The sequence below is a fragment of the Rhizophagus irregularis genome, chromosome 5 (genome assembly GCF_026210795.1).
Source record: "Rhizophagus irregularis chromosome 5, complete sequence".
NCBI classification, from domain to species: Eukaryota; Fungi; Glomeromycota; class Glomeromycetes; order Glomerales; family Glomeraceae; genus Rhizophagus; species Rhizophagus irregularis.
The window spans coordinates 1,075,738-1,182,280 of record NC_089433.1 but is presented as its reverse complement, the minus strand read 5'-3'; the positions used below and the strand labels follow the sequence as shown (position 1 = coordinate 1,182,280).

Genomic DNA, 106,543 nt, shown 5'->3' with positions numbered 1-106,543 from the left:
AGTACGTATTTGGCGTGCTAACGGTTTCTTGATAATACAAATGCTACGGGTTGACCGCAGCTATAGTTATGGGCACATGGAATATATAATCCTGACTAACACCAAAATGCCGCAATTTGTATAATAATTCTGATATAATTCTAAATGACAAATATTTGCTCTCTGAAATGACATTATGACGTGTGACATTTCATTTAGATCAGATCATTTGTGTCATTTTATGTCAACTTTCCAACACTGTAATAATGAGTCATATGTTAACTTCCATTTAATATTTAAAGACAATCATTCCACATTCAATTCACTAAAACTGAAAAATTTAGTGACTTCAACAAAAATGAAAAATGCCTAAAAGAAATCTCAAACAAAAATATCGTCCTTTCATAACATTATGTAAAAATAATATAAGAAATTATTTTCGAATGAAAAAGTTTAACGAAATTAAAAAAAAAGAAGAAAAAAATAAAAGAAGGAAATTTTTTAAAGGTAAGATGTGTATGGGGTGGAATACCTCCCATCTGCTTATTCAGCTTTTGGCATCTGGATGACAACTATATTTCTGGACAACAATACAACATTCTTTTATTATTTTACGAGCCTTTTCACTGACTCTTGGAAAAATTTTAAATTTTGTAGAACCATATTTATCTAATAATGAATTTATTAACGAAACGAAAATTAACGAAGTACATGAGAAGTATAATGAAGGTAAGAATGTGTATGGGTGGAATATCTCCCATCTATATTTCTGGAATACAACGTTCTTTTATTATTTTACGAGCCTTTTCACTGACTCTTGGAAAAACTTTAGATTTTGTAGAACTTAATAAAGCTATGAACGAAATGAAAATTAACGAAGTATGCGAAAAAGATAATGAAAACATAATTATGTGTTCTTGGTGTTTAGAATGTAATTATTCATATTGTAAGTGTAGACCTGAAAAAAGAAGTAATGATGGATATTGTTTAAAATGTGGACGATTTAGATGCAAAAAAACAAATTATGGTAATTATAAGCTTGGTCCTCATAAGTTTAATTATAAAGGAAAATTAATTAAATAGAATTTGAAGACGTGATGTCCAGAAATTGGGTATTCCTAAATATATCATGGAATTAATTGGGATTTGGATCCAAAAAATCGTCCAACAGCTCAACAAATTATAACAACGTTAGAAAACCATGAAAGACCAAATAAAGATTTTTTTAGCAAATTCACGTAGAAAAAAGTATAATCGGTCTATGAACCTAATCGATAATCATCCTGGTACTCATTACACAAGTCGTTCTTATCATTTCAAAGAGTTAAAGCTAAAACTTTAGGTAATTAATAATTTTATAACTATTTTATTAAATTTGATTTTTAATATTATATCTTTCTCTCCCAACATCAATTAGTGATGATAACATAAAGTCAATTTTTATCATTTTATTTAATAATCAAAAAATTTCGAAATTTTAAAATTAATTTTATTTTATTTTTATTAGATATATTTATACTGGGGAATTTTCATTACAAGAAGATATGATTTTTTATTTGATTTATTCATCGCGGCCGAAACATTAAAACGAGATTTTGTAATTTCATAAATGAAGGCAGATAATTTAGTTTTCAAAGATTGGTATTTAGAAACTACCATAGATAGTTTTCTTATATTTTGGTATATAGTAGTTTATTAATTATTATTATTCCGTATTTTGAGTAATTTATTCTTTTTCTATATTTTGTATTTTAAATCAAATTTATATTCGCACGCAAAAATAACAAAAGTACTCTAGATTGATATGACCATAATTTTGGACGTTCAAATACAATTGATTAACTACTTATTAACTGGCGTATATTAAAATTGTTATAAGCGTATCTTGTATTCTTTAGTTGCCTGATGAATTTGACGTCCTAATTTGATTACGGCAAGAACTAATCAGATAAAAATAATGTTTACAGCTTGTCAAATTCAAATTCAACTTCTACTATATTTTGTTTTGTATTTTCATCTCGAGTTCTTTTGGCTGATAAATTTTCACTTTGAACTACTATTGATGAAAAATGCTGGGATAAGAATCCATCAAAAAGGCCATCTACAACTAATTTTTGTATGTATATAAATTAATTTTTATCTACTTTATCTACTTATTTATTTAGGTATTAAAAAATGAAATTTAATTATATTTGTGGGTTTTTTTAAAATTTATATCGTCATTATGTTTTCTTTTTTTTTTTTTGTTATTTAGAATTATTTAAAAGCTAAGATTATAATAGTAAAATGGTTACAAGTTCTTAGTTTGTAATTTAAATAATTTTTTACTTTATTTATAAATATACATTATAGTTCTCGTGAAGTTTTCCCTATTGTTCTGTTAAATATCCGAAATGGGCCGCTACGATACTCTGATCTCAAAAAAAAAAAAAATTCTGACATTTTGTATAAAAATATTTTTTTTCTTTTAAAAATTTTTGCAGCGGATTTTTTAAATTTTACCAATTCGAGATTGTGAATTATTTAAGCAAGCGTAAAACTCTACAGTTCCACAATATAACCAATAATAATTGTATATGTTAACATGACAGGTCCTTTTAACTTTTACATATTATTTAGTATGAGAAAACATCAATATTAATTAATCCTATTTGGCTGTAAGATAAACTGTAATAACTGTATTTATCCTATTTAACAATAATAAAGGTTGCTTATAATATTATAATTAGAATTAGCTTATGTAATTATTAAATTTATACTTTTTTACTTACGTAATTTTATCTATGATTTGATTGATTTGTGCTTATCAACTTTGATAGGAATGTTAGTTATTTCATAGGGAAGTAGATATCATTGATGGTTCCGCTATGATTATCAATAAAGACTATACAATTTTTAACTACTGATAAACTAGGAAATGAAGTCCAGTGCGATTAAAAAGATAAACCTCGCATTTGCGATTTCATTGGATGATGTCACATGAGGGACAGAGAAACTCACGTGATTGAGCATTTTTCATAATGCGTAGACATTTATAATCTCTTATTCAAAATTCTAAATCATTAATAAAATCCCAACTTCCTAAATTTCAAATGTCAAACTTTGATAGTTATATTTCTCATTTTATGCTTATTAATACATTAATAAATACTATCAGAATAAAACAAAATCCTTAATAAAATAATTCAATTTTCCCGCTTACTAATATTTACCCTTTTTAATTCCAAAATTAATCCCTTTTAAAATTTTTAAAGTTTCATTTTGATCTGTGTCTTAATTTATTCAATTTAGATATTTTGGGCTAAGTTAATTTCATCCTGTTATAATTAATTTCCTTTTTAAAAAAATATTCTAAACTTTTCTTTCATTATTTCTATACAAAATTCATAATTCTGAAGATTATCTTTTCATTATTGATATTACTCCATAAATCCTTAACTATTATCGCAATGTACAGTACATAATTACGTAATTCTTGTATTATCTGATCTACATTTCCTTTGTTACTTTATTTTATTAGAAAGTGAACATGTGATGACGTTATTGATGTACAACAGTAACAACAATTCATATTTGAATTACTGTAAACCGAATCGAAAATGTATCAGTTGTCATGCTACCTATATATTCATTACACATTTAAACTAAATATAATACTACGCCCCACATTTAATAAATTCATTAGGTAAATTTCGGCATTACACCGTAAATGGTGGATATCCGTCCACGAATACGGATTGCGGATAAACAAATTGAAACACTGCGTTGCAGCTTCTTGGGCTTTTATAAAAGTTATGGTATTTTGTGAAGAGGTTGAACTATGGTACTTACAATAAAACATGGTTAAAAAGTTTTAACTTGCAGTGGTACATGAGGACCCAGAAATATATATATAGGGGTCAGGTGATGAAAAAATTTTTTACTATGAGCTGTACGCATTTTTTCAGTGCCGGAATTATGATAATGCCAGTCAGTTACTATAATAGGGAATAAAATTCTGACTGGCATTATCAAAAATTATCTAAAAAAGGAAAGATTTTCATGATTTTTTTAGTTCAAAATACGCAAACTCAAACCTGACCCTTTTATATATATTTCTGGGTCCTGGTACATGTTCACTTAACAAAACAAAGAAAATTACATTATATTATAATAGAACAATTATTTGTTTTTAAGTTTCAAAATTTTACAGATAAATTCTTAATAAAACTAATAAAACTCGTTTTAATTTTTTTATTTTGCAACTTTACTTTTGTGATAGAACACATTGATTAAATTTTTAGAAGTTGGAGATTAATCGATTAATTAATCGATTAAGTTGGTTAACCAATTAAGGTATCTCATTTAATTAATTAATCAATTTAATCGGTTAAAAATGCATTTCAGAACAGATAATTATATTTTGATAAAGTTTTAACAAATTTAGTTGAATTACAAATATAACAGTTTCACAAACATTTTTATTATTAATATATTTACGTAAAAAAAATAAAAATAATTTAAATTGATCTTATTTAAATAAAACTTATTAAAAATGACTATTTAACATAGATGATAACAAACTGAATGATGATATATTGGCTATAAGAATGTTGAAGGTATTGAATCTTTATTTGGGTCATCAAAGGTTGCGTCTTCCACTACAATTTCGAAAATGTCATCATTTTGGAATCAATAACTAGTAGTCAGCAGCAACAAATAAAAAAAATTAAAATTATCTTCTAAGTCCGAGAAGAGCTTTATATATATTGAACTAATAAAATTTTAACGCTATTTATAAATATTTCTTGTAATTAAATATATTTCAGAATATTAATTATGTCATGTGATAGATAGTACGCAAAAAATTATAAAATGTTAGTAGCAAGTTGAAATTGTTAAAATATAAATATAACAAGGTTTAGTTATACCCGATCAAAAACAAAAACAATGTAAAATATCTGTCGATTTTGATGTAAAACTTGAAATATGCAACTTTATTGATTTAAGGTACTGTATCCCTCGATAGAATTACGACCACTGTTAGAAGATCAGTTTACTCTTAATTTTTGAAAAATTTGCGCACCAATATTTCTTACAAGTTAATATTCATAGTAAAATTTTGTAAAAGGTGATATACATTATTTAATACTATATTTTAATATTATTAAATAAATTTTGTTAATATACTTTTCCAGTTTCTAGTATACTTATCTTAAATATAAATAATATCTTATACAAAGAAATAAAACAGAATAAACGCGTAAATGATTAATGGATTAAGAAATATACAAAAATTATAATAAACAAAGTGCATATTAATTACTTGAGATCTTAAATCTTTTTATTCATCAGAAATCGTTTTTAAATAAATTAATTTTGTAAATTAATCATTATTCTTTTTTTAAATTCAAAATTTAATCATTTATTTATATTCAATTTATGTCCTAAAAGAATAAATTATATTAGGATACCGATTTGGAAGTTAATATTATGACCTTTAATAATAATGATTATCTGAAAGAATTTTACTAACTATCATCGGGAGGTGATGATCACCGGTGACTGAAATTATGACGATTGACCAGCATTACAATGAATATAGTGCCGGTAAAAATTGATAATTCTGGCCAACGGTGATGATCACTCCCGGTGATTTGAAGTAAAAACTTTCTAAAATAAAAATTAACAAAATAAAATAAATAAAATTGCTAACATTTTTTTTTTTCCATTTATCCGAATAAGAAATTTTCTTTAAAGCAATATTTATCCGCCTCAATTTATTATGATATTGATGATATTGATTTCATGTTATTATGATATTATAAAATATAAACTATTTTTATTGGCCAATTATCTTAATATAAAAAAAAATTAAAATTATAAAAAATTTTTGAATTTGTAATTTACTGACCTGGCCAGAATATGAAAACTGATTTTATAACTAGTATGTATTAAGAAATTTTTCTTTGCTTTATGATTTTGCTGTGCAACAATGATTGAGATATATGTGCAAAATTTGTTTGTTATACATGCATAATGCATTTTGCATAAATATTATCACCATATATACCTATATTAATAAAGGCGTTTAATAATAAAAAAGATATTTACATTATCATTCTTTTTTCCAGTAAGAAAGAATTTTAATATAATTATATAGTAATGGCTCTTAATAATGATAAGGGTAATAATCATATATATAATATAAACATTTAATACAATTAGAATTCTAATATTTTAAACAAATTTATAATATAATAAAACTAGTTTCTGGTAATATTGAACTTGAAGGAAGCAGTACTGAAGAATTTGAAGGAAGTGGCTCTGAGGAATTCGAGGAATTCAAAGAAAGTGGCTTTGAAGAATTTGAAAAAAGTTGTACCAAGGAATCTATAGGTATATTAAACATGCTAAAATATTAAATTTTTATTTGTAAATGCATTTAAATACTATCTATAATTACACCTTATATAATATACAAATATAGATTGTAAGTTAATAGGTTATCTTATAATTGAATAATAATGGATTTACTTATCATTTTTATTACATTTTATGTAATTAAATAATTCATTTAATGATTAATAATACTATAGTCAGTAAGTTATTAGTTATTTAAATTTTAATTCTTTACTTTGTTTATTTTACATAATATTCAAATAACTAAATTCTTTATTTAATTAACTATTTAATAATTATTGTATTACAGAAGGTAAGTTATAATATCATATTTATTTGTTTAATATTTTATATAACTCAACTAATTATATTCTTAATTTAAACAACTAGTTTGTAAGTGATATATTTAATTTACAGTAAATAATTTTATATTATATTTATACTTAACTAATAATTAATTAACAACACTAGGGTGTAAGTTATAGATATCTAGTTTTTTTATTATTATTTATATAATTTAAACTAACTAAATTCTTTATTTAAAAAATTATTTATAGATAGTAAGTTATTTATTTTAATTCTATTATTACTTATTGTTATAATATTTACATATAATTTAAACTAACTAAATTCTTTATTTAAATAGATGGTAAGTTATTTATTTAATTCTATTATTACTTATTGTTATAATATTCATGTTTACATATAATTTAAACTATCTAATTTCTTTATTTAAAAAATTATTAAATGATATAGGGTGTAAGTTATTTATTTAATTCTATTATTACTTATTGTTATAATATTTACATATAATTTATATAATTTAAACTATCTAATTTCTTTATTTAAAAAATTATTTTGTAATTTAATTTAGTTGGTAAGTCATGATTTATTTATTTAATTCTATTATTACTTATTGTTATAATATTTACATATAATTTAAACTATCTAATTTCTTTATTTATTAAATTAATATAGAGAGTAAGTTATTTATTTAATTCTATTATTACTTATTGTTATAATATTTACATATAATTTAAACTATCTAATTTCTTTATTTATTAAATTATTTATAGATAGTAAGTTATTTATTTAATTCTATTATTACTTATTGTTATAATATTTACATATAATTTAAACTATCTAATTTCTTTATTTATTAAATTAATATAGAGAGTAAGTTATTTATTTAATTCTATTATTACTTATTGTTATAATATTTACATATAATTTAAATTATTTAATTTCTTTATTTAAAAAATTATTAAATGATATAGGGTGTAAGTTATTTATTTAATTCTATTATTACTTATTGTTATAATATTTACATATAATTTAAACTATCTAATTTCTTTATTTAAAAAATTATTAAATGATATAGGGTGTAAGTTATTTATTTAATTCTATTATTACTTATTGTTATAATATTTACATATAATTTAAACTATCTAATTTCTTTATTTAAAAAATTATTTTATAGATGGTAAGTTATTTATTTAATTCTATTGTTACTTATTGTTTTAATATTTACATATAATTTAAACTATCTAATTTCTTTATTTAAAAAATTATTTTGTAATTTAATTTAGTTGGTAAGTCATGATTTATTTATTTAATTCTATTATTACTTATTGTTATAATATTTACATATAATTTAAACTATCTAATTTCTTTATTTATTAAATTAATATAGAGAGTAAGTTATTTATTTAATTCTATTATTACTTATTGTTATAATATTTACATATAATTTAAATTATTTAATTTCTTTATTTAAAAAATTATTAAATGATATAGGGTGTAAGTTATTTATTTAATTCTATTATTACTTATTGTTATAATATTTACATATAATTTAAACTATCTAATTTCTTTATTTAAAAAATTATTAAATGATATAGGGTGTAAGTTATTTATTTAATTCTATTATTACTTATTGTTATAATATTTACATATAATTTAAACTATCTAATTTCTTTATTTAAAAAATTATTTTATAGATGGTAAGTTATTTATTTAATTCTAATGTCACTTATTGTTATAATATTTACATATAATTTAAACTATCTAATTTCTTTATTTAAAAAATTATTAAATGATATAGGGTGTAAGTTATTTATTTAATTCTATTATTACTTAATGTTATAATATTTACATATAATTTAAACTATCTAATTTCTTTATTTAAAAAATTATTTTATAGATGGTAAGTTATTTATTTAATTCTATTGTTACTTATTGTTTTAATATTTACATATAATTTAAACTATCTAATTTCTTTATTTAAAAAATTATTAAATAATATAGAGAGTAAGTTATTTATTTAATTCTATTGTTACTTATTGTTATAATATTTACATATAATGATATAATTTAAATTATCTAATCTCTTTATTTAAAAATTATTTATGATCTAGTTTGTAAGTATCTCTATTGTTATATGTTTTATATAATATTTATTTGTTAACTGAATTCTTTTATTTGAAAAATATCAATATCTGTTACTTTAGTTGGTAAGTTGTAAATCATAGGTTATTATATGTATTTATCTAAAAATTAAGACTTATATTTCATTAAATCCCTAATTTAAATTTTAGAGTAAGTAATAATTTATTTTGTATAAATTACAATACAATCTATAATATAATTTTAATTATTTAAATTTATAGATTTGGGAAAAGTGGAAATGCAATTATAGATGATTTTATTATTAAAGAAGGATTAAGATGGATTCCTTATGACAAATTTAAAAATGTTGAATATCTTAATGAAGGAGGATTTGGTACTATATACAGTGCTATTTGGTTAAGGAATAACAGAGATAAAGATGAAGAGGTTGAAGTAATTTTTAAATGTCACAAGAATTTAAATGAAAATTTAAATGAATTTTTGAAAGAAGTATGATAGTATATTATTTTCTATTTTTAATTTAAATTAAATTTATTTATATTAATAAACTATTATTACTTTTTATAGTGGAAACATCATGCAAGTGTTGTATCTGATTTCAATATTATAGATTTTTATGGATTTACAAAAGATCCAAATACTTCAAAATATATGGTAGTAATGGATCATGCAAATAAAGGTAATTTAAGAGAAAATTTAATAAGTATAGCCAAAAATAATTGGAATCAAAAATTATATATGTTGTACGAAATTATTTCTGGACTTGATAAGATACATGAAAAAAATCTTATTCATTGTGATTTTCATGATGGTAATATTTTAAATCATGATTATGGTGTGGATGTCTATAAGATTTATATTAGTGATTTAGGATTATGTCAATCTGTAAAATCGTTTTTGAAAAAGTATGATATTCATGGTGTCATACCATTTATGGCTCCTGAAGTTTTAAGAGGCAAACCTTATACTCCAGCTAGTGATATATATAGTTTTTCTATGATTATGTGGGAATTTACATCTGGAATACCACCATTTAATAATAGAGCACATGATCTTCAACTTAGTTTAGGCATTTGTGAAGATGAACGTCCTGAAATTATTGAAAATATTCCACAATGTTATGTAGATTTGATGAAAAGGTGTTGGGATGAAAACCCATTAAAAAGGCCATCTTCTAGAGAAGTATTAAAAATTATTAGGAATTGGATTTTCCGTCCTTATGAAGTCAGTGAAGAATTAAAAAGCAACATTATGGAATTTATAAATGCACCAGTTGGGCAAAACAATAATCTTGCTACTGAATCTCATCCACATGCATATTATACAAGTCGTTTACATGATTTTACTAGTAAACAGTTAAATGAAATTCTTAAAAGTAGAAGTCAATCTACTAGTGGAAAAGTGAATGAAGAAAATGAAGAATCACAAGATAGTGTAAAAGTGAATGAAATGCTAGTAAGTAAAGATTTGGATGATTGTATAGTTAATTTGAAGTCATTAGGTATGTAATATAGTATATAAAAAGAATTAATTTTGCAAATTATTTATGTGAAATTAATTTTATTTATTTAATTATTTAAAACAGATAAAAAATAATCGTGTTTTTATAAGAATTTATAGTTTTTTTATGTGATATTTGATATCATGCATTTAACAGAAATTGTTGTTTAGATTTATTTAAACACCAAGGCTAGAGTACTAGTAAAATATTTTACAATATTCTTAGTTTGTAATTTAAATAATTCCGTTTTTTTTATATTTTATTCATATGTATTCTCTTTTTTTAGAATTATTTAAACATTAAGACTAGAGTAGTAAATACTTTACAAATTTCTTAGTTTGTAATTTAAATAAATCTTTTTTTTTTAACTTTTCCAAATGTTAAGTATAAATTATCAAAATAAAAAATTAAAATAAATAATGTAAAATTTTTTATATTCACTTCAATGGCTAATTGTATTTTATTTATATTGTTAATTTTATTCTTAATATTAATTAAAAAAAATATCATTTATACATTTAAGAAATTATATTATTAAGACTACATTATATATAATTATACATAATTATTTTAACTTTATAATAGGCACTAACAGGCAGTCCAATAGTCAAATCGTAAAATATTTTTTAGAACTTTTTTGTTTACAGCATTTGTAAAATTATTTCAGTAGTCATTTACGAGTTTATCATGAATTTCTTTTTTTCAAAAGATGTATATGGAAAATATCCAGCATATCTAAGTGACAAAAAAGCAATTAATTTTACATTTGTCCATTCAATTCAGAAGGTTATCTTTGTCTTGTAAATAATCTTCTTAACAATCTTAATACCTCACATTTGATAATTGATTTTTTAATTTGTATCCAATAAAAATTTTTATTACTAGTTGATCATATATACAAGTTTTTTGGAATAATACCCATAAAAATAATTATTTATTAGACTTTTTCTAGAAATAGGGATAAAACAAATAATGTATCAAGTAACAACTAATAATAATAAAACAAAAGATGTTGAACTAACAAAAAATTTTTTCTAGTAAATTGAAAATATAATGTAAGTATATAATTATAATAACAATAGAAGTAAAGAAACAATAAGTATTAAAGAACACACCACACTTAATGATGATTTCAAAAAAAGACTAAAGGACGAAAATCGCAAGACAGGCGAAAAAGAAATCGGAGAGAAACGACCAATCTTGGAGTCACCACAGAAGAGAGAAGTGAAGAAGGAAGAAGTAACAAAGAAAGTGAAGAAGCAAGGATAAATTGAGGCGAGGACGGATATTAAATGACGGATTTTTGCATCTTAAAATCGAAGTCACGTGATTTCACGTTAAAAAATTTACCGATAAAAAATTTTTTAGATGCAAACGAAATAATATTATAGAATCTAGATAGGGTTAGCATACTATAACTAATTTTTTCTTTTTTTTTATAGGGATAAACTTGATGGGGGAAGAAGTTGGGATAATTGCTAATGGACGTGGGGCTGTTGGGCTCCGTCTGAATTTTCAGTTTTATAACAAATTTTCTCTCGCGTTTTTTTTCCCTGCATAGTAATCACTAGTAGATAGTATTTTAGTTAGGTGCAGTTTAGTTTTATTTGTTTTAGGATAGATTGCACTCTGTTATAGAGCCGTATCGTGTTTGTTTGTTTGTTTGTTTGTTTTTTTTTTTAAACCCAGTAAATAGTTTTTGTATAAATTTATACCAAACGGGCTCATTGGCTCGAAATTAGCTCAAATTTATGCAAAAAATAATCCAAATTTAAGCCAATATAGAGCCAATTATATATGGATGAGCCCATTTGGTACAAATTTATACAAAAACTATCTACTGGGAAACTGTAACGCATCTTTATTAGGATTTGTATCCCAAGTGACAAGATACTTAGAGCCGACCATGCAAATCACGTGACAACCCTATAACAGAGTAATCGAACAAAATGATACGTTACTAATAATTTATCCCATAAATACTATACCTGAAAGACCATACACTATTTAATTTTGATGAAACCTAACTAAATTAACCTAATTTATGTAGGGAAAAAAAAGAAATAGAAATAACTCTAAGTCTAACGCTAACTAATTAGACGAGTCCATCAACTCGCACTTAGGTGTATTCCACCCTTCTTCCCTATACCCTACAAAATAAAGTTAGTAATATCTAATCTAAAAAATTTGTGTTGAATACAATTTTGTTTTTATTTATTATTGGTATCCTTTTTTACGTGTAATAGCCGTATCGTGTTTGCATGTGCGGTTCTAGGTATTTCGTTATAGGATATCTATTCTTAATAAAGAGATGCGTTACGGTTTTTTTTTTTTAAAAAAAAAAGGTATTAAAGAACATAATAAAATTTCCACCCTGATTTCAGCATATAAGAATCTTTTTGTACTGTACATTAATTAAAAAAAAACTAGGTAATTAACCTGATAATTATATATGCTGTATATACAGTATATATCTCATTTTCTTATTAGTCTATGTGAATTTGAATATTTGCGGTTATAAATCATCACATAAACGAATTGCATATTTTATCTATTATCAATTCAAACAAATGGATGGTCATTCTTCTGGTTCAGAATTCCAACCAAACTTATGTTCTAGAAAATAGGATCTTCTCTTCCATCTTCCATTAAAAGGATCTCAGCTGAGTAATTTTCACGTAATTTTTAAAAAAATGTAGTATTGGATTTATCGTTAAATTTATTAAATTTGTTTTTCAAAACTCATTATATAAGGAATCACTTCATTGCTAATATTGAAGGTAAATATTAAGCATATAACTGACCCTTTATCCGTATGGCTATTCTGCAATACTACCTGTATGTTACTTCGAACAGGTTTAGTGTACCTGATGACCATATGAGTCATACTCTACTTTCATTTCAGTTAATAATCCTATTAAAGAAAATGCCAAATATTTTGTAAATATTGAAATAATAAATTTTCAATCACTTGCTGCTTCGCACTGGGGCTGTTCCAGCATAAACTAATTTAGTATCACTATTTCTATTAAGATTTGTAAATCGTGCCCTATGAAAAAAGTCTGTGTGATTTTTGTTGAAAAATCATTCAATTAAATTCACTACGATTTCCGTATATTTGACCATACAATAATTGTGCTAAAAATTGCAATAAATCACACAATTATTGCATGGTAATTCATTCAATAATTATCCTATTTTTGACCTGAATTTATACAATTATTGTGTGATTTTTGAGCCAAATTTTTTTAGGCCATATTTTAGGAATTATAGGTTAAATTTTACAGTAATAACAGGCAATTTATAAAGTGAAATTATGAATTTTTTTTATTGACTTAAAATATAAAAAATATACACAATATTTCATAAATAAAATACTAAATTTGATATAATCATAAATATAAAAATTTGTAAGAAAATAAAATAAAATAAAGTATGTTAGTAACATGAAAGTAAATTAGTATTATCAAAGAAGAAAGTAAATTATTAGTGTAAGTAAATTATTAGTATTAAATAAAAAAGTATGAAGTTAGTGAAGAAAGCAAATTAGTAGTGTTAAAAAGTACTAAATTATTAGTGTTAGTAATAAAAAAGTATGAAGTTAGTGAAGAAAGCAAATTAGTAATGTTAAAAAGTAAATTATTAGTATTAGTAATAAAAAAAAGTATGAAGTTAGTGAAGAAAGCAAGTTAGTAACATTAAAATGTAAAAAGTTAGGAAAATAAAAAGATAAAGAACACAAGTTTTTCTTACCTGATATTTTAAAAGAAAGTTGAAGAAAAGTTAAAAGGTTAAAAAAACATAAACAAAAACATTTCGCGTCGTCATATTTATTTTGACGATCAGATCACGTGATCAACATATATAATTTTAAGAGTTGATTTTTACCGCATAATTCTGGCAAAATTATAATTCCGGTCAGAACTAATTGTGTAACCTAATAAAAAGTTTTTGACTTTTTTTTAGTTACAAGATGATACAAAAATTTCACCAATGGGTCCAGAAAATGCCCATTTATAAGCAAATATGCAGTTGAATTTTATGTAACCTTACTGCATAAATCACTTTACTTAGGAAAATCTATTTGTAATGGTTAAAAGTGGTCTATTTGACCCTAAAAGTGGTCAAATGTAACCATACAGGTAAGATGGAAAGTAGTATAGTAGGATTACCCAAAAATTGCTTTCTGTATCCTAAATTTAAGTTGTATAAAAATCACACAAAAATTGAACATTTTCTATATCTTTTAATATGCTTTGAAAAACTTCATAGCTATTTTTATCCAAAAATCTGCAATAATTGTACAATTTCCACACGGACTTGAACAAATATTGTACAAAAATTGGATGATTTTTTTTCATAGGGGTGAGATGATGATATTAATTGAATTCTTAGTAAAAATGATGAATTAATGTATATCACGTATATCACGCACATGATACAGTATTTAAATAATTAAATAAACAATCTGCTATACTAATGTAAATAGTAATACATGTGATTTACAATTTTTAACGTAATACTTTTTTACCAAATAACAATAAAAGAATTAATAAAGAAATGCAATCAATTTAAGAGTGAGATTAAGAAAAAATGCTCAAAGCTTAAAATAGAATACACTCAAAAATCAATGGTAGGATACATCAAAGGTTAAAGGGACAGTTATACTAAAGGTATTTGTATCTAAGGTCAAGAGCAAGATGCACACTACTAACAAGAGTCCATATATAATTCAGAGCCAATCCCAATCTCACAAAAAAAAATTAAACATCCTTGGAGTGAAAACTAATCTTCTTAACAATTTTAATTATATAGAAGTACAAAAAACCTTTAAGCTGATTTTTACGGAAAAAAAAAGTTTAGGTATGGATAGTTTAATGTTTATCTTTATTTAAGAACATTTATTATAGTCCAAGTCACCAAGTTGATAGAAATGGATGATAATATTCATATTTAATCTTATGATAAAAAGAATTTAAATGAGAAAAGAGAATATGTAAGTATTACTTATCTCCTGGCTAATTAGAAATAAGTAAAATTTTACTAGGATTGGATAAATGATCGGCCGAATTCTTTTTGTCTCTCATCGCTCCCTTTCGTCTCCCATCACTCCTCTTCATCTTTCCATCACTTCTTTTCGTCTCCCATCACTCCTCTTCATCTTTCCGTCACTCCTTTTCATCTCCCATCACTCTTTTTCGTCTCCTATCACTCCTTTTCGTCTCCTATCATTCCTTTTCGTCTCCCTCCCCAACACTCCTCTTCATCTACCATCATGCCATATTTCTCCTTTTTGTTTCCTATCACTTCTCACTACTCGTCTTTTACTCCCTTTCATCTTCTATTACTTTCCATTACTTCATTGTTATTTCATTTTTTATTAGCATCTTTCTTCTTGATCATTGTAATTTACTTATCTTTTTATTTATTGCTATTGTTTCTTTTATTTGTATCACTTCATTAAAAATACGGTAATTTTTTTCTTTAAAATCGTAAATGTGTGACTAAAATTTTAATATTTGCAAATAAAATTTCATTAGATAAGATTATTTTGAATAAATATGTTTGCAAATTGTTTTTTTAAAATATCTTTTGCAATAAAATTTTAAGTTTAGCCGATCAAAAATTAGCTAAATTAAAAAAATCAGCTGTCAGCCGATTAATAAATTTACTCTATATATTGTACATCATGTGACATACTTGGAAAAAAACCTCCAGGCGACAATTACCCAGGACACATTTAGCAATTCTCTTAAATTTTTACTATTTTACTATTTAACTTATAATAAACCGAAATCTGCCATTTCTCTATATTAAATTTACTCATTATAAATAGAAAAAATCATTTGTTTATTCATTTTATTTAAGAAAAAGCTAAATTTAAAAAATTTATTTATTGTCTAGAGCGAATGCGAAGGACTATATATGTCTACGCACTATGAAAAATGATCGATCACGTGTCACGGAATTCCAAGGCGTTATGCTGCTAATTAGTAGGAAATCGCTACCATTCTTGATATATGTTAACATCTTTATTATTATTTATTATTTATTATTATTATGATACCTCGCTCCGGACTTACAACGGTTCCCCGTTTCCTAGTTTTAACAAAGCTTATTTATAAAGGAGAGATCAACAATTTGTATATTTATAAATTAAAAGTCATTTTTTTTTACAATAACATTCACTTAAAAGATCTTTTAAAAGCATGTCAAGCTCCCCCATGAAAATGACCTCTTGTTATGATATTAATTTTAGCAAATGTACGAATTTATGAAATACATTTAAAAATTAATAATAGAGGGACAATAGATCACGTAGTGCACCCTTAATTATTGTTCACTCTACATTATATTGTATATCAACTTTAATTATTGTATTCTAATTTGTTAATATTTTAGTATTAACTTTATTTACCCACCTATTTACTAAACGGCTTAAATTAAATAGACTTTACTGATTATTATATGTTTTTTGCATCTTTTACTCAGAATATCTTGCTGCAATTAATAAATTGATCGTTAGCACACGTGATTCAATTGTCCCCTCTATTATTTAAATTCGTACATTTGCAAAAATTAACTGATTATTATTATTTGATCACGGTAGCTGGTTAATCGATTGTTAATCGGTTAGGGGATGGCCAGAAATGACGTCATTTCCTAAGGTTAAGACCATGATGATGTTACACATCTTCCATTTTTAGACACTTGTAATTAACATAATTCTAGCCAGAATTATGTTTTAATTTTACATTTCCTAAAATGAATTATGACATAGGGAGGGGGGTCAAAAAGACAAAAATCCTAAAATTTAAATTATTTCTGGCCATCCCCTTAGTTCCAACCTCTATAAATTTTGAAATAAAAAATTGAAAATTTTATATTTATTATATCGCCTTTTCCATCAACCGGTTTTATACAGAAAGTTGGGAAAAGTATAGCTAGAAATATGCTAGATTTTGCCCAGAGTTTGCTTATAATTGGCCAGAATTAGCAGTATAATCAGATCATAATCATGTAAGTTAGCCCTGTAGTTAATAATAAAATTTTAGAAATATTTTTTCAAGACGGTTAGACCTTGAGCCTCAAGATTTAAAAATTAAATTTTCGGTAAAAAAATTTCGAAATTATTGACGCGAATTACGTATTATTAATAATCACATTGTCTCAAAAACTTTAATAAGTTAATGTTCTTCAATTTTGTTTACATATTTACTAGAAACGTAAACAGCGTATTAGGTGTTAAATTAATTAAATTAACAGAATAAAAATATTTGGCGCTCACATTACATATTTTAGTTTTTATAACTTCCATTTGTTGATGGAAAAAATAATGATTTATTATTTATAACAATTATATTATTGTTTAAAACATTGAAATTTACAAAGACTATTGCTACTAGTGCTGTCTTTTTATTTGATATCGATTTTCTTGCGGGGCTGACTTGGGAAGTCTCATTTCGTAAAACACCATTTTCAAATTTGGCCGTAACCTCTTCAGTTTTTATATTTGGAGGTATCGAAATACTACGAGGAAAGTTGTCATAACGACGTTCTTTGACAAGAGTTTTCCGTCTTGAAATTTTTGGTCATTCTTGAATTCACCGGAGATGACAAGAACGTTGTCACGAACATCAGCGTTAATTTGATCCTTACTAAATCCCTATAAAATAATAATGTTTCATTATTTGATTCAAAGAATACGTAAATATAATGAAAAAAAATCAATTATATACTGCAATTCTGCATAGACTATATATTCTTTCTCAGTTTCATGAACTTCCAACGCAGGAAAGCGGCGAGTGCGAGTGTTGCCACGTTTAGCGACGTTCAAATCTTTAATAAGATCATCGAAGATTCTACTAACAGAATCCATCCAATTATTGCTAATTAGAGACATCTTGTTTTAATAACCGTAATGTTTATAGAAAAATTTGATTTGTACATTTTTGTCCTTGATGAAATTAAGAGGGCTAGGAAAACTCCGAATTCAAGATATATTTATAATCGCATTTTAATTTTCTCATGATTCCTAGAGATGAAGATTTGTAAGTAAAATTTAAATATGATGCAAACAGACAGATGCAATGAGAATTCTTACTTAAATTATGAACTTTACATAAAAAAAATTAATTTTTATTTATGATATGCTAGAATTTTTCTACATGTTGCGTGAGAATTCTTCGGGAACTTTTGAAAAAAAATTTTTTCTCCCTTAAATTACTAAAAAATATCCTTCAATATATAATATGTTTGAAATTTCTAAGAATTTTGATTCGCGTGAATGAGAATCACGTGCTAACATTTCCCGGAAGTCTCGTTAAGAAATTATCCTGAATAAATCATGCAATTTTCGGCTTAATTAAATTACTTTTCTTGGATAATATTTTACGATTATTAATAAAATTTTTTAAATGGTTAACAAGAGCGAGGCTAAATAAATTAAAATAGTAAATAGTTAAATACAATTTTTAGATTACCTGTTTTTATCTTATAAAATTATAATCAGATAATTTTTTTTTTAAAAAAAAACGCACAATAAATAAAATAATAATCATAAAAAAATAATATATTTATTTAATGAATTTTATAATTTAATGCCATGGCGCCACAGCGCTGGTATGATATAATGGTGTGACATTCAATAGTAAAACATCCAAAATTCTAATAATAACCATCCTAAACTAACACCAAATTTAATACCAGCGCAATGGCGACATGGCACAAATTATAATTTACTTAATTTGTTACAATAACATACATACTAAAATAATAAAATGAATAAATATCAATAATAATAACCTTAAATATGAATATATAAAATATAATAATTTGACCTAAAAAAAAATTAGGTTGAATAATCATTTAATCTTACTATTTTTAACAATTTCACATAAAATGTCGTACACAATCCAAGGAAAAGATATCATATCTTCATCCTTCAATCCATACGTTACACAGTACCAAGCAACGGCTTTTGATTTCATTTGATCAGAAGCTGTTGATGGAATAATTTTAGTTCCTTCTTCATAAAACTCTTCCTCAAATTTTTTTCGGTAACTTTTTCTAATTGGAATTATTGTATCCATTACAGATTTTATTACATTTCTTGGTTTTTTCTTATCAATTTTGGTAATTGTATTAATAATGTATCCACTAACTACTTCAAATTCGGTCATAATTCCAAATTGATTCATGACCCCTTTTATCTCTGCATCATATGCACGTTTAAGTCTTAATGCATTATTTAAATATTTTTCATATCCTTCAACATATAATAACCTTTTATCGAAATTCAAACTAGTATATCGTTCATAGTCTACTACTTTAATAGAACGATATAAAATACCCAGAACTTTTTCAGATTCGTAACTTAGTTTATCATGTTTTTCCATAAAATCTGGAAAGCGTTCTACACGAAGTTCCTGTGGAACTATTGCCGGTATTCCCGTTTTTGGAAAATCTACAGCATCCGAGTGTAAATGAGCGAGAGCTTTACATTGTCCATGGAGTGCGCCATTTGGAAAAGAATCCGCTTTTGCCAAATGAGCATTGGCGATCTTACCAAGTTGATCAGAAAATACATAATTTACAAAAAATGCTTTAATGCTTTCCATAGTTACATGATCGACCGGTTTTGGTTTTTTAGATTTATAATTCATGGGTTCATGCGCTTCACTTGGGATTAGATGTTCGTCATAAATTATTCTAAAAAGAGGAATAGTTAGATTTTGTTTTTAATAATTAATATAAATTTAACATAGTTTAATTATTGTACATACGTAAAATCATCACCGTCTAGATCACCACCACTACATTGATTTGGAATATCACGATATCCAACTGAAGGAAATACCAATACATCCATCAGATTGCTCAAAGTATTACAATATACAGCTTTAACGATTCGTATGTCTCCAGGATGAAAACAAGGGTTACGGTATACAATACAAGTTCCAGTAATTACTTTTCTTTTAGATGGATTACAAGGATCAGATATACAACAATACACTTCATTATCTTTTAAAGTTTTCGTTTCATCTAATACACCCATTAAAAATGCTCCTCTACCCACACGAATTTTTGCTTTCTTTTTAAGATCTTGTAACATCTTGATACGAAATAAAGAAATTAAATTAATTAAGTAAGGATCTTTTGATTGTAGGAATCCAGCTTTTACTAATTCTATAAGTGATTGTGAAGTTTCATATTCATCAATATTTTGTTGTAAAACATTTAACGCTAAAAGATCACTTTCAAAAATTCTACTCAATTCACTGACTTGTTGATCCTTCATTCGAATGAATACATCATCTGGTATTCCTAATGCTGATAATAATGTAATGGCTTGCCTATTAAGATAAGATGGAAGGTAAGATGAACATCTAACAATTTCCAATATATTATGATTTGATTTAAATTTATGTTGACTTGGACGAACTTGAACTTGATTTGCTCTCAAATAACGTGATTGACATAAAACTCCTTTATATCCCGCCATTCTAAATTGAAAAGCACTTGGAATTCTTTTTAAATCTAATTCTTTTGCAATTACTTCTGCTAATGAAAAAGATATTTTTCCTATACCATCAGAAAATGTATACCCATTTCTAATTATATCGGGAATTTCTTTAATATCACTAACTGGAACATATTGAATCACTCTAGTACTTGAAAAACATTGACCCATACGTGCAGCATATTTTGCAACAGTTTTGATATCCGAGAAATCACCCATCCACTTTCTTATATTATTTGCGGTTAAATCCTCAGTTGATGCGAAAAACCAACAAGAATGATCTCTCAATTGACTTGAAGAAAAGGCCAAAAATTCATAATGTACATTTCCAATTTTAATACCATTATTTAATGTATAATAAATCCTATTATATAAAGCATCATTAAAAGTATCATTAAAATTTCCACTTGATGAACCGATTGGATTTGATGCTTCATCAGAAAAATGTACTCGTAAGAAATTATCTTTTTTATATTCATAATTACGAATCACTCGATTAGAAGTTTCCATAGTTGGAGGTAACATATACATAGTAGTAGGAGTTACTACTACCTTACGCATCATTGCACAATGATTAGGTACTTCATTAAATTTGACAGAAACATTAATACGTTTCTTGATCTCTGAACGTAAATATAATAAAGGATCGTATATACGATTTTTCTCTTCAAATATTTTTTCCAAAACATAAATTACAGCGTCTTTTGGTTGAACGGATAAAAAGGAAAAAAAATCTTCATTTAAATTATAATCGTGAATGTAATTAAAAGAAAGGTTACATTCGATCATATATAGGATGTCAAAATCTAAATTTGAACGGTTCACATATTTGTTTAAAGTTGACCCAGCTACTATTTTTAATGGTTTATTAAATTTAGATACTAATGAATAATCTCTAGCTTTATCAATCATATTTATAAAACGATAAAATTGATTATTAGCTTGATTGTTAAAGGATATTCTAAAAACTACCCATTTGCCTAATTGTTCACTATTATCAGACATATGTGGTTGAAGTGGTTCATTACTTTTTCTTAAACTTTGTATTCTCGTCATTCGTTTAAAAGAACGTTTGTTATCATCACGTATTGAATACCTTGGCGGAAATTTGTTTGCGATGGTAATAGACCAATAAGGTCTTTGTTGTTCAACATAAATTTCACCTTCAATATTATTGAATTCATTTTCTAATGAATATAATTTACCATGAACATCAAATTCTACCTTTATATTACGTTTTTGATAATCAATGATGAAATAAACTAATTTAGTATATTTAATTTCAGAGACAAAAGTATCTTCTTGTAAATAAACGCCCATATCTAAGCTTTCAGCCTTAATCGAATATCTATCATCGTGTCGTTGGATATTATTAATATTTCCAATATTGTGAAAATATCCCCCGTTTAATGTCCCGCGGTCTAAAAAATCCTTACTATATGAAGGACGAACGAGTGTTTTCATTAATATTTCAATAATATAATTTAAAATAGGATAAAAGGGTCATGCCAAAAATTAACATTTTTTGATAAAAGTGAGGTTTATATAATTAATTTCATAAATGAACGTTATCTCTAATCTATTTACTACTTTTGTCGATCATACTAAAAACTTTAATATGAAACGACTTGGTAGAACTTTTTTTTTTAAACGTAAATATTTACATATTTGATATATTTGATAGGTAATGATAATGAAAATCATATATACATTTTTTTTAAGAGAAAGAAAAAAAAAGTAACAAAGTTGGAAACAAAACAATAAAAATTTTTTTATACTAAATTAAGAGACAAAAACCAGTCAGTCAGATGATTAAATCAAGATTATCAAATCGGAGAAAGTTCCCCTTTTTTAAAGGATCTTCAACAAAAGCATTAATTACAAATGTTTATTGATAGTACAAGTCATATGTGCCTTTATTTCCTAATTTGTCCTAGTATGTACGTGTTATTTAAACAGTGGTTAAGAAAGTATTACGCTTCAAATCATATGATGCTTAATCAATCGCAAGTAGTCTTTGTATTTTTCATTGCATTTAATTATATAATCTATTTTTTTCTTTCAATAAAATAATAAAATGGATTATAAATATATTACTTAATAATGTATCATGAAAAAGGACGCGGGCTTCTTTACTTCTTTTCGTACGACTATTACTACGTAAATATACCAAAATAGTTTAGCGGTAAAATATTAAATATTAATTTTGATTTTTTAAATTATTTTTAGGAATTGCGCAGTTATTGTGAATTTGATAGGACCAGTGTGATTTTTTTTTTATTATAAACTAATAATAACGATTTTTCTTAATTATATTACAATTTTTAATTAGTCTTATTCTTCATACTTGAGTAAATATGCCTCGTTCTCCACGAACATACTAGAGCGCTAAGAGTAGATACTAGTAAAAATAAAGTTTATGCATGTATATCATATACATTTATGCATAACACCTAAACTTGTACGATCGTAATAATAAAGGTTAACTTTGACAAACAAATGTTTATCATTCGAATATCAAATAGTAATGAAATGTAGGCATATTAAAATTTAGCTATTGCTAAATTCTGTCATATCATATTTACTAGAATTAAAATTTTAATAAATTAAGAAACATTAAAAAAATGGTTTATAATATTTTCAACTTGGGTAGGAAATTTAATAATATTTTGTTGTTGTTCAGTCGATTAGGAATATGCGGGATTATATTAAATCGTTATTAGTAGCATTAATTCCTATTGGTCACCGCAGTATTGTGTTCGACCAGTGTTCGACCGATATCTAGTATCCAATAACTATTTAATAATGAAAAATTTAATAAAAAGAGAATAAATATCTGAGTCAATTTTTTATATGTTGTTTAAAATAGCTCTTTCGATTACAAATAAAAGTAAGAAGGTCGAAAACTTAAGATCTTTTATATTTGAAATTTTCTCTAGCTTTAATGGATAATCGCGAGAAATATTTAAAATTCAAGCGCTTTGTGGACCCAACGCCTCAGCGCCGGATTTTTTTAATGGCGGATGACCATTGCATATCTCTTCAAGTCATATAATGTTTACTATTGCCATTAAAGTATTATTTCGTTTAAGAAATGGATTATAATCTTTTGAATAAATGAAATAAATTAACAAAATGTATGACTTATTTAGTAATAAAGAAAATCAAAAAAATCGGATAATTTTCGATATCATTTTGCAAATAATTTTCATAGAAAACTAAACCTCCTTTATCTACAGGATCAAACTTTTTTACAAACAATTCTCTATTAAGAACCAAATTTATATTTGGCTTAAGTATATAAAATTATATTTGTTTAATTAAAATTACGTTACATATTTTTTTCTACAATAAATATTTAGCTTCCGTGAGTAACCATATTTCCGTAATTAGTTTATAAAAAAATTTAGTATTTTTTTAATAAAAAAAAAGAACGATTATTAAAATGAAAAGAAAGAAACTGATTTTTTTATAATTTAGTAAAAAAAATCAGTTGTTTTTCGTTTTTATTAAAAAAAAAAGATTTTTATTTGTTTAATAAAAAAAAACAGTACGAGTCAACCTAACCGAGTCACCTGATATTAAAAACCGGATAATTTAATGAAATATGATATTAATAATATAGATAAATAATTTTTAAAAATATTCACTTTATTAAATGGAAACAAAAAAACTACTATAACCATCTTTAATTTACTTAGTATTACATTATAATACTAAATTTTTCTATTTAAACAAACTCATTTGCAACGGGTATTTATCGAAATTTTCCGATCATTTGTTGATCATTATCAAATTAATTAAAAATGTTTAATGTTATCTCATTACTAAATTTTTAAAAAAAAATCTTAAAAAAGGATAATAAGTGTCAGGGATAATGTGGTTTCGGGTTTATGATTTTTAGGATTGTGTCCAAAAGAAATATGTTTAAATGAAATTTGAAATTTACAAAAAAAAATATAAATAAAAAAAGAGAAAATTTATTCCTCACCCGGGTGATTACTCACCCCCTATATATTATTAGTATTTATTCACGTGCTTGTGTAATAAACTATAATAAATTTGATTGGAACCTACGCGTTTGTATTATAAAATAAACAGTATAAATTATAAGCCACAGTCACGCGTTTTTCACATGCATGCTACATAATACGCACCGTAATAGTATTTGCTCTTGCATGTTCTTTGCTTTTTGTGCTTGGTTAATCATGTTATATGAGGTTTCACCTTTTACAGAACCCACCAATCATGATGATAATAGTGAGGAATATGTTGTTAAAAGTGTATTAGGTGCCGAACTTAAAGATTATGTTGGTGGCTTTCCGTTAATTAATACTCTAATCGAGATTGAGAATGGAACAAGGTTTCATTCCATGGAAATTGCAGTACATTTTATAGAACAGTACGCTCTTCAGAATAATTTTGCTGTCTTTAAGCATAAAAGTGAAAAATTTCCGGATGGTACTTGTAGAAAAAGGGTATTTAAGTGTGATTTAGGAGGAAGGTATACTGAGAAGCTTTTAAGGCCAACATTAGGTAAAGAAAAAAGTAAAGGAACCAAAAAACAGGGCTGTATGTGGCAAATGAATGTTAATAGACGAATAAATTCACCCATAGTAACTGTAACGTTATTTAATAACGAACACAATCATGAGATTCTCACCGATACCATAAAATTCTCCACTTGTTACAAAAATTTTACTGAAGAAATTATGGAACAGATAGAATTTTATGTTGTGCATGGCCGATGTGATGCAGGAACAATTAGGAATCTTCTTCAACCAAAGTATCCTGATCGTGTATTTCTTACCCAAGACTTGGGAAATGCAATTCAAAAGATCAAACAAGAAAAAGGCCTTAATAATTTAGGAGATGCAGCATCTTTATTAATGAGACTTCTTGAATTGCAAGCAGATGATCCTGCATGGTTTGTAAAGCCATTAATAGATGATACAAGTAACCGGCTAATTGGTATTTTCTGGATGTCACCAGAACAACGTGAAAGATGGTCTAAATTTTATGACATTATTATCCATGACAATACTGCGCGAACTAACAAGTATAACTACCCATTAAGCCTCTTTATTTTAATTGATAATTATAACAAGAGCAGGTTGGCGGCCCAAGCCTTCATACAAGATGAAAAACAAGAATCTTATGAATGGTTGCTTCGATGTTGTCTTGAAGCATGTGAAATTCCTCCATTGACATTTGTTACTGATGCCGATCCTGCCATGATTGCAGCCATTTCTACAGTATTTCCAGAAACTCATCATATGCAATGTTTATACCATCTTTACCAAAATCTTCCAAAAAATCTTCGTTCATGCTTAGGATCACCTCTTTATCAAGAGTTTCTCAAAGATTTTAGGGCAATCCAACGTTCTCATTGTGAAAGTGTATTTGAACGCCGGTCTGCAGGTATAGTTGAAAAATATGAAGCAGGGAAAAAATATATAACTACAATGCTACTAAATAGAAAACATACGTGGGTAAAGTGTTTTACATCAAGGCATTTCACGGCGGGAACACAATCCACACAACGCGTAGAATCAGAAAATGCGTTGATACAGAAGGCTGTACAGTCAAGTTTTTTTCTTTCACAAGTTCAAGAATCAATTGAAAATCGGCTAGAATTTGAGTTGATTAACAATCGTTATTCAATTTGGAAATCCTCAACATTACAGTATACACAACCCTTTGTTATTCAAACGTTTTTTAAAGACATTGATATTACCATGAAAAAGTATCTCACTCAACCAATTCATGATGCACATTATAAGCAGATGTGCCAATCTGTATGTTATCGTACACATCAAGTACCATTTTCCGAAATTTCAGCATCAGATGACGATTCATTTGAACCTTTTTTTGATAAAGAAGTAGATGATTCTATTGAAACACCTATTGAAGCTGATGAGGATCGGGAACTTGACTTAAAATCCTTGATTTCAATGGTTAACTCAGACGATATTTTAGAAATTTGGAAGGTCTCTCGGTATAATTTTCCGAAGTGTTATCAACATGTGATTTTGCTTAATACCGGAGAATATTTATGCACTTGTTTCATGCTTGTAACGCATGGTATTATATGCAGACATTTTTTTAAAGTGTTTGTTGAAACTCCTAAAGCATATTTTCATTTGGTGTTGATTCCCAAGCGTTGGTATAAAGATGAATATATCACTTCAAGTGATATCTCTTCTAGTGAAATAATAATGAATAGTTGCCAAAATGATCAAAATAATACACAAATCACTTTAGAATTTACGCGAAAATATACTGTAAATGATCTTTCAGAGAGCTATTCCAGGCAAATATCACAAAAACAATTGAAATTTGGTACTTTAATGGGTGAAGCCAAAAAGGCAATTCAATTTGCGATTCAAGATGATGATGAAGAACTAATTCAGTTTATAAGAGAATATAACAAAAGAAGGGAAGCTCAATTAATTCAAGCGGAATCAATTAGACAACAAGAAGATTTAGTAAGAAGAAAAATGATTGCAAATGATAATCGAGTTTTTCATAATACAAGGGGAGTATTGGTTGATTCTAATCAAATAATGGATCCGTTAAAGCATCAACCAAAGGGTAGACCCGCAACGAAGCGGTTAAAATCATCTTTTGAAAAATCAGGTTCAAATAAAGTCAAAAATGGGAGTGAACAAGCAATTTCTGGTGATAAAGGTCGTAAGTGTGGTTTATGTGGAGAAAACGGTCATTATCGTAATACTTGTTCAAAACAATAATGAACTTTACATAATCACATGTTTATAGCGAAGATTATTTTGTATTTTGTTTAGTAGTAGTGCGATACAATTCAATTGTTACGTTTATTTGGCGAAATCAAACAATAAAGATTGATCAACGATATGTATATATTTGGCATACAATAAATATAACTTTATTTTTTTTTATATATAATATATTATAAAACGCATATAAATACATAACAAAAAATAAAAAAATTTTTAGGGGTGAAGAATATTAAATCTCACCCGGGGTGAGGAATAAATTCACCCATAAAAAAAAAATAAAACAAAAAAAAATAAAAAATATCTCTTTTTATTTTTAATTTTAACATAAAAAAATGTAGCGTGGATTTCTTATACCGCACAATCACTAGCCCTGTTCCATTCCGATTTGATCCGATTTTCACAGAATTTTTTTTGACCAATCAAAAAACAGCGTAAATTGAGCAGAAAAATCCACGTGATTATCTATTCCATTCTGTCCCAATATTTTTCTTTTTATAATTATGTCTATAAAGGATATTGAATATGCTTTAATGTTATTAACAACACAGGATTTAAATGACTCTTTTGACTCTTTTAATGATGATGAATTAGATAATAATAATAAGAAGAAATACTTCTTGCTTATCCTCTTTACATTATCTTGTTCTCACGAAACCATGTTCCTAAGTCTCAACATTGGTATCATGAAATCTTACCATTATATGATGATATATTGTTTAAAAAAGTTTTACGAATGGAAAAACAACAATTTAACAAGCTAGTGCAATTATTACGGAATGATACAGTTTTCAAAACAAAGGAAATAAGCCACAGGCACCAGTTGAATTTCAATTAGTAATATTTCTTAGGTTTTTAGGTTCTAAAGATGATATTTTAAGTATTTGTTCTTGATTTGGAATATTTAAAGGTACTGTAATTCTTAAAAAATTGGAGTTTGTTCAATGGCCTAAGAATAATAATCGTGCTATTATTCATGCAGGATTTTTTCAAGCTATTGGGGTTTCAGAATGTTATTGGAGCAATAGATGGGATAATGGGACTCATTTTATTTTAAATGAGGCACCTGCACAAGATCAAACAGCATTTTTTACAAGAATAAAAAAGATATGCAATTCATTGTCAAGGAATCGTTGATATTAAAGGAATTTTTATTAATTATATAATAGGATGGCCAGGGTCAGTGCATGATGCAATAGTCTATGCTAATTCAGATTTTTTCTTAATAAAGCAAAATATATTGAAGGAGATGATTATATATGTGTTAGGTGATTTAGCGTATCCAATCTCTTCTTTTTTTATTACTCTTTTTAAAAATCCTTTTAATCATCAACAACGTCAATTTAACTTTATTCATTCAAAACATAGAGTTGTTGTAGATTACCCTTTTACCGAAAAATTTATTAGCTGCGCCTCACTCCTTACAAATTCTTTCGTGCTAAATTGTAAAAGCAAAAAAATAAAATAGTTAAAAAATACAGAAAACAAATGGAAAAAATGAGGGCACAGTACAATTTATAGATTCATTTCACTGACATGAAATTTAGCCGACGCCATTTTGCTGACTTTCATTTTACCGACATGAAAATTTACCTACTCCCACTCCATTTCACCGAAATGTCATTTTACCGAGAAGTAAAATTACCCGACTTACCATTTCACCGAAAAATTTATTAGCTTCGCCTCACTTACCAAATTTCACCGAAAAATTTATTACTTTAAAATTATTTTGTGCTAAATTGTAAAAGCAAAAAAATAAAATAAAAAATACAGAAAACAAATGATAAAAATGAATGTACAGTACAATTTATAGACTCATTTCACTGACATGAAATTTAACCGACGCCATTTTGCTGACTTTCATTTTACTGAGAAGTAAAATTACCCGACTTACCATTTCACCGAAAAAATTTATTAGCTGCGCCTCACTCCTTACAAATTATTTCGTGCTAAATTGTAAAAGCAAAAAAATAAATAAAAAATACAGAAAACAAATGATAAAAATGAATGTACAGTACAATTTATAGACTCATTTCACTGACATGAAATTTAACCGACGCCATTTTGCTGACTTTCATTTTACTGAGAAGTAAAATTACCCGACTTACCATTTCACCGAAAAAATTTATTAGCTGCGCCTCACTCCTTACAAATTATTTCGTGCTAAATTGTAAAAGCAAAAAAATAAAATAGTTAAAAAATACAGAAAAAAAATGGAAAAAATGAGGGCACAGTACAATTTATAGATTCATTTCACTGACATGAAATTTAACCGACGCCGTTTTGCTGACTTTCATTTTACCGACATGAAAATTTACCTACTCCCACTCCATTTCACCGAAATGTCATTTTACCGAGAAGTAAAATTACCCGACTTACCATTTCACCGAAAAATTTATTAGCTTCGCCTCACTCCTTACAAATTATTTTGTGCTAAATTGTAAAAGCAAAAAAATAAGATAGTTAAAAAATACAGAAAACAAATGGTAAAATGAATGTACAGTACAATTTATAGATTCATTTTACTGACATGAAATTTAACCGACGCCATTTTGCTGACTTTCATTTTACCGACATGAAAAATTTACCTACTTCTACTCCATTTCACCGGGAAGTAAAATTACCCGACTTACCATTTCACCGAAAAATTTATTAGCTGCGCCTCACTCCTTACAAATTATTTCGTGCTAAATTGTAAAAGCATACAGAACGTCAATATTATGTCGATCATGTCGGCAAAATGTCTTGAAATGGTGACAGGTTTCAATAAAATGAGTGAAATACGGAAAAAAAATGATGATCACCTATATAACTACGTGATTTTGGGGGATTTCATTCCCCTAGACATAATATTTATTATTATTATAACTGGAAATACGTTTAACACTAGAAACTTCGTCCCTGGATAATCTTATTGGCAATATTGATGATTTACTCTAATTTAATGGGTTAACTAATATCCATGTTTATCATTAAATTTTAAAAATTTTGATTATACCGATTCCTTAAAGTTAAAAAGAAATAAGATAAAATAAAAAGAATAAAATGAAAATGAAAAAAATAAAAATGAGGGTGAAAAAAAAATAAAATGAAAACGAAAAAAAATGAAATAAAATGAAAGTGAAAATAAAATAAAATGAAAATGAAATAATAAAAAAGCCTAAAAAGGGTAATCTGGACTCTAGGAGGACTTGGTCTCTTCCAGAAAAAAAAAAACTATTTATTGTTGTTCAAATGTTGTGGCTTTTTGATATGAGAAATTCCAAGTATTTAAAGTAATTTGACCATCCTAAATTTCTTGTAATGCTTTGAAATACTGTTAATTATCTTGATCTTGAAGTTATAGCTATTTCAAGAATAAGCAATTTCCATTCTGAATTTCTGATGATTTTTGTATACAAGGTTCTGTAATGAAAAATATGAATATTTATAATTAATTTCGTAATTAATATAATTTCAGGATCATGATAATTTAATTGTGGTTGAGATGAGAGATTAGTATCAATTGAATTTTTATTGTGATAAAGATATAAAATTATATAAGAAAATTTTATAATAAATAATTTCATCATTTAAATTATTTGGATCGTCTGAAGTGTTATATTTATTTATTTTATGTATAGTAAAGAGAATTACAATGAAAATCACATCACGAATAAAAGTATCGGAAACCATTATAAAACTTTACCCAAACCAACAATATGAAATCTCTGGAGCGGACCCTTACTGGAAATAGAAAAAAAAGAAAAAACTATCCTGGACTCCGATCAAGCCAGGACAGACGGTGAAAGAAAAAGGTCACCAATAACAATCTTATCCCAGATCACTGTAACCGTCTGCGTTGGTATGTAATTGTGTATGATAGAGGAGGGTGTGGATTCAAAGCGCCCCGTTTTTGCTAAAGTGTTAGTAATATTATTGAACGTAATGTCAGAATGAGCTTAGATTTTGTCGAAAGTGAAGGTGAGTGTAAGGTTTTAATTATAAAATGTATGGCTGCCCATAAGGATGTGTTATTAATTTTGTTAAAGCGTCGTGGTGAGATACTCTGTAGATGATTTGTTATATCCATCTATCGCAGCTTGTAAGTCAGTGTGTATAATTACTGTAGCAGCGGGTGTATAGACCATGAGTGCGGTTAAAATGGCCATAATTTCGGCTTTTGTCGAGGAAGAGGAATTCAATAGCACCTTTATAAATTATAAGTGACATCGAAATTATAAAGATTCGATGTGGTCCAACCGTATCCCATGTGAAATTCGTTGGCGGATATATCCTTTTGAAACGAACCATCTATGTAGAATTAATTCTACGGAATTGAAATTATTTTAGTAGCTGCGCAAAGTTGTTCTCTACTTCACGTTCGTTGATCAATCTATTAATCAAAGCGTGGTTCTGAGCTGTTATGAGTTGTGAGTTAACAGGTGTGTGGTGAAGTATTTGAGGTAACGGTGTTAGATTACGTTGAATAAGGTAGTCATTATATGTTAAAATTCTATAATGTGTGTGATGATGATTTAATATTTGAATATTTTTCGGTAAGGTTTGGAGATCATTACGTAAGCGGTCGATACGGGAGAATCTTGAATAACTGCTTGATGCGTCATTTTCAAGAAGATGCATTTCGGAGTTTGGTTGCCAATATAATAGGGGAAATGATATTGGGAGATCTAGGTGTAAGATTGTTATTATTAGAAGTATTGATTCCAGGAACCGGTATCCAATGTTCAAGATACATAACGGGAGCAGTGTTGGCAAAGTGTGTTGAAGTTAATAGTTTGATATATAGCGTCTGAAGTAGAGTTGGCCCAGGTTGCAAACCACTCGCTTTTCCTTTGTGCGTAATATGATCAGATTGTACAGGCGGAGGACGGGGACGCTGGACCCGTGAATTTTGAATTAAGTTGTGGCCTAGATCAATGTTGAGGCGTCCAGTATTGGATTGGAGAGATTGGAGAGTGATTTTGTCTTTGAGAAACGTGTACCATCGAGGTATTCTTCCTTGTTTTGATTCAATAAGAATATAATTAGAAATTTCCAAATATTTGTTTTCAAAATCATTACTTTTAAGAAACGTATGATCTGGTTCAGAAATAATCTGACAAGAACCATTATCACCATTTACTTGTCGATTATTAAAGGAGAATTTATCAGGAATTTCATAATTTATAAAGTCATTAGTTAAACTTTCATGATTTTTAGAACCACTTGCACTTATTGGCGAGAGTTTCATATTTTATAGGTACACCGCAATTATTGTTAGTAGGAGAAGTCCATCAAATTGGTGGTTCATTTTTTTTTCTACGTATTAAGTCGTCAAAAAGTCGATGTATTTATTTGATATCATGTTATACAATAAGTTATTTACGCCGATTACGCCAATTACGTGATTACTCATTAGCTAGTGCTAGTCCCGTGATGTAATAATTATGTGATAAAAACTTTTTTTTTTCGTTCTGCCTAACGTTAACCTTTATATTTTATTTTCCAAAAAAAAAAATTACGTAAACACAACACATTATGTAATATTCTATCACGTGATATTATCACGACACAAAAAAAAATGTTATAATTATCAGAAAATTTTAATACACTTATCGTAAAGGTTAAAATAAAATAAAAACCATACCGCTGTATAATGATAATATTTATAATATGCAAATCGCGTTTCAACGTTTTTTTCATGAAACGGAGGTTTTGGTATGTGTACAAACGTCATCTTGATATTATGCACATGCGCATGATCACATGATCATATAATCAATAATCATCATGAGTTATCTCTTGCAGAAAAAAATTTTTTTATTAAAAATCTATTGATGACGCGATTTTTGACCCATAAATATATATAAAAGGGTCAGGTTTGAGTTTGCGTATTTTGAAATATAAAAATCACTTTTTTTAGATAATTTTTGATAATTCCAGTCAGAATTTTATTTCCCATTATAGTAACCGACTGACATTATCATAATTCCGGCCCTGAAATAATGCGTCAGCTCATAGTAAAAAATTTTCTTCATCACCTGACCCCTATATATATATTTCTGGGTCCCGATCTACTTATTTCTACTTCGTAGTTTTCCTATCTTTTTGGCGCTACGCGGAGGATATTTTTCAAAGTTTCTCTTAAAAATTATTTTATTTTTATTTAACTTTATTTTGTTTTATATATAAGATACACAACTCACACAATTTAGTGTGGTAAACTCGTTTTTGGGATATATCTTTTCTGATGCATTGATCTACATCACGGTTGTCAAATTGTAATGTTGGACAAAACTACCCGTTTTAGACGACCCCATAGTTGGAATTTCTCAATGAAGATCAGTTCATTGAGTGCATCGGGAAATACGGCCCGAAACAATTATTCTTTTCTACTTTGATTCATTCATGAATATTATTTGTTTTAAAAAATTTTGTCTAGAAAAAATTTTTTTTTCAGTAAAACAAACTTCTAAAATAACCAGATAAAGATACTGATACAATGAACACCAAAAATTGTTTATATTGCAATAGGCCCTTTACTGAAGAACTTTGGTGTAAAGAATGTATTGATTCTTTAGAAAAATTAGCAGAAAATGGTGATAAAAAAGCAATGTTTAGTTTAGCGAACTGTTATAAGAATGGAAAAGGAACAGAAAAGAATTTAGAAAAGGCCTTTTATTTGTATCAAAAAACAGCAGCAAATGATCATATTAATGCAATGTTATATTTATCTACATGTTATAGAAATGGAGAAGGAACAGAAAAAAGTTTAGAAAAAGCCTTTTATTGGTGTCAAAAAGCAGCAGAAAAAGGTCAAATTAATGCAATGTATAATTTAGCTGTGCATTATAAACATGGAGAAGGAATAGAAAAGAATTTTGAAAAAGCCTTTTATTGGTGTCAAAAAGCAGCAGAAAAAGGTCAAATTGATGCAATGTATAGTTTAGCTGTGCGTTATAAACATGGAGAAGGAATAGAAAAGAATTTTGAAAAAGCCTTTCATTGGTATCAAAAAGCAGCAGAAAAAGAGCATATTATTGCAATGTTTAATTTAGTCATTCACTATTATTATGGAAAAGGAACAAAAAAGAATTTAGAAAAAGCTTTTCATTGGTGTCAAAAAGCAGCAGAAAAAGGTCAAATTAATGTAATGTTTAAGTTAGCCATATTTTATAGAAATGGAGAAAGAACAGAAAAGAATTTTGAAAAAGCCTTTTATTGGTATCAAAAAGCAGCAGAAAAAGATCATATTATTGCAATGTTTGATTTAGCCAATTTTTATAAAAATGGAAAAGGAACAGAAAAGAATTTAGAAAAAGCCTTTCATTGGTATCAAAAAGCAGCAAAAAAAAGTCATATTGATGCAATTTTTAATTTAGTTGCATGTTATAGAAATGGAGAAGGAACAAAAAGGAATTTAGAAAGGGCCTTTTATTGGTACCAAATAGCAATAGAAAGTAACAAAACAAGTTCTAAAAATGAATTTTGTAATGAATGCAAGCAACTAAATACTGATTACCAATGGTGCCAACAATGTAATACTAAGCAATTTCAACAAGATTTTTCAAGTGGACTAGTAAAAATAAATTTATTGATGAATTTGTTCAAGAAGCACAGCTAAATGCTAAAAATAGTTATGAAATTTTAGAGTGGATACCTTACAATAATTTATCAAGTATTGATTATTATGCTAAAGGAGGATTTAGTGAAATTAATAAAGCTATCTGGTCAGATGGACCTATTTTTAGTTGGAATTTTGATAAACAACAATGGAATAGGCAAACATATTATGAGGTTATTCTTAAATCACTTAATAATTCATCAAGTTTAAATAATGAATTTCTGAATGAGGTATAGTATTTATATTTAGTAGCATATTTTATTTCTTTGTACAAAAGTTTAATAATTTTTGTTATTTACATAGTGGAAATATCATTATAATTGTCAGAAAAAATCATTTTCAAAATTTATACAGTTCTTTGGATTCACCCAAGATCCAAATAACTTAAATTATATAATAGTAATGAGTTATGCAAAAAAAGGTAGTTTGAGAAAATGTTTACCTGATATAGTTAAATTCAAATGGCAAGATAAGTTACGATTATTGAAAAAAATTATATTAGGACTTAAAGTAATACATGAATCAAATTTAACTCATGGTGATTTTCATGATGGTAATATTTTAATGTCAGATAATTACAATGAGTTATTTATTATTGATTTAGGATTAGCAAACCTATAAGTGATTTACAAGATTCTGATAAAAAAATTAATGAAATTTATGGAGTTTTACCTTATATGGCGCCTGAAATATTAAGAAAAAAACCATACTCTTCAGCAAGTGATATTTATAGCCTTTCAATGATAATGTGGGAATTTACATCAGGTATCCCTCCATTTAACTATGAAGCACATGATCATCACTTTATCTTGAGTGTTTATGAAGGGAAACGTCCTAAAATTACGAAAAATACTCCAAAATGTTATACAAATTTAATGAAGAAATGTTGGGATTTAAATCCTTCCAATAGACCAACTATAATAATGCTTGAAAATATTATATCTGAATGGATTAGATGTATTAATAAATATTATGAAGTAAACAGGGATGAAAATTATAAATATAGATTACTTAATATTGATGATCAGTTAACAAATGATATGCTTGAATTTGTAGAAGCAAATAAATCTTTAGTGCAAAAACAAGTAAACACTTCTATTATCCAATCTCATCCACAAGCACATTTTACAAGTCGCAAACTTACTGAAATTTTAGTTCAAGTAGAGTCTCAAGGGTTTGATTGTATGATTGAAGATTATTAATTCTAACTGTATATACGAAATCATTATTATTATATATACTTTTACAGTATTTACAGTATTAAATACAAGTAATGATAATTATTGAAACAATGTTTATTTGCAATTTGCTTAGAATATTTATGTTCAATATCCAAATCCATACTTCAAATATTTAAAAAAAATTTTTGACTTAACCTTAGAGATACCATTACACCTAATATCTGCCTTGAAATAATGAATAATTATTATTGATCAAGTCTTTTTGTATTCCTATTTTCTGAAAATAATCAAAATACTAAATATTAATTGATTAAATTATAATATTATGAAATTATTACTAATATATAAAACTTAAACAGGTATAAAAATTTGTATTTTAAACTTATTACAATTGGATACTATTATCCAAAATAATATATTATTAACTTTTCAGTATAGAGTTAGAGACTACAAAAGGTATCCATATATTTAAAATCTTTTAATAAAAATATAAAAAAATGATAAAAAATTGACTAATCAAATTAAATTTAGGAAAAATAAGTAACATCAAATTTTATTTCAGATTAAAAATAAATTTACTTTTGAACTAAAAAAACAACATTTTTTATATGTGACTTTCAAAAAAAGGTTTTGAACATAAAATGGACTACTTTTATTCAAATTTAAGCACTGCCCATTAGATCTCAAATGAATGGAAATTGAAAAATATTTTGTTAGATTTTGTTAAACTTGAAGGATCACATTTTGGAAAAAATATTAAAGAATAATTTCTTAAAAGAAAGATTTGGTATTATGACTAAGGTTAGTTTTTTTTATAAATAATTAAGGTTAGTTTTTATAAATAATTAATTTAAATGATTTTATAAGTAAATTATAAGTTATAACAGAATAATCAAATAAATACTTTTTTATAGATACTTGGTATTACAACTGATAATGCCAGTAACAACAATACCTTTCTTGAAGAAGTTTCGCATGAACTTGCAGAAAAAAATATAGAATTGGATAATGTTAATCAACATGTTCATTATTTGGCAACCTTGCTGCTCAAGAGTCACTTAAATCACTTAAAGCAACTGTGAATACAAATGAAGATGAATTTTTTGAAACAACATGAAAATATGCAAAATATTAATAATCAAGTTGGAGTAGTTGGAAGTATTTATGCAAAGTAAATAATTTTTTATTTAATTGTTAATATTATTTGATAACTTAATTAATAATATTTAATAATATTTAAATAAATTATAAATATAGCTACGTACTCTTATTTGTAAATAAGAGCTTCCCCACAAAAAAGAGAAAAATTTAGTGCTTAATGTAAAGTTGCAGTTGTTCCTGATAAAATGATCATATTAAATGTAAGGACTCATTGGAATTCCACTTTTGAAATGCTGTTTAGAGCAAGAGAATTAAAAGAAGTAAAATTAATTATTGTATTCAAATTTTATTTATTATAATAAAATAAGAATTAAATTAACTTATTACTACAGCCATTAATAAATACATTAAGCAATAGTGATACAAATCTCCATCCTTTTACACTGAATGAAACAGATGGGAATGTCTTGCAGAAATTGAGCTAATGTTAAAGGTAAATTTAAAAAACTGAAAGTATTTTTAATATTTAACATTTATTTATAATTTATAACTTATCAAATATTACAATATGCTATTGTTTGATAAGTTTCAGCACATATTTGCTTTGCTACTTTAAAAAAACCCTAAAAAAAATATAAGTAAATTAGAAGATTTTTGGAATTCACCTGAATGTTTCAAAAGAGGGAAAGGTGAGTTTAAATTATATTTGATTTCAAATTTTAAATTCTTATATTAAATTATATATAGGAAGCAGCAAGTAATGCAATTAGTAAACTGTTAGAATATTATGATAAAACTGATACATCTATATACACTATTTCTTTAGGTAAGTTATTAATTTTCGATAGTTTGTAAATCATTAAAGTTTGAATTTAATTTTAAACTTATATTTTTATTTTTCAATAGTTCTAGAACCATGACTTAAAATTTAATACATGAAAGATCAAAAATGGGATAAATGATGGATTAAATCAGCAAAGAAAAAAGTATTAATTTTTTTTTTTTTATATTTTAAATTTTATTTTATTTTAATTATACTTTTTATTTTGATAGGTGCTTGAAATTTACAAGGAAAATATGCACCAATAGAAATTAACATCATTAGCAATGAATATGATTCATCTGATGAGGATCTTATTACTCATATTCCAAATGACAACATATTGAAAAATCAAATGAGTTTGATATATTTATCAAAGGTGATCATATACCATTGGTGGAAGGTAAAAAATATTTTAAACACTATCATTTATTTATTTAAAATTAAAATATTATTATGTTTTATTAATATTTAATAGCGACACAAGGCAAAGGATTATTTAGGAATCCCAGGTATATTTTCTGTTCTATTTTATTATCATTTAGTATTATTTTTAATCATTTATATTTTAGCCACAAATGTACTTTCAGAAAGGATATTTTCAATGTAGTAACATCAGATAGAGCACCAGAAACAATTGCTATTATGTGTTTAAAGCATTGGTATTGTTTAGGTATTTTAGATTAATAGTATAGGTCTATATGAAAATCTTTTTTTGTGTATTAAAAAATTAAGATTTTATAATAAAATTTAGATAGGTTATTATTAAATGGTGATATATATATAGTTTTTATTTTTTAATATAGTTTTTTGTAATAAAATAAACATAAAACATCAAGAGTAAGTAAATCAGTATCAGTAATTGGTAATTACCAGTCAGTTTCAGTTATACAGTTTACCGATGCTGAAAATTCAAATTTACCCCAGTATCACCATCACTTTTCTACTCCCATGTGATTTTTTGTGGTGCATCAGCCTCATTTGCTTTTTTGCGTAACATTTATCTTAGAAAAATTTTAATTGCAAAAATTTTCACTTCTTGCACTTTTAAAATATTTAAAAAATTAAATTTTCATACTTCTCAAACTTCCTTCAACAAATTTTATAAATTTATAAACATGACCTTTATACAAATTCCAATTGGTTTGGTTCATTTCACTGACAATCATTTCACTGACATAAAAAATAAATATTGAATATGAGATATTTTATTATAAAAACTTTTTGGATATTTAGTTTAGATCTAATTGATACTTATTTCCATCTTAGACGGGTTAGTAAATAGGATATCATATAGTTATATCTATTGTATTTTTTTTTATTTTTTTTATATATGTTATTATAAATTTCATTAAAATAATAAAAGTAATGCGCGTTACTAACAAATATATATATATATAAACTTTTTTGTTTTGATCATCACAACAAAACAATTGTAAAAAGTATGTGCTATTCCCCTAAGGAAATATATAGTAGTAGTTTTTCTGTATTTTATTAAATCTAACAAAGAAATACGTGTTACTAACAAAAAAAATCCCCTATTCCATATAAAGATATATTTATAAAATTTTATATTTAATTTTGTATATATATCGGTGAAACATTTGTTAGTGAAATGGTTGTCAGTGAAGTAATTGTTAGTGAATTAAACGTAACCCATTCCAATGTATTTTAAGCTATATCATATACACCGATTTGTAGAATTTGCCGATCATCAGTTATATGGCGCAAAACCTGTTCCTACGTAAGAAAAAATGTCAAAAAATATATAAAAAAAACTTTTAAGACCTCTCCCAAAATATTTACCTCTTAAAACTGAAACCAATAGAAGGAGTTTCTAGGAAAAAAAGGAAAAAAATATTATAAAGTTAGTTTATTAAAAAAAAAAAGAAGAAAAACTTTACAAAATCCAGAATATTTAATGATTTAACGAAAAAAAATTAACTGAAAAATAATTAATAATAAATATCAAATAGATTTTAATTAAACAGCTAATCAATACATAATCTAAATTCACTAAAACATCATTATTAATATTTAGAGTTATTTATTTATTGAGAGATTTTTTTTGAATAATTTTGCTTTCTAAATAAATTTTTTCTATAAACTATAAAATAAAAATAAAAAAACAGCTCCAAGTTGTATCTAATATAAAATAATTAATATACTTGCAGAAATTCTCAACTTACTTGATGTAAAAACTGGTTGAAAAGTTTATGGGGGAGTTGATGGGGAGTTTAATAGGGAGTTTACGAAAGAAGAAAATTTTTTAATGCTACTTTTTTTGTTGAAGTAATTTCTTGATATCCGTCATATGATCATGTAGCACAAGTGGGATCATTTTTGCGAAACTTAATTTACCTAATTTTTATTAAATTATTGTCAAATTCCTTAATTTAGATGAATTTTGTTAATTCCGCAGATCGGCGGATATGTTAATAAAATTTTAAATAATAAGAGTAGCATAGGTACCATTTACTTTTGACCAATTAGATTTTGTATTTAGTTTATGTTTTATGTGCCACGATTAAGGATGATCACGGTTCACTAACTGATGACTCAAACCTGAGCTGGTTCATAGGCGGTTCGGTTCAGTTTGGTTCGTGAGTGAACTGGGTGAACCATTGACTCAATTGATTTTTTATAGCATTTTAGATCATCTAATTAATGATAGTTAAATTTTAATATTGCTTACCAAAGCTAATTTTGGATTTCCAAAACTAAAACCAGTTGGCTGAACTCTGGTCGAAACTTCCGAAACTGGCCGAAATTACCAAAACTTAGCCGAAACTTCCGAAACTTGGCCAAAGCTACCGAAACTGGCCGAAATTATCTGGAAATCACGTGACATTCCATTTTTGGAATGCCGTGTAACACATTTTCAGTTTTTGTAAGATATGGAAATTAGTGCAACATCACGTGACATTAGTTAACTCCGGCCAGAATTACAGAATTTAGCCGTGAGTCGATGGTTCACCCGGTTCACTCACGAACTGAACCGAGCCGAACCGCCAATGAACCGAACCGGTTTGGTTCGAGCCATGAGCATCCCTAGCCACGATTGTCATGTATGTAATTAGAAATAATTGTCCGAAGCAAAATTTGTTTAACCCCCTATCACAATCGACAATTTTATTTCCTTTTATTTATGTAACACTACTTATTTGACCCCTGAAATATGCCAAATAAATAATAAATGACACGTAGGTCACGTAACAATCGTAACATCTGTGAGTTATGCAACGCGAAGGACTTAAAATATTTTTTTAAAATCAATAATTATGTACAGTACAATAACTAGGAAAGGAAACCGTTCAAGAATTTTTAAGAATATATTCTTTATTTTTATTTATTTCCTATTATTAAATTAACCTAAATATAGCGATAGAAAGGTAATACAAGTATAAAATTTACATGTTGCACAATGTAAAATGAAATATATGGCCCAAAAATAAGAGGTTTCTATCTGGTTAACCATTATTTTTAGTAAATTTTCGAAAACCATCCAAATTACAGTATCTTAGTAGTTATTCCTAATGGGAATTAAGTTCCCTGTAAAAAATCTGATCCGTGTTTTATCTTTCCATGTTTTTTCAGTGAATGTATCATTTTCATGGAATTAATAACCTTAAATCATGGAAATTTTCATCTCGCTAACACGGATATCCGTGAATGTATCATTTTCACGGAATTTTTACGGAAGACACGGAGAAATAATGGAAATATTCGGATAAAAATTTTTTATAGGGGTTTACACAAGTTCACGTAAATTTTTATGAGAAATTTACAAAAACCTACACCCGTCGCATGGTTACGCCTAAAAAATTTCCTAATGACAAATTCATTCTAAAACTAAAAAAAAAATAAAAAAAATAAAATAAAAATAATAAGTTTTATAAATAACCAATGAAATACCAATTTAACAAACTAAATATCTCATATAAAAATACCAATACAGTAAATACAGTAAACAAAATTATTTGTATTGCAATAAACTTTTAAAAATCATGATATCAATAAGTTTATACAAGATATAATATATAATGTAAGAAATAGTAAACGAATATTGATGGATTTCTTTGAATGGGTAGATAGATTTAGAAATATAAATAAAAATAATTTGCAAAAGAATATCATAAAAATGACCCTGTAATTTGCTTTAAAAAGGTTAAATGAATCACAAACAAATATTTAAATGAGGTGCGTTTTGTACTATACTAGGAAAACGGAAACTTATTTATTTGGCATATTTCAGGGGTCAAATAAGTAGTGTGACATAAATCGTGATACATATTCAAAAAAAGGAAATAAAATTGTCGATTGTGACAGGGATAAAAACGGGGTTAAAACAAATTTAGTCCTTCGCTAACGCTTCGGACAATAACACAATAATGTAAAACAACATCTATTAAAAATTTTAACTAATTAAATTCAATATGAATTTATAATATAATTAACAAAATCTTTAATTGATTTGGTTTATAAACTTATTAAATAATTTGGACTCGCTGACCCGTTTGGGATCTGTCGGGTGGAACCTGATGATCGCGGCGGATTATCCCCGAGACCTTACCTGCTGTTCTGTTCTGCGGTTCCTGAGATTGTTACCGTTTGAATGAATTCTGCTATGGAACGGATCTGTCAATGACCTACTGATGATCGTGGCAGAGAATACCTGATGACCTTACCTGCTGATCTGTTCTGCGATTCCAGAGCTTGTGAACAAATCCTGCTATGGAACGGATCTGTCGGTGATGATCGCGGCAGAGAATACCCGATGACTTCACCTGCTGATCTGTTCGGTGATTCCTGAGCTTGATGACCCGTTTGAACGAATCCTGCTATGCCAGCTATGGAACTGATCTGTCGGGTGAGGGTGAATACCTACCTGATGATCGCAGTGGATAGTTGACGTGATAAGTATCTCTAGGAATAATTAACAAGGAGTTCACTATAGTGCATTCTGCAATAATGATAAATTATAACAAACAAATTTCAAAGGAAAAAATACCTCCAATTTCATAATAAATTACGTTAAGGAACTTTCATCAATATCAACATCGCAGGCAATAAATTTATTACGGGGAATTAATCTTTTCGAACTGATATAAACCACCCAATCAAATAAATTTTACGTAATTATATGTTGACGTCATTTAATTTGTTCAATATTAGTTCTTTTTGCACCTTTTTTTGCATTTAATAATTTAATAAAAGAAATATACAAATGATCTTCTTTGAAGGTCAAATTAAGATTACATAGAAGTTTTGGAAAATGATAAATGTTATGATATTACTGTTAAAGCTGGTAAAAGATCCAAACGTAAAAATATTTCAATATACAAGTACACGCCGTTATAATGACATCTCATTATAATGACATATTATTGGATGATATCTTGGCTCATGTTAAGTTTCTACACATTTTCATCAAAAAAATTTTCAGATTATTTTAAAGCAAATTATATTCTTATATTTTATTAATTTCTTATTATAAATATTTTAATTTAAAAAAAAAGTTTTTTTGATTGCTAAATCTTACTATATACTTAAAATACATAATAAAATTCATATCTTAAAGTTCATATTTTCTACATTGTTAAATCTTACAATATACTTAAAATACATATTAAAATTCATAAAGTTCATATTTTCTACATATACTTAAAATGTGACAACATATTAAAAATTCATATCCTAAAGTTCATATTTTCTACATTTATAACAGATTCATATTTAAAAGTTTTAATCACTCCATCATTTTTATAATCATCAATCAAATTTTTATAATCTTCCTCTTCATAAATAGTACTAGAAGTAAGTATAGAAAGTGCAGGTCGACCTCTCCAATTTTCTAAGAAATTTTCCAAAGTTCCCAAAGAAAATTTGAAATTATTAAAAAATCTAATTTCTCTTAAATTATTTGATGCAGAACTAATTAATATTTTTAAAATTTCTTCACCACTTTCTAAAATTTTTTCTTCAGTCTCACGTATATGAAAATTTGATGTGAATAATAATAAAGATTTTAAATTTTGACAAATTTTTAATAAATTTTCGAATTCAATAAAATGATCTTTTGAAAGTGAAAAAGCAAGTGATAAAACTTCAATTAAAGGACATTTTTGATAAATCTTACGAATAAAAATCAAAGTGTCTTCACTAAAATTATCTTCATAATATACAAAATCATAAGGTTTTATTGAAACTTCCTTAAGTTTTCCTCCACTATTTTCAATTATGATTGAAGCTTCAATTAATGTAATACAATCAATGTGAAGGATTTCAAGATTATTAAAGTATAACATTTTCATTTCATGTTCTCCAAAAATACTAAAATCACCCATTAATGTTTTTAATCCATTAAGTTTCATAAGTACATTTTGTAATAATAATAATGAACGTTCAAAATTATCAACATAATGTAAGAATATTTTTAAATGTTTAAGAATATTTGTCTTTTTTTCTAATTCAAAAAGGATTTCTTCATAAGGATCATATGTAAAATCTATATTTTTAAAATCATCATTCCATTCAAAATACTTTAAATTCTTTTGAACTTCAATTAATTTAGCAATTCCATGATTATCTTTTGGATTTACATTAAAAATGATGATTCTTTGTATACATTTACAAATACGTGCCAATCCATAATAATATGAGGAATCAATTGATGTATCACATTCTAATTCATATAATGTTTCAAGGCGATTATTAGCATCTGGAAAATAATATATTTGATGCTTAATAGATTTCATATTCAAATATATTAACTCTGAACATTTTTTCATAAATAATTTATAAAATTCTTGTTGTAAAAGAAATTGATTATAAATTAAAGAAGTTTTAATTGAAATTATAATATTTATAATAATTATATTTATACTTTTACAGAACGATAAATAATCAAATGAAAGCGATTGGGGTGAAATTGATGGAGATGGTAATTGAATTCCTTGTCTAATTAGAAATTCTTTAATATCATCGGATAAATAAGAAATAATAATGGTAAATAAATAATTATTATCATTATAATAATCAATATCATAACTCCAAGGATTTCTCCATAAGATCGGAATGGTATTTTCACACCAAAGTTTATTTACCATTAAACATGAAAAGAGGGATTTTGAATCATCTTTTAATTTTTCAATTACTAAGAAAAGGATATCTTCGTTAAGTTTAAACATTCTTAGTCAATAAAAAAATGGAAAAAAAAACTCATAAATATTTTTCTACAAATGTTTTTCTACAAGATCTTTTATAATTGAAGAATATTATCGCGGAAAAACTTTTAATCAAATAAAACATCGGCGGAATTATGTTCCCGGCAGAATTAACCAAATTAGGAACATAATTAATTTGTAGATCAAACAATGTTTCACAGAACAATACTATATCACGTGATCACGGAAGTTTTTTGCCAAGATTTAATTGTAGTTTTAATATAAAAACCTTTCAATTTTCTCCAAATTTTACAATTTTGAATTGGTCCGACCCCCTTTCCCCCAAAAAACAATTTTGGTCTCCTTATTCATTGAATAATTTTACCATTCTATTCGATTTCTTATTCACCGAATTAATTTACTATTCTTTGAATCGTCCGGATTGACCCCTAAATAATATGCATTTCATTTTACCGACAGACGTATTAACGAAAATCAATTCACCGATATTATGTGACAATTAAACACCTGGCCCACATTATGTCATAACTCCGGCCATTATGTTTATACATCACACCGCGTGTTTTCGGTGAATTGATTGTCCGTGAAATGAATGATTCTAAAAAGTGAACCGAACGTACTTAGTAGTTCAGCTAATCACTAGTATCAAATTATCAAACAAGCATGAAAGTTTGAATAATGGTTAGTAATATAGAATTAGAGAAAAAAAAAATAGGAGTTAAGATCATTTTTAAATAAAATTTTTACATTTGCGAAGAACAAGATATGATGAAACGAAATAAAATATTACATAATTAAATATTCATTAAACATACAAAATTTGAAAAGTTATAAAATAGTTTTAATTTATATTTTAATCAGTTTATATACATGTGATAGTAATAATAGATTTACAAAATTTATAATATTTGATAAATTGAATTTGACACATTGTACTTCTTACCTTAATATCGTCTACAAATCAATTCATTGTAATTTCCCTGTGAATATTGATCCGTGTTTTATATTTCCACGTTTTTTCCGTGAATGTACTATTTTCATGGAACCTAAAATCATGGAAATTTTTCATCTCTCTAACACGGATATCCGTGAATTTTCACGGAATTTTACGAAATCCACGAAGAAATAATGGAAATATTCAGATAGAAATTTTTATAGGGTTAGTTAATAAATAACCCTTCAAAGAAAGCAAAGAAAGTGTATATATATAAGTTGTGCGATTTGCATCAGATGCAGCTGACATGCGTCACCTGAATCGCTCTCCCAACTGATTTTCAATCGATACACATGACACAGTTGGGACACCTAGACTATCCTTTTTTGGTATAAATGTATAGATCACTGGATAAGCGCCTATCAATTAGTTTGCTTGTCAAAAATCCGCTATTCCATAAGTAAACTTGTATGTGACATTTATTTTTTTAGTAGGGAAATAACAGAATTGGTCATTACAAGTATTACAAATACCAGACTAAACTAAACTTAGACAAGTTATATTCCAACCCCACAAAATGAGAGTCGTCTCGCCTCATATTGACTCCAACTTAAGGCGTAACCAGTTCTCCACCCGTATTATAAAAAGAACGAGAATAAAACTATCTATAGTAAAAAAGAAGAAAACCCAGTAAAAAAAGAAAAAAAATTAGAATGTTTTCTAAAAAATTCAATCCATTCCCATAAACAGGTATAAACGATGACCATCCACCCGAGTGTAAATAATTTGAAGTTATCAATACGACACATCTCGGAATAAAATGTTCATCAGAAATATTGCGATTTAATAATAAAGATGGTGGCTCGTGTCTGTTAGTTGAACGTCGTTTCTTGTGTTTAAATTTCTTTCTATAATTTTTTTTTCTTTGGTGTGATATCATTGGCCCGTTCCCAAATAATGAGAGCTTCACTACGGGTCAGACAAATGAGTTTGTATAATCGCGTATTTAATTCTGTAAGGTAACCTGCATAAAAATCTCTTTAGGGTATTGAGCAACTAATGATGCTACCAATGACTTTAGAGACGTATGAAAGATTGTAAAAAAGTCTATAAGAATAGACTGAATTTAGACACGTAGCGTTGAATGGTGTCTACAATTTCTTGAGGGACTATTTGGTGAATCACCAAATAAATTAGATGTGACGTATCTGTAATAGTTGAGAAAATAAGTTAAGGTATTATCGCTAATGTGAGGTAACATGAGCGTTCTTAGGTGGATTGATTGTTCTTTAAAAATCTGTTCGATTTGTGGTATTAAGGGAGGACAGAAAACTAGGTGTTGGTTAGTGTCGTTGTGTGTCTTGCATAATAGACAAGGTAAGAGGATAATGTTTTTGTAATATGTTTCTACACGGTAATATAGGTTCAAACATTTAATTTTGAAAGCGTTTTCTTGCTTTAGTTGGCGCTGCAGATGTCGGTGGTATCATTGTTATTCTGCCATGCTCTCTTAAATATCTGTAAGGCGATGTTCATTAAATAGTAGTTGCAAGGGTTTGTTGTGTAAGAAAGTGTTTTGAGTGTGTACGCTTCTGTGATTCTAAATCCAAATTTTCTAATGTCCCTATCAATAGATCCTACCTATGGAATCCCATATAGGCGTCATCAGGGAGTAGGTAAAACTTTCGGGTTAATAATGAAGGGTTTATATCTTGATCTTCTTTCGTTAAGGTATCAGCTAGTTCGTTAAAGTGAATTTCTGAGTGTGCTTTTACTTTATGAAAGGTGAGTTGAATGTTATTGAACGTTATGAGATGGTGAATGAGTCTCCAAATGAGATGATTGCTAATTTTTAAAATCCTTCGTTCTGAAGTTAATTTGTTTGAAATACGATAGTATGTAGAGATGGCGTTTTGTGAATCTGTGTAAATGTCAACCGTACTATTAGACGAGCAAATAAGTATTGCTGTAAGAATGGCAATTCCTTCTGCCTTGCTCGGCGATGGGGTGAATGTAGTTCTGCCTTTGTAAGTTATGGCGGTAAGCCTTCCACCCAAGAAGGTATTAGGTTGTGTAGGCGAACGCGTACGTAACGATCCATCAGTATAAAAAGTTAAATTTGTTTGGTGTTGTAATTGAGATGCTAGATTGATAAGTAATAAAATGCTATCTTGATCTCCGATCAAGCTATTCTTAATTTGTTGAATTGTGTTAGTTAATTATCTTGGGAACTGATTTTGTCCGGAGTCAGTTTGGTCCGGAGGTGTAGATGAGTCACGTGACTGAGTAGGTTTGTATGAAAGTTCTCAAATTGATTAGACTAGAAATGGGGAATACACTATTTTTAGTGGTTTCATGTTCACTTTTGGCTTTTATTGTTTTGCATGAATTGAAAATTTAATCACTTCATTCACTTGCTCTGTGCACGTCATCACGACGCATTTAGGTCTTTAATACGGCGAGTGTAATCGACAGCCCTTACATGGGCGTAATATTGGCGTATGTATACGAGGTGTCAAAGTCGATAAAGATTCGTCGGTGTCGATGTGAGGTATGTAATGTTCTCTATATGTAATTGAGCCAACTGGTTGTTAACCTGTTCCACCGTTTTGCCGTATATTTCGTTATTGTTAGTCGGATCCCAAGTTTTGGTCTCGTTGTTAGGTCTATAATAGTAAGATGAAAGGATTTTAGGGGTTTTGCAGTATAATTTGTTAATCGAAGAGGAAGTAAGTGGTGAAATCAGTCTTCTGTTGTAGTTGGATAAAGTTCCGTCTGTTTCCAATTTTGGAACCAGTTTGGTTTACGTTCTTTAAAATTATTGTCAGTAAGGTGCGTAAGTATTTCCATGATTTCCAAATATCCGCCATCTATGTAAAGATGTTAAGCCATTAGGTTGTAGGTTAGGTATGTGATGGATGATGGGAGTATTTCCTCCTACGATGGTTACATCATTGTGCGGAAGAAAGGTGATGTGAAATTTGTTATATAATACTAACTTCTTTGATCAATAAAGATGATTTGCCTTTTGGTAAAGACGTTAGGTCTTCTGGTGTAGGGAAGTTAGGTAACCAATATTCGTATTGTGTATGTAAAATTTTCTGTAGCCCTATTACTTTAAATTATCTCGAATTAAAAAGAACATTAGTAATAGCACAATGTGCATAAAATTGGTTGTAGTAAAAGTTATTAATGTTGTGAAATAGTTTGTTGTTAATGATGTTGTTATGGATGGCGTTTAAAAAAGGTTTTTAGGGGTTGACAAAATAATATTACATTGACTTTCTGTTAAATAACGAATTGATTTGTATATTCTAATTTAGGTATTATGACTTTGTTGATAACATAAAACAAATGTTCATGTGTGATTTTTTTGTTTTTCATTATAACTATTTGACGCATTTTTTTAATCGATGGGCCTTCCGTGTGAAAAGCGTTAATATAGATTCCTAGGGTTCATTACTAGATGACCTACTAACTGTTGAGTCGTTAGTTAAGATTTCGTATTTGTCGTGGTTTATGGTTAGGCCACACAAATTCGAATTTTCGGTTCACTTCACCCGGCCGGGTCACTTTTTCAAATTTCAATAAAAAAAAGTTTATATATAAAAAATTTATCATTTGATCAGGACGTAATTTTATTAGCGGGTAAGTTTATCACGCGGCTGAGAACTTCTAGAGCGAAAATAAATTCCTCCCTTTTAAAAGTCAACCAATCAAATGTCACGATTTTATATATAAACTTTTTTTACTAATAAACAATAAACCCCGGGTCCCCGGGTTGATTTTAAATTTCAATGTTACGTGAACCGAAAAATTGAATTTGTGTGGCCTTATATTAGCGAATTCATAGAATTCTTTTGTGGTTTGTAGATTGTGTTCTAAATTTTTTAGGCTAGTTGCAGCTAGTGTTGTCCAGGTAGCCCACCGCCGCTGCGTTAAAGGTTAGTTGATGATCAGATTAATTTTGTTGGCCGTAGTTTGGAGATGTTTGATCTCTTGATTCTTTAATTTTGGTGAACATCAGATCGTAATATCATATCCATAAAATTGGACTAACTACTTCACCTTAGTCGATTCCTTGTAGTACTTTGAAAGATGTACTAAGTTTATCTTGTAAAATTATTTGGTTAAAACGATTAGTAAAAAGATTAATAAGGATTGTTATAATGTTAGCCGGGATGTGCAGGCGTTTAAGGGATAGTTTGAGAAGGGACGGTTTACTTGATCATAACTTTTGCTTATGTCTTGTGAACGGTTATATATACTACTGTACATATAAACATATATTTTACATAAATTAAATAAGTATAATATTTTCATAATGTATGTTATAAGATCTGCCTGTAATTTATTAATACTTTTGAATAAAGTACTTTTCCAACGAGTTTGAGTCTAATCAATTTAATGTTTTAGAATTACATATTTTTCAATATAATTAATAAACTTATTTAATAAAAAAAATTTAAATATAACTTAATTATAACAACGCGCTCAGATATCAATCTACATCTGATGCACGTCAGCTCAAATTGTTATCTGACGCACAACATATATATATGACCAAAAATTTGCAAACTATTTATATACTGTATGCGAAATAAAATAATGAAACTTCCATTAATTAACCCATAATTTTACAATTGACGGATCTATCAGATGGATTCATAATTTTTTATTACCCGCGTAGTACTATAAATACCCACCTTATACTATAAAATATAATGCTATGTAATCATTAATAAAAAAAACCACCAGTGAATAAAACCATTAGTCCACTAACTTTGACCAATAATAACACAGTCTCAGCCGAACAATCAAGCATTTGTTGGCTAAAATCTTTCAATTAACCTAATATTCTACATATTTAAAATGTTAAAAACGGGAAAATATGACAATACACTGTCATATCTGATCATATCTTAAAATTCATATCTTCTACATTCATAAAAGATTCACATCTAAAGCTTTTAATTACTCCCTTATTTTTATATTTATTAATTAATTTTTTATAATTTTCTTCTTCATAAATAATATCAGATGTAAGAATGGAGAGTGCACATCCTTTCCATTTTCCTAAGAATTCATCCAAGGCTTCTAAAGAAAATTTAAAATTATTGAAAAACCTGAGTTCTCTTAAATTTTTTGGTGCTGCTCTAATCAATACTTTTAATAATTCTTCTCCATTTTCTAAAATTTTTTCTCCAGTTTCAATTATATCAGTACTTCTTATAATCAACAATAATGATTTCAAATTCTGACAAACGTTTAATAATATCTCAAATTCAGCGAAATGTTTCTTTGATGATGAAAATGCAAGTGATAAAACTTCAATTAAAGGACAATTTTCATAAACTTTACGAATAAACATGAGAGAACCTTCATCAAAATCATCGTTATATAAACGGTAATAAGGTTTTGATAAAACCACTTTAAGTTGTCCTCCACTATTTTCAATTATAATAGAAGCCTCGTTTATTGTAATATAATTTATATTGAGGATTTCAAGATCATTATAAATTAACGTCTTCAATAAATATTCACTAATTGTGCCCAAATCATTAATTATTAATGTCTTCAGTTTATGAAGTACTTGAAGTATCTCTTGTAGAATTTCACGTCCATAAACTTCATCATCATTATAAAATAATTTAAAATGATTTAGTGTATCTGCCTTATTTTTTAATTCAAGAAAAATTTCTTTATAAAAATCATCTGTGAAACATTCTTTTTCATAATCAAAATCATCAATCCATTCAAAATACCTTAAATTTTTCTGAACTTCAATCAATTTAACAATTCCATGATGATTTGGATTTGGGTCAACATTAACAATTATGATTCTTTGTATATATCGACAAAAACGTGCTAATCCATAAAAGAATAAAGAATCAATAGATGTATCACATTCTAATTCAAAGAGTGATTCAAGACGAGAATTAGCTTCTGGGAAATAAAATATTTGGTGTTTAATTGATTTCATATCCAAATACTTTAACTCCGGACATTTTTTCATAAATAGACTGTAAAATTCTTGTTGTAAAAGAAATTGATTATAAGCTAAAGAGGTTCCAGTAGATATTAAAGCATTGATAATATTTACATTAATACTTCTGCAAAATGATAAATAATCAAAAAAAAGTGATTTGGATGAGATTGAATGTAATTGGATTTCTTGTCTTGTTAGAAATTCTTTAATATCATCGGATAAATAGAAAGTAATAATGGCAAATAAATAACTTTTGTTACGATAATTAATATTATAATTCCAAGGGTTCTTCCATAAAATTGGGATAACAGTTTCACACCAATGCTTGTTTACCATTAAGCATGAAAAGAGGGATTTTGAATCATCCTGCAATTCCTCAAATATTAAGAAAAGTATATCTTTATTGAGTTTGGACATACTTTATCAGTTGTTAAAAAAAAAACGATGAAAATGGAAAAATGGGTTAAAAAAACTTTTTCACAATCGAGTTATTATTTTAGTATTGTTTTTAGCAATATTGAAATATTTTATTACAAAGAAAAAAGTTTAAAAACTTTGAAAACTAAAAAAGCTCATTACAATAAAACCACCGGAATTAAATTCCGGACAGACCAAATTAAGAATATTTTTTTATGATGATCATACCAAAAAATCATGAAATTTATGATTTACGGTATGCGTTTAATTAATAACGTAGGACAAGCTTAGTCACGTTCCCTCCCGATTCTTACCTATCCTTTTTGTACGAAGTAGCTTAGTTAGGAAGTGTAATTATATATATAGTTAAAGCTTATTTTATCAGTGATTATGTATATCACGTAGTTTTTTAGACGATTTTAATGACACGCCAGACATGTGATCATACTTTCTCCGCAGAACGACGGTAGCCGGATTTATTTGTCGGTTACACGTGATTTCGGATAATAAATTATCGAACTTTAAGGTTATTAAGATTTTTTACGAATAGAAATTTTATAGTTGTAGTTTTGAATAATATACTGCGATGTACAATATTTTAACTTTATGTTTCTTTATGTTTCTAATATAATTATTCTAATGCATTGCATTCTTATTAAAGCCCTCACGGATTCTTGACATAGTTTGATGATTTTAGCACTATACAGTCAGACCTCTATGTACCGATATCCTATGTACCGATAATTGCCTGTACCGATAAATTTTCTATGTCCCGTTTCACAATTAATAAAAAAATCTCGTTGTACCGATATTATATATGGTTTCACGATGTAACATGTACCGATACTTTTCTTTACCCCTTTATAATTAATACATAGTAAGATGTACCGATACTTTAGGTTACACTGGTATTAATTCGGGTCAACACTATGAATTTGGCCGGAGTTAACATAAAGGTTCCATCCAAATCACATGACATTTTAATATATTAGCTATCCGGAGTTTACATAATGCTGGCAAGAATTGGATTTTGGCCCGCATTATGATTCACTGATGACGGTTATGTAACGATAATTTGATATACTAATATATTTTCCCAAAAACAACAGTATCGGTACATAGAGGTCCGACTGTAATATCTTTTCATTTTTCTAATGACTTAAAATTTGAACGAACATTTTTTAATTATAAATATCGATTGTGTTTATTAAGTTATTCTTCTTTTAAATGAGTTTATAAAAAAATTATAGCGAAGAAAAAAGAAAACATAAATATTTGATTTTAAATCGATAATCTGACGTAATTGAAATGATTATCCAAAATCACATGTAACCGGCATGAAGGGTCGTTTTCTCCGCAGTTAAATTATATTGTGTAATTGTGCTATTCATCATTTCAGGTCATTTCATTTTTTAATAATAAAATATCACTAGTTTCCGAATATTAAAGCGACATATTAAATTACTCGTGGAAATTTCATTATAGTAAGTTCCTTTCGCTTTCGTCAATAATAATAATATTACATCGCGAATAAAAAAATATTCAAATGAATTTCTTTATATAAATACCTTGAAGAAAAAAATCCACAAAAACTAATTTAACGTATTATACACATAAATCAATATACTAATATTGAATTTATTTAAATGAACCATTCAAATATTAAGTGGTGCTTGGGTTGTGCTGCGGTCCATCATTATTAGGATTAGTATGATAGTGTACACTACGCTTATTCTGTCGATATGTATGATTTATCTATTTTTTTGTCGTGTCTTTTTCAAGTTAATAATTATAATCGAATTTTATCCCACAATAGTTCAAAATCAAGTAGCGCTAAAGTCTACGTGATAATTATAATCGATTTAATATCATATTAGTAAATTTATATGTATATCTTGATTTAATTCGATTATTAAAGTTATTATTGGAAAATGTAATTTAATAAATTTTAAACAGAAACTTCATATCGTTATTAACATATTTATAATTGATCACTATAAAGAAATGCAAAGGTTTTATGTCTTACTGACTATTAAATTAGCAGAAATGTATAATAAAAAAATTACTTGTATTAGTTGCATATATTAGTCAAAATACAGTATATAAGCTTGTCTTTCAAAAATATTTTATCACAAATTCATCAATAGTTTATATTTATAGATTTACAGATTCAATTATATTATTCTATGCTTACTTCAATAAACTGATAATTCATTATTATTTTAATGCACATATCAGCAGGAAGGGATAGTATTTTGTACATTTTACGAATAAAGTCGCGAGTACAACAAAGAAGAAAAAATAACCCGGAGAAAAGTCCTGGAACTGCTGAGAGTTCGGAGCTCGATTAGTATGTAACTGTATGGTGTATGTCGATTAATGGGGATCCATCTAAAATCCCGAAGCTCGAAATTTTATAATCCCGACACTTCTACCGATTTTCTTTCTTTTATTAATGAAATTTCAAGATTTTTCATTTCGGTATTTTGAATTTCGAGCTTATGAAGTCAGGCTTATGAAATGTCGGAATTATAACATTTCGTTATTTTTATTTTTTGGGATTTAAGTGTCGGATATTGTAACCTTCGGGATTCTAAGCTTCGAGATTTCGTACCAAACTCGATTAATTATAATACCCTTGCCAATATTAAATAAGAATTGTTAGCGATGTTATTAAGTTAATGAGTGTATGTAATGATTGTATTAGATTTGTTCAATTCATTGAAATAATTGATGTTCTTAAAATAATTCCTTATTAAAGTTTTTTAAGTGTCTATTATTTTCGTTTATTTCCCGACTTTTAAGTTATTGATTACATAATTTCATGTGAAACATTATTTGATTACAATTTTGGTTGCACCATTTAAAAAAAAATTAATTTAGTATTTCGTAAAATAGTATCCAAAGTTGACTAATTACAAGAATTTCAATTGCAAAATTGTCTTCTTTCAAAAATTTCAATTATAGAAGATTTATCTTTGGATCAAAAAACGTCAAAACTCAATTATGATATACCGTCAGCACACCTCAATTCTGGCTGAAAGTTTTAATTTTACCAGATTAAATAACATTTCATTCGGCCAAAAATTAAACCAATATAAACATTCTGGCCAGAGTTAACGTCTTAACTCTGGCAACATTTCATTTTCAGTTGGAGTAATTACCTATGGGTATATATGCATTAACATAAAAACAGATACAAAGTGGGTATTACTCACTTTTACCCGTTTGCTATTCCATAGCCCAGATATTCATAAATACCTGAGTATACCCAGATTGTATCCGGGTAAACAGATAACAGGTCGCAGCTCTACTTTCATACTCAATATAATATGTAATTTGATGTTATTCTCATCAACCAATAATGTATAAAATTCAACACAATTAGATCTAATTTTTCTGAGATCTGATTAATTATCCTTTTCAAGTTTTCTCAATTCTCATATTATTATCATATAGTATAAAGGCGGTTACAGTACGTTTCACTGAAATCTATTTTGCCAAAACTCATTTCACCGAATTCATCTCGCCAAAGGAAAAATTCCTTGTTACGGTATAACGAATCAGCCAATTAAATACTTTAATTCCTTAGCTATAATCTTGTAACGAATTTGAGGCAAAAACCGAAGGGTTCTTTGTATCGAATTACACGTCCATAACTCTAGATTCTTCGAGGAATTCATGTTACACAATGTCTCTATTTTTTGTGGGCGGCTATCAAAATGTTAGACTTCACGAATGACAATTCTGGCCGGAATTATAAATTGGCCTCGATATCCGGATAATTCGGATAAAAATTATCCGTTTATTCGGATTGAACGGATAACCTCAAAATCTGATATCCGGATTAACGGATCCAGTTGTTATTATCGAGTTACAATAGACTTAAAAATATGATAGACATATCACATTTGTATTTCTTTTGACATATTTTTTAGATATACAAATTTCTGTAAAGCTATGCTTATTTCAATAAAACTGATAATTCATTATTACTTTAATGTAAATATCTACAAGAAGAGACTTATTTGATAACATCCGTACATTTTACAAATAAAGTCACGAGTACAATAAAGCCCGAAGAAAAATTCCGGAAACCGCCAAGAGTTCGGAGTTCGATTAGTATGTATGGACTGTATGATGTACGTCAATTAATGATCATCCGATGAGCTACCATTGCCAATATTAAATAAGAATTGTTAGCGATGTTATTAAGTTAATTATTGTATGTAATGATTGTTCAATTAATTGAAGTAAATTGATGTTCTAGGAAATAAACTGGAAAATAATATTTAGACTTTAATAAGGAATTATTTTAAGTTATTGATTACGTAATGTCATGTGAAACATTATTTGATCATCATTATTGTTGCACAATTTAATTTATTAATTTTTTTTTTTAAAAAAAAAATTAATTTAACATTTCGTAAAATAATATCCAAAGTTGGGATAAAAAAATGTCGAAACTCAATAAAGATATTCTTTTCTTAATATTTGAAGAATTAAAAGATGATTCAAAATCCCTATTTTCATGCCTAATGACCAATAGACTTTGGTGTGAAATCGTGATTCCAATATTATGGAAAATCCATGGTGTTATGATATTAATTATAATAATAAAAATTATTTATTTATAATTATTTCTTATTTTTTATGATGATATTAAAGAATCTTTAACGAAACAAGGAATTCAATTACCATTAGTCATTGCGGCGGATTTATGAAATTTGGCAAAAACCCTGCTTCGCCCTCGGGGAATTAAAATTGACTTACAGAAACATTAAGCTTTTTTCCTAAAAAATGTCAAATATGACGCACCTTTAACACTGGAAAAATTGGTCAAACGCAAGATTTGGGGTACAAAAAAATTTTTTAGGGCTCATTTTTGACTGTTCACTAATAAATTTGGGAAATTTGGCGACTAAAAGACTGTCAAATATTTATTTTCTTTGACATGACGGACAAATTTAGGGTATTTCATAAATCCGCCGTGATGTTTCACATCAATTACTTTTGTTAAAGTATTAGTGTAAATACTATAAAAATTATAACTTCTATTGGATCTTATAATCAATTTCTTTTACAAAAAGAATTTTATGGTCTCTTCATGAAAAAATTTTCAGAGTTAAGGTATTTTGATATGAAATCTATTAAGCATTAAATATTTTATTTTCCAGAAGCTAAGTTTCGTTTTGAATCACTTTGTGAATTAACATGTGACACATCAATCAATAGATTCTTCATATTTATGGGCTGGCTATGTCAATATATACAGAGTCTCATCATTGTAAATGTAAATCTGAATGATTATTATGGGATTAACTAATATAATTGGAGTTCAGAAAATTTAAAGTATTGTGAATGGAAGATGATAATGGGGTTTCTACTATTAAATTAGAACCTTATGAAGAGATTCTCCTTGCATTGGGAAAAAAGGTGGATAATATCAATTATGAATTATTTGAAATTATTATTCAATTATCGATATAAAGATCGCATATTACAAAAAATACTCCCAAAATTTCATAAATTAAAAATGTTGATAATGGATTTTTGGTCTATTAACGAAGAACAATTAAAAATGTGCGTTTATCATGACCTTGAGATTTTTGAAATTAATCATTATGAATTAAAAAAAGCTTTTATTATAATTGAAAATAGTGGAGAACATCTAAAGATAATTTTATTTAGATCATCTTATGATATTGATGAATATATAAAAACTTTAATGACGATTCTCTCATTTATATTCGTAAGGTTCATGAAAATTGTCCTTCAATTGAATATTTGTCTCTTGTATTTCCACCATTAAAGCAGCATTTTAATGAAATTAAAAATTACTAAAAATTTGTCAAAATTTAAAGTCATTACTTTTAGAGATACATACGAATGATGAAATACTAGAAGAATAATATTTTGAAAATGGTGAAGAACTATTGAAAATATTAATTGAATCAGCACCAACTAATTTAAGAGAAATTAGATTTCTTCATTATATTAAATTTTCTTTGGAAGCATTGGATGAATTTTTAGAAAAATGGAGGGATCGAAACTTTCTATACTTACACCCGACTATATTTATGAAAATATTTATGAAATAAAAGATTATAAAAGAATGATTAATAAATATAAAAATAATGGAGTAATTAAAGATTTTAGATGTGATTCTTTTATTAATATAATTAATATTGATTTAAGATTTAAATATTATGTTATCATATTTGTTAATAATGTGTTAACATTTTAAAATGTATTTCATTTAAATAGTATTGATTATAAGTTTTTATAGTTAAAATAATAAACGTGCTTTATTTTATAATTTATGCAATTAAACTCCTTATTGTCTAATTTTTTTCACTTGAACAAGCTTGTTAATAAATAATTTTGGTAATATCATACGTGCATACTATTATGAAAAATTTTAATTAATCTGAGCGATTAAACAAAAAAAAATATATTCAGGTATATTGACAGTTTTTTTAGCCCGCAATTCAAGAAAGCGATTTAACTATGGTATACGTTCCATTAAAAATTTGGCAGTTGTTCATTTTAAAGCCATGAAAAAAATTATAAAAAATATACAGGTTTTTGCTCGCCACATTCTGTATTAATAACGTGTGTTTAATCTAACTTTACATATTAATTATACTGTTAATGTTTTTCTAACTTTATTCTCCTCATTTTCTTGCCAGATTAGAAATAAAATCGACATAATCAGGTTCCCCTCAATAATTTGGTTTGAATGGTAGTCATTTAGATCTTAGGTAATATTAAATAGTTATTGGATGGGGAATAGAGATATCGGTCAAAGACTGATCTCTCATCCAATAACTGAGTTATAGGCCATAAATATCTTGTTGTTATAAGCTAAAAATGATCCAATAGAAGTTATCGTTTTCATATAAATAATTTTGCAAAAAGATGAATAATCAAACGAAAGTGATTTAATGGTAATTGAATTCCTTAATCCTTATTATATACTGTATATATATAATTATACATATGTATTCACGTGGGCATCTGGCTAGTAAAATAGAAAAAAACCAACTAACTTTTTAATTCTTATTTGATATAAGCCTTTTTTTAACTATTAATATCACAGTATGTACGTCAAAAAGCAAAATGATAGTATATTATCGTGTGATGATACTTAACGTAGAATAAACAATAACGAAAATATGTACCGAATAGTTTTTTCGAAAAAGAAATTCCAATTTATAAAAATAAGAAATAAATAATTTTTATCATGATATCATAGCACCAAGAATATTAAGAAAAGAATATCTTTATTGAGTTTAACATTCTTTATTTAAAAGTAACAAGAAACGATTTTAAAATATTTTTCAAGAGATAACTTTAAATATAATTTTACACAAAGGCGAAATAACTTTCAAAATATAAAAAATCTTCTGTGCGACCATGTGACTATATGACAAATAATTTATATAATTTTTAAACTAGTAGGTTTAAAAAGGTTTTGACAATTTCTACTTTCAACAGTTAAATGAAATAAATCCCGCCATAAATTGATAAATATATAATCAACAAATAATTTTAAAATTTCTATCATAATAACAAAATATGGTAGCATAGTAATCACATCTTAAAATTAATATTTATTACATTTTCATAAGATTCGCGTATAAAATTTTTGATTACTCCATTATTTTTATATTTATTAATTAGATCTTGATAATCCTCTTTTTCATAAGTAAATTCGGAAGTAAGTATGGAAAGTGCGCAACCGTCCCATGATTCTAAGAATTCTTCTAAATCTTCTAAAGAGAATTCAAACTCGCCACAAATTCTAATTTCTTTCATATTGGTTGGTGTTGAACTAATTAATATTTCTAATAAACTTTTTCCATATTCTAAAATGTTTTCATGAGTTGATTGTGCATGATCAAACATAACTAATAATAATGATTTCAAATTTTGGCAATTTTTTAGCAATTTTTCAAGTTCGGTAAAATGCTCATTTGAAGGTGAAAATATAAGAGACAAACATTCAATTGTAGGACAATATTTATGAATATTGCGTATTAAAATAAGAGAATCTTCATTGAAATCATTAACATAATTGTTAAAATAATAAGGTTCCAATAAGATTTTCTTTAAATATCCCCCGCTATTTTCAATTATAATGGAAGCCGCTTTTAAATTGTAATAGTCTATTTTAAAGATCTCAAGATCATGATAAACACACATTTTTAATTGTTGTTCTTTGAAATCACTGAAAATATTTATCAATGTTTTTAGTTTATGAAGTTTTGGGATTACCTTTGGCGATGTATGATCAGTAAACTTAAAGTCTAGAACTAAATGGTTGATAGTATTCGCACTTTCTTCTAATGCAAAAAGCACCTCTTTATAAGAATCCCCATCTGGCCCAGGAGCATATATATCATGATCATCCTTCCATTCAAAATACTTTAAATTTTTCTGGACTTCAATTAATTTAGAAGCCCCATGATAATCACTTGGGTCTGTATTAACAATGACGAGTCTCTGTATATATTGACATAAATACGCCAATCCATAAAAATATGATGAATTAACTGATGTATCACATTTTAATTCACAAAGTGATTCGAAACGAACCCTAGCTCCTGGAAAATAAAATATTTGATGTCTAATTGATCTCATATCCAAATACTTTAATTCTGGAAATTTATTCATAAAGATACCATAAAATTCTTGTTGTAAAATAAATTGATTATAAGCTAAAGATGATCCAATAGAAGCTATAGTATTCAAAGTATTTACATTAATACTTCTACAATAAGATATATAATCAAATAAAAGTGGTTGATATGTAACTGGCGGTAATTGAATTCCTTCTCTTGTCAGGGATTCTTTAATATCTTCAGACAAGTAAGAAGCAATGATTATAAATAAATAATTTTTATTACTGTAATCAATATCATAGCACCAAGGATTCTTCCATAAAATCGGAGTAACTGTTTTACACCAAAGTCTATTGACCATTAGATATGAAAAGAGGGATTTCGAATCATCTTGTAATTCTTCAAATATTAGAAAAAGAATATCTTTATTAAATTTGAACATTTTTTGTCTAAAAAATTAAAAATATTTCTAAAAAAATCTTTTTAATAGGGATATTAGAAAATATATTCTTTCAAGGTATTAAAAAATTAATCGGCAAAAGGAAGTTTATTGAATAAGTTCCAATTAAATAAAATATCGACGGAATTAAAATTCCAGAAGAATTAACCAAATTAGGAATACTATATAGATGATGATCACAATGAAAAACGTAACAATTACGTCAATACTTCGTGTACGACACTGTCGACACTCCGAAACTAAATTTATTACTCGCTACTAATTATAATTTTAATGGTATCCGGACTTTTCACCAAAGTCCATTTCACCGAAACCAATTTCACCGAAGCAGTTCCGTCAAAGGGATGTTTCACCAAAGTGCAATTTTGCTGAAATGCCATTTTCCCGAATAAATATTTTACCGAATGACCATTTTACAGAAGGACATTTTGCCGAAGCCAATTCGGCGAAGGGACATTTGATCGAAGATATGGAATTTTCAATTTCCTTTTCTTTTTTATAAGACAAACGAATTATTTACACACATATTACAAGTTGCATTTGTTTATTTTATTTTAATTACAGTAAAGGAAAAAATCAATTTTATCATCAATTTCCGAACCATTTTTTATTTTCTTTGTATTGATTAAGCAATTATGTTAATCATTAATATTTTCAGCGTAATGTCCTTCGACGAAATGAACGATTCGGGGAAAAGGATTGCGAAATGTTTATTCGATAAAACGTCTATTCGACGAAATAATCCCTTCAGCGAAACTTCCCTTCAGCGAAATGGCCTTGGCGAACGTACCATAACCAATTTTAATTACAATCTTCCCAACTTCCTCTATTTAAATATTATCACACATAATTATAAAATTGACTTTACTGAATAGATTTACAATTCTTTGATATCGTACCGGTGAACTTGAAAAAAGTGAATTATAGTTTAATAAGTAATAATTATTTTACGGAAAAATAACTTACGGTTCCAACCATAAAACTTTTTATATACCTAATAACGATAGACTTATTATTCTTATTACTCCAAACTAAATATTGACAAACTTTTTATCCATCTTTTTAATATATCATTCGAAAGAAAGAAAAACCATGAATTATTATTAGAAACCATGGGATAATAGTAAATAAAGCATTAAAAAAAATGTGTTATTTACAGACAAAATTTTTACATTTGTGATAAATTAGATAATAAACGAAATAAATATTACATTCTATAATTTAAATCTACAAAATTTTTGAATGTTATAATCTATTATAATACTTACAATATGAGGTATATATTAGACATGAAAAGAAGGATTTAGATTGTACTTCAAAAAATACCTTTATTGAATTTGGACATTCTTTATCCAGAATAGTGAAAACCGTTCTAAATTAATCAAATACAACATTTGTACGGTATGGAGTAATCTAATTTTTTTTTTAAAATAAATAAATAAATAAATTATCCCTAAACAATTGAACCAAAACACCGATCAAATTAGATTGTTCTGTGCTACCATAAATAATTTGTTATATTCAATCTAAATATGGACTGATAAAACTGACAACAAAAACTTAAGTTCAACGTATATTAAATGAAAATTTTGAAAGTTTAAATCGTTTATTAAATACTTGGTCTTAGTAATATTATAATATTTATATATTAATTACATTGATTCCAAAATGTGAAATACTATTCATATCTTAATGTCCATATTTACCATATTCTTATAAGTTTCATATCTAAATTCTTTGATTACTCCATTATATTTATATTTATTAATCAGTTTTTTATAATCCTCTCCTTCATAAGTATAATTTGAAGTAAGTATGGAAAGTGTACAACCCTCCCATGTTTCTAAGAATTTTTCTAAAACTTCTAAAGAGAATTCAAAATCACCACAAAATCTAAATTCTTTTATATTGGTCGGTGCTGAACTAAATAGTATTCTTAATAAATTTTCTCCATATTCTAAAATTTCTTCATGAGTCAATTCTTTATAATATGTATAATCAAACATAGCTAATAATAATGATTTCAAATTTTGGCAATTTTTTAATAATTTTTCAAGTTCGGCAAAATGCTCATTTGATGGTGAAAATATAAGACACAAATATTCAATTGAAGGACAATTTTTATGAATATTACGTATAAAAATAAGAGAATCCTCATTAAAGTTAACAACTTCATGCTTATCAAAATCATAAGGTTCCAATAAGATTTTCTTTAGACATCCTCCGTTATTTTCAATCATAATAGAGGCCGCTTTTAAAGCGTAATGATCTATTTTAAGGATCTCAAGATCACGATAAACACACATTTTTATTTGTTCTTCACTGAAATTATTAAAATTATATGCCAATGTTTTTAATTTATGAAATTTTGGGAGTACCCTTTGCAATGTGCGATCAATAGACATAAAGTTTAAATTTAAATGATTGATAATATTCGCACTTTTTTCTAATGCAAGAAGAATCTGTTTGTAAGATTCTATAATATACCCAGGCTGATATAGACGATATATAGAATGGACATCCTTCCATCCAAAATATTTTAAATTTTTCTGGACTTCAATTAATTTAGAAACCCCATAATAATCACTTGGGTCTGTATTAACAATGACGAGTCTCTGTATATATTGACATAAATGCGCCAATCCATAAAAATACGAAGAATCAACTGATGTATCACATTTTAATTCACAAAGTGATTCGAAGCGAAACTTAGCTTCTGGAAAATAAAATATTTGATGTCTAATTGATCTCATATCCAAATACTTTAATTCTGAAAATTTCTTCATAAAGAGACCATAAAATTCTTGTTGCAAAAGAAATTGATTATAAGCTAAAGATGATCCAATAGAAGATATAGTATTTAAAGTATTTACATTAATACTTCTACAGAAAGATAAATAATCAAACAAAAGTGGTTGATATTCAACTGACAGTAATTGAATTCCTTGTCTAGTTAGGGATTCTTTAATATTATTAGACAAATAAGAAGCAACGATTATAAATAAATAATTTTTATTACTGTAATCAATATCATAGCACCAAGGATTCCTCCATAAAATCGGAATAACTGTTTCACACCAAAGTCTATTGACCATTAGGAATGAAAAGAGAGATTTCGAATCATCTTGCAATTCTTCAAATATTAGAAAAAGAATATCTTTATTAAGTTTGAACATTCTTTGTCTAAAAAAATAAAAAAATCTTTTTTAATGGGATATTAGTAAATATATTCTTTCAAAGTATTGAAATATTAATCGGCAAGGAAAATTATTGAATAAGTTCCAATTAAATAAAATATCGACGGAATTAAATTCCGGCTAATTAACCAAATTAGGAGCACAAGATAATTGATGATCAAACAATGTTTCACAGAACAAAAACAATTACGTCAAATACTTCATGTGTATCAGTGTATCACGCGTTCCAAACATATTGTACCTTTTTAAACTAAATAATGATAGACTTATTATAACATTGATAGATTTTTTTATCCAATATTGACAAACTTTTTATCCATCTTTTAAATAAATATTATTTGTGAGAATATCAAGAAAAAAATCATGAATTATTATTAGGAGTCGTTGGATAACAGAAATAAAGCATTAAAAAAAATGAGAGTTAAGATTATTTATAGACAAAATTTTTACATTTGTGAAATGAAGTAAATATTAAATTTCGTAATTAAATCTACAAAATTTTTGAAGGTTATAATACTTAAATATTTACAATATGTATACACATTAGACATGAAAAGAGAGATTTTGATTGTACTTCAAAGAATATTTAAACATTCTTTTTACAGAAATAGTGAAACCAGTTCTAAATTAATCTTTATTTTATACCTAGAATCCAACCAGAAATTAATGTTAATCACTCAAGTGAAGCATATGGTGATTTAATGGCATTAGTTATGAAACATAAACTTAACAATGCGACAGGAAATGCTATCAAATACAACATTTGTATGATATTTATGATATTGAACAATTTATTTTTTTTTTAAAAAGATAATAAATAAATTAATTATTCCTAAACAACTGAACCAAACTCTGGCCAAATTAGATTGTTCTGTGCGACCATAAATAATGCTTCAAAGTACAACTAATTAGCTTAAGCAAAAATGTTTAAATATGGAATTTGATAAAATTGACAACGTTAAACCCACAAGTGCAACGTATATTAAATGAAAATTTTGAAGGTTAAAATCGTTTAATAATACTTGGTCTTAATATGATAGTTGTTATATATTAATACATTCATTTGATTCCAAAATGTGATATTATTAAAATATTACTCATATCTTAATGTCCATATTTACTACGTTCTTATAAGTTTCATGTCTAAATTCTTTGATTACTCCATTATTTTTGTATTTATTAATCAGTTTTTTATAATCCTCTCCTTCATAAGTATAATTGGAAGTAAGTATGGAAAGTGTACAACCCTCCCATGTTTCTAAGAATTCTTCTAAGACTTCTAAAGTGAATTCAAAATCACCACAAAATCTAAATTCTTTTATATTTGTCGGTGCTGAACTAATTAGTATTCTTAATAAATTCTCTCCATATTCTAAAATTTCTTCATGAGTCAATTCTTCATAATATGTATAATCAAACATAACTAATAATAATGATTTCAAATTTTTGCAATTTTTTAATAACTTTTCAAGTTCGGTAAAATGCTCATTTGATGGTGAAAATATAAGACACAAATATTCAATTGAAGGACAATTTTTATGAATATTACGTATAAAAATAAGAGATTCTTCGTTGAAGTTATCAACATCATGCTTATCAAAATCATAAGGTTCCAATAAGATTTTCTTTAGATGTCCTCCGTTATTTTCAATTATAATAGAAGCCGCTTTTAAATCGCAATGATCTATTTTAAGGATCTCAAGATCACGATAAACACACATTTTTAATTGTTCTTCACTAAAATCACTAAAATTATATGCCAATGTTTTTAATTTATGAAGTTTTGGGAGTACCTTTTTCGATGTGCGATCAATAAACATAAAGTTTAAACTTAAATGATTGATAATATTCGCACTTTTTTCTAATGAAAAAAGAATCTGTTTGTAAGAATCTTTATCTGGCCCAGGAGCATATATACAATGATCATCCTTCCATTCAAAATACTTTAAATTTTTCTGGACTTCAATTAATTTAGAAGCCCCATAATAATCACTTGGGTTTGTATTAATGATGATGAGCCGCTGTATATATTGACATAAATACGCCAATCCATAAAAATATGAAGAATCAACTGATGTATCACATTTTAATTCACAAAGTGATTCGAAGCGAAACTTAGCTTCTGGAAAATAAAATATTTGATGTCTAATTGATCTCATATCCAAATACTTTAATTCTGTAAATTTCTTCATAAAGAGGTTATAAAATTCTTGTTGTAAAATAAATTGATTATAAGCTAAAAATGATCCAATAGAAGTTATAGTAATTAAAGTATTTACATTAATACTTCTACAAAAAGATAAATAATCAAACAAAAGTGGTTGATATGTAACTGACGGTAATTGAATTCCTTGTCTTGTTAGGGATTCTTTAATATCTTCAGACAAGTAAGAAGAAATGATTATAAATAGATAATTTTTATTACTGTATTTAATATCATAGCACCAAGGATTCCTCCATAAAATCGGAATAACTGTTTCACACCAAAGTCTATTGACCATTAGGCATGAAAAGAGGGATTTGGAATCATCTCGTAATTCTTCAAATATTAAGAAAAGAATATCTTTGTTGAGTTTTGACATTCTTTACCAAAATAATTTCTTATAATTGGTTTGTATCCTTAACTATAGTTTTCGCAATATTAAAATGTAAAAAAAATTTTAAAGTTTAAAAAAATAAATTCCAAATAAATAAAAAACCGGAATGATCATTCCGTGAGATGAACAAGTAACGTTTCACAACAAACCAACACTACGCCAATTACTTGATTTAGCAATATTTTGTAATTTACCGAATTTATGTGATAATGTGATATGCGTACGTAAATTATATCCAATAATTTGAATTAACAGATGACCTGTAATCATGTGATATTGTAAAAGACTGAGACAATCTATCATAATCTCAAAGTTTAGCGCTTTTTTATATGCAATATTAAGTATGATGCTTGCAAATAATGCTCAATGTACTAGTATAATATATCAAACTGTCCAATTTTTTCCTAGAAAATATCAATGTTTAAATTAACCAGATATTACATCAAATGGGTTTATCTAGATAGTGAGCTTATTCATTAGCATTCGATATATGGTGATAGATAGCTAACAAAAAAATATCAGGATTAAAATTACATTTTGTCAGCTGCTGGAACGGCATTATCCAAGAACGAAAATTCATTCTAAATAATTTTATTAAAAAATGAAAATATTTAACAGACAAATAAAATTTTTATCATAAAATCTGGTTTGGGAATTTAATTGTTCTTTTATTAAATTTTTTTAACTCACTGACAATATTGGAAGTGTTTGTTGTGTATTTCTTTTAAATTTGTAATTTGAGAATATGGAACCCACTATATTTTCAGTTTCGAAGCAAAATTATTCTTATATATATTTAATGGATTAGAATTTTTGTTAATATTATTAACATAATCAGCAAGTTGATTAATGGTAAATTTCGTAAAATAAAGAAATTCATCTATATTATAATTTCCACTAATATCAATGATGGTGCCAATAAAACTATTTTTACAATTCTTTTGCATCTTTTACATTGAAATTGATTAATAAATCCAAAAATAATATTTGTTGCTAAATCATACATCCATTATAAGCATCCCACCATGGTAAATGAAGAACTGGAACATGATGATTTTTGACTAAAGTTGATTCTATAAATTCAAAAGAAATTGAATAACAATTGGAGTACAACCTAAATTCCTCTCGTACATTTTGCTTGTAAACTAATTCTCTAAATAATCTACAGTTTTTTTCAATAGAATAATCCTTATTACTAAAATCAAACTGCTGATGATTTGTGACTATTTTTTTGAAATATAAAATTTCAGAGTAATTTTCGCACCCATTTGAGTGCAAAAATCAGGTTTATCACAATTAGTATTATTTGTTCTTATACATACATCCAAATTATAAATTTCACATTTAATATTCAAATTACTAGTAGTATAATTAATGTACCAATATAAGCAAAATCGCAATACTTTTGTTTGAATAGGGTTTCAGAATAGATGTTTTCACAAAAATAACATTGATCTTCGTTATTATTAAAAGGAATTAACATAATTGGCATAGTTAAATAATCTTCATTATTTTCTAAATTTACAATTATTTGAGAATATATATTAAAATTAATTCTAAGCTTCTTTATAAACTATATATCTCTAATTGATTAGAATTTTTATCAATATTATTCACATAATTAGCAATTTGATTAAATTTATGTGTTGAGTTTTAGAAAATATTCTTCAATAATCTTCATATCAAGTGGCATGCTGATATCAATCCATGATATTCTCTTACATTTCATACGTTGAAATTTTTCCGTAATTCTAAAAATAATATCTGTTGTTAAACAATATCTACACCCAGTGTAAATTATAAAGCAATTTGAGCACCATTTTTGACAATTTGATTTAATTCTAGTTTTGTATCACAAACTATACATTGATTATGATGGTAGATAAAGAACTGAAAAGTAGAAGTAAATTCTATCCATGTGAAAGAGATTAAATAACAAACTGAACAAATGATAGTACTTCAATCATTACAACATAATTTACGTAATTTAAATATTTATTATTAATATAAAATGAATTCTTAGTGACTATTTGTCTAAAATATGAATTCTCAAACGTTATGTTTTGTGTATACAAATGTTTTCCGCTTCCATTATAATTTTTGCAATATTTTTGTGAACTTGTACTGTATACGAGTATACATTTATACAATCAGAAAAATCCTTATCTATACTAAAAGGGAAAATCAAAATTTGAATAGCGCTAGATATTAATCTTAGTATAATTTCCATGGTTCAATATATTTTAAGAAGGAAAGTTAAACTCACGAAAATAACTATTAAATATTCATCATATGCTATTAATAGAATTTTCTTGGAATTTTAGAATAGAATTCCATGGAAGTGTAACAAAATAAAAGTGGAAATTTGGTTGCAGGTCCATAAAAGTCATCAGATTGGCGCAAAATGTTCCGCTGTTCCGTCCGATATATGATGTACAACATCGTCGCTTCGGGCTGTTTCTGATTTGCAAAATAATTTTCTTCTAAAAACATACTTTTAATTGTGATTTCTGAGTGTGGGAATGAAAATAATTCTTGAGGGATTAAAGTTCCTATGAACTATAGTATATGTTTTCTAGTTTTGCATATTAGTGTGATCATACTATTCCAAATATATATTCAGTTTTTCGCTTAATTCGTATTTGTCCTCCATAGTTAAATTTTTTTATATTCAACACTAAAATTTTGTAAATATTTGTTAACACTTTTCGGTGGCGATGTTAGGTCATTTGATCGCTTAGTTTTTTCGTAATAATTTCTGCATAGCCGGTTGGTAAAGGAATAATGGTTAGGGTAATTGTCTCGATTTGGTGAAAAATAGTTTGTATTTTGAATATAGTAACAGTCTTTATAACATAAGAAAGATGGTTTTCTTTCACAAGTTTACTGCGTCCCTGTGCTAAATTTTGCCAATGAAATGCCTCAAAAAACTTTTATGCTTAGCCATCACAACGTGAAAGTCAAATCTGATTCAGGCAATAAAAATTTTTATATCATAACATAATTTGAAATTATTGTATAATTTATTCATTTTATTGAATATATCGTAATACATATAATTTATGACATTTGCTAGTGCCTTAAATAGGTATGATTTATTGTTAAAATATTATTATTAAAAAAGATTCCTTTACTAACTTATTGCTATCATTTCCGTAATAATAGTGAGATCTTCTATCTCTTCATCTAGCTATTCATAATGAAATCAGGATGTTTTGATTATATATACTTTTTTTATAAAAAAAAAAGAATAAAGCCTTATAAAATTGCCTTTTTGTTTTTAGGTTTTAAGCATATAAAGTTCTTATGATATATTAAATCCAGAAAATTTTATTAATTTATTATTATCAAAATTTTATTGATGAAAAATGTAGGATTTATTAAAACGTGCGTCTTAGCATATACTGGAATGATGAATGAAAAATTTTGTAGTCCTTGTGAGAAAGTATTTTGCAACTTCATCCGGACGATTAAATAAATAAAAGACAATTTATTTTTTTCCTTGCGTATAAAAATTTATGAATAAATTTTCATCAATTGAAATACTTCATATTCTTCAACGGAAAATCTATCATCAGTTTCTCTAATCGATTTTTCATATGAACTTTTACAAGAACTACAATAATGACTAAATGCATCAATATCTAATCCCCATATAATAAGGTCTCCATTACCAAATGATGGACCATGGTAAGATCTATTATCTATAGCATGGCGATTATCAATTATACGACTTAAGATATAATTATCATTTATGTTGTTATTATTAAAAGAAAATATAAAACTACTTTTAGTATTATTATATCTATCAACAGTTTTCCATGCAATCGGATTATATCCTCCAAGAATTTCATTACTGCCTCTCACTTTAGCAACGACTATAGTACGAGATTGAAGATCACAAATTTTATGAAACTTTTCAGGATAAAATCCATCACGGGATCCACGAAATAATAATTTGAATTCATATGGAGAATTTAATTTATCAGTAATTTCTAATCCAATTGCCCATTTTGAGATTATTTCGGCATGTTGGGATGTAATAATTGTTGAGTCAAAATCTTTTGAATCAATATTTCTAGATATACGAGGTTTTGATTCACCTTTCTTGTTATTAGGAGCCAAAAAACTTAATAATAAATTTTCATATAATTCTTTTGGTAAAACTTTTTTATAAGGATGTACATTATATGCAAATTCTTCAGAAGTTAAATTGTAAAATCGAATAAACGGGATATATTGCTTCAAGGTATTCTTCAAAGTATTAAAATCATCTTTTGAATAATCTTTATAATCTCTAAGGTTCTTAGAGGAAAGTTCTCGATTTTGAGCAACTCCCCATTTAAGTACATGTTCCCAAACTTGCACTTCGCTCATTTGAAGATTATCATTTTGGATAACCGTAATTAAAAGTTTTTCCGGAATTGAAGTGAAATCTTGTGATTTGAATATCTTATCAGGTTCATTAGATATTAAATCATTACAATATTGTTGAAGATCCAAGAAAGAATCATCTTCAAAGCATGTTCGATATATCAAATTAGAATTTTGTTCCATCCAGTTTGTTTTGTTTTCAATTAAAAAGGATTAAATATAGATAACTAACTCCTGGAGACTTAGTTCATTAGCGGCAACTAGTAATTTAATTATATTTGACGTATCACATTCCTTTAAAGAAAGTTTTCCGCCATAAATGTATCTAAAAAAAATTAGAAGTACAATGCTTTTGAAATTAAAAATATATTGTTAAAAAAAAATTAATAAATATGTATCTTAATTCAATTTGTTTTTACCTTAAAATTATCTCAAAAATTTCTGGTAAAATATTGGGAAGTTCAATACGTGCCAAAGTTCCGTCATTATTTTTTTTATTAGTTGACAACTTTCGTCGTAGGTAAGGAGAACGGTAACTTAAAATAACCATATGAGCGTGAAATATTCTTACATGAGGGTTATTACCAACTTCAATATTAACATCATAATATTCGTCATCATCCAAAATTTCAAGGAAATTTTGTGATAATTTTGGCAAAAATTTAAAATTGTCAATAATGTTCGTTACTGCATCTTTAACAACTACTGAACCATCATCCCACTTTTGCAAATTGAATTGTTGATTCTTGCCACCATGCTTTTCCCACAATTGAATGTTAGTATTATTATCAGTCTTCGCCGCCTATAAAAAATACAAGTTTAAAAAAAAATTATTATTACGATCTCCAATATTATATATATCAATTAAAAGCAATTTAAATTGCATTTTTACCGCAACATCAAGAACAAAATTACGATTAAATTTCAAACTGATAGAATTGTCTGCATAATTGTATACCCATTCTTGACCGCGAGAAGGTTCAGCATGCTTTTGGTCTTGAACAATATTCGTATCTTATGAAAATTGAAATACGTTAAATGTATGTGGAATTGGAAAAAACAAAAATTTTATTTTCTAAACATAATTACTCACATTTCTCAAATTTCCCTTGATTAGTGAGGAAGAAATTTTTTTCGATTTAGAAATTAGAAAAACTTGATTTCAATAATTGAATCATATTACTTACCTCCGACGACGTCAAGCACAAGGCCAGTTCTTTTGTTCGTAATAAATCCACCATTGAAATACCAGAGTTGCATGTCAACCTAAACATAGATAAAAGGAATAAATCAATTAATAGATTATAGTTACGCTATAATACACTATTTTATTAGAATATTGTGCAACAATTTACATTGGAGTCAAGCTCAGATTTCTTAGTATTTTGGACAATTTCAACAAGACTACAAAAAGAGCCATCTTTAACTTCAAGTACTTTCCCAGAATGCTGGGCTATAATCCAATAATAATTAGTCATTTTTAAGATAATTCAATAGAAAAGTTGCTGCTAAAAGATAAAGGGAATATCACAAAATTTTCACAGAGTAAAATTATTTTATTGGCAAACGGAAAATCATTTAACCAATTGTACAAGTCACACGTCGTGTTGATCACTATTGCACAAAAAATAAGCCCTTCAAAAAAGCCATTTTAATGAATATCCTTTGTATGTCTACTTCAATTTTAGTTAAAAAACAACGTTTAAATTAACTCAGATGTTGAATAAAAACGGGTCTTATCCGATTAGCTAATTTCATTCGCATGCAAATGAAGTTTCGATAGAATTATGATGATTGAGCTGTATATACCCCTTAAAAAGAGAATTGTTAAGATCCAGGCCGATGCTTGTACCTAAAACGAAAAAAGTTAGAGCATTCCTAATATAAAAGAATATCAAGGCTAGAATTATGTACTGCAAGCTGTTATTATTTAATAAATTCGTTCTAAAGAATTTTTTAAATAACGAAAAATTGGGTTTCAATTTTTTTTTTTTTTAAAAAAAAATGATATTTGATATAATTTTATCATAAAACTGGTATTTATGAATTTATTTTTTATTATTCATAATAATGAAATCGGGATGTTTTGATTACATACTATATATATATTTTTTCTTTAAAAAAAAAAAGAATAAAGCTTTAAAAAATATGCTCTATTATCAAAGTTTTTTCAAAAGAATCATTGCCTCTTTGTTTTTAGTTTTAGGCATATAGATGGAATTTGAGAAATTATTTAATTGAATCTAAAAACTATATAAATTATAAATCGAAAATTGATAATATAAATTACAATATATTGCAAGAGGACTTTTAGATATTCATAATGCTGGAAATTTTCATATTTTATTGATTCATTATTATCAGAATTTTATTGATAGCCGTGATTGCGTCTCAGCATATACTGAAATAATGAATGGAAATTTTTGTGGTCTTTATGAGAACAAAGAAATCTTCAAATGGAAAAGAAATATATGGATATGTCACCAAAAAATTAAAAATCATAAATGAGTATTTTTCTCTTCATTCGGACAATTAATAAATAAATAAAAGACAGTTTATTCAGTTTATTTATTTCCTTGCGTAAAAAAATTATGAATAAATTTTCATCAATTGAAATACTTCATATTCTTCAACGGAAAATCTATCTTCAGTTTCTCTAATCGATTTTTCATAAGAATTTTTACAAACATAGCAATAACTGCTAAACGTATTAATATCTGTTCCCCATATAATAAGGTCTCCATTACCAAATGATGGACCATAGTAAGATCTATTATCTACAGCATGGCGATTATCTATTATACGACTTAAAATATAATTATCATTTATGTTGTTGTTATTAAAAGAAAATATAAAACTATCTTTAGTATTACTATATCGATATCTATCAACAGATTTCCATGCAATCGGATTATATCCTCCAAGAATTTCGTTACTACCTTTCACTTTAGCAATGACTACAGTGCGAGAATGAAAATCACAAATTTCATGAAACTTATCAGGATAAAATCCATCACGGGATCCACGAAATAATAATTTGAATTCATATGGAGAAGTTAACTTGTCAGTAATTTCTGATCTATCAACCCATTTTGAGATTAATTCAACGTGTTTAGATGAAATAATATTAGAATCAATATTTTTTGAATCAATATTTCGAGTTATACGAGGTTTTGATTCACCTTTCTTATTATCAGGATCCAAAAGACTTAATAATAGATTTTCATATAATTCTTTTGGTAAAACCTTTTTATAAGGATGTATTTTATGCGCAAATTCTTTCGAAGTTAAATTGTAAAATCTAATAAATGGGATGCATCGTTTTAAGGTGTTCTTCAAAATATTAAAATCTTCTTTTGAATAGTCTTTAAGGTTAGAGGGAAGTTTTTCTGAATTTTGAGAAATTCCCCATTTAAGTATTTGCTCCCAAACTTGAATTTCGCTCATTTGAAGATTATCATCTTGAATAATTGAAACCAAAAGTTTTTCTGGAATTGAAGCGAAATTTGGCAAATTAAATATTTTATCTGGTTCATTTGATATTAAATCATTACAAAATTTTTGAAGATCCAGGAAAAAGTCATTTTCATAGCTTGTTTGATATATCAAAACAAAATTCTGTTTCATCCAGTTTACTTTATTCTCAATTAAAAAGGATTGAATATAGGTAACTAACTCCTGAAGACTTAGTTCATTAGCGGCAACTAGTAATTTAATTATGTCTAATGGATCAATTTCTTTTAAAGTAAGTTTTCCGCTATAAATGTATCTAAAACATAAAAAATACAATATTTTAAGATTAAAAATATAATGATAAAAATAAATTAATTATACATTGATTCAATTAGATTTTACCTTAAAATTATCACAAAAATTTCTGGTAAAATATTGGGTAGTTCAATACGTGCCAAAGTCCCATCATTATTTTTTTTATTAGTAGACAACTTTCTTCGTAGGTAAGGAGAACGGTAATTTAAAATAACCATATGAGCGTGATATGTTTTTACATGAGGGTTAATACCAACTTCAATATTAACATCATAATATTCATCATCATCTAAAATTTCAAGGAAATTTTGTGATAATTTTGGTAAAAATTTAAAATTGTCAATAATGCTTGTTGCTACGTTTTCAATGACCATTGAATCATCATCCCACTTTTGCAAAATGAATTGTTGATTCTCGCGACCATGCTTTTCGAACAGGACTATTGAGGCATTGTTATCTTTTTTTGCATCCTGTAAAAATAGATGAAATTTAAAATTAATATTATTACCATCTCTATTTTCTAATATCTCAAGTAATTTCAATAACATTTTACCAAAACATCAAGAACAAATTTTCGATTATGTTTCAAACTGATAGTTTTGTCTTCATAGTTGTATTCCCATTCTTGAGCGGCACAAGATTCGGCATATCTTACGAATTGAATAATTCGTGTACCTTTACAAATATTGAAAATGTCAATCGAAGATTTATTATAATAATAATATTTTACGAAACTGAACTAACTGATTACTCACGATTTTCATATTTCGCTTGTTTAGTAAAAATAACAAAGAATTGGATTTAGAGGTTAGAAAATTTTGATTTCAAATAGTTAAATCGTATTTGTTACTTTAATACCTCCAGCAACATCGAACACGAACCCAGTTCTTTTGTTGGTAATAAATGCTCCATTAAAATACCAGAGTTGCGCATCAACCTAAACATAAAGGGGAAAAGGCCAGTTAATAATCAATAATCACATCACTTTATTAATATATTAGATTAAACACTTTACGGTGGGGTCATGATCGAATTTCTTAGAAGCTTGAATGATTTTAGCACCTTGAAAAATAGAAGCATTTTCAACTTCAAGAACTTTCTCAGAATGTTGAGCTATAATCCAATAATATTTAGTCATTTTTAGGATAAATTATTAGAAAACCGTTTGTGATGTGAAATATTTTCTACCAAAAGGTAAGGTCAAAGGAAATTTGAGAAGTATTTATATAAATTTTATTCGGCAAACGGAAAATCATTTAGCCAATTACACAAATCACGCTTTGTTAAATTATGTATGAGATGTAAAGTACGTTACAGTCGTCACACGCAAGAAAATTGATTTATTTAAAGTACTTTTTCTTCTTTCGAATTTTCTCATTACTAGTAACGGTTGATGAGAAATATTAAAAATTTTATTCGTAGCACCATCTATACTAGTTTGTTGATTCGAAACAAAAGCCACGTTTGATTTAAGATATTCTTACTAACAAAAAAGAAATTTCAGAGCTGAAATTACAAACTGCCGGCTGGCAATATTTACAATATTAAAAATTCGAATTCATTCTAAATATCGTAGTAAATAACAAAAAGCTATTTTTCGAATTTAAAAGACCAAATAGAAATTGAGAATTAAGATATAATTTTATTATAAAGTCTGGCCATCCCACTTTACTACTTTTTTTTAGCTCACGAATTTAAAACTGTGACGTGTTTGTATTTTTATTTTTTACAAAAAATTACCCGCTCATTTTTTTAGATAGAACAATAAATTTGTCAGTTTTTTCGGGAAAATTTTTGCTTATTTATTTATTTTTAATTTTAAGCATTTTTATTATTAAATTTATTGATGACAAATAACGTAGAATTTAAAGCTTCAGTGATTGTGCCTCAACATGTAAGTAATGTTAGAATTAGATTTTTTATACTATTATACTGACGATATTCGATTTTGGCGTTTTGGGTTAATTTTGCATATTTAGATTTACTGTCAATTATACAGATGCGACTTCAATACATCATAACATGTTTTTATGATCACTTAAAATCATTATCAAAGACATAATGCAGAATATATAGGTTTATATAATTTCATGTTAAAAACGAGTATCCATGACAGTTACATAGATTGGAAGATAACTTGTTATAATTTTGATGTATACTATGATCGCTGATACATTAATTTCTTTTAAAAATTCTGTCTTAAATGTAGGAGATTTTATGAAATGTGATTCTTTTAATAATCACAAACAATATATAATATAAAGTAAAAATGTGAATAAAGCAAACAAATACATAATTAGTATTTTTTCATGCTGAATAATTAATCTCATACGGATTTTTCATTCAAAAATAGTAGACTCTTTATTGAAAATCATCGCATCATTGATGATTTAATTTTAAAATAAAAAATCATGTCCAAAAAATACTCTTTATATGAAACATTATGTGATAATTGTTAGAATAATAAACGAGCAATGTCAAGTCGTTGCGACATATTAACCAAAAAGTTATTATGAACTGAATTAAAATTCAAAATAATCCGCATTTTCATCATCCAATATCATTTGCTTTAACGTTTTAATAACACCTAAATTTTATATTTTTCAATTAATTATAATTTATTGTTTAGTATACTATTATCTTCAACTTATAAAAAATAATACTAACGTTATGTGTAAATATTGGTAGTTGTCTTATTTGGCCGAATAATTAAAATCTGATCATAATACAAATTATTAATTTGTATTTCTCTTAAATAATAATTTGTTATTAATAAAGATTATTATTTATTACAAAAAAGTTATATTTAAAAGTAATTTTTGAATAAATAAATAAATAAAGGCAATCTATTATTAAAAAAAATTCATGAATAAATATTCATCAGTCGAAATACTTCATATTCTTCAACGTAAAATTTATCCTCAGTTTCTCTAATCGGTTTTTCATAAGAATTTTTACATGCATAACAATAATTAGTACTAAGTGTATTAATATCTAATCCCCATATAATAAGGTCTCCATTACCAAATGATGGACCATAATAAGATCTATTATCTACAGCATGTCGATTATCAACTATACGACTTAAAATATAATTTTCACTTCTGTTATTATTAAAAGAAAATATAAAACTATCTTTAGTATTACTATATCTATTAGCAGATTTCCATGTGATCGGATTATATCCTCCAAGAATTTCATTACTGCCTCTCACTTTAGCAACGACTATAGTACGAGATTGAAGATCACAAATTTTATGAAACTTTTCAGGATAAAATCCATCACGGGATCCACGAAATAATAATTTGAATTCATATGGAGAATTTAATTTATCAGTAATTTCTAATTTACCGACCCATTTTGAGATTATTTCAGCGTGTTGAGATGTAATAATATTAGAATCAATATCTCTTGAATCGATATTTCTAGGTATACGAGGTTTTGATTCACCTTTCTTATTATCAGAATCCAAAAAACTCAATAATAAATCTTCATATAATTCTTTTGGTAAAACTTCTTTATAAGGATGTACTTCATATGCAAATTCTTTGGAAGTTAAATTATAGAATCTAATAAACGGAATGCATTGTCGCAAAGTATTCTTCAAAGTATTAAAATCGTCTTGTGAATAGTCTTCAAGTTTTGCTGAATTCTGAGCAACTCCCCATTTAAATACATGCTTCCAAACTTGCACTTCGCTCATTTGAAGATTATCATTTTGGATAACCGCAATTAAAAGTTTTTCTGGAATTGAAGTGAAATCTTGCGATTTGAATATCTTATCTGGTTCATTAGATATTAAACCATTACAATAATTTTGGAGGTCCAGGAAAGAATCATTTTCATAGCTTGTTTGATATATTAAATCAAAATTTTGTTTCATCCAGTTTGCTTTGTTTTCAATTAAAAAGGATTGAATATAGATAACTAACTCCTGAAGACTTAGTTCATTAGCGGCAACTAGTAATTTAATTATATTTGATGGATCAATTTCTTTTAAAGAAAGTTTTCCGCTATAAATGTATCTAAAAAATAAAAAATACAATATTTGAGATTAAAAATATTAACAATATATTGATTCAATTAGTTCTTACCTTAAAATTATTTCGAAAATTTCTGGTAAAATATTAGGTAATTCAATACATGTCAAAGTCCCATCATTATTTTTTTTGTTAGTCGACAACTTTCTTCGTAGGTAAGGAGAACGGTAACTTAAAATAACCATATGAGCGTGAAATGTTTTTACATGAGGGTTATCACCAACTTCAATATTAACATCATAATACTCGTCATCATCCAAAATTTCAAGGAAATTTTGTGATAATTTTGGTAAAAATTTAAAATTATCAATAATGTTCGTTTCTGCATTTTCAATAACTGCCGAACCATCATCCCACTTTTGCAAAATGAATTGTTGATTCTTGCCACCATGCTTTTCCCACAAGTGGATGATGTTAGTACTCTATAAAAATACAAGTTTTAAAAAAAAAAATATTATCATTATAATCTCTAATATTATATCAAGAAAAGCAATTTAAATTGCATACCGAGACATCAAGGACAAAATTTCGATTAAATTTAAAATAGAAAGAATTGTCCTTATAGTTGTATTCCCATTCTTGACTGCGAGAAGGTTCATCATGCTTTTGGTATTGAACAATTTTCGTACCTTTATGATAGTAATTAAAATACTTTAATTGTGGAATTAGAGAAAACAAAATAATATTCACTAAATAACTCACCATTTTGGCATTTCGCTTGATTATCAAAGAAATTTTTTTTTGATTTAGAAATTAAAAGATTTGATTTCAATAATTAATATTGTTACTTACCTTCAACAACATCAAGCACGAAGCCAGATCTTTTATTTACAATAAATCCACCATTAAAATACCAGAGTTGCATATCAACCTAAACATGGAGAAAATAAAAACAATCAATTAATAAATAATAATCACACTATAATCACACGCTATTATTCTATTAAAATCTTATGTCAACACTACGTTGGGATCAAGCTCGGATTTCTTACTACGTTGGAAAATTTCAGCAGAACTACAAAAAGAGCCATCTTTAACTTCAAGAACTTTCCCAGAATGTTGAGCTATAATCCAATAATAGGTAGTCATTTTCAGAATGATTCAGAATAAATTCAGAATAAATTAAGCGAGGGAAAGTATCAAAAAAAATTTTCTATGCCGATTTGTACATATTTTATTCGGCAAACGGAAAATCATTTAGCCAATTACACAAGTCACGCGCCCTAACACATGATCTTGATGTCCATAAATTAAATCCGCTTGTAATAATTATTTATGACGATAAATATAAGATTAAATATGTATTATATTATACTTTTATTTGGTGAGAAAATAATGGAGATTTGAATGATCTAACGTTTAAATACATCGATATTATTCTAAAAGATTTCGGCTTAAATGTTTTATGTAAAATAAATTACCAATTTCTAAACTTGATGACGGCAAAATTTTTATTTATGTTCGAAAAAAGAAGTTCATATATAGCGACCACTCTTTTTTTATAGAATTTTAAAATTTAAATCTTGAATTTTATTATTATTGATCAGATCAGACTTAAACTGAAATTATATAACGTCCCGTCCATCATTCACAAGCCATTTGGAATATATTTTCAGTGAGCAGATAATACAAGGTTAATGCTTCGAATTATCGTAATCGCCCTTTGAAATGAGGTATTACAAGACATTTCTGTTATTTTATATAAAAAGAAAAATCTCAAAATTGCATCAACTAATAATCTTACTCTGTCAGTTTCTGATATTAATAATCCCGAAAAATCAATTGAAGAGACAAACAAGAATTTTTTGCGATTATCATTTTTCAAGTAAAACATTGATACGTACTATTCCAGATATTATATTAATTTAACATTTAATTCTTTCACTGATACTAAATTTTATTAATTCTTTAAAAAGGTATTCTATTTATAAGACATTTTTGTTATTCAGTCTATAATAATATTCGTGAGACATAAAAACAAAATGGATTTTTGAATAATGACGATTGATATTAAATAATATGTTATTATAATACTTATGCGTGATTTATCCTTATTTTTTATGTTTTTGAAGTTTAATATAGTTTTCTTTTAAGATTTTTACTTCAAATCACCAAATCACCGGGGTGATCATCACCGTTGGCCAGAATTATCAATTTTTACCGGTACTATATTTTTTAATGCTGATCGATCGTCATAATTTCAGTCACCGGTGATTATCACCTCCGGTGATAGTTAGAAAAATTCTTCTTTTAAATTAAAATTTTATTGAATACTAACACAATTTTATCAAAGTGGTAAATAAAATTTGATAAAGTTTATAAATATTTTTATTCATAATATTTCTTCGATTTTTATTATTACCAATGTATTTGTTTTTAATGATATATTAAAGTACTTATATTTTGAAAAGTATGTTGTGACTATTTTATAATTTTTTATAATTAAATGATATTGAATTACATCAATTTATAGGGCGAAACAATCGAAACATCCTACTAATGGGGATATGATGAAATAAATAAAAAATTAGAGCTTCCGTTTGAAATTAGGAATTCGAATATTCGTTTGTAAATCTTGTGAAATTAGATATTCGAATATGGTAAAGTGATATTCAAATATGCCAGTAGATTCGAATGTGTCACGTAGATTCGAATATGCCAGTAGATTCGAATATGCCATATAGATTCGAATGTGTTACATAGATTCGTGTGATTCAAATATAAAGTAGAAAAACCAATTTTTTTAAAAAGAGAAATATTAATTTGCTTGATATTTTGTAATATAATTTTAATAAAATTTTTTGCGAAATACGAAGTTACTATAAAAAAATATGTCAATTGAATTTTTACATTTCCGTAATATTTAATAAATATTTAATAAATTTAATATCAAAAACTTTCAAATATTTGAATCTCGCTATGACTTTCAAACGGAAGCTTTATCAGAAAAATACAGAGCTGAGCAGTTTAAGAGATATTATAACAAGCATTACTCAAAAAGGTAGATGAAGCAATTTTTTATTCTCCATTTGAATCATTCACTGAAATATGAATAGATAATTTAGGCCTATTGTACGAAAAACCACCTAGGTTATATAATTATCTTCAAAAGTAGAGCCTTATGGTAACTGAATATTAGTCAGGAGGAGTATTTACTCCAGTATTACCACAAACTTTCTACCCCTTGTGACTTTTGGCCGGCATAATGGAGTTAAGAAATTATCTATGTGATGAATAATGATTTATTTATTTATTTCATAAAGAGGAGTGATCAGCCCTATAAAAAATTTTTATCCGAATATTTCCATTATTTCTCCGTGTCTTCCGTAAAAATTCCGTGAAAATGATACATTCACGGATATCCGTGTTAGTGAGATGAAAATTTCCATGATTTAAGGCTATAAATTCCATGAAAATGATACATTCACGGAAAAAACATGGAAAGATAAAACACGGATCAGATTTTTTACAAGGCAGAGATCTATACATTGATAGGTATTTAAATACAAAGAAATAAAGAAGAACTATTCTAATATAAGATACATGGATACCAATGCCAATCCTGTAAGAAATAAAATCCACCCAGGACAGGACCTCACCCTTTGATTTAAACTACTAAAATGGTAGAACCACACTACAGTTAATAAAGGACGTGACTAAATAAAAAAGACCATCCTTCCGTAAGAGCTATCTAAAAGAAAAGAAAAAAAGAAAAAGATAAAGATAAAAATAAAATTACTGTAACGTAAAAAAAACCAAAGGGGTTAATATCAGAAATAAAAATCATTATGTCAAACAGGGATAGTCGTAGAATATAAATCTAATTGAAGAGAGTTTAACCATGGAACATTATGTAAAAAGTTCAAACTTGCGAGATAATTCCACATTGTGAAAGCATCAATAAGAGATTTCCTTTTGTTAAACGGGTTAGTATATCTGAATAGATCATCAGTTGGTCGAGAATGGTTAGCATTGCATGTAAGTTGGTCATGAGTAATGCGATTGAGTCTTTTCATAAGACGTTTGTATTTGGTAAAAGATGATCTTGTGATATTAAGGTCTTTTTTTAGTTCCATCCATTTAATCTTGTGACATTTCCAGATAACTTCAAAAATATCTTTATGTAAATCAAATAAGAAGTTAATGATCAGTTAGCTTTTGATATTTTTGCTGCGGTAAAAAGATACACTAGATCTTCTGGAACAAAGTTCATTAATAAATAATGAAGAGAAAGAAAATCTGTAATAAGAGAATTGTTATGAGTTGACCAAGTAAACAAAGAGCATCTAATAATGGAGTCTTCATATAAAGTAGGCAAAAAATCAGAGTTGGATACTATTAAAGTTCGAAGGATGTCATGATGTTTTGTAAAAATGGGTTGTAGAAGAGAATGTATTGAAGGGCATGACCAAAGGTGAACATTCATCTCTTTTTCATTATGGCAAAAAAAGCATGTAGTGAAGTTGTTGAGGAGGTCTGGATAATTTCTATTTAGTATATCCACTACCGGACACCGTAAGGCATAACCGCCGTTAAGGCTTAAAATACATATGAAACATGTGAATATGTGATACTGAATCATCAAACACATGTACACAGGAATTTCGCTTATCTGTTTTTATCTGTTAATATTTTACATAATATTATTTGTTGTATTAGTATTGTGACAACTAATAACAATATTGGCGTTAGTATTATTCCTTGCAAAAAAAGTCAATCCGTTTTTTATATTCCATCTTTTTTCCATAAAAGGCTCATATTTCCGGAATTAATAACCTTATATTGCGGAATTTATCTAATTATTTACATTTTCCGTGAATGGATCCGTGAAAGGCTCATTTTTACGGAGTTTTTACATAAAGGTTTCCATTTGTAACTAAAATTTTGTAAAAAAAAAAGTAACTATACTCACTTACGCTATTTAATTATTACTTTCATAAATTCAATATTCCTATTCTTGGTGTCAAATTGTTATGCAGTGATATGACCTAAAATATAAGTCTTTTAAGTAAGGATAATATTATAATGATAATTATTCAAAATCAGTTAAAAAAAAATGAGCTTACTTTCTTGATCCCTTTACAATAAACAAAATTTTATGGCTTCGTCCATTTGATATCATACGATTAAGTTTTGATATTGCATTGTTCGTTACAATTGTGGCGCAATGTCCAGATGACTGTACTCACTGCGGTATCTACTGCCGTTCAAAAGATTTATTGACATCAAAATCTCGCACTTTCAAATTATTAATTTAAAGTGGCTTTGAATCTTAACGTGGCTTGTACACCTCCTTTACTTCGCCTTCATTGATTACGTGCTGCTATAATAACACCTTGAGAAAGAGGATTGAAAATTAAAACAACAAATAACGAATTAAAAATTATATACAGTATAACACACACAAAATTAATTATGCAATTAAAATATTTAGTTATTGTTGATTTTTCGTCTTTAATATTGTTTTAGCAGGTAAATAAATCATCACTTTAAATAAAACTATTTTTTTTTATTATAACTAGAGGATTCTAATGTGCGGTGACTTCGTCACCGCTAATTGATCTGTTTAAATTGAAATGTATAATATAAATAGTATAATATTAATTTTATTATTGTTATGAACTTATTTATAAAAGAGATAGCAAATAGGTTAGAGATAATTGCAGTGTAATAGACCTTAAAGAAGATTGACATATGAAATCTTATTGATCAAAGATTTTATAAGGTATTATAATGGATGAAAATATATTCATTATTTTATTTTTAAAGTTTTTAAATTATTTGTTGCCATTGTAAAAAAAATTTTTTTTATTAATTAATCATTTTATTTATATTAATAAAATAAATAAACAATCTTTTTGTCTATTCTTACATTTTATTTTTATTTTATTATTTAATAAATAAATAAAATATGAAATAATTTTGGATAAAAAAATCAAAATTTTTATCTAAAAAATAAATAAAAAATCAGAAAGCATTTTTTTTTTTTTTTTGATATCTGAAATATTTTATCTAAAAGAGCAATAAAATTTGATTGATTAGTAATAATAAAAAGTATAAGACTAATTTTAACCCGGGGTGATTTAATCCGGGTGATTTAACCTACTAGTAAATTTTATATAATTATATGAATTATTCAACCCCTATCATGTGATAAATTTGATTGGGCTGACTAATATTTATAGTTACACTATCTGTTTATATTGTTTTTTTTCGGTTTTTCCTTCCCCCTTGTTTTTTTCTTTTCTCTCTGTTTCGTTTTATTTTCCTTCCATTTCCCATTCCATTTTCTTTTTTTGTTTATTATTTTTATCTGCTTTCTTTTTTTTTTTTAGTACATTTTTTTTAGGTCTTTAGGCTCTTCAACATTATATGACGCGTTTTGCTCTTAACTTGTTTTTATTTGGTCATTAACATTTTTTATGGGTTTGCTCCTTAACTTAACTATGGGGTTTTTTCTTTTTTCTTTGTGGTGGGTATCTTTTTTTATTCTTTAATCTTTAGGTTCTTGTTTATTTTCTAATTTTTATTCTTTACTAACTATCTTTTCTTTACTCTATACTGCTCTTTGACTTAATATGTTTTACTTTTCTGTCACGAATTTTACTTTTTGACTTCATAGGTTTCATCATCATTTCATTCTTTAACTTTTTACATGAGTTTCATTCTTTATTCTTATAGCTTTGTTCTTTTGTCTGCTTTGTTATTGTCATGTATTTTTTTGTGTGTCCTGTTAAAAATAAATAAAATGAGTTTTTTCTAATTAATAAACTTTGATTAAATTATAGTACAAAAAAATTTTGCGAATAAAAGTGTTGCAAATTTTCAGTAATGAAAATAAATTAAATTAACCAATCAAAATTAATTGGTGTAAAATATAAATTTTTAGGGGGGGGAGTGATTTAACCTGGGTTAGTATTTACAGTGTTCTGAAATGACCTGGTCATTTGACCTTTTAAATGATTTATGAAATCATTTGTCATTATTCATAATCATTTGTCATTTGATCATTTCAATCATTTGATTTTGATTGGCTAATATTTATCACATAAATAATCATGTGACTATAATTAAAAAATAATGAATGTAGTGTAGGCAAAAATTATAATGCTGACCAAAATTACATTCAAATGACCAAAGGTCATTTGTCATTTAAGCATTGAAATGACATGTCATTTGTCATTTGTCATTTGAATCATTTGGTCATTTCAAGTCATTTGCCAAACACTGGGTTATTTAACCCGGGGGGCAAGTTAGCAAAACTCTTTTTTTTGAAAAAGGAAATCATTATTACACAAAATGATCCAGCAATTCGGTAAACAATATGAAAAAATACATTTTTAAGGTAACACAATTTTCTATCTGACCGTCCTTTATTATAGTATGTTAACAATATGTTTATCAATTTTCTAAGGAAAATTATCGCTTATTTATTTATTTTTAATTTTAAGCATTTTTATTATTAATTTTATTGATGACAAATAACGTAGAATTTAAATCGTCAGTGATTGCGCCTCAGCATGTAAGTAATGTAAGTAATGTTAGAATTAAAATTATTATATTATTATACTGACGAAATTCGATTTTGGCGTTTTGGGTTAATTTTGCAGATTTACTGTCAATTATACAGATGCGACTTCAATACATCATCACATGTTTTTATGATCACTTAAAACGATCTTTTTGAAATCATTATCAAAGACATAATGCAGAATATATAGGTTTATATAATTTCATGTTAAAAACGAGTTACATAGATTGGAAGATATCTTGTTAGAATTTTAATAGAAATTAATGTATCAGCGATCATAGTATACATCAAAATTATGTCTTAAATGTAAGAGATTTTATGAAATGTGATTAAACTTATTTACTTTTAATAATCACACAATATATAATATAAGTTAAAATGTAAAATAAAGCAAACAAATACATAATTAGTATTTTTTTCGCTGAATAATTAATCTCATACGGATTTTTCATTCAAAAATAGTTGAAAATCATCGCATCATTGATGATTTACTTCTTTGGAAGTTAAATTATAGAATCTAATAAACGGGATGTATTGTCGTAAGGTATTCTTCAAAGTATTAAAATCTTCTTAGGTTAGATGGAAGTTTTGCTGAATTTTGAGAAACTCCCCATTTAAGTACATGTTCCCAAACTTGAATTTCGCTTATTTGAAGATTATCATTTTGGATAACCGTAATTTGCGGTGATTTGAATATAATATCTGGTTCATTTGATATTAAATCATTATAATAACTTTGAAGGTCCAGGAAAGAATCAATTTCATAGCTTGTTTGATATATTAAATCAAAATTTTGTTTCATCCAGTTTGCTTTGTTTTCAATTAAAAAGGATTGAATATAGGTAACTAACTCCTGGAGACTTAGTTCATTAGCGGCAACTAATAATTTAATTATATTTGTTGGATCAATTTCTTTTAAAGAAAGTTTTCCGCTATAAATGTATCTAAAAAAATAAAAAATACAATATTTGAGATTTAAAATATAATGATAGATAAATTAATAATACATTAATTCAATTAGATTTTACCTTAAAATTATCACAAAAATTTCTGGTAAAATATTAGGTAGTTCAATACGTGTCAAAGTCCCATCATTATTTTTTTTGTTAGTCGACAACTTTCTTCGTAGGTAAGGAGAACGATGACTTAAAATAACCATATGAGCGTGAAATGTTTTTACATGAGGGTTATCACCAACTTCAATGTTTATATGATCGTAATATTCGTCATCATTCAAAATTTCAAGGAAATTTTGCGATAATTTTGGCAAAAATTTAAAATTATCAATAATGTTCGTTTCTGCATTTTCAATAACTGCCGAACCATCATCCCACTTTTGCAAAATGAATTGTTGATTCTTGCCACCATGCTTTTCCCACAAGTGGATGTTAGTACTATTATCAGTTTTCGCCCCCTATAAAAAATACAAGTTTAAAAAAAATTATTATTATTACGATCTCCAATATTATATATATCAAGAAAAGCAATTTTAAATAGCATACCGAGACATCAAGGACAAAATTTCGATTAAATTTCAAATGGATAAAATTGTCCTTATAGCTGTATTCCCATTCTTGACCAAGGCAGGTTCATTTTGCTTTTGATATTGAATAATTTTCGTACCTTTATGATAATTAAAATACTTTAATTGTGGAATTAGAGAAACAAAATAATATTCACTAAATAACTCACCATTTTGGCATTTCCCTTGATTATTAAATAAAATTTTTTTTTTTTTGATTTAGAAATTAGAAGATTTGATTTCAATAATTAAACTATATTGTTACTTACATCCAGCGGCATCAAGCACGAAGCAAGATCTTTTATTTACAATAAATCCACCATTAAAATACCAGAGTTGCATATCAACCTAAATATAGGGAAAATAAAATTAATCAATTAATAGATAATAATCACACTAAAATTACACGCTATTATTTTATTAAAATATTATGGTTAACACCTTTATGTTGGATAATTTCAACATAACTACACAAAGAGCCATCTTTAACTTCGAGAACTTTCCCAGAATGTTGAGCTATAATCCAATAATAGTTAGTCATTTTCAGAATAAATCAGAATAATTCAAAAGGTAAAGAGAATATCAAAAATTTTCTATGCCGAGTAAATATCTAAAAAAATGTTCTCAAACACGGATATTTTCTTGATCGTAATCTTCGGCGTCACAATTGTAATTTACGAGATGGTAACCCGTAGTGTCCTTACCATGGATATGATCCAGGGCATTTTTTCGGGAAACATAAACATTTATATAATCTTTGCCGTTACTATCTTCTTTTTTCGCAAATATCTAATGTGATCAGGAGACAATAACCTCGAAAGAACAGTCTTAACATAAGCAATGAACTTCAAAGAATGCGTACAGAAGCCGAATGGAGAAATGATGCGATATCTCAAGGTAAGTCATGCGCTACGGAGGAAGAAAAAAAAATATCACGTCATGCATATATACTTATCTGCGCCAAACTGCGTCTTATTTTTTTTTTTCTAGCCGGATCAAACCGATTCTCTTCCACAAGTCACGTTTCTATGGGACAATATTCCAAATATACGGATGAATATGAAACATACTAGGTCGAGTTTACGGCTCTTTTAATAACAGGAGGAAAAGAGAAGCTCGTTCACCAACACAATTGTACAATATTTTATCGATCGAAATCGGACTTAGTGCTAGCACATTAGCTAGTTTTTATCGTCATCAAAAATCACCAAGAAGAACTTCTATGGATAAAATTATCGAATGGGTTGAAAAGGAGGGAAATAAGAAATCAGTTAGTTTTTCTGATAATAGCAGTAGCAAAAATAGTAGTAGTAGCGGTAGCGTTAGAGGAAGTATCAGTAAAGGTAATATTGCGAAATAACTTGATGCTGGGACTCTCATTTATGGCTTAGGATCCGAGAACTCCCTCCCTCTTTGATAGCGTCATATTATTTCGCTTTGCTACCCTACCAGTTTTCACTTCATTACTTAGCTATTATTAAGGCCATAAATTGTATCAGGAATTATTTTTTCAGGCATGTGATATTTTTTCGAAGGTATAAAATAAAATTATCTTCTTTATTGAGATTGACAAAAAGCGAGTTCAAAAGAGCATATGTGGGGAGACTCCGGGCCTTGTAAAAGGACGAAGCGGAGTTCACGATGCACAGCAGACAAGTGGGGAGACTCCGGGCCTTGTAAAAGGACGAAGCGGAGTTCACGATGCACAGCAGACAAGTGGGGAGACTCCGGGCCTTATAAAAGGACGAAGCGGAGTTCACGATGCACAGCAGACAAAGTGGGGAGACTCCGGGCCTTGTAAAAGGACGAAGCGGAGTTCACGATGCACAGCAGACAAAGTGGGGAGACTCCGGGCCTTGTAAAAGGACGAAGCGGAGTTCACGATGCACAGCAGACAAGTGGGGAGACTCCGGGCCTTATAAAAGGACGAAGCGGAGTTCACGATGCACAGCAGACAAAGTGGGGAGACTCCGGGCCTTGTAAAAGGACGAAGCGGAGTTCACGATGCACAGCAGACAAGTGAGGAGACTCCGGGCCTTGTAAAAGGACGAAGCGGAGTTCACGATGCACAAATCTGACTCTTAGGATGAAAGGTAAAGCAGAAAAGAATTTTAGGGCAGTGACATATATTACGTTTATCAGCTATTTGTCATATGATCTATAGATCGTTATTACGTCACGCGTTAATCATTTGCCCTTACATAATTTATGTTGTGACTGAAATTGAAATTTCGATTTTTATTTTAATTTCAGTTAACGTATAAAATTCGATTATCAGATCATGTGATCCTAGACCTCCTAATATGATTGGCCCAAAATTATCAGCCACATTTATTTATTTGTTTATTGTTTATCGTCACCAGTCACCACTATACATCTCTCTTTCTTGCATCTTTTCCCATATTTTTTCCATATTTTTTATGGTTCAAAAATTTATTTTTAATTAATAAAAACAGTATTTTCTTTAATAATTAATTTAGAAAAAGAAAAGTTGTTAATACTTTTCATAATAATTTTATAACAAACGCGTTTTTTCATGTAGACTTCATAACGTAATCTCAGCTTTTTGGTTAAACTAAACTAGCTTTGGAAGACTAAATAAGGTTGTTTAACAAGTATGAAAGTAATTAGTTATAAATTTTATTAAAATAGTTTGAATATTTGTAGTACTATGTGTATTTTTGTAATAAAGTGCTTTTTTCTTACTTTATAGCATAATTTTTAGTATTTTGGTTAATTAAAACAGCTAAGTAAGTTATTTATTTAGAAGGTATAGACTACTCAAATATTAATTTCGTCAAGGTAGTAGTTTATTTTCAGAATTTATATGAGTATTTTTTTTTTGTAATAAAATTATTGTGCCACATATAATTTTTTTATTTTATAGCGTAATTTCATCACTTTTATCGAATAAAACAGGTCTTGAGGACCAAGTAAAGTTTTCAGCAGGCAAGGATCTATTCATATATTAATTTTCAATAAAATAGCTTGCATATTTGTAAAGTTATAGGCATTTTTGTAATGTGGTTCGTTTTTATTTTTTTTTTTTATTTTACAATGTAATTTTAGCATTTTAATTAAATAATATGTTCATTAAAGACTAAATAAATTATTCAACAAATACGATATCAATTTTCATTGAAATAACAAATTTTTGCAAAATTTATTGCTATTTTTTTTGTAATATTAGACGCGTTTTTATATGTAGTTTATTAAAAAATTAAATATAAAAGTACAATAAATATGCATTTTTTATTAAAATACAAAAATTTTTCTAAGGTAAATAGTACGCGTGACTGATTTTAAACCAATTATATTTGAGAGAAGTGGGTCTATGGTTTATTAAAAGAGTGAAACGGATAAGAAAGAAAAGGATTGATAGATAAACTATTTGATCAATAATATTTAACTATTTAATCAATGTGGCACATGGATAAGCGGCTAGTGCAAGCCACCATGTGATCAAATACTTATCGTTTATGACAACAATTTTCTTTTCAGAACATCAAATCTAATTATAATAAAATTTTATTATTTAATAAGCTCCTTGTCATATTTATATAACGTTTACTTGTTTTGATTATTAAGCTAACTTTGTTGGGCATTATTGCTAATTCACCGCACAGCATTAGCAAACTTAATGAGCGGAATTTCACAAAATTCTACCCTAATCCTGGTAAGGTGAGCGATGATGTTTAGCGATACTCAACTTTGCTCACGTGTCATGATCGGCAATAATTTTTGTTGGATTTCCCAACCGCCTCCCATTTATCTGCTTAAGCAAAGTTATGATATTTCATTCTTATTTCGTTTAATAATATAAGAATAATTTTTGTATTTTAATATATTTTAATATTTTCTATAGGTAATAGAACTAAATAACGCAGTCAATTATTTTAAAGCCAACTTGTTGATTTATTTAAGATAATTTACAGTATCTTTGAGCGTAACTACCTTGACATTATTAAATTTTGAATTTTGAGAAAATATTTGTCATTAAATACCAATAATATATTTCAGTTATTAGGAAAAATGATGTTAAAATAGATTATTAATTTACTGATTTGTCATAATAATTATTTTATATTTACAAGCAGTTGAAATTTTTATAAACATAACTTTATACATAAGAATGATTAATAATGACAAAATATTTCTTTTTATAATTTTTTGTACAGATTTAAAGCAACTAAACTAATTGGATAATACAATTTTTAAAAAATTTTTCAATCTAAACAATTTTAACGTGATTGATTCTAATTATCATGATTTTTAATGCATATTGTTACTAATAATGATATTGATTGATTGTACTGTATTTTTTCAAATTTAATAAAATAGTAAAATACCCTATATAGTATAATGAAGTAGTTTTGACCTAAGAATTTTTTTTTTTTTTAATGATGAAAGTGGTGTAATAACTAATAACCAATACGTAGGGTATTGTTCCAATATCACCTTTTTTAATCATTTTGTATATGCAAATTAATTGTTATGTAATTAAATAAAGATTTTTATTAAATATGATACAATATTAGTACCATATAGTATAGTATTATATATTATATGATGATATCAGATGTATAACCGCAGTTTGTATAAATAAATTCTGGCTAGCATTTTAGATCACATGATATAATTCTAAATGACAAACATTTGCTCTCCGAAATGACATTATGACATGTGACAATTGTGACATTTCACTAGATCATTTGTGTCATTCATTTTATTGTCACTCCAACACTGTATGAGTCATATGTTAACTTTCATTTAATATTTAAAGACAATCATTCCACATTCAATTCACTAAAACTGAAAAAATAAATCTTAAACAAAAATATCGTCATTATGTAAAAGTGATATAAGAAATTATTTTCGAATGAAACAGTTTAACGAAATTAAAAAGAAGAAAAAAATAAAGAAGGAAACTTTTTAAAGGTAAGATGTGTATGGGGTGGAATACCTCCCATCTGCTTATTCAGCTTTTAGCATCTGGACGACAATTATATTTCTGGACAACATTTCTGGACAACAATTTCTGGACAACATTTCTGGACAACAATTTCTGGACAACAATTTCTGGACAACATTTCTGGACAACAATTTCTGGACAACATTACTAGACAACATTTATAAGAATGTGTATGGGGTGGAATACCTCCCATCTGCTTATCCATGGACGACGGCGACATTCTGGACAGCATTTCTGGACAACAATAAGAATGTGTATGGGGTGGAATACCTCCCATCTGCTTATCCATGGATGACGACGACATTCTGGACAGCATTTCTGGACAACAATAAGAATGTGTATGGGGTGGAATACCTCCCATCTGCTTATCCATGGACGACGACGACATTCTGGACAACATTTCTGGACAACAATAAGAATGTGTATGGGGTGGAATACCTCCCATCTGCTTATCCATGGATGACAACTATATTTCTGGACAGCAATAACCGGGCAACAATTCTTTTTACGAGCCTTTTCACTGACTCTTGGAAAAATTTTAGATTTTGTAGGACCATATTTATCTAATAATGAATCGGTAACGAAATGAAAATTAACGAAGTACGCGAAAAGGACAACGAAATGAAAATGTAAACACGCGACCACCTGAAAAAAGAAGGAATGATGGATATTGTTTAAAATGTGGACGAACAAATTATGGTAATTATTATAAAGGAAAATGAATTAAATAGAATTTGAAGACGTGATACCACAATAATAATAATAATAATAATAATAATCATTTTTATTTATAAATTTTGAACAATTAAGAAAAAAATCCTAATAATGATTATATTTAAGATGTAAAACAAGTAATCACAAAATAAATGAAATAAAAAATTCGAAGATAATAAAATGACCTAATTCGTCGAGATTTTTCATCCAAGCTTTCACATTATGTTGATCTTTGAGTGTCCTTTTCACATTATGATTGATCTTGAGTGTCAACTGTAAGTTCGTAACAAAAGTCATGATTTTAACAATTCTTCGCAAGGTTACTGTATTCAAAATGGCCAAAATAGCCGTTTAAATTTATATGAAAACAAGAAATATTAAATTCAAACTGGTTTACTGCCGGCTGGCATTATTTAAAAATCGAAATTATTCTAAATAATTGTATTAAATAGGTTATTAAATAGCGGAAAATAAAATATTTTTCATATTTTAAAAACCAATTAAAAATTTTGATATACAGAGAATTTTATCATGAAATCAATTTCTTCGAAACAAGAACGTCAATCGAATTACATCATCTTGCTTATGCGCGCGGTATTCTATTATAGACAGAATTTTTGCAAACGAGCTGAAAGGCTCCACTCCAATCGCAATGTGACCCTTAGTATCACTTATGGTGAACATATAAATCAGCAGTAACGAGAAATAAAATAAAAAGACAAACAAAAGAAATGATTGTGCTTATTATATAACCTAATAATAAAATAGAGTTAGTATGTAAATTATTACTTGAGATTATTGTTATAAAAAAATAAAATACCATGAAACAAAATCATAAAAAGAGTGTTTCTATTAACCCTACCGGCCTATCCAGTATCCAAGTCATCCGACCTTAACTAGGTATGTACTTTAAGACTATGAAATTTTGAAACTGTATAAATACGACTTTTATTTATTTTTATTGGTTAAATTTTACATCAAGTTATCTAGAATACTAAAACATTTAAAGTCATTAAACAACACGAAACACCGAAACACATATCATGGATATTACATATTCAAAGAGTTTCAGCGTCAGAAATTTTACATTGAAAAAGGTCAATAATTTATTGTTATAATATAGACATTGATAATTGGATTTTACTGAATGAATTTACATACATAAATTTGAAAGGCTCAACATATTTGGATAATAAATAATATACTATACTAGGTAAATGGGAACCGTTTAAGTATTTTTTTTTTCACAACCAAATTAAAAAAATTACAAAGAACGTGTTTGATATGCCAAGTGTATTAGAAACCATGATCAACATATTGCATAGGTCCCACGCTAAATTACGCTAACCCGAAAATAAACTTCAAAAGAGACGTTTCCCATGGGTCAATTGGGTCATGACCATGAATTTTTAGCCAACAATCTAAAATTGGTTAATAAATCTGCATGTACTTATCATACTCATTTAATTTTTAATTTTGTTGAAAGTTAAAAATTCATGAGATGAAACAATAAGGCTGCGTGAAATTTAGAAAATAAACAATGTAAGCAATTTTTTAATTTGTGATTTAACCAATTCTTAATTTTTCAAACATAATGATAATTTTTTTCGTATTATTTTATTATATTTTATTTGTTTTATTCTTTAGTCATTGTATCACAGATTTATTAGCGTTAAAAAAAAGTATTATATTTAATAACACAAAATAAAAGAAAGGTTATACAAGAAAATTATTATTAAATAAATTTGTGAATTTGCTATAAAAAAATTATCTTCAATAGTTATGTAATATTAGTTAGTACTTTATAACAAAAAAAGCATATTATAAATAAAATTTCATATATTATGAATATATAAGCAAGCCGCAGTCAAAACTTTTGTCTATTTTTATTAGCAGATGAAATGTGTTTCACATAATAGTATTAAAATAAAATAATTTACAGACTATTTATGTTTCGTCATTCGAATATTATATATATGTATATATATAATTCTAAATTTGGAAACAATGAAATTCAATGAAATTACTAATTTTGTTTCTCTAATACACTGGGGTCGGGCACAAACGGAGTATTACCATATTAATTTTTTCGTATCCGGGTAAATACGTATACCAATGAAATATTCTATGCATGACGTTTCACAACATAATATAAAATAAATAAATTTCAATAAAAATATTTTGAGCGAACACTAATTTATTAAACGAAAAAAAAATGATTTATTAACGCTGCGCTAATCGATAGGAACCCGTTGTCAGATCATTCCTAATGTGGGAATTAATAATAATATGTCCTTCTTACAAATAAAATTTGATATTTTTTTATTATAATTTTTTTAACATGAAAATTCTACAGAAGAAAAATCCTAATTGTTCTCACATATTTGAACAAATAAAACGGATAAGCAAAAAAGCCAATTATCTTATTAATTACATATTAAACTAAATATGGAAATCTATCACCAAATGATAATAAGGGGCGTTTTTGTGTATCAAATTTCATAAGATTATTTGGTATCATTGACGCAAATGTCACACGAAAAAGCAAAGTTCAAATAATAATAAAATTCCTTAATACGGAAAATTAAACCATCAATCAAAATTATGAGCCAGTCAGCCAAGCTTAGTTAACTAAACAAATATTGATTTTTAATTTTTGAATTTTGAAACACCTGTTTTTATTTTATTTCCAAATTAAATTTCATTGATTTTTCAATACAAGTAAGTCTCTTAATTATATCTAATTAGGGTATCAAAATTTTATATTATTTTTAACGATATAAATATTATACAAAAAAAATACTATATTTGGTACTTCAATAATTTATCTTTAATGGAAGAAAAAAACAAATGTCGTCGTTGAGCTACAACAAAATTCCCTAATTTGTTAACCAAGAACAATCATCGACCATTAAATATCGGTGATAATGATCTAATAAAGTTTTATTTTCGTTAAATTATATTTATTGATTCGAACAATCGAACAAATCTTTTATCTTTCTTTTTCAAGAATTGATCATTCTGCATGTAAGCCCCTAATCACCAGACATATTTAGTAATATATAGTAAATAGTATGATTAATCAAAAAAATTATAATTTACGATTTTGACTTGACAAATTTTTTATATAAATATGCATTCATGTCGTTCAACTATTTTTTATCATTTATACCTTCAAATTTTAATTTATACTTGTTATAATCGTTCCAGTCTTTTTAATTTTTTCCTTCTTTTCAAATTTTCGAATTTTCTCATTTCTCGTAAAGAGCGCTTTTTAATAATTTATAATTTTTTTTATCGTTACATTTATCACTCTCATCATAATATGGCACAACTTGTAGGAGATATTCTCTTATCAATTTTTACTGAATTACACGATGATTTTACTTCTTTACATTCATGTGTTTTAGTAAATACATCTTGGTGTCATATAGCTATACCTTTACTATGGAAGTATATTTCAGATGCTTACGAGTATCCTTTTAATCACGAAATAGAATCACGTGAAAAATTATATAATGTTATCGCTCACTTTTTGCCAAACAATCCAGATGATCCGTTACCACGAAATAACATTATATTACCTTTAAATAAATTCCAAAAAAGTCCAATTTTCAAGTACATGAATTTTTTCACTCGTATCTCTACAATATGGATTGAGGATATGGTTCAACTAACAATAAATGATAAAGTAAAGAAATCTAAACACAAAAGAAAAATATTAAAGCTTGAAATTTATAAGCTAATTTTCAGTAGATGTAACAATGCCAAGTATTTCCATTGGAATACTTATAAGAAATTATATCATTATCCAAACGCTAAAACATTTTTTTCAAATTTACGTTCCATTGTATTCGATTTTAAAGTCGTGACTTCCAAAACATTATTCAAACTTGCAGATATTTGTCGAAACATAACAAATTTGGAGATAAATGAATGTGATGAGGATGTTCCAGGGTTAGTTTCATTTATCAAAATGCAAAAGAATCTACAATCATTATGTATAAAATTTGTTGATATAGAAGAAAAATACACTTTATTAAGTAATGTAATTAAAAAAAAGGCTACAACGTTAAAAAAACTTATAATAGAACCCATTATTATATTAATTTCACCTATATTCATTCCATCATTAACAAATATACAATATTTAGCGCTCAATAATGAATTTGGTGAATTATATGAAAGTGTGGAGAAATGGCGTGAATGGGAACATTACTTAAACATGTCCTCCTTTCCAAATCTCCAATATCTTGAAACTTTATATATACCAAGTGATATTACATGTCTAATAATTGAAAAATCAGGAATGAATATTTCAGAAATTAAAATAAACCATTATCTTGAATCTAATGATTATCAATACAAAAATAAAAAATTAATTAAGGTAATATCGAGTTGTCAAAAGTTAATAAGATTAACTATGAATGTTGATCAAAAAAATTTAAATGAAATGAGTACGATTTTTTCAAATTGCAAGAAATTGGAAAAAATATATCTTACAACAAATGTCATTATATTACCTAATGGTGACGAATTATTAAAAGTGTTGAGTAAAGTTTCTCCTATAACTTTACAAGAATTTTCATTTGTAGACAAATGGAATTTTTCGTTAAAAGGTTTGGAAGAATTTTTTGAAAATTGGAAATCAAAAAATAGGTTCCCAATTAAATTCATTCATCATTATGATGAATGGGCTTATTATTCATGGACGGAAAATCATGATAAAATATTAGAAAAATATAAGAATGAAGGAGTAATTAGATAACTTTAGATTATTATAAAGTTTTATTGTATTATAGTATTATACCAAGTTTTTTTTTTTTCTTCATTTGTTTATAAAATTAAATTTAATATTAATAAATATACTTAATTATTCAAAAAAAAATACTTCTGCAGAGCAGAAAGTATAATTACGCTAATAAAAATTTCTTCTCTCTTGTTGTAAAAATTATTTGGTGCATAACAACGTCTTGATAATATATTTCCTCTAAATAAGAAAAATGTAATAATGCGCCTCCGCCATTCCAGTATTTTTTTTTTTGTAAATACAGCGATTCAGATATATCGAAATTATTCGTCTTGCAGAAATTATGAAAAAGTTCAGATTAATATGTTATTTTATGGTACAACTGAAGTCACTGAATAATTCTCAAAGACAATTAATTTATTACTAATTTAAAAAGAACCGAAAACGTTGGTTGGTTAGATCGAGTGCTCTATCATGAAAGACTCTGAGAGAATTAGATATATTCTCAATGAAGACGTCTATTGATTTTCTGTCCCACCGGGTCGGCTCGAAGCCTTGAACGCAAGACGACCTCAAAGATTGTATACGCCCGAAGCCTTGAACGCATAAAGACCTCAAAGGTTGTATACGCCTAGAAGCCGTGAACGCAAGACGACCTTAAAGGTCGTATACGCCCCGAAGCCTTGAATGACGGAGGATTGTTTATATAACTTTTACTTGTCTGCTTATATATATTGATCGAGCAACAGTTGTACTAGCTGGCGTCTACGTCTGTCTCCCATTAGCTGCTCCAACAAAAAGAGATGAATCTTTGAAAAGTCCGTAGTAAGGCGCAGTATGCAACAATCGCAATAGGCAGGATCATAATATTATCGCACGGCCCTATCAGATCATGCTGATTATTTGACCGATATTTTCATTATCGTACAATGTTGATATCAATAGTTTATATGCGTACAATATTGACTAATACTTTATTTTTATATATTGACATATCAATAGTTTATTTTTGTGTACAATATTGAATATCGATAGTTTATTGGTATACAATATTGAATAGTTTATTTGAGTATTTGAGCATGATCTGCGTTAGCCATACGATAATATAGATATTGTACGGTGGTAGGTATTTATATTGGTTAACGTCACGAAGCGACGTTAATTAATATAACACCATGAATTATGATATAAGAAGAGAGAGGGTTAAAATTCCCGACAACAAATTGATTACCTTATGACTAAATGAATAAAATTTTAATTTCATCAGAGTGTAAAAAAAACACCGCTACTGTAAAAAAGGTTTCCACGTTAAATCAAAAGCATATTCACACAAATTTTGGGCTTGATATCGTTAATAATTAATTAAAAATGAAAATGCTAGCGCTAATATTAAAAAAAAAGTTAACATATGAGTAAATATATTGACGTTAATTATGAAAAGTACAACTAGCAATCTTTATTAAAAAAATTGTATAATTATTGATTGATTCATTCCATAATAATAAAAATGTATTCTTCGTTCATATTAAATTAACAAATTAATAATTTATTCTTGCATTCTATTTCAGCTAAAATAGCTCAATCTATTTCATATTGAATTAATTACATTCGGAGTAAATAATGTTTCTCAATTATATAAACGAGAGAGAACATTTATAAAAAAGGTCAAAAAGATAATTTCTATTCTGAAATAAGAAAAAATTAACTTGACAGTTTCACATAATAATTAAAAAAATTCTAACGTTCCAAGTACCTTTACTTTCACATTTTATTACCATAATAATTATATATAATATATATTTCCGGTAACTCTCTTTATTAGTATTATAAATTATTTATATATTTCATATATTTTTTTTTAAAAAAAATATTTTATTTCAAAATGTTTGTTCGATAAATACAAAATCATTTATTCGCCGGAAGTGCGTGTTTCCAATAAAAAAAAAAATTATATCGTTATTAGAATTACTATATGCGTCTTAGCTCGTGACTAGACAATAATTAATTGGTCAAAATATACTCCGCGTAAATTTCCGAATATACCGCAGTTGATCAATTCCTTTTTTTAATTCCGGATGTTATTAGGTTTCGGATGTTTGGATATCTTCCGTCGTCAAAAGTTTCAGAACTTTCTTTTTTTCCATTTTTCGCCCGCAATATTAATTGGATACACAATATACCATAAATGTCATCACGTCATTTTTGGGACAATGGACATGTTGAACATGTTCAAGCGGATGATTGATGGGCGGAAGGATCGTCGCCTAATTTTTCCTTATGGGTAATCATGAAACATATTTACAATTTAGAATTTTTGGATTAGCTCATCGGATTTTATTTTATTTCGTAAAATTTACGTTTCTCGCCCGAATTACAAAGTTAATAAAACTCCGAAAAAATTTCACTAATAAAAGTACAACGTATATACCAAATTAATTCAAAAAACAAAAAACAAATTATATGGAAATCCTTTTCCAGAGCATAATCACATTTATGTAATTAAAGCGGTTTCTCATTCAAGATGTTATTATTTTCAGATTTAGTAATTATATTAAAAATGATGTTTTTTTATTTATCTACTGATTTTAAGTATATAAGGGACAAAATTTTCCTCGATTCTCTTTTCTTAAATTTCTTTCACAAATAAAGAATAACCAAAAAAATGTCTCAACAATCACAAAAATATATTTTTATTGATACAATTCAGGATCCTGAATCTTTGATCCAGGAAATCAAAGAGTTAGCTTCGAAGTTGAAATACTCATTCGCATTGCCAATTGAAGAGCTCATGATCCCAAACAGTTCTACTCCTCAAAATTCCTTCTTTATGTTTAAGAGGGACCAGATGGCAAGGTTAGCAGGGACGGAAAATCTTAAAACCAATTATTATGAGTATAAGCAGCTCTTTGAGCTGTTATATAAGCTTCAAGTCATGTATCGTGACAATACTCCATCAACCTCTATAAACTCACCAACTACCAACGATTTATCTAACGAATTTGAAAGGACTATAGACAATTTTATTCAGAATGATCCCGAAATTAATAGTATACTGTAATTATCGAATTTTTCTTATTTTGTGAAATTTTTTACAAAATTTATTTTAAGGCACTTTTTACTAACTCTTTTTTTTTTTAACTATTCTAATTAGTAATGAATTGTTTGATAAGATGGATAAAAAAAAGTGTTAATATATCTTATATTAATTTTTTTTTTTATTACTATTAATTTTGTTAATTTGATTTTGTTATTTGATTATTATTATTGTTGATATGTTATTTTTTTCAATTTTTATTACTTTTTTTTTTTTTTAAAAAAAAAAATTCACATATTATAGAAGTTATATTCTTTATAAATTAAAATTATTTTATGCATTTTCTATATTTAATATTTAATAGTTAGTATTTATTTATAACCAAATAAGAAAAATTTTATAAGCCTCTTTTTTCATAAGCAACTAGTTTTAAGCTCAAAATTCTCAAACCGTAACAAATTATGAATCAAATTATTATGTGAAGTGATAGTTTGGCACTTAATAAGAGAAAATGATCGGACTTCTTATTAATAAAAAATTTTTTTTTTAAAATTTCGTGTTCTTTATTATACAAACTTTTTTTAATGAACAATAAAAAAACAGTATGCATAACTCTTTTGGCTAAGAGAATTACAGTCTGACCTCTATGTAATCACACCTTATATAGAGTCACACCTCTTTATAAGCACCCATTTTTGTAAAACACCTCCATATCAGCTATAATCACTATCACAAAATTCTTAACGTACATATTATTTGTATTAATTCGCTTATAAATTGTAATTCTGGCCGCGTATCATAATGTTTGGCTGAAATTATAAAATCGTATAATATATTTTGCAAGTCGTAATTTCCTTATTAGGAAAATTTTGTAATTCCGACCAGCACTATATTTGGCCAATATATATATATATATATATATATATGTCAATATGTCTATAATTTCGGCCAGAATTTAATTTTGGTTCAACTTAAAAATTTCTATATCATCACTCCTCTAAGTACTAATCACCAATTTTGAAGGAACCGAATAGGTGATTATGTGGAGGTCAAACTCGCACTGGTGGAAACCATGCAAATATAAAAGATAAAAAAAATAAAAAAAGCTAAACTAAAACTAAATAAAGGTTTAAAAATTAAATAAGAACAAAATTAACTTATTTTTGGTCAAAATGGTTCAAAAATAAATCATTTAAAATTCGAATTAGCTGGAAATTTACGGTCAAAATCTTACGTTCCTCCATAGTGAAGTCGAAGACGTGGAACTTTAGCGACTTCAAACTCTGCAAGTGGTTTATCCCGGATTGACACTATTAATTACTATCTTTAAAATTTGCATATCATATCAATATCACATGATGAGATGATGATCCGGTAAAAAGGGTATTAATCGATTTTAGCGATAATTTGTGTAAATCAGAATTATTAAATCCCTTAAAAGTAGTTGATCAGATCAAAGAGGGCTATGGTACGATTGGTACGTTTCGACAAAGTCCATTTTACTGAAACCAAAGCCATTTCATCAAAGAGATATTTTGCTGAATGGATGTTTCATTAAATGGACATTTTGTTGAATGGACGTTTGTTGAATGAACATTTTGTTGAATGGATATTTCGCTGAATCCTTTTCATGAATCATCCATTTCGTCGAAAAACATTTGTCAAAATTGTTGTTAACATGATATTTCCTTAATTATTAACAATTCAATACAAAGAAAATAAAAAAATGTTTAAAAGACCAAATTCTCCTTAAAACTATCTTATTTTCACTTGTTTTGGAAAATTGTATATTGAATTTATCAAATAAAAATAATTAAAAAATAGACAAAATGCAACTTAATATAATGTACAAATAATTCATTTGTCTTCTCTAAAAAAAGGAAAGGAAAATTAAAGAATTCCGTATCTTTAGCAAAATGTCCCTTCACCGAAATAGCTTCAGCAAAATGACCTTCGGTAAAATGGCCAATTCGGTAAAATTTCCATTTGGAAAAATGACATCCCTTCAGTGAAATTACTTTGGCGAAATTGGTTTTGGTAAACAAAAAATCAACCCATATTCTTATAGAGGAGTTCTTTATTTAATGATTAAATAGGAAACAATTTTGTAGTCGACCATATGAATATCTACAACATATAAACTAGCTGTTAGTTAAACATCAGGATTAAGTAACAACTTTTCTATCATATGAGCTCATACTCATTAAACAGTCATTAAATTCTAACGTTAGCGAAAATTTTCAAATTTTTTAATTATTTTTAAATATTTTCTTTTGAGAAAAGATCATTGGTAAAGAACCTCAAAAGTTTACTTTGAGTTAAATATGTTTTTTCTCGTGTAGTTTTAAAATTATAAAATCGTAATATTTTCTTTTTTAATTATTTTCGTTTTTTTCTAGTAAAAATATTAATACTCGCACTAAACCAAACCAAAACGTTGCATGAATTAAACTCATTCACATATTTTCTAATTTGGAACTATTCACCCACTTGCTCGTATTTTTAAGATAATAAAGTTCCTACCGCCATGTTGATTAGACGTGCGTAATCTGTATTGCACAATAAAGTCTTCCATGGTAAGCACTTTTTTTATTAATGAAGTTTACTTTTTATTCTATAAGTATACTTATATATTGCAATAAATCATACCTATTATAAAAACTTTATGCCTATTTGATTTATGTGAAATTAAAAAATTGTAAAAAAATACCTATTAATTTTGAATGAAGTGTTTCCATGAATTTGAGTCTAATCGATTTTTAATGTGATAAATAAATTTATTTAATAATAAAATTGAAAATTTAATGTTTAATTATACCTTAATCGGGCTTAATGTTATATGATATGTGATGCGCGTCTTTACATCACGCATGTCAGTCGCAAATCGTCACATGAGGCACAACGTATGCACATATATTTTCATCAAGGCCTATTAATTCTATAAAATGAAGGTCAGACTGTAGATATTCTTTTTTAATTTTTAATAACTATTATTTCCTACTATCAAACTTATTGGTAAAATCAAATAAGTACAATTTACTTGCAGCCAAAAAAATTTTAATGTTAATCAAGTTAATTGGCAATGGTTAACTGGTTTTTTTAACTGGGTAGAATTTTTCAACTTTTAGACTGAGGCTATTACAAGAATAGGTCTGAAATAAGTGCTATTTTAATAAAAGTTTATTATTCTGCCTTTGAGCACATGGATTAATATCATGATTATGTTTTGTGTAGCACAACTGGCACGTACAAGAGATAGCCTGGAACCCGGAAACCCGGACCCGGCCCGGACCCGGATCCGGGTTTGGGCCGGCAAACTTCTTCAAAATTCACCCGGGCCGGCACATGATTCTTCGTTAAATCCGGATTTTCGTAATTCTGGCCAAAATCGTCGTAATTCTGGCCGAAATTAAACTGGCCAAAATTAAGTTGGCCGATTTTTTTGTTTATACAAAATGATATATTAATTTACCGGACCAGGTTGTATAATAGGGTTAATACCCCCTAAATCAGAGTATTGTAAAAAATAATGATGGAATCTATAGAAAATATGGGTAGAACCCTACGGAATTTATTTTGAAAGTTAAATATTAGATCAAAATATTGAAAATATTGGTGACAAATGACAAATAGATAATTTGGTAAAATTATACTTCTTTAAATAGTCATATATATTGATTGAGTATTATAAAAAGTGAAATAAAATGAAAATATTTGCTTAAAACTTGAATGTTTCTAATTTGGACTTTTAATATGCTTTAAACTTAAAAAATTTTATTATTTTTTTATATTATGCAAATGCATGCTTATTTTACTTCGTTTATAAAAAATGAATCTATGCAAAAGCAAAATTCTAGCATATTATTCATACCATTTAAAATCCAATGGCTTTTAATTGCCCGAGGAATCTAACACCCCTAATTGAAACGTTAATCACCAGAAATTTCAACACCGTTATTTTACACAAAAATAAAAGGAACGAATATTTTAATGTTTAATATTTTCATCATTATAGTATAAGAAATCATTTTTGAGAATTTTTCCAATTATAATTAATAGTGATCCGATCTTCATCTTACGGATTGTGTTATAATTCTTCTTAATATATGTATTATATAAATCCAAATGTTCAGTGTAATTGCAAAAAATGCTCCCTATCTTTTCATTTTTAA

General features: G+C 26.8%; 21 protein-coding genes across 21 annotated transcripts; 8 read left to right on the top strand and 13 right to left on the bottom strand.

Moving 5' to 3' along the window:
- Nucleotides 1-690: 690 nt before the first annotated feature.
- Nucleotides 691-1,062, top strand: OCT59_024800 (uncharacterized protein; the record flags this gene model as incomplete). The annotated part of the gene is made up of 1 exon (XM_066134095.1): nt 691-1,062. The coding sequence occupies one exon, from the start codon at nt 691-693 to the stop codon at nt 1,060-1,062; it is 372 nt and encodes a 123-aa protein (XP_065991679.1).
- A 16,506-nt stretch (nt 1,063-17,568) lies between these two features.
- Nucleotides 17,569-18,173, bottom strand: OCT59_024799 (uncharacterized protein; the record flags this gene model as incomplete). Its single annotated transcript, XM_025327112.1, has 2 exons — nt 17,569-17,848; nt 18,010-18,173. 2 exons carry the CDS (start codon nt 18,171-18,173, stop codon nt 17,569-17,571), a joined length of 444 nt encoding a protein of 147 aa, XP_025172928.1.
- Nucleotides 18,174-18,821: 648 nt separating this feature from the next.
- Nucleotides 18,822-22,534, bottom strand: OCT59_024798 (uncharacterized protein). The gene is made up of 2 exons (XM_025309466.2): nt 20,056-22,534; nt 18,822-19,981 (listed from the first exon to the last, which is right to left on the bottom strand). The coding sequence occupies exons 1-2, from the start codon at nt 22,254-22,256 to the stop codon at nt 19,135-19,137; spliced, it is 3,048 nt and encodes a 1,015-aa protein (XP_025172929.2). The 5' UTR covers nt 22,257-22,534; the 3' UTR covers nt 18,822-19,134.
- Nucleotides 22,535-24,970: 2,436 nt separating this feature from the next.
- On the top strand, nt 24,971-27,544 carry OCT59_024797 (uncharacterized protein; the record flags this gene model as incomplete). Its single annotated transcript, XM_025330580.2, has 2 exons — nt 24,971-25,364; nt 26,967-27,544. The coding sequence occupies 2 exons, from the start codon at nt 24,971-24,973 to the stop codon at nt 27,542-27,544; spliced, it is 972 nt and encodes a 323-aa protein (XP_025172931.2).
- A 509-nt stretch (nt 27,545-28,053) lies between these two features.
- Nucleotides 28,054-28,687, top strand: OCT59_024796 (uncharacterized protein; the record flags this gene model as incomplete). Its single annotated transcript, XM_066134071.1, has 2 exons — nt 28,054-28,231; nt 28,461-28,687. 2 exons carry the CDS (start codon nt 28,054-28,056, stop codon nt 28,685-28,687), a joined length of 405 nt encoding a protein of 134 aa, XP_065991678.1.
- Nucleotides 28,688-32,159: 3,472 nt separating this feature from the next.
- Nucleotides 32,160-32,783, bottom strand: OCT59_024795 (uncharacterized protein; the record flags this gene model as incomplete). Its single annotated transcript, XM_025327113.1, has 1 exon — nt 32,160-32,783. The coding sequence occupies one exon, from the start codon at nt 32,781-32,783 to the stop codon at nt 32,160-32,162; it is 624 nt and encodes a 207-aa protein (XP_025172932.1).
- Nucleotides 32,784-34,034: 1,251 nt separating this feature from the next.
- Nucleotides 34,035-35,777, top strand: OCT59_024794 (uncharacterized protein; the record flags this gene model as incomplete). The annotated part of the gene is made up of 2 exons (XM_066134057.1): nt 34,035-35,070; nt 35,557-35,777. 2 exons carry the CDS (start codon nt 34,035-34,037, stop codon nt 35,775-35,777), a joined length of 1,257 nt encoding a protein of 418 aa, XP_065991677.1.
- A 302-nt stretch (nt 35,778-36,079) lies between these two features.
- Nucleotides 36,080-36,358, top strand: OCT59_024793 (uncharacterized protein; the record flags this gene model as incomplete). The annotated part of the gene is made up of 1 exon (XM_066134048.1): nt 36,080-36,358. One exon carries the CDS (start codon nt 36,080-36,082, stop codon nt 36,356-36,358), a length of 279 nt encoding a protein of 92 aa, XP_065991676.1.
- A 7,590-nt stretch (nt 36,359-43,948) lies between these two features.
- On the bottom strand, nt 43,949-45,448 carry OCT59_024792 (uncharacterized protein; the record flags this gene model as incomplete). The annotated part of the gene is made up of 1 exon (XM_066134039.1): nt 43,949-45,448. One exon carries the CDS (start codon nt 45,446-45,448, stop codon nt 43,949-43,951), a length of 1,500 nt encoding a protein of 499 aa, XP_065991675.1.
- A 5,846-nt stretch (nt 45,449-51,294) lies between these two features.
- OCT59_024791 (uncharacterized protein) lies at nt 51,295-52,785 on the bottom strand (the record flags this gene model as incomplete). Its single annotated transcript, XM_066134033.1, has 1 exon — nt 51,295-52,785. The coding sequence occupies one exon, from the start codon at nt 52,783-52,785 to the stop codon at nt 51,295-51,297; it is 1,491 nt and encodes a 496-aa protein (XP_065991674.1).
- Nucleotides 52,786-60,054: 7,269 nt separating this feature from the next.
- OCT59_024790 (uncharacterized protein) lies at nt 60,055-61,949 on the bottom strand. The gene has a single exon (XM_066134024.1). The coding sequence runs from the start codon at nt 61,852-61,854 to the stop codon at nt 60,382-60,384; it is 1,473 nt and encodes a 490-aa protein (XP_065991673.1). The 5' UTR covers nt 61,855-61,949; the 3' UTR covers nt 60,055-60,381.
- Nucleotides 61,950-63,398: 1,449 nt separating this feature from the next.
- OCT59_024789 (uncharacterized protein) lies at nt 63,399-65,048 on the bottom strand (the record flags this gene model as incomplete). The annotated part of the gene is made up of 2 exons (XM_066134016.1): nt 63,399-63,494; nt 63,579-65,048. 2 exons carry the CDS (start codon nt 65,046-65,048, stop codon nt 63,399-63,401), a joined length of 1,566 nt encoding a protein of 521 aa, XP_065991672.1.
- A 1,118-nt stretch (nt 65,049-66,166) lies between these two features.
- OCT59_024788 (uncharacterized protein) lies at nt 66,167-67,651 on the bottom strand (the record flags this gene model as incomplete). The annotated part of the gene is made up of 1 exon (XM_066134008.1): nt 66,167-67,651. One exon carries the CDS (start codon nt 67,649-67,651, stop codon nt 66,167-66,169), a length of 1,485 nt encoding a protein of 494 aa, XP_065991671.1.
- Nucleotides 67,652-71,182: 3,531 nt separating this feature from the next.
- Nucleotides 71,183-72,223, bottom strand: OCT59_024787 (uncharacterized protein; the record flags this gene model as incomplete). The annotated part of the gene is made up of 1 exon (XM_066134001.1): nt 71,183-72,223. One exon carries the CDS (start codon nt 72,221-72,223, stop codon nt 71,183-71,185), a length of 1,041 nt encoding a protein of 346 aa, XP_065991670.1.
- Nucleotides 72,224-72,253: 30 nt separating this feature from the next.
- Nucleotides 72,254-73,518, bottom strand: OCT59_024786 (uncharacterized protein; the record flags this gene model as incomplete). Its single annotated transcript, XM_066133993.1, has 6 exons — nt 72,254-72,365; nt 72,460-72,842; nt 72,933-73,054; nt 73,134-73,148; nt 73,228-73,306; nt 73,396-73,518. The coding sequence occupies 6 exons, from the start codon at nt 73,516-73,518 to the stop codon at nt 72,254-72,256; spliced, it is 834 nt and encodes a 277-aa protein (XP_065991669.1).
- A 1,111-nt stretch (nt 73,519-74,629) lies between these two features.
- Nucleotides 74,630-76,946, bottom strand: OCT59_024785 (uncharacterized protein; the record flags this gene model as incomplete). The annotated part of the gene is made up of 6 exons (XM_066133984.1): nt 74,630-75,809; nt 75,896-76,278; nt 76,362-76,483; nt 76,564-76,578; nt 76,667-76,745; nt 76,824-76,946. 6 exons carry the CDS (start codon nt 76,944-76,946, stop codon nt 74,630-74,632), a joined length of 1,902 nt encoding a protein of 633 aa, XP_065991668.1.
- Nucleotides 76,947-78,671: 1,725 nt separating this feature from the next.
- On the bottom strand, nt 78,672-80,937 carry OCT59_024784 (uncharacterized protein; the record flags this gene model as incomplete). Its single annotated transcript, XM_025315265.2, has 6 exons — nt 78,672-79,833; nt 79,903-80,270; nt 80,356-80,477; nt 80,551-80,565; nt 80,641-80,719; nt 80,815-80,937. 6 exons carry the CDS (start codon nt 80,935-80,937, stop codon nt 78,672-78,674), a joined length of 1,869 nt encoding a protein of 622 aa, XP_025183157.2.
- Nucleotides 80,938-87,938: 7,001 nt separating this feature from the next.
- OCT59_024783 (uncharacterized protein) lies at nt 87,939-89,626 on the bottom strand (the record flags this gene model as incomplete). The annotated part of the gene is made up of 7 exons (XM_066133972.1): nt 87,939-88,323; nt 88,408-88,793; nt 88,882-88,939; nt 89,023-89,086; nt 89,171-89,249; nt 89,343-89,417; nt 89,606-89,626. The coding sequence occupies 7 exons, from the start codon at nt 89,624-89,626 to the stop codon at nt 87,939-87,941; spliced, it is 1,068 nt and encodes a 355-aa protein (XP_065991667.1).
- Nucleotides 89,627-89,755: 129 nt separating this feature from the next.
- OCT59_024782 (uncharacterized protein) lies at nt 89,756-90,979 on the top strand (the record flags this gene model as incomplete). The annotated part of the gene is made up of 4 exons (XM_066133965.1): nt 89,756-89,798; nt 89,975-90,244; nt 90,525-90,739; nt 90,827-90,979. The coding sequence occupies 4 exons, from the start codon at nt 89,756-89,758 to the stop codon at nt 90,977-90,979; spliced, it is 681 nt and encodes a 226-aa protein (XP_065991666.1).
- Nucleotides 90,980-97,756: 6,777 nt separating this feature from the next.
- On the top strand, nt 97,757-99,355 carry OCT59_024781 (uncharacterized protein; the record flags this gene model as incomplete). Its single annotated transcript, XM_025315269.2, has 1 exon — nt 97,757-99,355. The coding sequence occupies exon 1, from the start codon at nt 97,913-97,915 to the stop codon at nt 99,353-99,355; it is 1,443 nt and encodes a 480-aa protein (XP_025183161.1). The 5' UTR covers nt 97,757-97,912.
- A 2,644-nt stretch (nt 99,356-101,999) lies between these two features.
- On the top strand, nt 102,000-102,395 carry OCT59_024780 (uncharacterized protein; the record flags this gene model as incomplete). Its single annotated transcript, XM_025310346.1, has 1 exon — nt 102,000-102,395. One exon carries the CDS (start codon nt 102,000-102,002, stop codon nt 102,393-102,395), a length of 396 nt encoding a protein of 131 aa, XP_025183162.1.
- Between the last annotated feature and the right edge of the window lie 4,148 nt (nt 102,396-106,543).

What these genes read in the sequence shown, in the direction of transcription:
- OCT59_024798 (XM_025309466.2), bottom strand. Translation starts at nt 22,256, where the DNA reads ATGAAAACACTCGTTCGTCCTTCATATAGTAAGGATTTTTTAGACCGC. An exon ending in CTAGACGGTGATGATTTTAC is followed by an intron (nt 19,982 to 20,055) that starts GTATGTACAATA and finishes TCCTCTTTTTAG; the next exon opens with AATAATTTATGACGAACATC.
- OCT59_024790 (XM_066134024.1), bottom strand. Translation starts at nt 61,854, where the DNA reads ATGTTCAAATTTAATAAAGATATTCTTTTTCTAATATTTGAAGAATTA.